The sequence below is a fragment of the Ceratosolen solmsi genome, unplaced genomic scaffold, assembly GCF_000503995.2.
Source record: "Ceratosolen solmsi marchali unplaced genomic scaffold, CerSol_1.0 scaffold57, whole genome shotgun sequence".
Taxonomy (NCBI): domain Eukaryota; kingdom Metazoa; phylum Arthropoda; class Insecta; order Hymenoptera; family Agaonidae; genus Ceratosolen; species Ceratosolen solmsi.
Genome location: NW_011948427.1, coordinates 598,177 through 742,355, shown reverse-complemented (window position 1 = coordinate 742,355; position 144,179 = coordinate 598,177). Strand labels below are relative to the sequence as shown.

At 23.0% G+C, this 144,179-nt stretch overlaps 4 protein-coding genes across 4 annotated transcripts; 1 reads left to right on the top strand and 3 right to left on the bottom strand.

The window, feature by feature from the left end:
• Positions 1-40,991: 40,991 nt before the first annotated feature.
• Positions 40,992-53,723, bottom strand: LOC105363525 (ankyrin repeat and sterile alpha motif domain-containing protein 1B-like). Its single transcript, XM_011501256.1, has 9 exons — positions 53,592-53,723; positions 46,673-47,020; positions 45,751-45,875; positions 44,903-45,292; positions 42,933-43,274; positions 42,341-42,499; positions 42,106-42,243; positions 41,401-41,615; positions 40,992-41,142 (listed from the first exon to the last, which is right to left on the bottom strand). The coding sequence occupies exons 2-9, from the start codon at positions 46,926-46,928 to the stop codon at positions 40,992-40,994; spliced, it is 1,776 nt and encodes a 591-aa protein (XP_011499558.1). The 5' UTR covers positions 46,929-47,020; positions 53,592-53,723.
• A 4,825-nt stretch (positions 53,724-58,548) lies between these two features.
• On the bottom strand, positions 58,549-87,285 carry LOC105363390 (caskin-2). The gene is made up of 10 exons (XM_011501060.1): positions 86,769-87,285; positions 75,883-75,963; positions 75,413-75,569; positions 74,912-75,057; positions 74,381-74,503; positions 69,899-70,125; positions 69,193-69,409; positions 64,845-65,139; positions 63,915-64,634; positions 58,549-58,908 (listed from the first exon to the last, which is right to left on the bottom strand). Exons 1-10 carry the CDS (start codon positions 86,870-86,872, stop codon positions 58,690-58,692), a joined length of 2,289 nt encoding a protein of 762 aa, XP_011499362.1. The 5' UTR covers positions 86,873-87,285; the 3' UTR covers positions 58,549-58,689.
• A 2,004-nt stretch (positions 87,286-89,289) lies between these two features.
• LOC105363524 (transmembrane 7 superfamily member 3) lies at positions 89,290-95,921 on the top strand. The gene is made up of 6 exons (XM_011501255.1): positions 89,290-89,462; positions 89,684-90,031; positions 92,789-93,057; positions 94,863-95,010; positions 95,454-95,630; positions 95,707-95,921. Exons 1-6 carry the CDS (start codon positions 89,363-89,365, stop codon positions 95,919-95,921), a joined length of 1,257 nt encoding a protein of 418 aa, XP_011499557.1. The 5' UTR covers positions 89,290-89,362.
• A 7,544-nt stretch (positions 95,922-103,465) lies between these two features.
• toy (paired box 6 protein twin of eyeless) lies at positions 103,466-136,609 on the bottom strand. Its single transcript, XM_011501059.1, has 9 exons — positions 136,411-136,609; positions 126,729-126,978; positions 126,349-126,529; positions 121,203-121,479; positions 116,203-116,367; positions 115,323-115,405; positions 108,784-109,019; positions 107,428-107,696; positions 103,466-103,890 (listed from the first exon to the last, which is right to left on the bottom strand). Exons 1-9 carry the CDS (start codon positions 136,421-136,423, stop codon positions 103,802-103,804), a joined length of 1,563 nt encoding a protein of 520 aa, XP_011499361.1. The 5' UTR covers positions 136,424-136,609; the 3' UTR covers positions 103,466-103,801.
• Positions 136,610-144,179: the final 7,570 nt, after the last annotated feature.

Sequence of the window (144,179 nt, the reverse complement as noted above, 5' to 3'; positions counted from 1 at the left end):
TTTAAAATATTTAAGTGGAACTAAAGATGAATTTTTCATTACATTTTCAAAACTTAATATATAACCAGTTTTTAATACAAGATGAAGATTCATATAATTTTTATATATTATTGTTTTCTCCCTATATATACTTCTTTACTACAGTAAGAGTCATATTCATTAATTTATTTTATGTAGAATAATGAATAATAATAATCTATATTTCTTTATAGATGTAAAATTGCTTTAAAACATAATGCGATAAACTTATCAATAATTATTTATCCAACTTAGGTATTTTGATTTTACAATCATATTGTTATTATAATACTAAAATAAATAATAAAAAATTTATGTTAAAATTAACTACTTTTATATTGATGTATAAAATTTATAAGATTTTATATTAATAAATTTATTATAGATTAATAAAATATAAACGTATTGAATGTTAAAAATAATTTTATCAAAATACTATGAAAAATGTTAAAATATTACTAAACTTATAAAAAGAATTATATTTTTAGCATTTATCAAGTAGTAATAATGTATTACTCATATTTAAAACGTTGTTTTATAATTGAATTATTTTTTTAATATTTTTTAGTCTACTTTTCTTATAATTTTGCGATTTTAATTTGAACTCAATCTTGCACTATAATTTCAAAAAAATAATTTTTATTTAGATATTTATATAAATTATTAATGTAATATAGAAAATAAAATATTTGAGAAATAATAAATATATTTGTCATAATGTCCCACACATTTTAATTAATCATTTTATATAAATTATACGTTAAATATTTATATTTTCTATAATATAATATGTAATAATAAAATATAATTTTGATATCACTAAACCCTTAATTAATAGAAGAATTTTTCAGCGATCTTTACAATTTTTATTTTACTTTAAGCATTATATATATTTGTGTGTATATATATTATTATTACATAAATATCTTATGACTAATAATAATATTAAAATAACAATACGATAAGTGCCTTTATTTCAATATTTAAATAGATAAAGTCATTCAGTATCATTTATAATACGTGTTTTATTGGTATAATAAAGTCTTTCTTTGAAATTTTATGTGCGGGGACATATTTATGTCTCCGGAAGCTTAGAAAATGCACTAAATATTATGAATCTGTGGTTCATTTGATCCTTAATAGTGGTTACACGTTGATAATGGAACGTAGAACTTAACACATCGTTATTATAATGAAAAATAAATTGAGGGTAAACAAAAGAGTCAGATGAATAACGATAGGGATTGAGATAAGTAGATGGAAAAGTGCATAGATAAAAGAGAACAAGAGAAAGTATGAGAGATCCTCGATGAATTTAATGAACGGCAACTATATATTAGCATTTAATACATAGACACTTAGTAAAACAGCAATAATAAATGCTTGGATGTACAAAAAACCGAAAATCCTGCACAATTACTTATCTGTTAATAATGTCTACAGATAGTGAATGGGCGTAAGTAGAAAGAAAGTACAAAACCTAACTTTCCGTCGGGAGTATAACGTAATCGTATGACTAATCTTGCATATACGGGTCAGTTTTCTTTTCAAAAATTTTCAAAAGGATTTGATATTCTTTTAAACACAAATCAGTATAGAAAGATATTTCGTAATGCTTTATAGTAGAGCTTTTATTCATATTCTGATAAATGCTTTTAAATATTTGTACGCAAAATGAAATGTTGATTTTCACAGTAATACTATAGAATAATTGATAACTAGGAAACATTTAATCAAAATTATACACACACATTTCTATATTTTTACATAAGTAATAGAGTTCGCTAAATATACAACTTAAAATGTATTTTAATTATATAAAAATACAATTACAAAAAGTATATATTAGTACGATTTATTTAAAAATCTGAAAGTCTAGTAAATAATTTTTCCTTATATTCTATTGAAAATGTTCAATAACCGAATGTTGTATCATTAGCCTAAATATTTACATCATTATTTCACTAATAGGAATATAATATTTTCATGTAAATAGAAAATCTGCATATTTTTTATATTTACTTATAATGAAGTATTAAACTATATTATAACTTTAAAATATTAAATTCAAAACGTATACAATCTTATTTGAAATCTATTATGTACCACATGATTACCTACCCAATCTCGAATATAATTTTCTTGTTAGCTATAAAATCTAATCAAAACGTGGGTTCTAACAGCTCATCGAAGCATAACCTATCGAAACATAGTCTATCTACCAATCCTTAAAACGATACCTTATTAGGATGTTCCAAAATCTGAAAGACGATGAAAAAAAGAAAATAAATTAAAAAGTGGTGCTTAATAATTTTTGAAAATATTTTATTTATATTAAATATATATGAATGAATTTTATCACAAATATATCTCTGAAAAATTCTGTATTACATTATATTTCTTCTAAAAATACATTTTTAAATATGTATAATATGCATTTTTTCTATATAATAGAAATATATATTCTATAAAATTCATTAATTACTTTTGAAAATTATTTATGAATCATTTCATAGAAAAATATTATATATTAATTTTTATAATTAATTTATGTTATAATTAATTGGAACTTATCACAAGTTTATTACATTGAAAATGAGAATCTATAAATAACTTTTTACAACACATTTGAACAATATAAACGATAGACTAAGAACTATTAAAATTCAAAAAACTTAAATATTATAGGACTTTATAGTATCCATGTTTATAGGAAATTAAATAACTTATGTTGGTAATCATTTTTATTTTATTAGAAACTTTTATTTCATTATATATATTGTATAATATTCACATTAATTGAAAACAATTAATTTATCTGAATAAAAATTAATTGCAAAAAAGTTAGTTCTTGTATAGGTTCATGACTAATTAACATATCTAAACATCCTAATAATCGTGTGTTATATTTTGAAAAATCTATTACCTATAAATCAAAGGAATAAAAATTAAATTATAGATAAATTTTTGTAAATAATTTTAAAGTTTAAAGAATTGTAGAAGAAAAAAGAGTGGAACGAAATCGTTCATGTACCAAGAAATTGTAAAAAAACGCTTCTGATTTTGTACAAGACCGTATAGGGTCTAAAAGGTATTTGATACCAGTAATTCCGAACAACGTTTCAGTACACCATCGAGAAGAATTGAGTTAACCGTATTTCACCCTCCCCCCTTACGTCAAACCAACTATATATATAATCTCAGTTGGTTTGAATCATAATGTAAGTTCGTTCCCCGGACGATTTTGTGGCTAGGCGACGAGTTCTCCTCGACCCCGTCTACTCTTTTGTTTCGGCGCCACCGGGGGCCCGCGCCTCCAATTATGCCAAAATATAAAAGACTAGTGCCCGTTTCCGCGAGCTGTCTCTTCAGCTATTTCACCCCTCAGCAAAATACCCTTCTCTCCACCCTTTACGGCACTCAAAGGGGAGGTTTCGTTCTTTTTATTTGAAAAGTTTGTGATCAGCCTCTCGATGACGCGCAGCTAACCACACGTGATTCGTGCAGGGACTGCCATAGGCGGAGTCATCAGCTGGAAAATGAGATGGATCGTGCCGTACTTCTCTGTGTTATCAAATACTAAACTTAACTTTTAACTAATTTGAGAATACCTGCTACTTTTGTCTTATAGATATTCTTAAAAATAGTTTTTGTAGAAAGAAATTCATCATTTAATTTGTAAATAAATTGAATGATAACATATTGTTTAATCATATCCAATAAACAATTCAAATATAACATATACTTCAAACTTTTAAATAATATATACAAGTATTTATTGTTTGTATAAATAACTAATTTCTTATATATAAAAATATTCATTAATTTGTAATATAAACGATAAAACTTATAATATAATATAATATATAATTATATACTAATAATTTTTGGAAGTAGAAAACTGAAATAATATAAAGGTAATATTCTGCTTATAAATATTAAGATATTTTGAAAAGGTCACTCTAAGCTTATATATATTATATATATATATATATATATATGATTGTCTATAATTTCTGAAAGTACATAGGAAAACTTAAAAAAATTAATATTTGTGATATATAAAGCGAAAGTTATATGCTGTATACCTTTTTATTATATTACTATTAAATTAGGTAAACTATATTCGTAATGTCTTTACAAAATTATATACAAATGCGGCAAAGCTTATAAACGAACGAACTATTGACTATTAATCATATTGATTAATGTACAAGATTATAAAAATCACCATTATTAAAAAATGATCCTATAATATTTTTTGCTATATTTCAAAGGTTTCATATATATTTAAAATTAAATATGCAAAATAATATTGTTGCTTCAGAAATATTAGAATAAAGTAAAATAGATAGAAATCGAAAATGGAAAATAAGAAGTGGTTCCGTGTTTTTATTTGATTCCATCTATGTTATATAGTTATATTCATAGTTCATTTAAGACTATGCTCTGCTGGGGGTCGACGTATCGCTTACTTGAATGGCACCCTTGAGTGTCACATGATCGTCATCACAATACATGTAGAGAAATCGGTGCACAGCCCTCTAAGAGCGGAAATTGTAGTTACGCGTAATACGTGGTGACGCGTGCTGATGAGCCAAGCCGGAAGTCGATAATCGCTCTCTGTCTTTCTTTTTTTCAGCTCGTTACGTTTCAAAAAACTGTAAGTCCTTCTTGTATTCAAATATTTATAATTATATAAATATATAATATATTTGAAAGCTTTTTCATGATTGAAAAATAAATCTTAGAATTTTGTATTTCTATTTATTTTCATATTTTCATGATATTTATTATAAAGATTTATCGTGACGATTGAATGCGACTAAATTATCATTCACAAAACATATATAAAATCAATGTATATACAACTTTATGTTGAACATAAAATTAATTAACTAACTACTTAAATATAAATTACAGATGCTATTTTGAAATCATTAAATAATGAAAAACATTTTTATAAATATAACATAAACAAACACTGTATGATATCCAACATTTATTTACAATTCTTTTGATATTATATATTATTTAAATTTTATGTATAAAAATAAATATTATGTCGAAAAAATATTTTCATTCTATATGCATTACGTACATGAATGATTTATTAAGAAAAAATACTTTCATAACTACATTACACTATACTACAATTTATATATTAATGTAAAATATATAATTGACAGTAAAGGACTTAAACTAATTTTATTTTATATTAATTTTATTTTATATTTTATTTAATTACATAATCCAAAGAAATATTTCATCCAAGATATTTATTTGGTTTGTGTTATCAAGTATTTAGTAAAGATTTCACAATACTTACTATGTTCAAATTTTATAAAATTATTTTTATTTATATTTAATATGCAACAGATAAGCTTCTCAAAATTTATGGGTGCTACAATTGTATACAATGTAACACGTCATAATTTTATAATTACAGCAAAGCATGGAAATAAGTTTAAAAAGAAATCGTGCCAAAAATGAATTATACAAATAGCTTTTTCGGCTTAATCTCATATTTAACATCATTTATTATATCATGCTATATAACAAGATTTATTATATCAACAAGATTTCCTGCAAAATTTTAACTTTTCAGAGTCTTCCATATTTATAATACGAGTATTGTTAATCAAGAATGAAAGTTTATCTATTTCCATTGTTAGAAAATTTTAGAAAATTGATCTATATATAATGTTATTATATGAATATTTACATTTAAATACGATAAAATATTTTCTAAAATTTAAAAGTTTTTAAAAAAGTTTCTACGAATAATTATAAACTAACATTAGAGTAAATGTAATAAATAATTAATTGAATTTATTCCTATTTAACTCACTATATATATTTTGTTTTCATGAAATGTGGTGCAGAATAAATTCATGGAATTTCTACACGTAATGAAACCCATTACTTTTCAAAGTAAATTTTTTACCAATAAATTAACCTACATGTATTGCAATAAGAAGCAAAGAAATAAATAAAACACATTAATGACGATTGCGTTAATTAAATGGTTAATCTAAAGCAATGGTACGACATCTCATATTTGTAGTCGAATTTGGTACACAATATTATTTATCGAATGTTCAACAATTAAATAAATTAATAAAATTGCTACACAAATTACTATATGCAAATAATATACATATGATAATATATTACTTTTCACAAGCATATAACCTCAACAATGAATGAAAAATATCATCAATATAAAAAAATAAAAAGAAACTATAAAATTCTTAGTAATAAATTACTTAACCGACGAAAATGAGTATAATTTCTTGAATGTTATCATAATTTAATCTATGGTAAGCTTAAAGATGTCGTATGAAATAAAAATAAAAATAAAAAACATTACAAAATGGACACTATTAAAGAACTATAGACAAATTATCAGAGCAAGTATCATCTTATTTATTTATTTTAATATTAAAAATTAAATATTATTAAATATAAATAAAATTAGTGAACACAACTATCTAAAAATAATGAATGATTTTATTTATCCTTTTTTTTTAATTATAATGTTAGTAACAAATTTACTAGAACGAATGTCGTTACAAAAATAAAGTATAAAAAAATTGAAAATAATTTTTAATATATACATACATATATTCTCTTTACTTATCAAATTATCATGCACAACAGTAATTTATTACAAAAATATATAAATTGATCAAATTGAATAATCATAATATGATTTTTTATTTTCTTCCAATTAAAAATATTTAAAAACATATTAAATCTAATTATTTTTTTCATTATAATTAAGTATGTTAAATTACTTAATAACAGATATAACAATAATAAATAAAATTATGTAGAATATTCTGCTTAGATAGATCTTCACTGATATTCTTTTGCTTAATCTCTCTTTTACTAACTTATTCCTTTTCGCCACCGCACTTCCACAATTCCATTCCACTTAACTGCTCACGGAGAATTAATGAGTTCGCTCCGAGTACCTTTTTGCCTCCGACTTTTTTACTTTTACTTTTTACTGACTTTCTTCTCCTGTATATGCCTTACATTACTTATAGAATTCCTTTTCTCTTTTTTCTTAATATGTCATTTTTGTATCCTTCTACAAGAACTTAGTTATTATAAGTAACTGCTGAATAAAAATAAAAATTGTAATAATTTCTAAAAAATATTTAACGTAATTTTATCATTTCGTCAACAAAACTAAATTTTTAAGAGGAAAAGCGGATACAATTTACAAATCGCTATACTCACAGAACTTGTAAGACTGTAGCATTGGAATTTTTGGTGAATTTTTTTTGGCATTGATTAATACATGTAGAAACTCTAAATAAATATCGCGCGCTTAATGTTTTTTTTCATTGACACTCGACTTATGGTATTTAATTTTATTGTTACTATAAAATAAAACAATGCCCTCTTATAAAATTGTAAAAAAAATATAATTTATTTTTATTATTAAACAATTGATTTACTAATAATTTAATATATAAAGTTATATGATTATTATAGGTAAAAATTAGAATAATTGAATGGTTATGGATATTTTGATGATAAATAAATGATTATATTATTTTATATTAATGTATTGGAACTTACTACTACGAAAATATCTTAATTCTAAAGATGGAAGTATTACATAAAAATTTATATAGTTATTTATGTGTTCTAAATATAATTTTTATGAGAATAGTAAAATGAATTAGAATATTATTAAAAAAGACATAATTAATTTTTAATACATTTTCAATGTTTTCATAACAAATATTGTTTACTCTATTTTTAATAACGTTTTCATTTAAAAAAAGATATCAACCCAAGTTGATAAGAAAAATTAATTTTTTATCTCACTACAAAATTTACAAGAAATTAATGAAGAATTCATAAATTATATACGTTCCATACATTATTACCTTATGTTATTTCAAAACTAGATTTATTTATCTATATATTAGTATATCATAAATATTAAATTTTAATTGCAATAAATATTTTCTTATTAGTTTTTAAAGTTATGGTTTTACAGGTGCTGATTGTATTTCTTAAATAGTATAATTAATTGTATTACTTTACATATTATAAAAGGGTAAGGTATAATTAATAATTATATATATATAAATAATTATTAATATATATATATATATAATTTATTGTATGTTTTAAAACAAAACAAAATATTGGAACATATATAAAAATATTTAATAAATATATCTCTTTCATAATTACTTAAACTGTACTACAGTATTTGCATAAAGCAAACAGTTAATTAGCATACTCTTGGTTTAACAAATATTGCACTTCTGAAGAAAATTATATTTGAATTTTAGGCTGAAAAATATAATTTTATTTCCTGGATAATTCAATCAGACCATTACAGCTCAATTTTATGAAATTTTATAAATTTAATAGGATAATTAAATTTTAATAAATTTCTATAAATAATATAAAATTCTTTGGCTTATAAGATAAAAAGAACTTATATCTGCATTAGTGGTGATTGTTAAAGAAATGCAAATAAATTGAATCGAATTATTTAAATTTGTTTCAGAATATTGTTTTAATGAATACGAATATGAAATTTGTATTAAATAACTACTTTTGTTATATATATTGAATTGATTTAAAAATTTAATTCATATATTTTCTAAATTTTTAAATAACTTGAAAATCATCTCAATGTTTGCATTCAATTTATTTACAAAAAAAATTTTAATTATTTTCTGTTATTTTTATAATTAACAACAAACATATATATTTCAAAAATAACGTAATTAATATTTATACATAAAGATGTAATACTATTAAAAACTAAAGCATTATAACTGATAAAACTTGTATGGTTTTCTTCATTTATAATAGTTTAATTTTATAAATGCATACAGATAGGTACATAACTATGTATATTCAAAATGGTTTATTTCAGAATAAAATGATCATTACCTTATTAATTATTAATAAATTATAATTTGTATTATTAGACTTGGAATAAAGTTAACTGTATTATCATTTTGAATTCTTGTGCCTATGAAAAATATTTGCACCCTAATTTTCTATATAATAATATATTATACAGAATTTTAATAATGTATTATAATAGAATGCATATTTTATCGAAATTATTAACTTTTAATTATTAATGATAGAACTTAGGCAATGTAATTATTTATGTAGTATCAATAATTAATTTGGATATTTCCAAAAATTTACGGGAACGGAAAAGTTAGGTTCAAACAAATATTATATCATGACGCATAATGAAAACTCAAAAATAAATATGAATTCTAGGTATCAGTCTCGAAAGACATAGATACGCATGCATGCGCCAGCATACGTGACAAGCTTATACGTGAATATGTATATGCAAGTACAAATGCATACATACAGCTATATATGATTCGGCTACTGAGGGCAAGCGGTGATTGCAGCGGGTAATGACAACGAGGGTGAGCAGTAGCCTGGAAGTAAGTAAAAATTTTAAATTTAGTTACAGCTGAGGCGCGTGGCTGCGACACGCGAATGCACGTATATATCTTTTTGACAGAGCACATGGCTTTAGCAAGTCATTGTGTGTATGTGTGTGTGTACGCGCGTGCGCGCGCGAATAAGTTTGCAGTGTGACGAGAATATACAGTGGGCGAACAGTGCGGGGATGATTCAGCGCCAATGGGCAGAAGAAAAACACAGACTAACAACGGCAGCCTAACAGCGACAGCGGCATTATAAGGGTGTGAGCTTTAATAAGGACTGCTGAATTTCACACTGATTTGGCGCGCCTCAGCCTTTTCCTCCCTTCATTTTCTCTTTTCTTTTTTGTATACTCGAAGTCCTTGGTTTAATCTCAATACAACCTAATATTCAAGTCCACAACAGAAAAACTCGTAGAGAATCTTGATCAGGAATGTTCAATTACGCAAATTTCTCATACAACAAAATATCGTTTTCATTCATTGATAAGTTAAAGTGTTTTATAAATGATATCATTTTTATAAAGCAATTACATTTGATTAATGTCTTTTATATAATACGGTATTCAATAATTAAAATAAATATATTATTATAAATAAATTATTATACATAAATATATTATTATAAAAAAATTATTATAAATAAACAGATTATTATAAATAAATTATTATAAATAAATATATTATTATAAATAAATATTTAAAATGTTATATTATAAAAAAATATTTTAAATGTTCGAAATTAAAGATGTAAAACTTTGGAATAATATATTTACATTAATTATACATATGTTTTTTTTTCAAAATACTATTAAAAATCGATAATTAAAGAATTGTGAATAAAATGCAACATTGATGTCCATACTGTAACTTGTTATATACATCGAAATTAGTTATACATATCATTAATATTTATATTAATTTAGATGTAGAATTCTACTTGTAGTGTAGAATATTAAATGTCTCATAAATTATGGGTTTTATTGGTGTAGGGTAGCATATTTGGTAAGTTGCGTTTGAAGGAAAATACAAACGGAAGTATTATAAAAGGATATATATATATATATATATATATAAAGATATACATATTATATAAGGATATATGTCCAACTGGGATACTAAGAATCTAGAAAAATACATTTTTCAATTGATATTAATTATTTACAATGAACTATCAAAGCACAATATTTTTAGAAATTAAAAAATTATCTTTTTATATTTAATACCGAGTTGTGATCTCAAACATGAAAATAATTTAAATTAAGCAATACAAACACATTTTATTTATAAAATTATAAGATATATAAATGCATATTTATATTGGATACATTTATATTAGAAATTTAGATGAATCAGTAAAACAACGAAAAATACATTTTTAAGAAACTGAAATCTTAATTAATCTTCTCATTCTAGGACTTATGATAAATCTATATCCTATGACTAGAATATTTTTAAAAATATAGTCAACATTTTCAATATTTTAAAAATTAGTATTAAAAATTTGTTGCATAAAATTTTTAATTAATTAATAAAAAGAAACATTTTTTATAGAAAATTTTAATTAAAAGTATAAATATGTATGTATATATATACAAATTAAAGTTATCAATAAGTTTCTAAAATTATTTTATTTTATGAACATGTTTATATTCATATAATTCGTATGAATATAAAACTTCAGAATTCTACTTTCTCAATATAAAATTCAATATTATAAATTCGTTTCTAATTGCTATTCAAAACAAACTTCTAAACTGTATATAACTACAAACGCAGAATAAGTTTAGAGTGCTAATTACATAGAGTACAAGATAATTCTGCGAACTTAGTACAAATGCTGAAAACAGAATTTCGTAATTCATAAACGAAAGGTCGTAGTAAATGCGTTTAAAAATCATTTCTTCATTTTTTCTCTAGATAATACATTAGTGGAATAGCTGATAATAGTAAAATCTCTTCAAAATTCCCAATTTCTGACAAATGATCTATTTGGCTATCTATATATGCATTTGTTTATCAATTTATATGTTATCTTACAATACGTTTTCTACAAACAAATGTGGAGACTCAAGTTATACTTATTTATATACAAGTTAACGCACGAAACCAAAGTTAGGTGTATAGTATACTTATGTTATACAAGGTTTCTACTGTAAGAAATATTCACAACGGGGTTGTTGTAAAGCCATTTAAACTAATCGAATTAGAGAATAAATCTGTGTAGTGATAGAAAGAGATATATACACGTATACATATAAAATGTATTATTCCATCTCCTTTTTCTTTTAGTTAAAACCACATGTAAAAAGGGCGCGTAGTTCTACATTCCACATACACAAGCACATGAAAGATAAATAGATAGATAGAAAAAGAGGGATAGCACAATCCACCCCCTCCAAAAGAGCCATTTTCTCTCCGTGCGTTCTTGTTTCCCTATAAAATCCACAGCTGCCAAGCGCAGTAATCGCTCAGTCGGAAGTAACGCGACTACTGACTACTACAAGTCTTTCATCTCACTCTATTCTACTTTGTCGATTTATCCTTCTTTCTTTCAGTCGCTCCTCTTTCTCTCTCTCTTTACTTTTCTTCTTGCAATTGTTTCGGTTTGTTTTTTTTACTTTTTATGTTTTTTAATTTTTTATCCCGTGAAATTATTTACTATGGAAGTCTGAGTTTTCGTGACGCAAAATTTATGCTACAATTTTTATACGTCTTTATATATTTGTCCTTAACAAATATTTTCGTTTTGAACTTTATTATTTAATTAAGCATCTTTTCGATAAAAATATTATAAACTATATTTAATATTTTACTTATTATTTTATATCAGAATGTTTATTTTCATTATTGTTATCGCTAGAATGGTGATGCTACGCATATTAATATTAATATGATATAAATTAATTGATAAAAATACTCTAATTACTTTTCACCTATTATTATATTAAATTCTAAAAATACTAAATTGTAAAAGTCTAAAGATAATATTATTAATAAATATTGAATTGCAAAATAAAACAATTTTTTATCTTTCTTAAAATTGTAAACATTCTACAAAAAGATTTTGTTATAAATTTTAATCATTATTATTTACATTTATAATTTGTTTTAAATAAAAATTATAGCTCCTATATTTTCATATTTAATTTACACTTAATTTGAATTTTCACTTTTATTTATGGAAGACTTAGAAATACTTATAAAGTACATAGGAAAACTTATTATTATAACTAAACATAATATATAGAAATGATGTTAATGTAACGTGAAAATTAAAAAAAAATTTAATGAAAAAAATTAATTACATTGCTTTAATATTTATATCAACAATTCATTGATTTTTAATTGACAATATAATAAAAAATATAATCCATAGTTTCAAAATTGTATAAAATAAGATTAAACAATTAATGAAGTCAATGAACAAAAATGACTATTTAATTCTATTTATTTTATTAAAAAATTTATTTTGAATTATGTTAAATTTAAAAATTAAATTTGAAATAATTTATGAATCTTTGGAAATTTTTATTTTCAATTTTAAATAATTTATGACCTTCATATCATTTTTATCGAAAATAATAAAAGAAACTTTAATTAAAGCTACTTTGAAATTTTTTCAAAATATTAAAAGATTTATATTTAAAAATATTATTACATATAAAGATAAAACTTGATATAGTATATTGATTTTATGTTGGTTAAAATCAAATTCTAGGTATTCATGTATCGTAATTCACTACGAAATTGGAATTATCTTCTACATTATATTAATGATACATTTAAAAGAATATTTTAAATGAAAATTTATGTAAATTTTTATGAAAATTTAATTATCCAAAGTTAAACAAAACATTTAATACAGGGAAACATACTTTCAATTATTATACAACATACATATACAATACATATACAATATACATACTACAGTAATTTATACTAATTTAACTTGGAGCAGTTAAGTAGGTACGTATAGCTCAAGTAAAAATATTTAATATGATAGTTATATTTTTTTTATATTCATAGAGGAACTTATCATAATAAATTAAATTTTTACAGTTTTTGAGATTTGAATAATTTATATACAAATTTATATAGTTCTTTTAGTTTCATTGAATCTTTAAAACTATTATTTAAATTAATTGCATCTGTAAACATTGCAATTAATTTTTTAAAATCACATATCGTCATACACAAATTAGAATTTCCTGAAATTATATTTTTAAAAAAGTATATATATATATATATATTTGCATATAAATATTAAAAATAAACAATGAAGAAAAATAATAGAAATATTCTATTTCATGTTTTAAAAAATGCTTCTTTTTAACTTCAGAAAATTCATTATAATTTGTGTTGGATAACATGTGATTATAAAAAAACTAATAGCAGTTTTTATAAATGTGTTAAATATAAATATTTTCATTTTATATAAATTTGAAAAACTTATATAAATCAATATATATCATAACATTTTGATTTAGTATTTTGATCAATATTTTTTGTGCGGATTTTATTTCTTATATAATTATAACATTTTTCAAATTACAAATTAGTAATTGAACATTAATAATAAATAAATTAAATTACTGATTAGTACTTATAGTTATCTTTTTAATATTAAAAAAAGAAATCAATTATATAATTCTTATTTTAGTTTTCCATAGATGTAAAAAAAAATAAAATATTATTTTTTAGATTCACATTTAAGAAGTTACTCGATAATATAACTAATAAAATTACTTTCGAGACGATCTTTTCCCAAAATGTACTGAATGGAAAAATAGAAAAATAACTAAATTTAATACTAAAGTTTTAATATTAATTTAATATATAGGTTCATTTATAATAGTCAAATTCATTATAATAGTTTTTCTAAAATGGTATTTTTAATATTGATATCACAACCAAAATTTGGATTTCCAACGATGAAAATTAAGAAGAATTTTATAAAAAAAATAGTTAAATTCTACTAAAATATATTAAAATACTTTGAAATATAAAAGAAAATAAAAAAAATTAAAATATATAATAGTTGTATGTTGATAACAAGAATAATTAAAATTAAAAATTATCAACTTATATTTAAAATGTTAATTTTCTTTTAAAAGACAAATTTTTAATTTTTACACACTTGGAATATTATTTTTTATTTCAGGTAGAAAAAATATTTGTAGAAAATAAATTTATTTTACTATCTGTTTTTAGTTCTATGAAAATAGTCTTGAAAATTTATCGAATGTTTATTATCTAGTTAAATAAATTTTTATAACAAATACATTGTTTTATAGTTTAAAATAAATAAATTTAATAAATTATTTAAATTTTTCTTATTAATATTTTGTGAAATTCTTAAATTTAGGAAGATATTTTATTTAATTGGGTAATCATAGATTTCAATTATTGAAATATAAAATATATTCACTATAAAATGATTAATTCAGAATTGTTTCTCAAAATCTTGATACTTCTATAGCAATTATCCTTATATCTACATGATGTAGTTAGAACAACAATAAAGTAGTCTAAGATTTGCAAATGTACTAGCTGTTACTTAAAATAGAGGCCGGAAGCTCGTTCAGTACTCCAAGGAGACGAGTCTTGCAGCAGCCGGCAGATTGATTAAGCTCGTCGCGATGAATAAATTCCAAGTCGGGGCGCAAAGAGCAGTCAACCAATATTCGGCGCATAAGCCACTATATACATGTACGCATTTGAACTCCTGCACATGCGCAAGGAAATCGCACTCACGCGATTCGGTACTGAAGCGTACATAGAATGATCCACCCCTATGTTGGAGAAGAGAACTCGCCTCCTGACTCAGCCGTCGCTCCGCCCCTCAACTATCACCACGTGCCCCTTCCTATGTCCACCACAATATATCTGCCTTCGAGCTTTACAACACGAGATTTATTTTTCTTGCGGTCAAAGCTGCATTTGGAAAGAAGTGCGAAAACCCCCAGAGGTATTTCTGTCGGAGTAACTTGAGTTGCTCACGTTCAAAACATAGATTTTTCGTTAAACTTTCTAAATACTCTTGTAAAAAATTGTAAATGTATTTTGCTTCTTTTATTTTTATAGAAATTATGATTCTTTTATTGTTAAATTTATATGTATGATTGAATATTCTAACTGTGATTGCCATATTTACAATGAGTTGTTTATATGTGTATGTTAATTTGATATTAAAATATTTGGAAAAACTCAAATTTCAATAGTCAAATATACTAAATAAATATTTAAAGTATTTATTGTCACTATTGATATTATAAAATTCTTGTAAATGAATAATTTTATCATTACAACTATTTGTAATAGATGTATAATAGAGAAAAATTATATTTGTAATATTAATTGATTTCAATGAATTACATATAATTAATTTAATTATATATTTGTATAAAATTTCAACGTTGTAGAATTACCATAGTGAGAAAGGTGACCTTACAAGAGATAGCATTCAATATATACAAAATTATATAGTTATCTGAAGGGCAAAGGGAACGAATATTCTACATTTATCATAATATAATATATATTATACCATAATTATTTGTTTATATCATTTGTTTATAGGAGAAGGAAAACTAGCAATGGTAAGCAATTCACTAACGAATTTTACTTGTGTAGACATCAAGGATTCCCGAATTTTCGTTTCAGTCTTATTTTTGATCAGCTATTAATATCTTTATTTCTCATCATTCATGAACTTTACTATCTCAAATTTTAGATAACTGTGATTCATATGCAAATATTATAATTTATCAAGAGAGAAAAATAAGACATTAAAACTAATAAAGTCGTATTTGTATAGTTCATAAAGAGACGAAAGTATGATGGACTATTATCCTTCATACAAACAGTGCTTTATTCTCTATAGCCATCTATGCATCATCAAAGAGACCGAAAACCTATATCTTGTTTACCGTCTCTCTCTTTTTCTCTGTCCAAGATGCAGTATTCACTGTTTAGTCTTGAAAGATTCACCGTGAAAAGCTATACATACTTAGCAGAAAGTACAGTAGCCTTCGAAGCATTGGCGTGGGCCAAATACAAAGTGAAGGGACTCGTAACACCTAACTGGAGAGAAAGATAGTTTGTAAGCAAAAAGATAGGAGAGCACAGGAATGAAGTAGATGGACAGAAAGACAGAGAAGAAGAAACGAATAACACCGTTGTATGATCTCTATCTTTCTCTATTCCAAGCTAAAGAGGACACATCAACTTTGAACCCCCGACGAGCGCAGAACCAGAGAACGTAGGCAATCTCTCGGCAGGGCCGAGTTTCCTTTCATTAGTTGGAGTAGAGAGGAACCGACATACCGCCAGCCAACCAGTTGGTATTACCCTGCCGCTCAATCCCGTTTCATCCCGCTCCATCCCGTTCGGTCCCCCTGCCTCCAGCATCCGAACCACTCTCGTTCTGCGGCCTCCTCATCTTGCGTGCGGTTGACTCGTTTTCAATGAATACAATGGCGAGAGGAGCAGATCATATTGAATATGAAAACGGAAAATCAACGAGTTGCTACTACCACTACTCTCGTCTCTCTATCTCCCCCAACAACTTGTGTACTTTCCTTCTCTTTTTAAGCAAACGTATATGCCTCAATCTATCTCAGTTTATACTACGAGTAAGCAGTATTTTCAACGAGAAATATGGAGAGCCTTTGTTAAAAAAATATCTTTATAGTGAAGAGGATACTTACACCGGATTTCAAAAATTAATGTTTCCTAATGTATTAAAGTATCATAATAACTTTCTTATTCTGTCAAGTTTCAGTATAATTTTAACAAATATAAATATTAGACATCTCGTATATCTATGTTATATAATAATTATTAATACTTTATTAATAAATTAATAATCATATTTGAAATTCAGTTTCACTATAGTAGATTATTAAAAGTGTTTTAGTTTCCTTATATGTATTATAATTAATTTACTGAAGGAAGCTACTTACATATATCATTAAACCGATAATTTTATATTATATAAACAAATTTGTATTAAATTATTATGACTAAATAATACAATAAAATTATTTTAATTCGACACTGAGTTCACGTTTTTAATGTGTATAAATTTTTAATAATATATTATTCTAATTTAAGGGCTCATATAAATAAAATCATTTTCAAATTGAAAAGTTGTAACTAATATGTTATAATTTAAATATGTTATATATAACCATAAGAAAAAGTATAATTATAATATATGGCAATTAAATGCAAGTAGTATAATTTTATAATATTGATAGTTTATACAGGTCAAACCGTCATTAGGTTTGAAACTTAAACTTCACTCGTATATATACTTCACTTTTAGACATCGATTGGATTGAGAATAAAAACTTCAAACTCCCCTGTCTAAATACTCAGCGGATTATGCTTTCATATTCCAGAGGATGGACTGCTAGAAAGTGTCGTTGGAATTGAGAATGAGTCAACTGTTAAGGACTTATCCGGATTATGGTTTTTACTTGCTGTTAGACTCCTATCGAGTAGCCTCAAAGTGTGATAAGTGTTTTCATTATGATATCCACTTGGATTTACAAAATCAATATTACTGATTTTCAGTATGTTTATTTTAAAGAGCGGACAAACGACTGTATTAGAATTATTTTAAGAACACGACTATATTTATATATTTAAATACTACTTTTTTACTTTAATATAAATCTTAAAAAGTGAAATGAAAATTTTTATATTCAACCATTCAAATTATTTCATTAATTAAAAATAGATAGCTCAGGACATTTCTATTTAAAATTGTTTTGATACATTTAGTATTAATTACACACTAATAGTTTCATATTATATATATATTATATTTTGTTTATTATACATTTTATATATAGTTATATTATAGTTTATTAATCAGTAGTATTATATTTAATATTACAAAGTATTATATAGTTAATAAGAAAAATTGAATTTAAATAATTTAAAGAATGCGCATAATCGTGTATTTACCTCAGCTAAGAATATTTATATTAAGTTCGTTGTACAGCATATTCTTGCAACCAATTTAGACATTAATAAAAATTATATCATTTTCTTAGTAAAAATTCTTTAATAATGTGCTTCAATAGTTTTGTTAATAATACCGAAATAATACATGAGTAATATTTAATATTTTTTTATTTTCTCGCGTGTTCATCTTCAACTCCAAGGTTCATAATGAAAGAGAAAAATAGACATTCATTTCGTCAAGTGTAAGAAAATGCAATAGGTTCATTCGAGTTTTGTATAGCTTTTGGATAAAAGTTTTACGTTCTTGTTTCCATTTCTCGTCAAAGAGATAAAATATACTGAAAGATACACATTGCGAAAACTGCGAAGGTAATAATTCCACATTCCATCTAATATATGGAAAATGAAAAATATAACATCATTTAAAAGAAATGAAAGGCACTATTAAGTACTTTACTCTTTAAAAAAAAAAGAGGCCGATTTTTTCGTAATCGCTATAATGCAGGATACGATACGTCTTCAAACACACTACTGATGAGCTCATGGTCTTATCCTTAAGCATTAAAAATTTTGTTTAAATAAATTCATGTAAACATAGATTTTGTAAAGAATAAAACTCCAATAATAAATTATAAACAAATTATTACTTATTAATTCACTCTACTCTTTATAACACTGATGTAGATTATGAAACAAAAATGTGGATGATTTGCTCTTGATATCATTATATGCATGTTCTAAATATATATAGTATATATATAGTAATAGTAAATAGAATTAAATATCATACGATATAAATATTTTATATAATTAATGTATTTAAAATTTGTAGAATGTATTTATTTTGGTCCAATACTTGTATAAAAATATGTTAAATATTTTCCTAAACTTTATGAAATTAACGCTTATTATGAATTTACGAAATTAACCTGTATTTAAATTCAGTAGAACAAGATTTTTATTTTTATTATTAACACATCAATTTTTATTTCTTGACTAATCTGTAATTTGTTAAATATCTAAATCGTATTTTACATCAATATCAAGAGACTGTTTTCCTAGTGTTTATCTATCATAAAACTCAATGTAATAAAATTTATACATAGAATTCTTTAAAAAATTAATGGCATAATATTTTGTCTATGTTCTAATTTTAGTTGAAATCTATAATTTATTTATAAAATGTTATTAAATACTACGAGAAGGTATTTGAACTAAATAAGATTAATTTTACTAATTGAAATTTATTATAAAATATAAAAATTAATAGTAACAATGATATGGTACAAATAATAAAAAATTAAAGCGTCAATTATGTATAAATGTTGCAAAATGCATAAGCTTTTTCACTCAATTCAAAACCCCATTCTCATATGGTCAAGCAACTATTCTTTTTTACGAATAACGTGTTATAGATAAAAAACTATACATTTCAGCTCAAAAAACCATGAAACTGAAAATTAAATGACGATCTCAAAAACAGAAGGACATACACCAATACGCGGTTTTAAAGATGAATGTACGGTATTACTATATTTTATGGGATACAGCAATTATGAAGCAATTGCATTGTTTAAATAATTTTAATATTATATGGTGATCTTTGCACTTTCATTATATAGTAAAATTTGAGATGTATAATCATATTGCACAGGTTACTTTATTACATAACGATAAATCATAAATACAAATATGGCCTTCATGATATTAAAACGGTATGAAAATCTTGTAAAACATTATAAAATTGTTTTGAAAACAAGCTTACTTACCTTTAACTGACTACATAAATTCTAAAAATTGCAATATACATGTGTGCCCAGATTTTTAGGAAACTTCTTAGTTTACTATTCCACTGGAATCATTCAAATCAATAACGAAAAGTTTCATAAATAAAATTAAATGACCACTACTAGAATAGGTAAATTTACAGAAAGAAATTAATACCAGTAATATTCATTGTAGTATATTAGATTTATTATTCCACTTGTAAAAGAATATAATTAAAAAATCATAATTTATCAATACTCATTTTATAATTCCTATATAAATTTAATTTATAATTTATTATTTTCAAATGCACAATCCCTTCATTTTAAATATTCTATTACTACTTCATTTTTTTATAATAATATATATTTTAAAACTTATAGAAAAACATTCTTCAATAATAGTTTAATAAATCTTTTGATCAAATTTAGAATTAATCAACTTGTTTTATATTTAAACTATTTATTTTGTTAATAATTAACATTTAACTTTAAATTATGCATAAATGTATTTGTTTAATTACTGTTATGACTGTCAAGTTAAAATTTTTACTTAATTAATCAATTCAATATTTTTATATTATCTCAATTTATATTTTATATTAAGAACATGTAATTACATATTATTGTAAAAAAAACTTGTGTTACATAAATGACATTTAAATAAATGACGTTTACCACCTGATATGAATGATATAAAAAATTTATTTAATTTTATAATTATAATTTTTACATATCAAAAATAATATTAGGCTATCAATTTATTCTTATACATAAGAAAGATTCATTACTTATGACTATTTATATATTTTAATTTTTAATCGGCTTCAAATGGACTCAGGAATTCATTATGAAATCCTTATAAATTTTATAAAATTCATAAGTACAAAGTTCTTTCTTCGGCAAGTGTGCCTCACAAGAGCGAAAAATCTCTTAAAATAGAAACGTGAATGCATAAATTTGAATTGAAACGTTAAATTAAGACTTATTTATAAAAATCAAGAATCATGGATGAAATATAGTCATGGATTTTTTAGTCAAAAATACTCTTATTTAAATATAGTATTATTTACCGAACGCTGCTTCCTTTCACCCACCTTTTAGTATATTATTAGGATATTATTACGTGCAACCATATACGTTTATTAAGTTATACCTGTATTGATAAAAATAAATATAAATTAAAATACATAAATGTATGAATATTTTATCAAAATAAATATTTTGATATATTTATATCAAACATTTAGTATTATATTATATTATTAGAATTTTATTACACATTAATTACAATTTCTACACAAATGCAAACATAAAATGTAATAATATTTCGTATCGAATAGCTTTAGAGATGCTCTGATTTTAAGACTTTCAATACATACGTTTTATGCTATATTAAGTTTTTAATGTCGTTTTATTATTTAATCTCATAATATCAATTATCTTCTGATCAATATGTGTCACGATTTTCCACATTATAGCTGACACATGATATTTAATTGTAATTTCAGTACCTCTCATTAGTAATCAATAACGTATTTAAATTTTATTTTACTACGTTGAGATATGAGTAAATATTTCAAATATAGATCGACATCTTTATCTGTAGGACAAGATTGCTTCTATCGTTGTATGGTAAAGAATTAAACGAAATATAGAAGTAATATTTTATAAATGACAACTTAACATGCGAGATGTTTATTGTCGGAAATAATTTGTAACTAACCGAGAAGTTGAAATTTATAATGTCTGAAAACATTTGAAAAACCATCAATTTAATAGTACTATGATTTGAAATATAATTCTTTCTTTTACTGAACTTAACATGCATCATACTAAATATAGTTAATATTAACTTAATGGCGTGTAAAATTTATACCTTATAATTATCAAATAAGTTTTTTTGTTTATGCCTAAGAAAGTTTTTTGTTAACAATACTGTTTAGAACTGTTTTCGTCTAAACTATTTAAGATAAACTATTTAAGTAAACTATTTTATAACGAGAGTTGTTAAACTTTAAATATTATATTTTGTTATTATAACAAATAATATAACAAATATTTACTAATATATATATAAAAGAATAATATGTATTAGAAATATAATTATTAAATAAGAATGCATTAACTATTGAATGGAAATAATCATAAAGAATGTTTTTATTAACATTCTAATCCCTTGCAATCGAATAGAATGCTAGTAGTGTCGCCACTGAACAACAAATATAATTACTACCATTTAAATCTCCTCGATTATACGTTAAACGCTTGACTTACTGTAGAATCGTTATTCGTATAAGCTCTTGATGTAAGCTACACAGCTTGTTTTACACTTTTCTTTCTCCCATTTACTAGCGCACTTAGTTTACAATTAAGCACTGGATTTTTTGTACAATTCTATAATCATTTTCGCTGATTACAATCGATACTCAACATTTACAATGACGAAATGAAGGGTTGGTAATAAATGTGTATGGGCGTGAATGTATGTGTGTCGAGACAGAGAGAATGAGAGAATCAGTCGAATGTATGAGATCAATTCACAGGTTGGATTCATTAGGACGCTTCTACCAATTGACTATCGCATGTATTAGAATATATAAAGACGGGGAAGTTGAAATGTTATATGCGTTGTATATATGATGCCTATAATAATGCATTATAATTATGCAAAAGTAAATATTTATCAATGTTTAGTTGAAGATAATTATGCACATTATTACAATAACAGTAAAATAACAATACAAGAACAGTAATTCCCTGATTCTTCGTAATATAGTTAAACTTTTATATTTTAAAAATATTTTAAAGATATTTTAAAAAGTGGCTTTCTATTTGAATATTATATTAATTAGATACTATACATAAATCTTTTATATGTATTTGCAAGTGTAAAATTAATATTTCATATGTCATAAATATAGTAAATCTAGTAGCCTAATATTATTTAATTCTAATATGCAGAAAATTTTCATATAATTTTTTATAACAAAATATTAACTTGAATATATGTACTTAAATTGCTTTCTTATTTAACTAAGCTTAGCGAAAATAAATCAATTCCAATGAAAAATCTCTTCATTACTTAATTATTTTTATTTATTTAATAAATAAATTTTATTCGATATTAAATTACTGATATTTCATGAAAAAAATTAAATTGGTTCTCTATATGCAAAAATCTGTCAGAAGGCTCGATATACTATTTAAAGTATTTATATATGAAGTTTCTAATAATAGGGTGAAATAATTTTGAAGATATGTTGAAAATTTACGTATGACATTATTAGTATAATTATGAAAACCTAAACTTATATCATAGTGAACTATTATTTTAAGGCATGAAATGAAGAGCATTTAAATGAAAACTTATTATATAATTTTTCATTCAATAATCTGATTGATATTTTTAAAGTTAATAATAAAAATATTCAGGATAAATATTTAATTATCTATAATAGTAATTTATAATAATTTATATGTATATATTTTATTGCTTTATCGTTCGTTCATAATTGAAAAATAGATAGAGAAACAATATTCACTTATGAAAATTATAGAAATTATTTAGAACTTTATTGTTATTTTTTTAAATAAAAAATATTAATTCATAAATATTATTTATATAAAATAGGTATATATTATTAGAATGTTTGCATATATACTAATGCGAATTTGTTTTGATATTTGCAACCTATCTTTAATTTATAGATTTCGATTTATTTATAGATTTCTAATTTATAGATTTTTTTTTTAATAATAAATATAAAATTAAATATGGAAGTATTCTATGATATATTTGTATATAATTTGAACAAAGTAAAGTAAATAGATAGCATCCTTTTTAGAGTAGAATTTTATACAAATTTACATAAAACATGAAAATTAAAAAAAAATTTTATATTGGTTTTTTTTGAAAATATGGATTTCTTATTTCTGTGACAATACTGCCTATTCGTTCTTTATACGTGGGCAGAACACACACATAGCCCATACGGTTATTAATGGTAATTCAAATTTCAAGAGTCATCGAGCCTTCTTCAATTTGAATGCCTTCTGTTCATGACATTACATTAAGAGCGAATAAGCAAGAGTAGGGACAAGAAAGAGAGAAAGTTGAAGGTCTATCTGCGTAATTTACGAACATATATTTTTATTTTTACTGAATGAGTCAATCGTTTTCTTTCTGTAGTACTTACACCCGTTTTTACGTGCCAATAGGGAATACTCCAAGCTTGTACACTTTCTTTCAGTATGAGGGGTGAATTCAACTTTCACGGTATCTCTCTCGCTATCACACTTTTATAGTGTACCCCTCTCTCTTATATACTAAATACTCCACTACAGTGCTTTGTGTTTTTCTCATTTCAATTGTCTTAGCCCCCCCCCTCACATATTCCATTGGTGTACTCTTAGAGACCTTCAATTAACTTTGCTGATTACATTGAACTCCGACGCTGTCATTGTCACTGCGTAGTTCAAGGCTTTGATGCTTATAACGTCAAATACTCACTGATATGTATACATGGATAAATCTCAAGTTGAATATTTCATCGTCATTAACCAGCGGCTATGAATCCTTGACTAGTTCTCTTTCTATGCCTATACAAAAATATATACATATATATAAGGCACATATATGATTGCACAATTACTATTTATTTCTGAAAATTAGATCGTGTATTTTTCCACAAATTGTTATTAATAAATACATATTCTTATTATTTTTTAAATATTTCTATTAACATTTAATATCAATAAAAAAAATTAAAAATGTAAATTATTCGCATGAATATATTAATTTCAGAGTAATCATTATTTTATAATAGTTTAAGTTCTGTATTACTAATCATTATTAAGTTATTGTAGCGATAACAAGTATAATAATTTTATTTCAAATAACAAATTATAATAATGTATAATAATATAAAAGTAATGAAATTATCTAATCTTTTATTTCGTACACTATTGAATGATTTTAAAGTCATACTATAAGTTTAAATTCCATACATTATTTACTTCATAGAAAATATATATTGGTCAGATATATTGATAAATCATAAATCAGTCGATTAACAATACAATCAATTAAAATAGAAAAATTCCATCATAATAGTTATAAGAATTATTAGTTTTAAATAATAATTTTGATTTAGTATCCTCCCTTTTAATATTCTTTATGATATGAATATTATTTATGATGCCCTTAATAAATGACGATAATTAATATCGTACTGTCAAGTATTTAACAATTGATTAGTGTAAGTAATAATATAAAAAACAAAATGTTTGTAAATCTGAAATAATTTATTACATTATCTTCTTTCAACATTAAAACAGGTCAAAACTAATACAGAAATATAAATCAACCATTTTCTTTTTTGAATAGTAAAGACCTTAAGGTTCATTAAGTTTTCAAAAAATAAATTGCTCAACTTTATAAAAATCTATTATTATGAAGTTAACAAACATACTTTAAAATTCTATATACATATTGATTCAATTTTAATAAAATTATTCAAAACGAAGTTTTTCACTCATAGTTTCAAAATAAGTGAAATGTGAATCTATATCTGCTTTCAAAAATAGTAGTTATAAAATAATAAAAATTTTGAAGAAATTTATTTAATCTATTAAATGAAATCCATAAAATAGTAGCACAAAATATTTATAGAAATAGCGTTTAATAGAAATTATGGAAATTAATGGAAATTTATTGTTTTTCAACCTCACTGATTATTATAAATTTATGTGTTGTAAATCCATAGTTGAATGTTTAAAAGCAAACTACCTAATATAAAATTGAAATTATAAACGGTAGTACTTTTACGTCATTACATTTACTTCTATTAATTATTATTTATTATTATTAATATACCGCAACTGTGTAACTAATCGATATAAACAATTAGACTATAAATTATATTTTCTTAGTAATAAGAATATTAAAAGAAAAAAATTTAAGTAAATAAATAGAAACTAAAGACGTGTAAAATGTGTCGAGACAGTATTGTTTAGAAATTTGGAAGTTAAATAAGAATATAAGCAATTACATAAAAAGCAAATAAATATAAGCAGTACATATTATTATCGTAAGTCTTATTTAAACATGTGATAAGTAGAAAATTATCATTAATTAGTAGTTTCTAATTTTTTTTGCATGCACAATTTTTATTCTACCATTTCTCATAAGAAAACAGTACAGTAATTCATAGTTACTTATTTACTCTGTCTTCATAAACCTGCTGTTAAATCTCGACAAACATGTTAATAATTGAGAGATACGTTCTCTATGGTACCCTGAATCTCAGAATAATCAGGTATCGTTCATTCGAAGCGTGTAGCTAGTGCAACAGCAACAGGAGAGATACGCCGAGGGCAGTTAGCTAACGCATCCGTTCCGTGCTTTCGCTCCTTCGCTTTAGGTACACACAGGTATAGTGTCACCGCGAATGAAACACCGACTGAGTAGCAATTGCGGCGAGACTATAATGCGAGATCCAGAAGTGCGTGTGGCGTCAGTAACGAGATGCAGGAAGTGCGGGTTTGGTACTACCGATACCGGACATCTAGTACATGTAGCAAGAGGGTGAGCAGAAAATCAGCCCTCACATCCTTGCATGGAAGCGCGATCAAGAGAGAAGGTACGAGTGGAGAAGGGCTAGAAGCCAACTCATGGATAGAAGCGACGGGAGTGGATGAGTATGCTGATATTCGCCTGAATGACTGCCACGTAATCACAGGCTAATTACCCGATAGATACCCGGGAGCAGCCTCGATGCCCAGCTTCAGCCTTACTCAACCTCAACTTGTATCTTGTGCATGTGGGTAAAACCCTTCATACGTGTGTATGCGCGCGAGAATGGAAATACGCCAAGCGTAAGTGCAGAGAGGAGAAGAATAGATATACCGGAGGATAGGTTGCCAATATAACCTGTTCAGCGGAGTTTGCCATTTGTTAAAAGCAACGCATTTGTAAGTCTGATATATTGTATAGATACAATTGATACTTTCTTTGAAGTTTTTTCCACTTTTTTGGATAAAAAGATTCTCTATAATTATATTTGTTTTCATTTATTTTTCCTTTCCTTTAAAGATTTTGTTTTTCAAGTTTTTCAAAATTTTTATTCCATTATTTGAAAAACAATTGTAACTTTTTAAGTATAACTTTTTCCAAATAAAAAAAAATTGTACAAATGCTTCAGTATACTGTAATTATTCATTAATAATTCCTAAGTAATTGATATATGTAATATATCTTAAAATATTAAAGTAATTAATTTATTATAAATTTCGAACAATAACAATATAATTAATTAATTATTATTTCAATTCTAAAGTCTCGGTATTTATAAAATAAATATATATAAAATATTAATAATTCTATATTATTTGTTATTTTCATTTTTGAATTATGAAAATAAACAATGTAATAATTATACATTATTAGTATTATGTTCCCATAGAAAATGTTCTAAATTTCAAATCATATAATTTGGCTAACTATTATTATCTTCAAATTTTTTAAATAAAAATTAAATTACGTAGATGAATACAAATTTTTAAAAATAAGTAACACTTGTAATTTAAAGAAAATTCTGTAAATATAGTGATTATACGTAAAAAACATAATTTTGATTATACAGTTGCGTTCATTACGAAATTGTTCAATTCTGCAAATAACGTTAAAAAATAAAGAAAGATCATTATATTCTGTTTAAAAATTAATAATATAATAATAATCATTACTATGTTAATAAACAATATACAATTTAAAGTTATTTTGAATTTAAAATGTTCATGGCTGTTTTTTGATCTTTATTTTACTTTATTTTAACTGTGTTTCTTTGTTCTATCCTAGAACAGTATAGTTTTCTCAATCTATTTTTATACTCGTGTGATAGCGTAGTCTTATTTTCCCTCCGTCCTATAAAGTGGGCACCGCGTCTGCGACACTTACGCCTCAACGAACTTAGATCGCTCCTCTAAGCACTGAGACTTCACGCATCGCTTGGAATGAACGTACCGGGGCGGCACGTGGCTGATCTACCCTGTAACAATAAGACGATTTTATTGTCAACGACAAAAACACGGATCCGATTTATAATGCGTACACATACAATTATTTATCTCTCATTTCTATCCCTTCCCATTTACAATGATTTTTCTATTTTAACAGAATGTAGGTTATATTTAACAATTTATATATACAAATATAGATGTAAGATAAAATTCCAGAATATATTTACACAGGGACCTTGCATGTTGCCATTATAAACGAAACTTGATTTACAAACAATTGTCTATTTCTTATTCAAGCTATCATTACACATCAGGAAACGATACATATATCTAAATAACATGTTCAACAGTTAATAGCTCAAAAAGTGACCCAAATATTTAAAAAAATAATTCTTCCCTAATTGACGAAACTCTGAAATCTTTCAAGTTTAAGTTTAGTTATAAAATAATTGAATCCTTGTAATTATTTATTTTACTATTTTCCATAAAAAATATTCAATTGTATAATAATTTTAAGCAATATAAAATTATTGTTGTTATTAATGTTACATAAAAATATATTAATATAAAAAAAATTTTTTAGATAAAAAAAATACATATAACTTTACAAGAACGTATTATTTTACTATATTTAATTTCTTGATATTAAATTTATTATGATATTTTTGAAACTATATATTCCAATACTTTTATTTGTAGAACTACCTTAAATTTAATTGGAATTAATGAAAATCCCATTGTATTCTTTTAAATATTATTATTTGATGAATTGGAGTATATTTTATAAATAAAAAGTAATTATAACATAATTTTGTGTTCAATATATTAAATATTTTGAAAAAATTATGTGTTAACTACTTTATATTGCTTTAGTAGTCTAAAAAATATGAGAACGATGAAGACTATTATTTTTAAGTACAGTTTAATTCTGAATTTAATAAATCATTCTATGAATATATTTATTGCAAATGTTCGATTATTCAAGGTAAAATTCATCTATGAAATATGGATGAAACTATTAACATACAAAAAAGATTCCCAAATAATAATTTTTGGAATATCAAAATGCACACATACAGTATTTGTTAAAATATCAAATTGCTAATCCGTAATTTCGTAGAAATTTGTTATGATTATACTTCATATATGCTTAAAAAATACTTCCAAAACTATCGAAAATAAATAATTTATTGTACGGCTCATAAATGCATTTACACAAAAATACTATCTCCTATGTTTCCTGTTTTTTACAAGTTCCCACATACTAAGTTTTTTTTCCAAATATATTCATTCCAATATAATCATATATTCATTTTTTTCATCTCATCAAGAAATTCGTAATTAAAGCATAAATGTTTTAATAACTACATTTCTGAAATTCTTTTATTTTTTTTATTTTATAAGGAATAAATATTGTATAAAAATATTATATTTACAATCTTTAGTTACATTCAGTTAAAATAAAAAAGAGACACACGTTGAATTGAAAAATTTTATTTAATGTATAGAATTAATATTGTTTTGTAAAAATATTAATTTTTACAAAAATAAATAAACTTATTACTGCAAATTTAATGGAATTACATACTTATTATTAATTTTATTATGTATCGTGTAATGTCGTCATATCTTTCTGTTTAGCTAATGATGCAAATGCTACTGAGAGAGAATACTACTAACAAGAGAGGATGTAATCTCGCATCTACAAAAACTGTTGTGTTGCAATACGTAAACAAATGTAAATTTAATTTTTTTGTAGATTTGGCTTAAATATGAGATCAATTAAAAATGTAGTCTTTATTTTCTAAATATTTTTCCTTAAATGTATATTTTTTTATTTTTGAAGTATAAAAATATTAGTGAGATTATACATATTTATGTATTATTTAATTTTTCAAATATAAAATAGTTTTCATGTATATTTCATCAGCAAATGTATGAATTATATACAATTTCGTTTTATTATATAAATTATATATATTACATTACTTTATAAACTAAATAATATTGGTTTAAGATTACATTCTTGGTTGAAATAAACTTCACAAATATAAAAATTGAAAATTATTATAATTATAATTATATTTATAATTATTATTCAAAAAAAAATTTGTAACAAAATAATAATTCGGATGTAAAATGTAAAACATAATTACGAAGGTAGAAATATTTTCATATTCTTTAAAAATAGGAAAGGTTTACTAAAATGTAAGTAATCTTTATCCTACTACTATATTATGCATTTATCATTAGCATATATGGCATGATTAAATGAGTACCAATGGATTCATATATAGTAATACACTTAAGATAGATCCATAAAAACAAGATGAAAAATAAATAATTTATTAACTATCGAAATGTATACACATATATAGATTTTATCACAAAAACTTTATACTTATAGAGTAATAAAGTGCACTTCCCGTAGAACATTGCCTTTGCCCCAGTCATGGTCCAACACATAACAGTGTACATAAAAGAGAACCGCTGAAGAGCTAATACTGCTATCGCCGTTGTAGCTACTTTCTTCTATATATTATTTGTATTTTGAATAATTATTTCCTCGGCACCAGAGAAACTCGTACTTCGCGAGACAAATCTGAAAGATAGGCAATCCGTGGATTTGCAAAGATGCTAATTAACCAACTTTCAGTCTTAATAAAGTTTTCGATTATCCAGTAAATTGTTATACGGTCGGTATTATTTCACTCATTCTCTTTTCTTTTTTTTTCTTCCTACTTCATATACATGAATTCCATCTTGAATATCTGGATATTACTGTATTATTCAGTTTTCCCTCTTTCTGTCTCTAATTTATCTTTTCAACCCGTCTTTATTTCCTTTCACTTGAGAACTACTTCTTGTGTAGAAGAAAAGCTTATTATTATCTTTTTGAATAAGCCAAAGAAATACATAATAAGGGAATCGATTGAAAATAATAAAAATACAGTATATTGCATCTTTACAATAACGTGAAGTAACCCATCTTGGTTTTTGTACTTCTGAACTAGTGTATACCACCTCTGAAGCCACTCGCCTGTTTTTGTTTGAGAAGTTTCGCAATCGACGTGGTTCTTCAGTTGCATTTACCGAGAGAGAAGGATAACAAATTTTGTTCTTGAAGTTTTTGTTATATCTTTCATCTTTTTATTGTTGCCTTTATATACAAATTTTTATCGTGTTTCGTAAAATTTTTGAGTAGTTAATTTCTATTTCTATAAGTCCTATTTATGATTTAATAAGAATATTCGAGGCTGTTGGAAAAAAATTTAAAAATATACTTTAGAATTATTTGAAAAAAATTATAATTTTTTCCTCATGATTTAAAACTAAGAAATAATATTTTTATTTTATAAAAAATTATATCAGGATAAATATAAAGTGATGAAAATGTAATAAATGACATCTAAAAGAATATCGTAACTGAGATTGAAATGGTATGTTATTAAAATTTTTAATTGCAGCTTCATTATGAAAAATTTATTTAAGCATTAATTAAATAAACTGAAGATTATTCTATATTCTGTAATTTGAAGTAAATGGCAAATAATAAAAAATAATTTAATAGCTCATACTTTTGAGGTTAATATTTTAATTTGGAATGTCTAAATAATGAAATTATCTAATTGGCATTAAATTTAATAAAGAATTTAACTACAAAAATTACTAATAAAATTCAGTTATATTGACAGCCTTTGTATTTTCATCTTTAGTATCATACTTTTCTAGAAGCGATATAATAATATTTATAGATGATAATAATAAATATCAAAATAATATTTAATTCTACAGGCGTTTAAAAATATCAAAAATATCTTTTCTTGTGATTATATTTATTGCTTTAATAAATATTTCTGAAAGTTTGCATATTTGAAACTAACATAGTGTCTTTTCATAAACTATAATAATAATGCCATATCTCATTATACTTCTAAAATTATTTTGACTATAATCAATATTAGAGACTTATTAAATTTTATGAAATTAATTAATATTATTTAGATAACTTTTAGACAAGAACTTAATTTTAACATTTTACATGTTTTGTTATTTAATATAAAAATATATTGAAGAAATATATTTTTATTACTATTACTTATTATTTTAATTTGGAAATAATATAACTTATTTCACAGGTAAATATATTACGTCTTCCGTTTCATCAATGATAAATTAATAACGTAAATTAAAATAAAAAAAAGCTATAATAAGATTTTAGATTTTCTGAAATAAGAAGTCAATGATTATAGACAAATAATATTAGATCAATCAATATATTTAAATAATTTTAAACTACTATCGCTGGCATATCTTTGCATTTATTGGGTATCTGTGTAATAGATACTAAGATTGTTTTACTATCTATGGTAATGATAAGCTAATGATTACATTTTATTATTTCTGTTTAACTTAAAAGATTCTAATTTGAATTCAGTTTTATTTTTGTTATTACTAGTCTATATATATATATATATATATAATTTTAGTATTTATAATCACGAATTAACTTAAGTCGCCTCTACAGCATTCATATTTAACAATTAATTTATTTATCTCTGTTCCTTTGATTACTTCCATACAGTTATTCTAGAGATGTTATTTAACTAATATTTATTGAATTTAATATATTTATTTTTAAATTCGAATTACAAAATATATTTTTAGACATTTGAAAATTTCAATATAAATGTAACAAAGAAAACATTAACATAAATATTATAATTGTAGTTGAAATTAAATTATCTGTAATGTAAAGAATTAATAGTTGCTAAATTTATATAACCTACATTAGAATGAGTTCGTATATTATATAGTTAATTATATTTTATTTTTATTGAATTTTAGTATTTTTTGTAAATATCCTTGAAATCGTTTAATTTAATATTATTCATTAACTTTCATTAATAAAAAATATGTTGTCTTCCAATCATTATATATCAGAAAAGATAATTATCAATTATTTACAAATAAATTTAATAATATATAAACGTATAATACATTATTAATGATTATAATACATTATAAATCTCGTTATAATTTAGAGAAAAATGTATTTATTTTATTGAATTTATTTGCAAAAATTCTACTTTACTAAAAGAGATATTATAAAATTTTCCAATATACCGTAATTTACTAAAAATTTGTCTTTGATGTATCATTGTCGATATTTTTTAATAATTCGTGAAATATTTAGGTACACTTATGTGTCATGCTTATTTATTTCCGTCGAATGAATAAATTCTTTTACGATTTTTTAAGCCTTTTTTCTGAAAAAAAAAATACTATAAAAAATTACAATATACGTGTAATATAATGAATAATACACTATGTTAATAATAAATTTTAGCAGCAAATTATTAAAAAAACATTTCAAATGGTTATAAAATTATAAAAATCTTTTTATGTTTATATCAATTTATTTGAATAAGTATATCTATATAAAGATTTTCTTATTTTTAATGAGGATAGCCTCAATTAAAATTAATCATTAAAATTATTAGGCTTATATTAAAATTAAAATACATAATTATACTATTCATTATAAATAGTTATAAATCGTATTTTAAGCCAATAAATTCTTTTGGTTACTAATGATTCAAACCTAATAAAAAAATTGATATATAATTATATTAAGTATTATATATATATATATATATATATATATATATAACAATATTTTTATGTGCGTTAAATTGACAATATGAACTATTCTTTATATTGAAAATATAATAATGACTTATAACCTATTTTAAAACTATTTTAAAAAATAAGATGTCTAATTATAATAATTATTAAATGAAAATTAACTCAATATATATGTACATTATTATAATAAAAACTATATTTTGTTGATTACAAACATAAAAAATAAATAATAAAAGTATTGAAAATAGATAAAAATTTGTAGACTTATACATAATTTTTTATATAAAGTTATATACATAATATAAACGTTTTAAAAATAAAAATATTCATAAAAAGATCGATCTAAATTTTAAATGATCAAATATTTATATAGAAAGTGATATATTAGTTCATATATAGAAAGTACAAATGAAATGACTACTTAAGTAAGTTCAAATTTTTGTTTAGTACATTTTCTATAATGTATAAACGTAATATAAATTGTATATATTAATTAAAAAATTAAGCCAGTGTTTAGGCTTTGATACATTAATGAAAAAAAAGTACTCAACTTACAATTATACTTTTCTTTTTTACGAAAGGGAGACATAATTAAGTATATCGTGAACTCATATACAAATATATATATATATATTTATTTATTTTATTTATTTAATATTTATTTATACACTTCTCGTAATCGTGAACAAGAATAAATATAAAGTATACGAGAATTTAGAAAGTTTACGTCTATATATATTTTAATAACTATTAATGGCTTTATTGAAAACATATTACATTTATGTAATAAATATTTATAGCATATTATGTAGTTTTACAAAATCTAAACAAATAATTTATTAGTCTCCGTAACACTCTTTGTTTATATTTTTCACATTAGATTTCATTTATCTATTGCAATACTTTTAAATTCATTTTTAATTTTTTTGTATTGACTATTATTCTTTTAAACTTGTTTCAATTCTTTTAATTAAATATTTCATATTTCTATTTTTATTGTAATAAACAATCATATACTCTTACATGGTTTTATACAGTATTCATAAAACTATATGATATACATTTACATAATACCATTCAAAGCAATTATTTTTGAAAAAGAAATAATAAAATTGTGCAAAATTTGTTAAATGTGCGCATATATCGAAAGTATATTTCTTCCATCCAATTCCTCGTAACTATTTTTACCATTTCTGATCTATCATAATTATTTGCTGAAAAATAATATGTTCTAATAATTTTTCCAAGTTTATTTTGGAACATGCTATCGTGTTTATTATTTTTTAACATTTGACAAAAACCACTCAGTTTTACACAATTTTACTCAATTTTATCTGTATTTCCTCGAATGACACTTCTTTCTGTAGAACGCTTTTCTTTATTTCTGTTAAATTATTTATTTTCATTTAGAAATAATTACTAATTTAAATAATTACATAAATTAAATTAATTACTTTATTCTACTATAAATGATAATAAAAATGAACATAACATTAAAAAATATAAATATAATAATATTAAAACATTATAATTATTATAAATAAATTTCATTGTTATAAAAATAAAATTATTGTTTCTTAAAACGAATCATTCGATTGAAAATTTAACGTATAATTGATTAAAAATTAAGTATAAAATCATAACAAATAACAAATAATTATATTTTTTAAACTTATTTAAATTACAGATAAGAATACAATTATTTCATGAATTAATCATGAAAATAGATTGTCGTTTATTTAAATATTTACGGAAATTAATATTTAATCTCAAATTTGTATTTAAAAAAAATACATGTATATTAAAATTATATATAGATAATAAATGAAGCTTATTGTCAATATTTCATTGTCATAAAAAATATGTTTAGTATTATAAAATTATGCTTGAAATACATTTAATTCATATTTTAATTTATTGTTAATTATATGATTAATTATCTACATTTTTCAACTTTCTGAGAAATATATTAAATAGCTAAATTGTAGCTTCAAACTAAAATGAGCCCAAGCATAGCAAATAAAGTAATTGAATTTGAAAGATAATTGTAATGGATGATTAATAAGTTTTATTATGTTACACGTATTATCTGATATAAAACATTTATGACAAATATGAAAGAGTATACTGGCTGTTATCACTAATGTAAGTAATCAATAAGGATTTCCTTACATATATACCCATGTATCTTCATAACTTTATTCTCATATTTATATCGTTGGCATACATAATTATATGAATATTCTTACTTACTCAATTTGTTATAATATCTATGTTCATACATTCTTTGAAATATATGTTTATATCCTTACTGTCTATTTCATCACGCTAATCGTAACTTTCCGTGTATTGATACTTGGCATAAAACAAATTCATCTATTTAATTTATCCTCTGCCCCCTTTATATATGCCCCTCAAAATATTAATTATTTTATTGCTTCTTAATTTGATGATATTACCTCTACTTACTATTTATATAAACCGTACATACTTTATTATTTTTTATAAATGTAGAAAAATAGTATCCAAGGATAAATCATTTTAAGGAGAGAAAAATAAATACTGCTAAAGATATATTTTATTTCAAATTTTAGCATGATAAATATGTTTTATAATATACATTTCATAACACGAATATTTATGAACATATTAGCAAAGAATATTTTGTTAGCAAAAATGTTTTTATATGAGAATAATTTTAGAACTTCATAACATTAGAATAACTCTATAACATTAAAAATATATCTTTTAGAAAAATAATAGACTGGTAACGTTAATGTACTTTATTTTAAAAAATTTATGATTTTTCTAAGTATTATTGTTTCTAATAATTATGCGTATTGGGAATATTTTTCAAGCAAAAATTTAATAATACTCATACGAATCATTTACCATTTACGTATTTATCATTTACTTTTGAAGTATAATGTAAATGACTGTTAGATAGTGTATATATATTATAAAACAATAAACGTCTGCTAAATATTTTGAATAAAAATATCTGCATATGCTATATGCATAAAAACGCATTCAACGTAATTGAACAAGCGAATGAACAGAATGAAGGGGACTTATTTTTTTATACATGTATATATATATATATATTTTCTTATGCATACGCATGCATATCAAACATACAAACGCCACGTACATTGATAGTTATTCTTTAGATACACTTAACTAACCGCACGCGGATTAGTAATAATGCTACAGTTAAAATATTAGAAAACGCAATATTAATCTACATAAATATTAATTATTTTGTGAAAATTGTATTTATTATTTTTTCAAAAATATCTAGTTAAACATATATTTAGCTTTCTAAGAATCAATTCAAAACGTATTAAAAACCATTAAAATACGAGAATCTTTGTTTAATAAATTCATTGCACTGCAATTTCATCTTTATTCTTATACTACTTATTAGTACAAATGTTCTATTTTTGTCTTCTCTTTTGTCACGTTGAAAATGCCCATGGTTGGTGTACTGTGTTATAAATTTTATAATGACAACTATTAATATGATTAGTGTGATTAATGTGAACATAAAATAATATCTTTCAAAACAATATAACATCAACCATTTCTAAGAATAAATAACTTAATCTATCAACATGGTAAAAAACTATATGCATATTTATCATACAATAAAAATAATCAGTTTTAATTTAAAAATATATTTCAAAATCGCTTGATCTAAATTATTGAATTATGATATAATGAAAAAGAAATCACAACTGAAAGTATGGACTTCGTAACTTTAAAGTGTACTTGAATAAAAATGGTAAAGTAAATCTACGAGTTTTTTTAGTATTTGCACATACTCATACACAAATATAAGTATGTATTCAAGCAATGTTATTAATGTAGTATAAAGTGAGCGGCAGTGCGTACGAAAAGGTGCGAGACGTTGAGAGTTTCATGTCGAGTCTTCAACAGAATTCATATACCCGAAGGTACGTAGAAGCATAAACGAGACGTTAATGAAGCCTACACTTAAATATACATATGCATAGCACGCGTGCCTTTTAATGAATGAATCTTCCAGACATCAAAGCGAAAATAGAATCTGCACTAAGAATCGTAATTACTTAGGAACTCATATAATTTTGAATTCTAAAAGTTTATTTTAAAATCATAGATTATATCATAATTACACGATTACGGTTATTCTAAACGCTATTCTAAATATTCTATTCAAATATGTGTTCAAAACATTATTCTAATTTATGCTCAGATAAAAACTATCTTAATTTAAAAATGGATAATTTTTAATAGCTACATATTTTAAGATATTCAGAAGCTGCTTATTTATATCAGGTATAGAATGTTAATTAATTCAACATAAATATGTTTTAATAAAAGAACTAGATATTATCAGTTTGTACCACTGAATAAATATTAATTGCTTATGTTTTGTTATTTTTAAATTAAATATTTGATATAAAATATTTACAATATCTATCTTACAATTTCATATTAGTTACTAAATTTAAGTATAGTCAAATATATAGTTTGCATATTCATCTTTTAAAATGTTTGTTTAAAGTTACATAAATAATTTAAAATTCAATTTATTTTAGCTTCAATTTTTTTAAATATTGTTATTATATTTTTAGCTCACTGCTCTATTTAAACGTAAATATGACAAAGCCCCTAAATATTTTCCACACATAAGTCCACACATTAGTGTGCAGCATTATCCCTTCACGTTTACCTCTCAATAAAATATTTCCTCTTTGAAATCAGGATAAAAAAAGTAAATAGACAGTCTTTTTCGTAAATTGATTCTTCTGTAACTTTTATTTATAAAAAATCACTTCGACAATGGTACTATAAATCTTATAAATTATTTAATAATCAAACACTTCTTAATACAGTACATTCTAATTTGTAACACATTTTTCAGAACATTATGTTATATTTAATGTTCATTTTACAAAATATTCACAATATTATTATATAATGCCATGAAATATATATGAAATATTAAACGGTACATATATTGAACTATGATTTTAATATGAAACTTCATTTTCATTCCGTGAAATTGTTTTTGCATTATTTTTCATTATACTACTATATAAAAGCACAATAAAATTTACAATACACGTACAAAATATTTGTAAGATTGTTTTAAATTTTGACAGAAATTGAAATACTTTGCACCATATAATCATATTTCTTTTTATTTTAATTAAAGTACTTTAATTTAGGTTATTTTATTAATCAAGGTCAAAGAAGACGCATTTGACAAATGTACATTGAATTATCTTTTTATGTAAAATTGATTTTATATTTAGGCATAACAATAAAAACTTATAAAATTCAGTAAAAATAAAGTATTAAAAACATTTTTTAATATTACACATCAACAATATATTTTATCTAAAACATTTGTTATTAAAAAGTTCATAAACTCTTAAAAATTAAATAATCCTTGAACACCTATTTTTTTTTAGAATTTTTGAAATATATCAAGAAATCTAATAATATTTGATTTCAATTTTTATCCTTGATAAAAATAGAATTATTTTAATGTATGTAATAAGAAAACAGCTATAAAATAAGTGTATATTTAAAATAAATTTATTTATCTGTTATATTTATCTGGTACAGATAATAATTAACGAATGAAAAAATATTATACAAACAGTTATAAAAATAATTGATTAAAAATAGATTTTTCAAAAATTCTAAATTAATTTATATAAAGAAAGTGTAAGACTTTAAAGATGTTAAATTTGTAACAAAAAATAATAACCATAAGATATTTTACTAAATATCAAAATAATAATTACTAACGTTTGATTTATATTAGTTTTAGTTTAATAACATTCTTACGGAGATAATTTAATATTATTATTAATATTAAACAATGGTTGTAATAATAATGTTTTCTATATAGAATTTATTAAAATATATGAGTTAATATTGTAATGTAATAGAATTAGCAATAAATTATAAATGAAATTTTTTAATTTTAACACTAAATTAATAATGATAATAACAGTTAAGGATATTAATTTAATCATTTGAATTTCAGTATGGATATAATTATTATGCTAAGACCATTTATAATAGTATAAATATGAGGATATAAGTAGTCGATGTAATGGTTGATAAAAGATTTAAAATATTTCATTATTAGTATCGTTTAAAATTGTGTCAATGTATCTATTATTTTCAAGTAAGTTTAGAATTTTCTAAACTTTCAATATTATTTTTGTTTTTACAAAAATTAGTACCTACATAATGTAATAAATAATGGAATGATGTAATAATTATAGTTTACTTATATTAATTTGTTTGCGTTTTAAAAAAACATTACATACAGTATGGACTAAATATTCGAGAAGATAAGTTTATTGCTACTTACCTTCATAATTATTTTCTTAACATCTCGTACATTATATTTTGAAATGATAATATAGAACAAATGTATCCGAAAACCCTAATAACTTCTTTACATAAAATTGTATATTATTATAGTGTATTTCTAAATTATTATACTTAATATGATATGAAATATCTGTTATATTCAAAAAATGTTTTCAATTATTCAGTTATTTTCATTAGTCTTATTGGGACTAAACATTTTTAGAATTTAATTGTTTATCAGTAATGCCACAGTACCAAACAAATTGAAGGACATTTATGCGTATACATAAATTATTAAAATTTTTTATAAATTATTTATGTGGTAGTTATAAATATAAGCAATCGTGAAATAATGAAAAAAAAACTAAAAAATACAAAAGAATATCTTTTATTGCACCAGATTTTAATCAATATAAATTATCATAAACAATATCATTTTTATAATTATACAATGAATAGCACTGTTATAAGTAATTAAATATGAAAATTGTTAAAGCAATGCGACATCACTATTTATGCATAATTAAGTACTTTAATCGAATGTATCCATACAAGTTTATCATCACGAAATTACTTTGTTTTTAATTTGCATATTTACAGATATCAATTTTATACTATAATTAGAGATTGAAAAACAAAAGAAAAATATTTTTCAGTAAAAAGAAAAAATTATAACTAATCAACAATGTAGGAGTTTAAAAATTAATGGTCAAGATTAAAGCTCCTCAGAAAGAACAATAGGCGCTCTAGATCCAGCTTTCATATCCTTGACATCAATACTGATATCGTCTACTGGAGTCGATATGCGGTTTAGTTGATTTCCATTGATTTTAATATCATTGACAGAATGTGAGTGATCATGTGTACTTAAGAGTTTTTTTACAATGGAGTGATTATTATTAATTGGCTTTGAATTTGATTTTAAATTTTTTGATATAGAATCGGAATGAAAATTCGAATAACAAAATAATTTATCGGGACTAGAAATTTTATGTTTGTTTTGTTGTTCTTGTATTGGAGGTGGTTTCGAACTCGTATTAGAAGTTGAAATATTGACGGTAGTAAATATATTAGATTTAGAATTCGCTTTTGATTTTGAATTTATACAATTATGATTGATTGACTCAATGAGATGGAAATTGTTATGACTCAACTCTTTTAATGGAGTATCAGTAATTGTCGTTGTAGTAAAATTCTTTGACACGGAAGACACAAGATTCGTCAGTTGATTAGCTGATTGTGAACGAATGGCATGGCTACTTATTTTGTCTTTTATAGCTAATTGATATGCAACTTCAAATGCCTGACCAAGTGTTAGAATAATCTCGGTTGCTTGATCCTGGAAAATAAAATACATATATTTTCACTAAAAGTTGTATTCTACCACAATTATTTGAATAAATTTTGATTTAATTTTAATCTAATAAATAGAAATATAAATTATTATTCAAGATTATACAAATTAAGTTTTATACTGAAAACGAATGACTATTAATTTTTTTTTCATTTGTAACAATTTCATACTGTAAAAATTTTATTGTTATATTATTAATAAAACCAATTAAATATTTTTATTTAACTTTAATAAAGTATTTTCTTAAATACTTTTATAATTATTGAGTTTATAAAATATAATTTAAAACCAAAATGAAACTAGTTTTACAATAAAATTTAGTTTGTAAATTATTAGTATAGAATGGTTTTTGTATTATAAGAATGAAAACATGATTCGAATTATATTTTTATATGAAACTTATGATTATAAATTAAATTTTGTTTAATATATGTATTTTATTGAATATATTTAATGCATATTTAATAATATTTACCATTGTCAGTACGCAGAAAACATGACAAAAATGAGTTCTACTTATGTGATCTTTGGTAATATAAGCAAAATGTGTCAAATCATCTGCATCCTGACAAGCACAATGGATGTTTCGTATCTCGTGTTCACATATTGGCTCCTATATTTATGTAAAAATTCAAAAAGGAATTGTAAATTAATTCAAATATTTTTCAATAGTTATTAAAAAGTGTCAATAACTGTTAATGTAATCTTACATTAGTTAATGTATTAAGAAATCGAACGCCCCGATATGAAATCGATAAAGTGATATCTGGAGTACCTTTTGGGTCTCGATAAATCATTTTCAATTTTTGTATCGACTTTTTTGTTGACTCTGTTCCTCTTAATTCCTTCACAACCGTTGAACCCAAATACTAGACATAAACGATGAATAAGTTTTTAAAAAAGCATATAAATAACTATTTATACTAAATAACTAATTTAGTTGTAAAATCATTTTAATATTTTTGCGGTTTCTAGCTACTAAATATTATTGATATTTAATTATTTTTAATTTTTAATAGTTCAAATAATCTTCAAATAATTGATTTGAAATATATCAAATTATTAAATCGAAATAAATTAAAAATAATTTTTAATTTTTTAAATATTTGAATAAATTTCAGAAAATAAATTTAAAAAAATTAATTTATTAATAATCCAAAATCAAGTAAATTTAATATTAATATTAAATTGGTTAATTAACATGATACTTTTATGACGTTACACTTATTTAAATGTCAACTTTATTATTTGAATTCAATTTTATTATATCAGACATTAGATAAATTTTTCGTAATTACTTACATTGGCGATGTAAGTGACGCAACCAGTGACTAGATCATTGGGCTGATGTCTCCATTGAGTTTGAAGGGTCGATGGCACTCCGAACAGTAGTTCGGATGGTCCTCTAATTTCCAGATACTCAGATGTTTGTAAAGTTCCATTATGTATACTAAGCACCTGTGGTGGCTGAGGTGCAGGTCTATTCTTACGATGCTTTAATGTACTTGTTGCACTAACAGTTGTTCCGGTAACCGTGGTAACAGCTGTCGATTCTGATGTTGGCAAAATAAAATTACTTATGTTGTGCTCAGTATCAGGAAGTTTTTCACGAATTTCCTCTTTCAACTGTTGAATATTTGTATTCTGCAACGAATTTCGTGTTTCTTGATTTAATTTTTTGTTTTGTAATTCTGATTATAAACTATTGTTTATTTCATATATTATTTAAAAATTATTGTACAACTTTTTATTCTGGTTTAATATTCCGTAGGAAAAAAAATAGAAAAGATTTAACAATTCAATTGAAATTAATACCTGTACATCCATAAATTAACTAAATGAAATAATTAATAATTAAAAATATTCTTTGAAATCTCTGGAATAAATAAGATCCCATGCACTAAAACAGATAAATTTCATACTAGGTAAGAAAATATTATATTAATAGAGTGATAAAATATTTCAATATTTGTCCACATAATTATCAGAAATATAATAATGATGGTTCAGAAATAAATGAAGAAAAAAGTATCATAATAAAAGTTTTTAAACTTAATTATTTCAGTTCAATTATGAACATTTAGATTAATAGCGACATTACAAGAAAATTAAAAATGGTCAGTTGTTCCAAAATATGAAATAAATAAAATGAAAAAATCGTATTTCTCATTGACCAAATTTTGAATATATAATACATGGATTGCAACAATGAATATATAATATACAATAAATATTAGAAGTTGTATTTCCAAAAATGACATAATAAAATATAAAATTGATTCAGTCTTATAATAATACAACACTGTTTGTGTGTATAAAATATCAAATATGCTTAATTTAAAGTTTTTCTATTAAATTTAATTATAATTAAATAATTAAATAAACGAGTCCATAAAATAAAATAAATCATTATTGATTATATATTTACATATTTCTCGTAAATATAAACATAATTTAATTAAACAGATAATCATTCTATTTACTAAATGTGGACAAATTTTTTTGTTCTTTACAATATAGTCAATATGAAAAAATATCATGATTGATATAATAAATATAATAAAATATATGATATAATAATCATAAATCAAACACAGACATGCACACACATACAAACATTTAAATCATATAGTGTAATAAATAAAGTTCAAATAAAACTAAATAATAACAGTCTAAGATAAAAGTAACAAATAATAGTCCTTTTTATTATTAAAAATATAATTACGATATACGAATATTTATAAATACTTTACTACTAATAAAACAGTAGTGACGACAAGTAACATCTTATAATAAATTATTAAATGTCGAATGTATAAGTAATAAATTAATAAACAACTTTTCAAACAAATTTATGATTTCATAAATATAGAGTCTTAAAAATTTAATTATTAATTCGTTATTATACTTTAAAATAATATATATTGCTGTCAAGAAGAGTTTATTCATATTAAATGATGGAAAATATAGATGATTGAAACTATTTCAAACTTATAACACGCAGTGTAGTAAAAAAAGAAATTTTTATATTTTATAACAAATACAGAATTATAGATTTTATATTATTTTTATAAATATTTGTTTGAGTACAATATAAGTATGCTAAATTTCTTAATTTTCATATTAATGATAAATATTTATGTTAAATATTTTAATTATTATATTTCTTCAGTAATTGATTCAGTATGAATAATTAATTCAGTAAAAATAATTATTTTATTTTATTTATTAATAAAAATAACTTTATATTGTAAATATTAAAAAATACTTACCAAGGCATCAAGATCCTTGTTAAGATCCTCGAGATTAGGACCATTGTTATTGCCCATATGTGAAGCTGAATTTGACATATGATCACACTTAACTGAAGTTAAAATTCTTTTGCGATGTGCAGGTTTCTGTATTTCCAATACAGCTGCTAGCTCGACTTCCCAAACCCTACGGACTCGGTCCATATCCGTGTACAAGTGCCTCCTGAATAGTTCTGTATAATTATCCAGGTGTATAGATTTCAGCCAATCATCAACAGTTTGGGTTTTAACTACATCCGGTTGCTTTCCGACTTGGTTGTTAAGTAACATTACTGCATCCATTATAATAGAACATTCTTTTTCGCTGTTAATGCCCATCTCCTTTAAATCCTTCATGTCAATAACACCATTCTACGAATCAAGGAAAATCAAAATGATAAAGTTTTGTTAATAAATATTCTTGATATTAGCACATAAAAAGAATTATAAATATTGGAAAATTCTAAATAGAAAAAAAATATTTCGCGAAATATAGTTTTGCTTTATTTTATATTAACTCAGTAATCCATCTTAAATAAAAATATTTAATTATAATGAAAGTACAGTGTATTCATATTTTTAAGAAAAATTAATTATAAATATTAAATAACATATTATAACTAACTAATAATAAATATTCTGTAAATAAAATTTTAATATTTCTATAAATTATACTGAAAGTTAAAGGAACTACGAAATTTTTAATCTTCTACTAATATAAATATTCATTTATTGTAATTAATATATTTTTAAATCATTTACTATTTAAATTCTGTATGAAGTATATTATTTTCAATTATATATTTTATTTTTAAATTTAATATACTTACAATGAATTCTAAATCGTCGAATCCATAATTTATAAAAAGAGATTCATAGTCTGTTAAGTTCAATTGCGATAACCATTGACCTACCAATGTTAATGCACATGGACTACCTGTATCCGTATTTAAACCTATAAAAATATGAAACACTATTTTAAAATATTATCAAAATAATAAAACTCATTATCTAAAAATTAATAAGAAAATGACATTTAAATTATGGATATAAAAATGTAATTAAACATCTTCAAATATTGCACATGATTCCTTATCTAATCACGACTACTAAATAAAAATTTTTGAAAAACAGAATTAAGTTGAATTATATTAAAAAAAATGAGTTAAATAATTTTCTATTTAGTAAATGTAAGTTAGAATTAAAGTTGAACGTTTTTAAATAAATAAAAATAGTATGTCAATATTAAAATTTAATACATAAAGAAAGCATTACAATTACTTAAAATTTATTTATTAAAATATATAAATAATATTACGATTTAAATTAAAAAAAAATTTTTATATTATAATAATATTTTTTCAAAAAACTTTTGGATATTTATAATTTTGATGACTTACTTTACAAAATTATATGGAAGTCATGAGATGAGTTTCCTAATATAATAAATATACAAAGATAAAACAGATATGTAACTTATTTTCCAAAAGCGAAAATATATATTATAAACCTTTTTAATAATTATTATATTCCATACAATATTATTATATAAAATAAGAAAATTTTGCTTTCAACAATTAGATGTATGCTAACATATAAATAATTAGAAATGCAAAATATTCTAATTGAAAATATAATACAGACTTTGGATACATTCTTTTATGGACTCTGTTATCATAGAATTAATAACAAAGTAAATTATAAGAATTAAATAATATGCGTATCGCTCTGCAGGAGTGCAGTTTCATTTACCAAGTCTTGTTTCGAATTCCTTCTCAAGCTCATTGACAAAGATAGATTCACGAATAAGCCCTGTACCAAAGGAGGCCATGATCTCTGAAATCTTAGCCCACTCCTCTTGCTCATCAAAAGGGCTCATTAAGTTTAGCCTCGTCTCATCAGATTGCTCTCGACCTACAACTAGCTGGTAATTATCACTCTCGCTAGTCGTGGCAAGGTCTTGCTGATCCAGTCGCTGTTCACCAGTGACGTTGACGTCATTGCCCATCCCGTTGCCGCCGATAGCCGGCGAGTAGACCTTGCGCAGACGACGCAGGGTGCGTGGGCGTTCTAAAGCTGAGACGGAGCCCTTCAGTAGTCCTATAATATTTCCAATTATCCTTTCTTATATAGATAATGTATTAATTTTTATTATATTCGAAAATAGAAACAAGTAATTTTAAAACTGATTAGTTTTATCAATGACACATTTTGATAAAGTTTAAGTTAAAGATTATATTCGTACAAATTGTAGTGAGTTACAAATGATTTAATAAATAAAGTTATATATCATTTATTTAGATACTATAACATCTCTATGCTATAAATTATTTATTTTATATATAGATAATTAAATGCATGCATGTATATTTATATTTTCATATTCCAACATGATATATAACAATATACACCAATAATGACGATATTATTATCTATTTGTAAACATGAATTACCATTATTTTGAATTTATTTTTTGAATTAATGTAGAAAAATAAAATATATAAATACATGTATAAAAATAAATAAGAGTACATACAATGCATAATTTAATTATATATCGACAGATGTAACTATAGTTATTATAATACTGCTTATTTTCTTATATAAATACTATTATATACAAATGCTTATATATAAATTAAAAGTTACACGTTTCTTATAAAATAAACATTATATTATAATCACACTAATTGAAGTAAACTTCATTAAAAATAAAGAATAAATTAATATTTATCATAAGATCTATATTTTCACTTTCTGCATAATTGTCTACATTTTATTTGTATATATTGAATTACTAACAATTGTTTATATTATTCATTTTCAAATTAATACAACGAATAATACTTGGTAATAAGAACGTAAATAAAAATATACGTGAAGAATGTAAAATAAAAAAAATATTAACATTGAATTAATTACGTTATTTATAAGCATTTCCAAATATCTTTACAATTTTATAAGTGGAATAGTCACTTATCTATACTATTTTAATATAATAATATTTCCAATTACGTTGATTAATATAATTTTTAAAATGATAAAATCATTTTTCATAGTATTAAGATTAAAAAATATCGTGATAATTGCTGGAATTTTCAGATTTTTGACATTCAATAAAAGATATAATGTAATTATGATAAAAATCGAATATTTTATTAGGATTCGGTAAACCTAAATTCAAGAAAAACCATGAAAATCAGAGTAAAGCAAGACCTAAAACTAAGAATTTACAAATATATATTAAGCAAGCAACATAATACTTCTGATTAAAAAGTTATTATTTTGTGATCTATCAGAACTAATTTTTTTATAATTTTTCCCCTTATTTTTCATATTATATAATTGAATTCAAATATATATGAAATAAAATTATTAGTAATTTATAGCATAATACACAGTTTTTTTATAAAAAATTTATAAATACAAATTTCCTATATGATCTGAACAAAGACGTTAATAAAGATTTAACATGGATGAATACGTGTCATGCAGTTTACATATAAATTAGGTTTCAAGGTATATCAGTAATTCTTATAATCTAAATTTTTTTCAGCCTTCATATTTTAGTCATTGTAGTCATTTTCATAAATATATTTTTTTCGTATATGACCAATGAGTACAAAATAAAAAGCTAATGTTAATGAAAATTAAAAATAAAAAAAATATAAATGGAGATATAGAATTTTAAAGATTTGAGATCGAAAAACGTAACTAAGAAATTCTTATTACTTGAAGCTCCCTTATATTTTTAACCATTTATTAATGCACATTTTTTGCAAATTGCAAATTGTATGTATTATTTTTTAGTTTTTTCTTCAATATTATTCGTGATCTAATAAGGAAATGAAAATATAAAATCTCAGTGTAACGAATTTTTTTCTTAAACAGCAATTTGTTTATTGCTGATAAATTATTATTATTATCGTTAATGGTTTTCTTATTATTATTAGCATTTTTGTTATTATTATTAATTTATATGCTTTTTTATAAATACTTACCATATTTATATATGTAATATGTGAATAAAAATGAAGATTATTAAATACTTTCATTACTGTATATAAAATATATGTATATAAACTAATCATTAAATTGAAAATAAATAATACAATTCTTTTTTTCAATGCATTTTTATATGATAAAATTCTATGTAAATAGTTATTACAATATCAGCATTGTTGATTCAAAATAATATTAAAAAATTTGGTATCTTTACTTTAACCTAATTATTGTATGTATTTCTAAATTGAAAGAAAAATAATTTATTTAGTAGCTTATTATAAATTGAATTTAACGACATTATTAAATACTTGAAATATTTTAATATAAATAAAAATAATTTTTAAATATGTTTATTTCTTGACAATAAAAAATATATATAATAATACACAATTTAAAATTTACAACTGAACAAAAATAATAAATAAGTGTAATTTAAATAAAGATAGATTTAAATAAACTAGATTTAAATAAAGCTGGTGAATTTTTAATTTTCAACGTATATGAATATTTTTTAAATTTAGAACTCATATAAGTAAATAATTACTGAAATTTTAAATTTATACATTTATACATTTTTATATTTAATAGAATATTTTAAATACTACTGGAATATATACTTTACTGTATGGTTTTATCAAAATAACCATTTGAAATTAATACAAACAATACAATAAATTATAAACAATAATTTTATAATTCAGATCAATTTTTCACTTTTAATGTTTCTCTATATTACATCTAAATTGAAAAATATATTAATATAACATAAATATTATTTATTGATTAGGTAAAGTTTGATTAATAATGGTAAGACCAATTAAATTGTAAATTACTATTTTACGTTCTTAAAATTATGAATTTTAGAGTGGTATAATAAAGTGTATAGTTTGACCAATTTAGATTATCATTAAAATAACATTGTTAATTTATGTAATTATGTCTTGTATTTAGTTCCTTGAATAAACTTTTTAATGAATTAAATATATATTCAAACTCAAAGTTATATGGTTATATAGTCATATCTCTGGAAATTATAAATTATAAATACAATATATTATTTAAATTTATAAAACTGTAATATTATTAAAAATATGATTTTAATATATTATGTAAATAATAAAATGCAGATATAATAAATTTAGAATGAAATTAAAAATTTTTATTTTTAATATGTTCCAAGAGAAAATGAGATTTTTCTACATTTAAATGAATATCTTAATATTTGTGTTATAAACTTTATATAATTAATTTATGTATTCATTTATTTATGTATATAGATGATTAAAATATTAACATAATTATTTTTTTGTAAATTACTAAATTTTAATAAATTAGTGGATCGGGGCGAAATATATAAATTTTCTAGAATAATAATCAATTTCATATAATGTAGTAATAATAATTTTCTACTAACTTCAGTTTGTTTGGTTATCGTGGATAAACGCGCGATAATAACATCGGATATATTTAATCTTATATTAGCATGGAATAAAATTAAAACTTTATTAATACTTATACAAATATTTATATATAAATTAAATTATATACATAAATTATTATAGTACTTCCTTATATAATTGTTATTCACTTTATTTTATAAGTTATATATTTTATACTAATTATAAATTGTGAAAAAACTTAATGTAATTTCATGTAGAACTTATGTAAATAAATAGTTACATAATAGATAATTAAAATTTATAAATAAAAAATTATAGAAGTAAATACTATAATAATTTGAATATGTAATTTAATGTATATAATTAAGTATATATAAGTATTAATAAAGCATAAACAATAGAAAAAAATTTGTAAGTTATAAATACGAGATTATTTTTGAATCTGGAAATACACTGATTTTTTAATAAATATTTTTAATAAATTCATAATCATTACTTTACATTATTCGAATTTTTATTATGTCAATTACTGATTAGCCCTCAAAGAATTATTTGCAGTTTCTAAAATAGCATATATAAAGTAAATTACTACATTTATAGCGATCCCGTTGTCTATTCTCTTTCTTTCCCTTGATAGCCACATTTTGAATTTCTTAGTTTAAGTGTGGACGATAGATTACCTTGTTATCTTTAAATATTATATATTATATCTTACTTTATCAATACAGTGATTTTACTATTTGTTTTTAAAAATTATACTTAATATTTAACTAGGAATTAAATTATTTAATTTGTTTTTCTTATAAGTTTTTTAAACTGTTTATTAGCATGTAAATTAATAAATTGTAATGTGTTTATATTAATCAGAAATTTTTACTAGAAAAATCTAATGATTATTTGATAATAGTAATTCTCATTTTTTTTAGAAATTAATGGTTTTATGAAATAAACAACAAATTATTTTAATAGAAATATACAATAATATTTCACATAATTAATGAACATTCATAGAATAAGTTATATAATGTAAAGAATAATTATTTAAGTATTTAAATAAGAAAATAATTAATATGAACAATTTCGATTTTAATTTATTAGTAATTCAAAAAGTCTCATTTATCGAATATTTGAAAAAGTTGCAATTAAATTCTATAACTGAAACTTGCATTTTTCCATAACTTATTTGATTCTCTTCAACTAAATTATAATACGTAAAATATTACTTATGAAAATAAAAAATTTTATTTATAAAACAAAAAATATTGTTTTACAATAAAAATTAAAAAATTAGTTAAGTATTTTATAATAATTATTATTATATATATTAGTAATTATAATTATTTTTATTTTCACTAATTTTCTTTAAAGAAATTTTACGAATATTTCAAAGTACGTTACTCTATACTCAGAATATAAGCTGTATATTATATTTCAAAATTATTTATTCAATAATTCTTATTACATTATAGTTTTCTAAATTATACTAACGTTTGTTAGCCAATCTAATGCTGGATAGACCAGTGCCAGTTAATTAAAGAAATTCTATATGCTAAGAAAAATAGTAAGTATGTATCGTAAAATATACCCTAAAATTTTGCGGAATAATATTACTAAATAAATAATTTAAAAAACCATAGTTTATAAGTAATTTAGTTTCGAATCATATTTTATGTAAGACCTTTAACAATAAATATTAACATAATTATAAATATGAAAAAGAAAGAATTCAGATCTGCAAATTGTATTTTTAATATTTAGCAATTGTTTTATTAAATATTTTATCAAATATTTTCTCAACAATAGTTAGAAAGTAAATAACCTTATAAATATAAATAATTTATATGTAGACGGTCATAATAAATTATTATGATGAATTATAATAATTAATACTTATTTTGGAATCAATTTTTAGTTCATTTTCTAAAATTTAATTAATATAAAATAACCATCCTTTCTTTGACGCATGAATTTAATGAACAGTACATTGATTTAGCAACTATATAATTAAATGTTAAAGTCTATTTTCTTTTGGTGCCATACAAGAACACTTGTTCATAGAAGCGACACGCTAATCTGCAAACGCGAAATAAAATTTGTAATTTTATTTATGTACAATGTGAATTTAATGTTTAAGTTAAAAGATTATATATGGTAAAATCTTAATTAATTGTATTTGTATCATTTTATCGTATTATTAAATATAGCCTATTCAAAAATATGTTTTCATAACATTTTTTGTTCTTATTTTGTACAAAATATATTTTTATATTTAATATTCTTCAACATATAATATATTTCTGTACAAAATAACTTTGAATTAAATATACATTATTTAATAATTCAATTATATTTTTGTAACTGACCTATATCTCTATGTATTCGAATAAATATTATTGACAATAATAAAAATATTGTAGAATATTATTATATATACTATAATTATTTTTTGTAACCTGATTTGTATCTAAAATAAATGAAAACATTAAATAATAATTTTAGTAAGTTTATAAAGTATACTATATGTTAGACAAATTATCATACTATTTTGAAATTAAAATATATTTAATATTCTTAATTTGATGATTATTCAGTTAAAATGTATTTTATTATAAATTATATTGTCTAGAATATTGTTTTTTAATTAAATAGAATGATTTCAAAAGTTTATTAAATTACTTGTATTACAACTAGTTATATGATTTATACAATTCTTTAATTCTATCAATACGCCATTGATATAAGTTTGTAAACCCAATTATAATGGAAGTTCTAATTATATTAAATCAATTATGATTTTTAAAAATTTATAGTTGATGAATTTTAAAACTTTTGTAAAGCTGGATTTAAAAAAATTTAATTTTTATGGCAACAAATACTATAAATACTAAAAAAACTTATATTAAAAGATATAAAGGAGTCATAAAAATAGCACTTGAAATTATAAGATATTTATTTAATCATAAAATGGGGCTAAAGATGAGTCAAATTTGTCTTAATCTCATTTTACTTATATCAATGATAAAAGAAACTCAACTCAACACAGGCGTTTACATGTTAAACATACATGCACTACATACCAACCTAAACTTTATATTACGTGCCGGCGTACATATGCCATCATCAAGTACCTGATCTTGCTTCCGAATTCAGTCCTACTATATATTATTTTATATCCAGTAACGAAGAATGAAAGAAACTCGAGAACTGAAAAGCGCTACGCAATGCTTATTCGAAGACATGAAAGAGACGGGAGCAGAGAGACTTACCAGCATAATGCCGTTGGGCTGCTACACAGCAAATCTCCCGTACAGTATTCCAAAGTGTATAGAAATCTTCAGTCAAACTGCACCGAGAAGACAAGAGATCGAAAAAGTAGCTCTCGAAGAAGATCACCTTATTTATAGTTTATTCCGAGCAATAGTCTCATTCCAAGAGGCGTATACACACGCGCTGATGATTTAAAGAATGAGACGACTAATTCAAGAGTGAGCACGTTCCGGACTATCACTGGCAACCGTCGGTCGTGTGGAGGCGCGTCGGAGTCGAAGACCGAGGAGGAGGAGAGATCAGGCGATGAGGAGACGTGGCGCTATGACGAGTAAGACCACACAAAATAAAGAGGTTCCTCGACTTGGTTTATAATTCGCAAACGTCAATAGATAGCGTTGCAAGAGTAGAAGAAAAATGGGCCTCAATCCTTCTCACGCACATTCAACTATAGTTCACAGCCGGACTTTTATCTATCTTTTTCTTTCCCTTTTATACATAAATGTTTAGCCGAATTAGATAGATACAAAGAGAGGTTCATAGCAATAAACTACTTAGATGTATGATAATCAATATCTCAAAAAGCTTTTATGATATAAAAATAAAAATTTTTCCTAAAAATATTTTATCGATAATTTTATTTTCACATATTTTTTATATATCATCGTATTAATTATAATTTAAAAAATGAATAAATTTTATTATTAAAATGTATACACGTTTAAATTAAAAATAATTTATTATATAAAATTTGTTAATAATAATAAATTTAAATAAATAAGAAACATATTAATTGCTTATTTAAACTATTAATACATTTTAGAAATAAATAATACGATTAACTGTGCATGATTATATGTGAATATACTCATATTCCAAATTGCAAATGAAAAACGTTTCTCAATAAAATTAGGTATTAATTAAAATTTCATTAGGAATTTTGTTTATATACGTTCTTCTTATGTAATTAAGAAAAGAATAACAGAAAATCATAAGCGTAATTAATGCTAATGAATACGTAGTTAGAATTTTACAAATATATTAAGCTTATAAAAATAATAAAATAAAGACTAAAGTGCAAAATATCTAAAATAAACAAAATATTTTGAAAGTTATAATATATATTTATCCAATAAAATAGAATTGTATATTTCTTAGTGCATTCTGAGTAATTCATTTTCGTAAATATAGAGTATGTATTATTAGGTAGAAAGGGAATACATGTCATAAATAACAATTAAATAAATAAAGATATCAGATTGAAACATAAATAAAATATTTATTGCTAGATAAATGGTATAAATGTATGTGCATTTACAAATATGCTATGTACTCTTACTTAATATTAAAATAAAAATATTTATTTTAGTTACCGTATAATTATGCATAGCGTCTATACTTATTGTACATAAATATAATTTTTTTACTATAATTCCATTAAACATAATTATGTTTTTAAAATAAATTATCGTAATTAGGTGTATCATTACATTAAATATGAAGAACCTTATATTTTATCAACACTGCAAACAATAACAAAATCTAAGAAATGGATCTTATAATTAACATTAATAACATTGTTAGGTATAATTTTGTTATATATATTACTTAAAATATTTTTTTATTAAATTATACTAATCCTAGGTTCTGATTTTATAAATAAAAATATTCATTTAGTTTCGTAACTATAATAATTTGTAATGGTTTAACCTTATATTTTGTATAATGTGAAAAACCTTTATTAAAATCTTCATCGTACACATTATTGATATTATTTACACAATTAATTACACGACCTATTTCAATACATAACTTTATCTATCTATTACATTATATTTTATACTTCTGAAATTTGCTCCAATAGATTTTAATTATCAGTTTATAGTACATTACTTGTCAGTAAAAAATGAACAAATTATTAAACATAACATATTATTTACTTTTATTTGAACAGAAAAATAATGTTTTCAATTATTGTTATTTCTTTTAAGATAAGTGTATGTTTATTAGATACACGAATAATTAGTATTCGGGGAATCTGTTTAATACAATTATTTATATACTAATTTTATATTATATAATTTAGCTTACACTACCATTTTATAATTGATTTTAAAAATATAACTATTTGATAATAAAAATATTTGTATTTATAACCGATTTATAAATTCTTGATTAACCATATTCGATACAAAAATATTATTTTTATATTATATAGCTTTTGTAATTATTATACAAATAAAATAAAAAACTTTATTGAAATTATAAATTACTTATATTATAAATATTAAAAATAATTTATTTCGGATTAATTAATTATAACATACTGATAATAACCAGCTGAAATAGAATACCGCAGTTTTTATTTATACAATTTGAATTTGTAAATGTACAATTGGTTAAACCGAAATATTTATTAACACTGTATTCATTAATCGTTAAATGATTAATTTATAATAAACTATTAATATTTGAATCGAAAATCAATGCATTCTGCAGAAAAACTAATATCGAGATAAAAATTATTTTTTTTTATTATATTTATTTACTTTAAAATAGTAACGTTTCTTAATTATTTCAGAAAAGTAAGTTTTATAAAATAAGAAACAATATGAACATAAAACAGAAATAAAATAAAAATAAATATAAAAAACAATATATTTATCACTCAATTTATTATATAAACTTAGTTCCAAACTTATTTCAATTAATGACACAATTTTACGATTTAAAATTAATGCAATCAGAAAAGACTCAAAAAGACAGAAAACAAAAAATTATATACTAAATCATTATTTATTTAAGGAATTTTTAATTAATTTAATATCAGTTTGAATGTAAATTTCTATCTATAAAGAGCCTTTAAGCTAACCCTAAATAAGACACTTCAAAATGTTTTATAATAATACAATTATCTCAATCAATATCGAATAAATGATTACATTATACAAATAATAAAATCCTAAGTATAACTACTACCCATAAAAATTGATGTCATTTCTAATTCTGCTATATTTCAATATTTCACAAGAGAGCCATTATAAGGAAAACTAGACATGTCTAAGTTTTAGTATAAATTGCATATAAAAAAATGTTCAACATTATCTTAATAATACATGGTAATCATTAGATGACTTGTTTTATTGTTTATTCGTACATCGGTTAAAAAACTCTGGAATTTCAGGAAATTATTGGGTAACACATACTTTCATAAATTGAAACTGCGTATTGTACTTATTTTGGTTAACGTATCATTTATATTTTATGAAATATTTTAATGTGTACAATTCATTATATTAAATAGTTTGACAACATAAATTTCATTTATTTGTATTTTTAACATATTTTTAACATTCAGTATTTTACAATACAATTTTTATCTTATATCATTAATAAGATATTTTTATCGTAATCGGCACAATAAGTATCAATATGATTATTTATTTTATAACAAATTGAAGTATGTCGACAACGATTAATGCATTATAAGTTATATTTAAAAATAATATATAATTTTAATCTAAAAACATAAAAATATGCGTTATAATTAGATCATCATCATAAGAATATCGATATAATAGAAATTAAATACTATAATAAAACAATCAAAACTATTTATCTACATTTTGGTACATTAATTGAAACCCTTAATTACTTTGTTAATTAAATTGTTAAGTTGTTCATTCTTATTACTTAAAAGTAAATTTCAAATTGATTTGCTTAATTGTGTAAGAAAAAAATTATTTTTCAATATTTTAACAAGAAAATACTTTTATATTTCAACTAGTAGTTAACTTAAAAGTGTAACTTCTTTTAATATATACTATATAATAAGATTTTTTTATTTTTCTATCTCTTCTACATTCTTCTACATATTCCTATTTTAGACTATTTTAAATATTTTTATAATCAACTTTCAATATTTGGTAACCTAAATATAAATTACATCTTCAACAAGATATATTTTTACTTTACATTACTTCATTTACAAAGTTATATATAATTCAGTAGGTACTTGCAATAATATTTTTTATATATAGCATTGGTCATTCATGTATTTATTTACATTTTTCAGATATTGAAATTAAAGTGTATTAAATATTTAATTAAATTTTATTTAACATAAATGTTCTTAACATTTCTTTTATAGTGATTTAGTGGAAAATTCAGTAAATTCTATAATCGTATGGGATATAATGAAACGAACTATTTCAAATCTAGGAAGTCTACGTAACTATTGATATGTCATTGTAACATGGTGCATACTGCAATTTATTAGTAATTAATAAAATTTAATGAAAGAATCTAAAGATTTATAAAAGTAGTGAATACATTTGTTATTATTAAACAATGTATAAGGATAGTTTGGTATGTTTTATAAGAATATCCAGCTATTGTAATAATTACATAATATTATAAATATAATAAACTACCCTACTCTAAGGTATCGAAAATTTCATTATATAAAAAGTAACATAAGCCTAATTTATTTTTAATTCTATCGCTAAAACATAATATATTTTGTTAATAAATAAATCACAAAATACAATTTAATGTAAGTCAATATTTTTATTAATAAACTATTGTAATTAATGATGAATAGTTCATTAAACTCGATAATTTTCTAATGAAAAATTAAATCATCTCAAATTAGATCATAAAATATACATATATGTAGGTGACTTTTTGTAATTAAAAATATTTCTGCTACAATTTTAAATGCCTTTCAAATAATTATATAAAAATAAATATTTTGTATGTATATGCAGCATAACAAAGGATGCACATATTGTAAGACATTACAAATAGGTTATTACAAATATCATATTGAAAACTAAAATATTTGTAATATTAGTAGTGAGAATGATGATGGTAATTATGATAATTATAATATTAGTAAAAGTATATGTGTGTATGTGTGCGTGCGCGCGCGCGTTTGTGTGTGTGTGAGTGTGTGTGTGCTAAGAATTATTAACGAATAGATTTATCGTATGGTCACCTGTTAGAATTGTGATAGTAATGTCACAACCTAAACAGCGAAAACAAAAAAGGAATAAAACGAAAATGCAATCAGTACATCAGAGTGGAAGAAAAGCGTCATGCGGTGCAGCCAAGCGTGTGATGTTGCTGTTGTTGATTACCTGCGAAGGGCATGTCGCCGAAGTATTCTTCGACGTTATCCGTGGACATACTCTTATCAAAAATGGAGGCCAATGAGAGTGATCCGCTGGAGGCGTTGAGTGAGTCACTCGCTGGAAACTGCAGCAGCTCTTCCTCCGTTTCTGTTTCCATATCACGGGAACGCCGTTTATATACCTGCCGACATACAATGCAAACGTGCATGCTGTTTTCTGTTCTGCCTGTCATTCATCGCGCTGGGCTCTTTTGCTTTTTCTATAAAAGATCACAATATTACAATCATTATTTTCGTTTTTACCGTTGTTTGTCAACTTTCTTGATTATACGAACTTTCATATTTGCTAAAATTAAAGATTGATGAACAAATTTACCAAATACAATTTTATTATTAATCTGTAATAGAAAGCTTTCCAAGCCGAAAATAGAAATAAAATTACTTATTAGCTTTATATTGAGAATACTTGATTTACTAGCTTATGCAATCACAACAATGACTTTATATTATTTCGTTTGGTGTGTAAATGATTTCCATTCTTTATAATGAATAGAAGGTCGATATTTTTCAAAATTAATCAACTAATGTTTAGTATTAATTTAAATTACATTTGATTAACACCTTAAAAAAAGTTGTAAAAAATAAATCAAGTTTTATTTATTGGGAAAATAATAGAGATGTACATTTTAATTATTGTAGAGAATATCTTAAAAGATTTTATAAAATATATTAAACACATATACATTTATCACAAAATCTTTTATATAATTGGTACTTGTATGTATTTGTATGTAGAATATTTAGATAAAACCATTAAGAAATAACCACAGTAGATTTTCAGTGAACTTATATTGAATTGTAATTCTTATTTGTAATTGATATATTATTCAGTACAGCCCTGATTTATACAAACTTTTAAAACATAAATACATGCATACAATAAAGATTTTATTAAGTGTTTAAAGGCTGTTTGTAAGCTATTTTTTATAATTGTTTAAAATCGTGAGCAATTTGATGAAATGCAAAACCACCGTATAAGATTTATCATGTAAATAGGAAGACAGAGATAGAGAAGGGGAATGCGTTAAGAACTTATTATTGAAATTATTTTGCAGTCTGCCATTAATTTGTTTAAAAATTCTTCATTGCAATTAGTCAAATGTCTTTTTCTTCCTTATGCTTTTGTGGTGTCTTTTGTGATTGTGTATCTTCTTATTTTTTTATGTTTCCTTATAAAGCAATATTCTTATGTAGCAAATATTTTTAAAAACAAGAAAAAATAAGAAAAAAAAAAAAGAAGATTATTGTAAGATGCCAGAAAATACCATGTTTTCGAAAATGATATAGACAAAAATTCATTTTTGCGTAGAATGTAATTTGTGCACATCTGTGTACATTTGCAATTTGAAATTATGAAAAAGTTAGGAAACTTATTGTGAAATTTGTTGATTCTATTATGCATTACAATCTCTATTTTATCTCTATGGAATAAATAATATATTATTCCGTATAATAATACAATAGATAATTCATAAAAAAGGATACAATTTTATTTGGTTTGTATCATCAGCTTCTGTTAACTCAATTAAAAGAAAATAAACAAAACAGAATTTATTTCTAAATTTGAAATATAAAATCAGGTTTTGTTTAGTATGTAATATTTTATCAATAAGTTTGGATATTTGAATACAAAAACATTATTCTCTTAAATGTTACCAATTAAAAAATATTTAGATTTCATTAACTAAACAATATTTAAAAATTATAATAAAATAATATTTTGCAATTATATTAAAAATCATAGTTAACATTAAATATTTAATCAATGACTAAACATAAAAGAAAAGAATAAAAATAATTATTTTTAATATTCAGGAAAAACAAACAGTATAATGTTAATAATTATATCACAGTATCTAATAGACTAAAATTTTTTATCGCAATCAATATTATCAGAAGTTAACTATTAAAGACCTCATAAAGACTCAAAAGTCTTCATGAAAACAAATTGAATATGTGGCATAATGAACATAAAATATACTAACGTAATTGCTTGTTACTATTTGTCAATGAAGCCCGAAATATAGACAACATTATAATTTTTATTGTACTACTAAACGAAGAAAAAATATAGATTAAACTATATTGAAAAGTAGAATAAGGCATTATAGTTTTCACCGTCGCGATTCTGTGTAAATTAATTCTATCAAAACATTAGTTAAAGATTTACACTTTATAACAGATTGCGTATCTGTTAACTTTTAGGTATGTTATTCCTTTCTTATAGATAAAGAGAGTAGATATGCTACATTATGGGAGTAAGACAGGTAGGTAGAGCAATATTTCATCAGTCAAACGAGAAAGCTAGAAAACGCCCCCATGCGAAATACGCGTTGATGAGACTATGTCAAAAAGAGCCATCATGGCAAGCATGTGTGTATGTATTTATACAAGGCAAGGAGCTCCAAGCGTCAAAAAGAGCAGGGGGGAAGGGTGCCGTTTTGCACTCGAATGGGAGCAAGAGATCAAGATATAGATCTGAAGTGAATGCTCAGAGTCAGTCTCACAGCAGAACGATCACAAGGATTATGACTGTGCACGCAAACGGCATCACAACCCAGACCGAGGATCTTCTCTTCGTAAATCTCGTCAGAGATCAAACACAGAATTGTATATTAAACGTGGATACTCTCCGCCCTCATACACGTATGAAGGATTTGACGTTTGATGCTTGCGCTCACGAACTTCGAGATGACTGAATTTGAATCACATGGATATGCTTAAAAATTTTCAAGAGATCCAAAAATCATCAAATATGTTTTTCAATTTTTTATTTTTTTTCTATTTTAATTATATAAAATTTCAAATATATTTTCTTTATCGTGCTCCAATTGTTCCACTAAAATTTTAAACACATTTAATTCTATATTCTTAACTAATATATTCAATGTTTAACAGTTAACCGTCAACATTCAAATATAATGTATAACATCCATTATGATAAACTAATATTTGAAAATAAAAATATATATTGAAAAATATAATTTTTAATTATTTTCAATATTAATTAAATTAACATTATTAATATTAAATTTAATTTCATTTCATCTAATCAATTAAACTGGTTATTATTTTATTAATTATTTTGTTACTAGGTAAATTTTAAAAATAAAACACAACGATCTAATGTGTTACATGGAATGTTGAAAAACGTCAGATGTAAAAGTATGAAAAAATTTAGATTTATAACAATTTATACAACATTAATATAGATGTATACCAGTCTACAATGTTACAATGTATGAATATACATTTCATTATTTCGAGTATTCCTAATCAAAATATTTCTGAAAGTTTCTTCTCAAAATATAAAAATATTAATAAATTGATAAGTAGGTTCGTTTATAATATTCAAATTTATAATATTGAATGTGTTAAACAATTTTATATCTAAAATAATACATAATGCAAATAATATATTTTTTTTCATTATTGTTATTGTCAATTTATTTACAGTTAAATTTAATGAAAGTTAACATTTTATTTGCAATTTTAAACAAATAATTCAAAAACGTATGTAGTTAAAGATTATATTTTTAATTAATTTCCATGCACTATTTACAAAATGCAATTTTAATCAATTATATTTTTTTTCAATGATTTATAGTTCGAACAATAAAATGGTTAATATTAATGTAATGTTTTATAAAATTAAATCATTTATAATTCTGATTTTGATATAATTCAATAATTGATTAAATTGATTTATCATCAGTTCGAATCATTTTTTTACGATTATAGTAAACACTTAAAAAATGTAATGTATAATATTTTAAAACAATATAGATTCATAGTAATGCATTTATCATGATCATGAAACATGATTTTCTATTTTCCAGTTGTGATATAAAAATAATTAATCTAAAATAATATATTTGTTTTTTATTTATTTTAAATTCGTTACATTTCTATGTTTTTTCATTGATAAGCATTTTTATAAATTAAAATATAAGTTTGTTTTATAAATTAAAACTAGGTTTTTTATAAAGTATAAAAAATATAATAATATGTTAATCAAAAATATATTAAATTTGAAATAAAATTAATTAGCTTTAACATGCAGTAGCATACCGCAATCTGATTTAAAGTAAGTCTTCTATACCTCTCCTATTCTATTATCACGTATAGAACTTGGAAATGTATATTTATGAAACAAGTACGTACTGATACATTTAGTAACGCGCGGGAGAAAAAATATGGACAATAAAACATTGGATGCTCGAAGTAGTTATCTCTCACTCTCTCCCTTTCTTTTTCTCTATGTATATCCACTTATCTATCAATTTATCTATCTATTTATCAATTTTGATATTTCTTTATATTTCGCTCTTTCTAAGTGCAAAAATCGCTAGGACAATGATATTATATAGTATATATATAGTTGTAAAGAAAAAGTATATGTAATATTAATTTTTTACTGTTTTTTTTTGGCAGAACCAATTTTTCATAATAAATTGTTTACGAACGTGTATATCAAGAATCAAATAGATATTAAAACAAATTTTTGAACAAATCGATATTTTATGACGAGCCTTTTAATATGGTATTATATTTAATATGGTATTTTAAAAAATTATTGTTAAAATACTATTCATTCTTCTCAGAACAATTGATCAACGCTTATCTCGACTTACGTAAAGAGCGGAGACTACCAATCATGAAAATGGATATAACTGGAAACGCCCGATTCTTTAACTTTAATTCAATTAATTCTATTTTATATAAAAATTTCAATTTTATATAACAAGTGCATAATAAATAAATGCAAAATAATTTTAAGAATTAATATTTCATAATTTTCTTAAAATAATTTTGATACTGGTAAAAATATTAAATAATGACTCATCTATAAGACAATTAATGCTTGTTTGAATACTTTACAAATAAAAAAAATAAATATTTAATTTTTAAAAAAAAGTTACATATTATTTATTTTAAATTTATATATATATATGTATATAATAATAAAAATAAATAATACAGCTTCTTAAACATTTTTATAACTATACATTATATAAATATCGCGATAGAACCTAATTCATTTTTAAGAAATTATCACATTATATAATATTTGTAATTAAACAAATAATTGTGCAAAAGAAAAATAAGTGAAGAAGATAAGACCTACCTGACTGAGCGGTCGAATACGTTCATGAATGGATTCTTCAGCTTGAATGGCCGAGGGTGGTGGATGATCGGGGGTCGGAGGTTGAATGTAATGTGTTGGACTTGTTGGGAGCAATATCTGCATTCTTTTGAGGTATTTCTCAGAAATTTTGATCTGTGATTCTCTCGAATGGTTTAATTTTTCTTCCACTAAACACTCTTGCGAAGATTTAAGCGTAAGGACAGCATTAGAAACGAAGATCTCTTCTGGATCGTGGACATTTTTACTTTTAGGTGAATTTTCCGCCACAAGCATGCTGTCTATGTGGCAGTTTTCGTATTTCGAATGTCCATACATATGCTTGTGTAACTTCTTGTCAGAATTCGTTATTCGCATGGGTCTATTTTCAAGTACATAAGTAATGGATGTATCCACTCTAAACTCAGTCTCAACGCACTTTTCTTGAGTCTCTTTTTGCTGTTGCTCCTGCGATTTCATATCGACATATTGGTCGGCTCTATGATAGATGCGGCGCAAAATTTTATTATGCTCTTGCGATTGCTCTTCTTCAGTCCACTTACAAGAGCCACTATGTGCAAGGAATAAATAGTCATAATCCTTACGGACGATGTGACTTTCGGCCGAATATGTCATATCAGTCTGCAAATGAATTGGAGAAACCGAGAGATTGCGTCGTGGTGGCTTTTTTGGAGGTTGCAAAGTCGATAACGTAACGCCGTTCTAAGCACAAACATACACTACTGTTATTCATAAATATGCATTGAAAATTTGTAAAGATAAAACAATCGTCATAATTTAACAAAAATATAAAATGTCCAGACAAAAGAGAAAGCATTATACAATAATATATAAAGATAGAATGCAAGAAGGAGAGAATAGGCATGAAAAAGTAAATATATTGTAATATAAATTAAGAGAAATAAGCGTTACCGAGATCTTATTACTTGAAGTTAAACTGTATTGAGAATTCGAGAGGGGTGTCATTGGTAGATAAATTCCGGAAGACGATGAATCAGGCAAACAGCGCCGTTCACGTGAGCTCGGCCCTCCTATGCTCGATGACGAGGAAATACTCAATTGGTCCGATTCTTTTCCTCCATAGTATTTCTCTGGGAGCATTAAAGATAGCTGGTCTTCAGAAGCACAGCTCTCCCTAGTATCCATAAGCGTACTAGGTATGGGTAGTACCTCGCAGAGATTAGGCAAGGCAGTGCTGTCCGAGCCCCTGGATACACCAAATATGTAAACGAATGTTAAGAAAACAAGACTTGTAAGCTCGCAAAGCATCCGTTAAACATCTCAATGTACGTGTAGATAACTGTTTCTTCTTACACAGTACTATTAACTTCAAACGCTCACCCTTTATATACATGTGTATAGTTTATTAAGTTTTTATCATTCCTTTTTCTGTCTCGCTACTTACTGTTCTCTAACTTTAAGCTGCGAGCTTTTTACAGTTTATTCTTACTTATTAATATCCGTCATTCAATCCAATAATATATATATTATTATCACCGAATAAAAACAATTAATAACCTACTGTTTTCCTACTTGAGGTCCTATTCTTTCTTAAATATCATCATAACTAGCATTTATACATCAACAGACTCAGTTTATTTATTTAGATACTTTTTGAAAGTATAAAAGTAAACAATAATTAGAAAAAAACAATTAATTTATTTTATACTTTTACTTTTATAATTTATTTATTTTTAAAGTTGATAAAAAATAATATTAGAAGCATTTCATCTGCATTAGAATAAATTCATACGTATACGATAAATTGATAGATAAGTTATTTAGAAGATAAAAAATGGACAAGTAATTTTTAATTTACGATTTTAACGTAAATGCGCTAAAATTTTAATTCATTAATACCAAAACAATTGTTGAGTTATTTAAAAAACTAAATTCTTTAAGTTGTGAAAATGGAATAATGTATTAATAAATTATAATATCAATTAAAATATCAAGATAAATAATAGTATGTGGACAAAATAATTCACGTAGAATGTCAAATTTAATTTAAAATAGAGCTACAATAGGTATACGATCCTATAGTTGCATACCGTAAAGTGGCTTGTAACGGTGTTGTGATCAAGGTAGTGTTAAGTGGTTTGTCTTCAGGTGTTTGATCTGAACTTGTAAGGGTATTTATCGAGTTCAGTGTATCAGACATGGATATAAAAACGCTGTCAAAGACGGAACTGGGATCCGAATCATCGGTCAGCTGAAAATGCTTCCACGCTTCGTCCAATGATTCCTCGTACAGCGCATCTTCGCTGAAAAGTCCAATTTTTCATCAGAAACTATACTTTTTTCATATTCTTTAACTTGTGCAGTACGTCATTTTTGTATAAGCTATTATAACGAGACAGCGAATTGCTTAGTTCAATGTATTGAGCTATCATTATATAAGATATGAAATTTTCTTACTATCTGAAAGTATTTATTATAATATCTATTATTTTTTCTAAATATAATTAGTTTACTTCTGAAATAATAGGTTTACAATAGTACTTTAATATATCGCAGAAAACATATTTGAATAAAACCTAATATTTCAGTAACTTGGTATAATGTAATAAATAATTTAACTATGACAATGCTTGGGAACACTTGACAGTTACATTTTTCTACATATTATGAAAAATTGATGAATACATATTTTTATGTATTATACAAATGCATGAATTTTATGTTTAAAAATTAAAATATTTCTCATAAATTAAGATATAGAATATTTTAGTCTAAATTTTTATTGCACATTTAAAGCCAATAAAATACATTCTGATATATTTCTGTACTAACTTAATTTTTAATTAAGTAGTAAATAAATGTTTGATTAAATTCTTATGAATTTAATTTAAAAATCATAAGTAACAGTATATAATCCAAAGAATTTTTAGTATAAATTTTTACATATTAGTTTTATACGACCCATTTTCTTAGTTTTTCACATTTTAAGCAATAAAACGGAAATATTTGGAATAAACCTCTTTGACATCAATTGAATTTATTGTAGTTAACTGTAAGTGTAATATTCAATATTACTTTATTTTAAAAATCTAATTTGGAAAAAAATAATAAAATGAGAATAATTACCATTAAAAAGCGTAAAAAATAATGTAAGTGGCAAAAAATTCTCAAGAGCTATTTAAGTTTAAATTCAAGTTCCGCTCTCAAGCCACACAAATAATATAGAAAATTGCATGTATTGCATGTGTGATCAATGCATATCCCACGGAGCAAGAAAGATATATATATATATATATATATATATATACAGGTATATGTACGTATGTATTTATGTATGATTTAAATTATGTAGTAACTATGCATATATGTATTTATGCCTATATTTATTTCTAATGGTGAATCAAGAAAATTAAAATCTAATCCATGCCTTATTTACCAAAAGGGTAACTATTGCGTCGATTACGACGATAGAATCTCTTTTTATCGGTCCAAGCAGACATCTTAAAATTTTTGTTTGCATCCAACTTACTACTGAAAAGTGTACCATCGTACATACTAATAGCGCGTCGTATTTATATTCAAAACTACTGCTGTGAATATTCATTGGAATGTTTTTAAACTTTTTAAAATTCTTATATAAAGAGACTAATTTAATTATATACTGATTCGAGATTTCTAGAAGTTATATATATAAGTTTTGTAGAGAATAGACTAAGTACTCGTGTGAATACATAAAAGCAAATAATGAATTAACTTATTATAAATTTACGATAACGATATTATGTTTTAATATAGAAGATATGCTGATGTAATAATATTTAAATTAAAATTCATGAAAAGAAATATATACATTTATTATATATTTCTTATAAATATAAAGTATAAGTATAAAAATTTCTTCTAGAGACGGTTGTTAACCTATTAAATTTTTAATATAAATTTGTTTTCAAATAGTAATACTTACCTAAAAAAAATATAACTTTGAAGTAATTATTAACTTAAATGAAATATAAAAATAACTGATAATTTAAAGAAACCTAAACACAGCATATGTACGATAAATACTTTTCATCTATACCTAACCAAAACTTACAATATGTTTAAATAAGAATCGTAAATAATTTATTAAAAATTAATAAATATATACATAGAAAATTGTATTAAAACTAATTATGAAAACCTTATATTATTATTTAACTTACTATTCCAAAACAATCATAAGTGAATATATCGTAACTAATTTTGTGAATTTTGCCTAATTGTATAATACAACGGAAAGCCGAGCACTTGAAATGATTCATCTATTTACTTTTAAAAATAATATAGAATCATTATATAATGGATGTTTTATTTTCTTATTCATGATCAAACTACTTATGATTAACCGGATTCAAAAAATATTTGTTGTGCGTTTTAAATGTTGTAGGTTAGATACTATTCGATGAATGGTATAAGTTAACAATATACGTTAAAAATATATTACCGAGAATATAAGAGAATTACATTTAAGAAATATTTTAATAACTCTTCTATTAATTTAACAGTGTCTGAACTTAATTACAGATATTAAATTTAAATAAATAATTATTTCTGAAAATCACAGGCGATATACGTTGATATCTTGTTGTATAGATAACTAAAGAGAAAGTTTATCAAATATAATTTAGTAAAATAAAAGTAAATTGATAGTCAAAATATAAATTAATAAAAATAGAATATTTGAAAATTATATATTTAATAATAATATAATAATAAATAATATATTTAATAATAAAATTAATAAAATAAAGAAAATACAATAATAAACGTAATAATAAAATAAGAATTACATTATACGTTTAGTTATTAATACATAATCTTACTTATTTTGTAAATTTAAATATGTATAAATAGATATAAAGTTTTATATTTTCGTGTTGCGAAGAATTATCACAATACAATGTAACTTACGACGCAGAAAAACCCTTATAATCATAATTAAAAGCACATCAAATTCAATAATGTGGATATGTTATAATATTGATTAAATAAGGCTTATTATTTCTATGTAAAATATGTAAAGTAGCATAATGAAAAATAAATGAGAAATAATAATAAAACAAAGACGCAAAATAATAAAGCAATAAAATTATTGTTATTATTTATCTGTTAATTTAAAATTTATGATAATTTTTAAATGCAAATCTAAATATGATAACGAGCTTTTTACTCGATGAAAGGAAAATGAAATTAGCGTGAATAATAATGCTAACATCTCTGTTTTACAATATAAAATTGCGTATCAATACACTACACTCACAGAGCTATAGTAGAATTTGCGGAAACTCCATTATCACTGTCTCGAGGCTTGTGGTATATCTGCCAACGAGTTGGAGAAGATCCTTCTTCCAGGGAAAACTCATCCCCGGACTGTACGTTTTCATATGGACTACCCAGAGAGTCATTACTTTGAACCGGAATTGGCGGCAAATGTTCACTGTCAGCATCGCTTTCGATCCCGGAAGATGTGCGATGTTCTTAACATAATATTCTTTTATGTTTAATATTGTCCTCATAAAAGTAGACATTCCGTAATCATTTTTATATTATATTTTTTCATTTTATATTATTTTTAATTTTTTATTTCACTAAAATAGAAAAGTGAAATCCACTTAACGATACCTTCTCAAAATAAAATCATTTTATATTAATAAGTGAACTTTGCTTAATTTAAAAATTTTAAAATATTGATAAAATTATAAATGGCTATTATTAATATTTTAATCTATTGATAATTTAAGATTATAAAGGAATAATAATTGTTGTAATAATTGTAATAATCTATAGAATTTTTACTATAAATATTATGAATTTTTTTATCGCTTACTATTAATTAAAAATTAACCAAAATCCTACTTTCAGTAAGGAAATATTTTGACATAATTAAAATATATATTTAATTATAATTTCGTTCTAAAATTATAAAATAATGGAAAGAGATAATTTGTAATATATCATTAACGTACTTTTAATCACGGCAGTTATATCTTGCGTAACATGCGCTGGGAATTGACTAAGTAAATCAAGTACTGTATTATCCCGAGAGTCCTTGATAGTAAGGTCGACTCCTCGATCAAGGAGTGTTCGTACAACTTCCATTTTGCCACAAAGTGCAGCTTCATGCATCGCTGTACCAGCTGACGTACGGGTATTAACATATACCCCTGCCACGAGAAGCACTTCAACACAAGCACTAAAAAAAAGATTATAGCTTCATATGCTTAAGAAATATTTATTTTCTGGTTAATATTTTATGCTCATAATTAAACAAATTTGTAAATAATAATATTAAAGATATTAAATACCAATTTATAATAAAAGCTAATATATGAAAATTTTTAATGAACGTACATAAAATCTTCATCTAGAAGAAAATTAATATAAATTAAATTACAATTAAAATCATATACACAATAAGTAATTGAAATTAAATATTAAACATATATGAATTTATATTACATATGTTTACTTAATTCATTTGATGAATTACCGGAAAATAGATACTGATCCATAAATAAAATTATAGTCTAAAATTTTTAATCTTAAAATTATAAATTATTTGTAAATTGAATGTTATTTATCAATTTTTAACATATTATTTATTGATTAAAAATTCTGTATATATTTTGTAACCATAATATTCCTTTAGAGCTATATTTGTGTCCATGAAAAGTTCGCATATATTACATATTCATATCCGAGCACATTGCAATGCGATCACATTATAGATGAGGCATCTTTATAGCGATAAAGTGTGTTATAGCAAAAATGTATATAGAAAGATAAAACGCACTGCAGAGATGTCTGCAGCAATTCAATTCGTCGCATTTAATTGGGAGTGTAGATCATTTTAAAAACTTAAAAAGGGAATTGCGTGTACCGTATGGCCCGTCACCGCAATGTTAAGTACTACGCATCATCAAACCCAAGTATTCAATGTAACAAAATTGAGCGCGAATCCTGATATTATTTGATGATTGGATTTGCCATATGCACGTTGCTTCGCGATTATATATATATATATATATATATACATTTAAATATTGATTATCTCATAGACGAACGAATTTTCATAATAAGAGTTTATGAGTAACAATCGCAGCACGTATAATCCAATTTGGAATGTAATTAAAAAAAAATTAAATTTTCGTGTCTATTCTTTAACATTAATTATGCTTACACATCGATAACTATTAACAAGTGCTAGTAAATATAATATTTTTAATATTATTTTGAATTCAAATAAAATCTTTTGAGATACAAAATGATTATAATTTCAAATAATGTTATAATGAAACCTTTCTTAAATATTTAATGGAATATATCTGCAGATTTAATATAAATTATTTAAAAATATAAAAATTATTCATAATATTCTTTTTAGAGAAATTAATAATTAACACTTAAATAATACCAATTTCAGATATTTGAAATTACTTTACCTGTAGTAAGTAGTTAATATTTACAATTTAAATTGCAGTAAAACTATAAATTAATAAATTTAAGCTTTTATTTGTAAGTTTCAACCTTAATTTAAAATTGTAGCGTTGTGAACAACTCTAATTATTGAATCATCATAAAAATAGCAGAATGAATAGTATTATTTCTATATTACAGTGATAAACATTCTAGTAAAATAGTTATAGAAATTAGTAACATTATATATTGCTGGAAACCCCAAAGGATAAATGCATAAATGAAATGCGAACTCTAATCAAGATAGGTTAGGGAAAGTAAAGTATCTTTATATCATATATCCGAAAAATATGTCAATAAAAAATTTTTCTTACTGCAGATGAGTATATGAATGCTACCCAGGCCAAGATATGCGCAACTGCTAAAGGGAAGTGAATATACCATGCACAATACAATAACCATGTACGTGGATAACCATGAAGTGGATAGGTGATAAATAGATCCTTAAATCGGAATGTAAATTCGATTAATATGATTTCCGTGATCGGAAAACAATGTTAGTGGTTGGAATAATTCGGACGAATGGGTCTAGCTTGGATTCGGGTAATGCAGAGAATGAAACTCATGTTCGGATTTTGATGCTGTCAATACAAGCGAGCAAAGCTAACTGAGAGCAAAGCCCTACGCGGCCAAGGCACTGCGTATATCAACGAAGCCTCAATGTAATATCGGTTCGACGTGATTACGCAACGCGTTTTGCAAACGGCCTTCCCTTACTATGTTTCGCCCTCGTTCCGTCTGTCTGCACCTTCATTCTTGCCCTCGCTCGTCTATCAACTATTAACCTGAGCCTCTCTTTCATTCTTCCAAATTTACCTACATTACTTATCATTTCTCTACTTCCACTATGTTGTAAACTCATGTACGTAAACATAATTTTGCGTGTAAATTCGAATTAGGGCATGTTTTTTCCTGCACTGAGTAACGAGATTATGACTGTACATGTATATATAATCTCTAATCATATAATTGTATATGTATATATACAAATAATAAAATCATAAAAGCTAGTGCCATCAAATGATGGTATTTTACTACTTGTCTTGTGTATTTTTCAATAACTTGTATTAATCAAATGCATTGATGAAGGAATATAAAAATATTCTATTACAGTATTAAAATTACGTATGACAATATAACAGACTATAAAAATTAGATATTTATTATTATTAAATAATTTTTTTATAAAAGTTTATAAAGTTTAGAAAAGTTTAATCCAATAAAAATACATTTAATTTTTGTAACAACAAATTATTAATATTAAATAACAGACTACTAAAACCTCTTTTAAACTAAAAAAACACATCATATAACTATACAACTATTGGTTATGCTAACTCTATTTAATAATACTCTGCTATCATTAATAAATAAATTAATATAAACAAAATATTTTACTACGCTAACAATCATTTTTGTCTTCAAAATTATAACTAAATAATTTAATAAATGAATCAAATAATAATTTTGAATTTATACTTTATAAGTTATTGAATATATTTTTTAATTTAATGGTGAATTAATAACAGAAGAGGCGGTTCAAATTCTAATGAATGAAAAATTATAATTATTTAAATCATTATATTATGATAAATATGATACGAGTATATAAAAATATCTTTGCTAGCATTGATGTAAATATGCAAAAATAATATAAAATTTCAAAATACATGAAAAGTGATTAAAAAATATTTAAAATTGATTCAAATAATACTTTAAATTTTTATTCTTAATTAATATTTTGTGCAATTATACTTTAAATATCATTTAAGAAATTAGAGTCGATATAATTTAAAAAGTTTTAATACAAACAATAGTTTCGGAAAATTTATTAAAAAATCATCTCTGATTAGTTATTATTATCCCTTATCTTGATTTCTTAAGCAAGAATGTATCATACAATCGAAAAATGTAGTACAACGCTTATAACAATGATGTAGTGGCATTTTTGTACTGATACTAGTACAAAATATTAAAGAAATAAAATAAAACTATATATAAGAACTTTATACAATGATAAAAATTTCTCAATTTATAATGTTAAAAAAAAAGTTATTAAAGTTACTAGCACTACGAAGATAACTGACTAAGATTTTAATTTGTAAATATATAACACAATTTTTTAACTGTAATTTCAAAAACCACAATGGTAACTGCACTAAAATTTATACGTACATAAAAATAAGTATATAAAGCTTTTCTATAACTTGTCAAGGTGAAATTTGGCAGAAAATTCAATGTATTTAATTATACAGTTAGCTATAACTGCGTAAGCAACAAACTGTGCCACGCACGAATTGAAGCTAGTTTGAAGTTGGTTCTTCATTGGTTTCTGTTTTTTAATGTTATATGAAATTTAGTTTATGCTTCATACACAAAAGCTAATACAGATACGTATATATGCATATGCTTTTCCGTATCGAATGATCGATAAGTGATAATATACATGAATATATGATTACTAAATGAACTTTATGAAATAATAATTTTAAAGTAATATTCAAACTGATTGAATAACTTCAAATAAATTATATGTTTTCTATATTTTAAAGTAACTATATTCTCACAGTATTATAAATAATTTAATTCAATATTTAATAATTAATTAATTTGTTTAACTGGAAAAAAAAGCATGTAAACAAATCTCCAGCTTTTAAAATAAAGCTTTTAAAATAAAATCTGTAATATAAATAAATTTGAATTCCATAAACCAATATTAATTTTATCTAATTTTAACAATGTTTTAATAATATTTTAAACATATATAAGAATTAATTTATATAAATTATATATAATTAGTTAAATATGTAAATATTTTTTTACAAATATATACAAACAAATATATATTTGTTTTATATTTTTACTATGCTTGTTCATATATACTATAAAATTATAAGATTTTAATAACAATAATTAATACTATTTATGAATAGAAATTTTTCTAAAAAAATTTTAAAAGCTGCAATACCTACCGATGCCCATTTCGTGAAGCCAAATGTAAAGGTGTATGTGGAAAAATCAAAGAAGCTGATGAACTGCGTAGAGACTCGATCAACTCCGGATGAGTTCGAACTAATAATTCCACTGTTTCTAATCTGGATATATAAACGATCATATTTTTTATTTAACTTATTTAATTTTTTTCATTACATTAACAAATAAAAATAAAATTTTTATTTTATAATAATAAATATAAGTTTTATTTTTTCTCAATTTTACAATTTTTGAATATTAATAATTATGCAAAAATGTAGATTACATAGATTTTTAAAAAATCTAATGTTCGAAATAACAATTCTAAACATTTATATTAAAATCTGTAATACATACAATATAAATGTTAAGATAATTAAACACAATCGAGCTATATAAAGTACAAAAATTAGTATAAAGTAAAAAAATTAACATAAAATAAATAAAATTGTCATTAAAGTAATTGCAATGATTTTCAATTCATATTGCATTAAGCAAATTAGATAATTAATTTAAATCAAGCGATTTACCTGCCATATTGAGCAGCTAGATCCAAGGCAGATTCTCCACGATTGTTACGGATACTGGAATCGCATCTATATTGAAGCAGTTGTTCCACTACTTCCGTATGTCCATATTGTGCAGCGCAATGCAAAGCCGTTTCATTGTCCTTAGTCTGTCACAAACAAAATAATCAAATACTATCATGTACTAATATTGTATACTTTTTTTTATATTTTAAAAATAAATATTTGTAAAGCTTTTTGATAATCATTATAAAAATTAATTTTCATATTAATTATTAGAAATATATTTGAAAATTTATCTAGTATTTCACGATTAAAAATATTTTATAAGATTAAGAGAATAAAATAAATATAATTCACAATATGAGAGCATCATGGTAAAATTTAAAATAGCTATATTCTACAATAAAAAATAAAGTAAAAGTTACTTCATGAAATGCATAATAGATTATATAAACATTAAACGTATAATTAAATTTCTGGTTATCTTAGAATAGAAAATACCGTAAGGTTGACATTTGGTATAGAAGGCCCTTGGCTCAAAATTAATCGCACAATTTCTGAACTTCCAGACCATGCTGCTAAATGAAGGGGAGAAGAGCCCTTAGCATCGACGATATTGGTTGAAGCCTCGTGATGAAGTAGCAACTTCACTACGTCTCTGCAAAAAATATTAGAATACAATCACTTTAAAAAAATTACACGTATTAATTATAATTATTTTATTTCTATTTTTTATTTTCTAAAGAGTAATCAAAGCACTTTTATTAATATATATTAGAGTTTATAAAGATTAATGAACTTCAAATACATAGAACTCGAGTTTTTTCAATTCATTATTTTTGATAAATATAAAAAAAAGTATTTTATAAATTTAATAATAAATTCTTTAAATAAAATAGACTATATAATTATACTGATTTATAATACTATAACATTGTAAAAACGAGTGTAAACCATATATTGTAAATTACTTATGTCCATTCAACGCAGCATGATGTAGCGCTGAATATCCACTGGAATCTTGCACATTAGCTCCTGGACCTCGACGTAAACTGTAATTGCATAAAAATTACAATGATATGGATTGACTGTTGGGTAAAAAAATATATTATTTCAATTCTCATTATTATTAATCATAATAAAATTAATACTTTATAAAATTATTCCAAAAATAATTTAGGTAAATTTCAATGTTTACTTCAATATTAAATTTATAGAGCATTTAATAATCTACTATCTTCAGAAAAATTTTTATTTCTATAATGTTGTCAAATCAAATAAAAAAAATACAGTTACTTAATACTGTAAAAATAGAAATCTATATTCTTAATATTGCAATTTATGACCGAAAAAATGTTAATAATTTTGCTACTTAAACCATCAAAAAATATATTAAAAAAGAAGTCCTATATTATATTTTCCATATAGGAATGTAATATGTGACAATATCTATCACCCTATAATTTATTATTTTACAAGGAAAAATAAAAAAAGTACTTATAACGTAAAGACTTTCAATATTTTTGTAAATTTAAAAATAAATAATATATAAACAAAATGGAAATGTACATATATACAAATCATTTCATTGGATCAAATAAATTATCATGTGTTACATAATTAATAAAAATTCGTGTATAATACTGCTTTATTATATAAACAATTTTAATAATGTACACTACAATTTTATACTTTTCAATAAAGAAAAATATATTTCTTTAGTATTGGAACAAAATAAAAAATGTATTTAATTTGTGTACAAAGAAAATTCAATTTTTCTCTATGCTTTTTATATATATATATTTATATATTATTTCATTGTACTGATACTTCCTAAAAATATTGTTTGAAACATAATCATATTAAAAACGTAAAAGCTCCCGATATTAATTACAAAGCTATTTATATAAAAATTTCTTCAGTAATAAAACTTTTGATCCCGCCATTTGAAATTGCACTTTCAATGATAATTTGAATTGAACATTGTCGGCAACTATAATAATTAAATTACAATATATATTATTATACTTATTACTTTTCAAATAGTATTTCTTTTCTTTATACATTATGTAAATTTAACATACAAATTTACAACCTTATACTCATTTGATATTAATTTTTTTTAATTTTATAATTTGTATTTTTATTTCAAGTATCTGCACCTAACTCAAGGAATATAGTGTATTTTACTAAAGGGCTTACTTTTTATTTGCATTTCAGAAATAATTATTCAGCGTTGAATTTATACTAAAATTTATTAAAAACTTATATTCAAGTTAACTGTTAACTTATATTCAAGGAAATATTGTTCATTTTGGTTTACTAAATTTTAATATTCATTGCCATAATAAATAAATATTAATGTGATTTTGTTAAGTGTAATAAGTATATAAATCTATTATGTATGACAATATTATATTATAATGATTTTCTATATTCCAGTATATAGATAACATTTTAATTATAAATTAATTATATTAAAACCATTTATCTATAAATATGTATGTATTTATCGGCCTCTTTTTTAAAATATTATGTAGTTAGAGATTTAAATAAACATTCTTTATATTTAAAAAATGTTGATTTGAGCTATTAAAAAAATCAGCATAATTTCTAATATATATATTTAATATATAGATTGCATAAAATCTAATTTACGTTTTATTGCTCAAATAAAAACATCAAACATTACAGATAATTGAATTTTTTTTTAATAGAATTATACTCAAATAAATAAATAATATAGAGTTTTAATACATCACATGCTTTTTCTATTGTGCTACATATCGTTGGTTATGTTTAGCTGAAGAAATACAAAGTTATAGATAGATAAATAAATAATAATATGCGTAAGATCTACATATATTTGAACATCTTTATAAAATTTAGAAAATTTTCCTTTTATACTTAATACATTAACGATATATAATATATGACATGTACACATAATATGTATATAATTTATAAAAGAAAACAACATTACATGAACATATTTTGACACGTACTTAATTTTAATAAATTATTTTAATATTAAATAAATTAATGCTATTATTAATAAAATAATTAATAAAATATATGAAAAGTAAAATTTTATCTTAAATATTTAAAATCGTCAATTTCTTTACATGAATTCAAAACAAAAAAGGCTTACTGATGCTTATTATTATTAATGCAACTACTAACCAATATCCTGTTGAACACATGTTCTCATTACGCAGTATTGTTAATGCTTCATATATGCATTCCCTGTCTATCTCTATTGCTCTCGATCTTGTTTTTTTTTGTTCTCTAAATATCACGTAAATTCCCGTAGGAATATAATACTAAAGCATAATCCATAACTATATTTGTTAGCAACTTCCGACCCCCTTTTTAGCTCTCGCTTACCCTACATGTTCACCATTTGTTCGTTTGCTAACTCAAATGTGAGCAAAATCATTCGCATCGTATTTTGAAAAGTGAAATGATCTCGGTAAAAATCTTTCTCATTCTATGATGTAGATGTCATATTACATGCTTCTTTATATACGATTAGAAAAAAAACAATTGAAAAGGCTACTTCTTTAATTTAATATTAATTAGATAGAATAACAATTTACTTTGAAATTTTAAATGTAACTTTATACTAAAGAAAATATATAATTTTCCGCTGCAAAAATTTTAATTTATCTTTTTACTTCAATAAATTATTTATAAATATTGAAAAATTTAGAAAAAATTATTTATGAAAATGTTGTATTTTTAATACACTGGCATTGTATAAAAAAATGTTAACGTTTTAAATTAGTAATAATAGAATTATTATAATACATGTGTTATTTTATTGAAAAAAATCAATGATATTAATATTAAAGATAATTCCAATAATACTATTGGATTTAATGTTTTTATAATATAATATACTGTTTGAACCTATAAATTATAAAAGTTCCTTATATATTAATTATTATACAATAGATATTATTTCTATTTATTTGAATATAATTTAGTACAATTGATTATATTGCTTATGATCCATTATTTGGTTATCTCTTCGAAGTATATTATCTATCTCACTTCTATTATTAAGAAAATCCGTATTTACCCTGATCTTATAACTTTTATAAATATAGTCTACCCTACCTAGAAACTCAGTTTCCTCCCTATTTATTGTATAAACTACACACATAACTTATTTTTTTCGTATAATATGCAACTTATAAGAAATTAAAATTTTTAATACGACTATCTAAGAATATATTGTTCACAATGGGCATAAAAAAATATTTAATATTATACACAATTATGAAATATAGAAAATAGTATTCAATATAAATTAAAACAACATATATTGTTAATGAATTATCCCAAATATAAAATATTTTGTTGCATTAATAACATAATTACAATTAATAATATTAAATTAAATGTTGTTAGTACAGATTTTCCTGTATTAATTATATAATATATTATAATAATTCTACTCCTACATATAAAATAATTGGAAAAATAAATACAAATATATACAATAATTTATTGCTTTAATAAATACAGAAATGATTATTATTATTAATCGAATACTAAATTGTTTTTTTACATATAACCATTATAATTTTTATTATAAACCAAGTTTAATCTTGCAACACTTTTCAAAATAATAAAATATTCATCATTTTATCATAAATAAATTAAAAGTATTTTTTCTTCATTTAAAAATTTTAATGTATAATTATTATTTAACTAATATATGGAAAACACATTTACAAAAAATTTAAAAAAAAAGTCCTTAGCAATTCATAATAAGTTAAGTTTGTTAATTAAATCACCATCAATCATTTTATGCAATATAATCAAACCCGACAATACAAAGAACACAAAAATGTATAGAAAACTCCGCTTGAATACCAAAGCAGTGCCTACTCTTAACACCAAGGAATCGTTAAAGAGAAAACTTATCCTGATGTAAAAAGAAAATTGAGGAAAGGAGTGTGAGAGGAAAAAGTGTACATATACAAGAAGTCGTCGAAGTACAATATGCTGAGAGCTGAGCTTCACTTCTGACACGTGTCGCATTTCTCATCAATCGCGAAATCGTGTATTAATCCGATTCTGTCGTTTCGTAGCAGATCTCAACCCCTGACGACGGTAGCCGTGTGATGTATTGTACAGAAACATCAAAACGCATAAAAGGGGGAACCAGAGTGCGCAATTTCAAAACACGATGAATGCTAATATGTTCGAGAGGAATGAATACGACTGTACTCTACATTTTCATTCCACGTTTGCATCGGCCACTTATACTTAGGCATCAACCTTTTGCATGCCAAGCATATCTATGTACTTAAGAATTCACACATATTTTAAGTTGCTTTTTTATCATAAGTTTTAACTTGTTTGTACCCACAAATATATTTCTTTAGTATATTATTTCATTTACTAGATTTTCTCGTGTTAATTAGTAAAAACAACTATGTACTATTATGCAGATATTTTTAATTTAATTTCGTAAAAAATTCAAAAAAAGATCCTTTGATTCTTTGTCAAAATTCTAGCTGTTATAGTATATTTTCAACTTGCAAAGAATATTCAAAACATTTTTTTTAGATATAAAATCTGCCACTTAACTCTAACCACAAAATATATTAGAAGATTTTTAAAGAAAAATCGCTGACCCAAATATATATTAGACTTTCATATATTCATGTATATAGAGATAATATATTACGTATTACACTAAGTTACATAAAACTTTCTAATTTCTGTAATTTGGAAATATAAGTATTAACAGATTTTTCTAGCTCAGTGACACACAACACACACGCGCGCGAGTGTATATATTTTTTTTTTATGTTCTACAAGAATATAAATATAATAATTACAATAAAAATCAATTGCAATAAGCATGGCCCAGCTTAATGAAGTCAACTGTTTCAAATATATAATACATAATTTAATATCATCCCACGTAATCTATAAATGTTATGTAAAATACAATAACATTCTGACAACAATTACATATAAAATTAGATCTGTTCTTATTGTAAAAAATATATTAATAATAACTAAGACTTTCGCGATCATGATAATCAGTGATTACTGTATCAAAATACCAAACAAATAAAACAAATTACCAATAAATTTACATATATGAAGAAAGATAAATGATGAGCTGGGAAACAATTTTATAAGTTCGAAATAATCGGTAAATAATGCGAATAAAGTATTCATTTTTTATTTTAAATCTTATTTTATATATCCTAATTTATTAATATTTTTATTAGATATATTAAAAAGTTTATGTGAGTAAATATATATCCTTTTTATAAAAAATTTAACCAACAAAATAAATGTATATGTTATGCAAGAGAATTACAATGACAATTATATTTATGTTTACAAATTCAAATTTCATCATAAAATATGTGTATATCTTAAAAATTAATATTTCTCTACCTACTATCTAACTAAACGAAAAATTGAGATATTTATTGTTAAGTTCAGTAATAATTAAAATAATAAATTAAAAATGAAAATATGTTAAAATTGCTCACTGAGAATCACTTTACTTTACACTTAAAATAGAATAAATAGAATTATAAATGTATAGTAATGATAGAAGTAAAAAATATATAAATACTAAGATTAATATATAGAAAAAAAGAGAGAGGGAGAAAGAATATATATTGTAATATTATATATCATTATAATATATATATATATATATATATACTTATTAATAAAATAAATATATAATTCATGTATATTGCATGTTTAAATATACATGCTCTAGAATATTACTTTTTTTCTATGGCACAATTGCCTTTATGATTAGGCACTGAAAAGTCTGTTCTTACTATTATGTAGTATATCTATTTTAAACATAAATTAATAAAATCTCATGCATAATTAAATATCAGTTTCTGCGTTCTTAATTATATAATTAAGCATAAATACTATTTAAATTAAAATTTTAAATAAGATTTTCCAATATTAATATGCTCAATTTAATTCAAAATTTATAAATTATAAAGAAAGAGGTAACTAAAAAATTTATTATATTTTTCAAAAATATTATATATATATATAAGTATTTCAAATATAAATCTATAATAAATAATAGTTATGAGTATGTTATATACATTATAGAATAAGTTATTAAAAGCAATCTACAGTGCTTCAGGTTTATAAAAGAAACTAAAAGTTGACATTATTGTATGAATATTCAAACATATATTCTACTATATAAGCTTTAACACTAGATGATAGATAATTATATGTAGTAAAAAAAATGCAATTTCCTTATTTTTTACTATCCATTTATCATATAGTTTTTAGATTATAATTCATTAACTACATGTATAATATAAACGAAAGGTGTTCCTAACAATTGAAATTCATTTAGCAATGTAAATGAATATGCTGAAAGATTTTTGTAGATATTGCTAATGTTCTTATTTTTTCTGATTTGGAATTGACAACTAAGCTACTCAACTCATAAAAATATAAATTTATCAACTACAATACTTCTTTCTTGTAGTTAATATTTTTTTATTTAGGAAATTTATCCGAATGAAAGATTACTCCTCTTCTTGCAATATTTATAAATTGATAGAATGTACATCAAAAGATAATTAAAAAAAGTAGAAGTAATTAAAATTGAATGAACACTTTGCAATTTTTAAACCTTTTCATTTAAACTTCCTTTAAATTAATTTTTATATTTAATATAAACATATCTTTATATATGCTTAATCTTTTTGAAATACCTTGACAGCATACTTAAAACGTAATTCAATAGTATAAAAATTCTTATTTTCTCCCAAGTAATGCTTCTAAAAATGTAATAAAAGTAAAAGAACATAAAAAAATAGATTAAAATAGACTGATATTTTTGTAGAGAAATAATACTATATGTATACATGTATTATTCAACTTCATTTTATGTATTTTTTGAATTTTATAAACAAATTTAAATAATGCACCTATTAAATTTAAATTATCTGTTTCAAAAATATACCTGTTAATTTAATATGATCATGAATTATATTTAATATATTATATTTTATATTATATTTATATTACTATATTATAAAGAAATATATTATATTTAATATTTGAAATTCCTTGTTATAAAAAGTTCTGCAAAAATCTATTAAAGAAAAATGAGCTAATATATTTAATTTAAATCAAAATTATAAGCCTTACAATTGAGTTAATATTAATATTTTATTTGCTTACATTTACTGAAACTTTACAACATCATATTTTCTGTTACATATAATAAAAATTAAAAAATATTTCGTTGATTTATGAATAAGAGAATGTGTTTATGCATTGTGTAAATATTTTAATTAAGGAAATTTTATAATTTTATAAGATAAATTTTTGAAAAGTTAATAAATTAAAATTACATTGTAGAAATAAGGCATGTAAAACACTAATTTTTAAAATATTTTAAAAACGAAATGTAGAAATAAGCAACAATGACTATGGGATTACAAAATTTTAAATATTCACTTTCAACAATAGGTATGTCAGAAACTTAACGTATATATAGATATATTGAAATTTACTAAGGTATTTCAAATTGTATTTTATCAATCTTATTGATACAAATGAAAAATGTAACGAATGCAGAAAAATTATTGTGCAATATTAATTTGTTTTAAAATTATACATGGAATACGATATGAATTAAAAATAGAAATGCATAAAAAATAAAAATTCATGCATTTCATTAAATTTTTTTATATCTATGAAAACTTATGCTAATTCATATTGAACTGCATATTCAAAACCATTAATACCATTAAGTTATTCTATTATATTTCAAAAATCAGTTAGTAAATATGAAAATTTTTTGGAAATTGCAATTTTTATATAATGATTTAAATTATTGTTTAACACTACACACATAATATATTAATATTCGTAAAACCAATATTTAAAATCATCCATATGTACAAAAAATTGAAAGAATGTCAATATTTTTGTTATTAATAAATATTTGTACATGATTTGTTGAAACAAAATAAAATAAAAACATAATATCTTATTTATTGTTCATCACTACGAGTCATTAATGAAATAGGTCTTCTTTAGTTTTAAGATTTTACCAATTTTCATTCAACATTAATAATTCAAATATATATAAACACTGTAAAAATGTACAACTATATTGAAATTACTCTGGTTACTTATAGAAAGGTTGTAAAAAGGTTGTTTAATATTATTGGAACTGCAAAATAACTTAATATTTTTATTATTAAATATACTATTCTATGTTATTTATATTGAATATTTTTCTTAAAATTTTTCATGAAAAAAACATAGAAAAAATAAATGAAAATATTAAATACAGCAATAATTTAAAACTATTAGTATTTTAAAGGTATTTATAAAATATAATTAAATACATATATTTTTAACGTGAAAATCGAATAAAGAAATAAAAAGAGAATCATCTTCCTACTTTAACGTAAATCATGAATTTTCATACAATATCGTTTTTTGTTCCTCAAGTTTATTTTATTTTAAAAAGTAGAGATAGATAGAGTTACAGGAATGCTTTTAATATTAATGATGAATTTTACGAACAAGTGAATAATTTTTATTTATGTAATATATTTTTATATATTATAGGATTTTATTATCGATATTTTTAAATTCAACTAATAAGATTAGCTACATCTCAATTTGAAAATGTATAATTTTACGAATTATTTATTTGATATTTATTTAAATATTATAAATATAATAATAATATTTTTAATATTTTTAGCATACTTATTTAACTCATATTATGCAAATATTCTTTCTTTAAACTATTCTTTCTATTCTATAAATAATGAAAGAATTGGTTAAAGGATAATATATCAATCCTTATTAATAAATGTTTATATGTTGGAAAAAATAGAAGAGACTGACAAATGTAATTTATTCATATTGCATAGATTTTATGCACAATATTAACAAAGGACAATCAAAAAAGATAATCTAATCAAACACATAATAGAAAATGAAATACTAAGTTTTCATGTAACAAAAATAAATTTAGAAATTTGTTATTATAAAATTAGAAAATTGGTTATAGACATAAAAATTTACCAAAGCTTCTAAAATTATATTTATTATGTAATAATATTTTTATACAATAACAAATTTAATTTAAACTTGATCGAAATTATAAAATAATTATATATTTAGTTTTTGCAAAATATTTACTAAATAATTAATATACAGAAAGAACGATTATTCGGATTTAAAATATAATCTATTAACTTACGAAAATATACATATTATTGCATATATTATAAACAATTTTTAATTCTTTATATTGTATAAGGCTTATCAATGTTTAAAAATATAGATTTAAAATGTTGAAAATGAAGAGAAATCAGCCGCTTTGAAGGATATAAATATCTAAGTTTGTTGTTGATGTGCATATATATAAATATATAATATATATAATACTATTACTAGAATGGATGAATTTAATTATAAAATATAAATTCTTCACTGATTTATATGCACACTTTGAGAAGTACTCATCTGAGAATTCATGTAAATATATCTTAAACATTAATTATTTTAATAAAAAAATAATCAACTATAATATTAATATTATAATATTAACTTAATTAGTTAATATTTAATTTTAAGTATATATTTTATAATATCTGGAGCACTTTTTCTTTTAATCCATTCTTAATTTCATTACATCTTATATAAAAAAATTTTTTATAAACAAAATTTTGTATTGGATTAATAATAAGACAGTAGCTATATTTTATGAATTACTCATTTTACAACATTTGCTATAAGTAAAAATTAAATATAAATTAAAAACATACTATATTTATATATTTAATAATTTAAAATTATATTGTATTAAAAATTTAATTATAGATTTCGTTAATATCTAAAACAATAAAATATATTAATTTCTATTCATAAAAAATAATCGAAATACATTTATTTTATCAAGTACATTTGTAAACATATAAATATATTAAAGATGTTTTTGCAGTTTTTTAAATGATGGTGTTAATACTAATGTAAAATTTATATAATAATGATGCGTCATGTAGATGTTAGTTTATTTTATAAAAGGAATAAATTTTATATAAGAATAAAAATGAGTGTTTCATATAAAAAAGGAAATTTATCTGTATCATAATGATTTAAATAGATATTGAAAATCAATAGTCCATGTTATGAAAGACGTGTATATTTATATGATCAATCAGGTGGTTATTTTACAATGACTGTATAGTAGTAATAGTAGTATTAGGAATTTAAATAGGAAAACTTCAAATATCGTAATATATCCTATAATAATGTTTTTTTTTATTTGTATCTGTATATTTCAACGATAGATTGAAATTTGATATATTATAATAACAAACAGCAAATTATTCTATAAAGACATCTTAGTATAGACACCATAGTACTAAATAAATTTGAAGATATTTGAGTAAGTTTTATACTTTATTCTCAATAAAAAAATTTAATTTTTTTGAAAAATTTTAAATGCCTCTGGATAACGAGCCCATGACGAATCAAAAGCAGATAATTTTTTTACGGTAAAAAAATATTAGAACACGTATGAGAACAACGTCCGCGTGTACGTACGTACTTACGCAGCACACTACTGGCTCGAATGTTATTTTTTCCAGCTTTCGGGAGCACTCAATATCGTACTTCAATAGGACTTGTCTCTTACGCTCCAGATTGACAAATGGTTACTAAAAACATTCGTACAGCCCTTCTTAAGTTCGTGATCGCGAATTAGTTTTTAAGATACCCTTTTCTGGATCATCAGGCACAATTGTTGATGGAGAAGACATACGCGAATGGGCAGACTAACGACACCCACCTTGCTAAGGGACCACTCCTCTTCGCCCGCTGCCAGAGTATCTTTTCGACGACAGCTACATTGCCATTCCTGGCTGCTTCGAGCAGCTCTTGGTCCTTGCCCATTGTCCATTTATATACGGGTTTAAGAGCAAACCACAGGCCACCCTGGTCTCCGGCTACACCTCGATACACCCCGACGCCGGAGCCGCGTCTTAAAATCGTTGATTATTTTAGCATATAGTGTAATTTACTACGCGATTTATTCGAGAGTCTCATTGATCGCATTGTGGCCATCTTGGCCTAAACTGACTAAAGCGACACCAAGCGTTTGCTTTGAATACTATTTATTTTACACTATACCTCACATCTACGCAGTCTGCTATGAAGCTATGCGCATTGAATTCCCAGCCGAATAATTAACTCTTTACTAATGTCCTATTGAATAAGATTGATTCTAAAAAGTAAAAGAAGGAAAATATGAAAGATATTGGTGAGAGGTTAATAGCGTGACAGATAGATAGATAATCAGAGAGAGAGAGAGAGAGAAAGAGAATGAGAGGTAGAGAGAGAGAGAGGGAGAAACAGAGTGAGTGAGTGGGTGATATAGAAGTCAATCAGTGCGAAAAGGGAGAGAATGAGCAAAAATATAATATGAACAGAATTAAATTTTAAAACTAATGCATAATATACTAGACTACCAGAATGCGTTGATAGTTTGTACCTACTTTCCACAATTCCAATTATTATACAATTCCTCTTATTGTTTTTACTTTAATAACAATTTAAACTATAATTTAAAATTTACTAAACATTATACTATTTCACAGTAGAAAATTGGTATCTATTAATATCTTATAACCATCGAATCCAATATTTTTATTATAAAACTCTTATTACACTAAATTTATAAAATTGAATACTGTATAAATATTTCAATAAAAATAACACATTAATTATTGAAATTATTTTTTTATTTTAGTTATTAAAATATAAAACATGTTTACATTAATTATTTAGTATTTAAATATTAAAAGATTTTTTAATGTATATTTTCTATGATTGAAATAATTATAACTTATTATTAATTACGTAAAAAATTATAACGTGTTTAATAAAGTTTTGTAACAACACATCACAAATATTTAAAAACTTACAAATAATTTTAATAACATAACATATATATATATATATATAAACGGATTTATTAAAAATGTAATATTTAAATAAATAATTTCAAGTAATAAAAAATTGTATTTTATTGTTAAATTATCATAATTAATAAATTTCCTTTGTATAATCATTCACTGTAAATGCAATTATTATTAGGTTCAAATTATTAAAAATAATTATATATAAAACTATAGTAAATTATTATATATAAAGCTATAATAAATAATTATATATGTATTAATTTCTTTGTTTAACAGTACGAAAAAAACTAAACGAGTATTGTAAATATTTTTAATATGTTATCACAGGTAAAAGCAATGTTAAACACATGATTGACTATTTCAAATAAATCACAAGATTTAACATATTTTTAAGTTTGTTTATAAAAAAATAATAGTAGTTTAAATATTAAATATTCCTTCTTTTATTATTGTTTTTATAATAAAATTAATTTCAAACAACAATTCATAATTTCAAAGTAAATGTAATAAAACGAATATATAATATAAATAATACACGAATTTAAACTAAATTTAAACTAAAAAGCATATATAGTGTTCCAAACATAAAATGTTCATATATTTAATAGGTTAATTTATGAATTATTTCTTACAATTAATTTGAGAACAATAACCTATACTTTTTCGTAATGATTTGAAATATCTAGCAACATATAACTAAACAAAATGTTCGTTCTAAAATAGTTGTTCCTATAGATATTTTTATCTCCTATATAAAAAATATATTGAAATATATAATGTAAATTCGTAACTCTAATTATAGTATATAAATTGAACTTTATATTTAAAATTTAATAAACTCAAAACAATTCTTTTAATTTTTTTAATTTTCTTTTTACCATTTTTCGAATTATTTTGTTTACATAATTTATTGTATTAAACGCTATGATACTAAAACAAAATAAAAATGAAAAATTTTTATCGACATTGCTATCAAAAATAGGGTAATTACTATTTTAATGAATTTCACCAGAAACACGATTAATATTTCCTAAGAAACATGTATAGAGAAACAAATGTCAGAAGTAAAGAAAGACAACCAATCTTGTTAGAATGCATATTATTGCTTTTAAAAACTATTTCTACAATTATTTTTATTTCACTTCTTATAATTTAATAATGGTATTAATGTTTTATATATATGAAATACCTAAAACATGTATTAAAGTATTATAAGTACTACTCAACACAGCATCGTTGTCTGTCACAAAAAAATCTTTTTAAGGTTTTAAGATTTGAAGTTGGGTTTGTTTACCAAAAAAATGTATAAAGAATATAATAACAAATTAAACTATACTGACATGATATATGAAAAGTTCAATGTATTTTCGATTCTGCGCTGTACTAATTCTTTATTGGTTGAGTATAGTAAATATTCAAAATAAAGGCTTACCCTTATCAACACATTTCAAAAACAGTAAATATGATTCGTATTTTTTATGAAAGTTTAATACTATTAATATGTAGTTATCTGTTATACTGCAAAGGAATAAAAATTCCAGAAAAAAGTCTGCACGTGTCAAGTAAATTACCTAACCTAAGTTTTTTTTAAGTGTATAAGAACCGTTTAATTAATTATACTACATTTATTTTGAACATTATAATTATAATTAATAAAGTACTACTTCTTATATACAAAATTTAATTTTTGTATTCAATATCTAGATAGTTAACAATTTTACTATAAATCATTTAATATTTATAAACAAAGCGAAAATGTAGATTTGTTTTTTTTTTATTTTAGATGGTGATATAAAAATTATTTCCCTGAGTAATTATAGTACATCAATATTAGAGGAACAAGCATTTATGCATCTAATAAACATAAATAATCACACTAATTTTATAATCCATATTAGTGATATACCTGAGAAAGTATCTTTTATTATTATACAAGTTCATACTTATGTATATAGTGTATTATTATCCTATGATAGAAATATAATAGATGAAGTACCTAGAAAGTATGTAAATGGTACAAATATTGGGCTTTTCATTAAAACTAATAAGAATAACACTGAAGTTTATGTCACCAATAAAAATTCATTTATAGTACATGGTTTGATAGCTGTAGTAGCTTATACAAAGAATGGTAAGTTTAATTACAAATATTTGTAAGATAGTATCATCAGAATCAAAGTGATAATTTATAATTTTATAAGTGGTTAATAAATTTTGTTTAATTATTAGAATATGATATAATATTATTGATATAATATTATACTTAATAAAATATATTTATTGAGCTATTAATCTTTGAATATCAAAGAATATAGAATTTTGTATGTTTATGTATTATCATTTGTATCCAACTTGATTGTAGATGTAAATATATATTTAAATTATAATTATTTAATTCATATCTTTATAAACTAATCTAAGCTATATATTAATTTTAGCGACGCCTTAATTACAATTTTGATATATTTTTGTATTGAAATAAATTTATGTAAATTAATGGAATAAAAATATAATAAATCATAATTATACAATTATTATTTATCTAATAAATGCTATCATTAATTATATATATATATATATATATATATATATATATATATAATATATAGCTAAATTATTTTTAATAACTATATATACCTATTAATTATGTAGTATGGTACAGAAAATTTAAAATCTACACAAAAAACGGTAATCAACATATTGAAATTAAAATTTTTAATAACTTAATTTTTGCGTTACAACTTTTTTTTAATGTACCAAATAAAACAATTCTACATTAATTAAATTGTATCATAATAATGAAAATTTGTTAATACATATAAAATATGAATTAAGATTCATTGTATAACAATGTAATAAAATTAATTGTATTATTATATTTCTATTATTACAAATATATATTACATCAAAAAGTTTATTACTACATATTTTGTTATTAAATTCATTTGAATTTTATGTACAAAATTTTAGAAATACTTATGAATACATTGCACATGAATTATTAATTTGTCATAATCATTTGTGGAATCAATACAATCATTAGCAGATAAAGTTGGTGGGCGGTAAAAGCAACTTTTCATATTGAAATCAAATCGGTTTATACTATTGAAAATGCTAAAATAATTTATATCATTGGAATATTTTTTTATCTTATTAATTTTGCACAGCATATTAATATGCATATTTATTCATTTATTTATGTGTATTTAGTAGTGTAGAGAATTTAAATGTAAGCTAAGCTCTTTATTTATAATAAAAAATCTTAATTGATTTTTTATACATAGTATTAAATAAATAAGAAAAATACTAAGCTGATTCTAAAATAGATGAGTGCATGTATGCGCGCGCACATACGTGTTTTCTTTATTTTATAAAAGTAAATGTTTTATAACTATTAAGATATTTTTGCATAAATATATTTATATAAATATACATTTATATATTAAAGCATAAATAATGTTCAATTACTTTTTATATTACATTAAATTAAACATTTTTTTATACGATATTGAAAGTAAACACCAAATATGTTTTAAAACTTATTTATTAATTAACCATATTCCTTTCAATACTTTATCATAAAATTGTATGCTGCAGCAGTAGGCAAATACTAAAAGATACAAAACTGGTTTTTGAACAAAAATCCATGTAATATATTTCATATTCATAAGATGTTAATATCCTATAATTTATGAAATAAATATTAAGAAAAAATACTAGATGTTATAATGTTAATTTAAAAATATTAGCTTTTATATTTTAATATCTTTATTCTTAAAATTTCGACTAAACAAGTTTTTCATAAATTTTTTATCTGAATATTTTTTTGATTATATTATTTTAATATATTTTTGTCTCATTATTATATTATTATAATACATTTTTATTTATTTTTTTATTGTACTATATGAATTTCCAGATTGAACTGTATAATTTTAAAGTAATTACATTCAAATAAAATTTCTGGTAATTGTGTTGAATAAAATCGTTAAAAAAAATTTTTACTATAATTTTAATACTTATGCAAAAAATCATTAGTCTCTTTCTGTTCAATCAAAAAATGCCATTTCATAATAAAAATTGAGATATTGCCAGAATTTTTAATAATATTACATTAATGACTAGCGATCAATATATATATATCCAGATATGTATTAGTACAAAAATAATTAATACTGTTAATTAATTATAATTTCCAATAAATTTATTTTTATTATTTTCTAAATATATTCAAGTAGATTTTTGAAAATTTAACTATATGTATCATAATAAAATCTTATAATATTTATAATTCCTTTCTATACAGTATATATGTTTTCGTTGACTTACTATTTTCATGAGTAAGACTGTTATTAACTAATAAATAAAAAAATTTGTGTCTGTATATAAATATACAGAAATGAATAATGTTTTTGAAGGTACTTGTAAATTGTGATATGATGGTTTAGTAAGTACTTGATGATTCTGTCCGGACACTTCCTTCTAAACACTATAAGTATACATTAGTGTGGCCTATTGTTGACAAATTCAACATAATTACAAAAAAAATTTAATTAAGTCTTGTAGAAAAAATTGTTATTTCAATACTATAAAAAATATTATCAATAACATTACCAAAAATATTTCAGACAAACTATTTACCAAGAAGCTATGTTATCCAAAACATTTTTTTATTATAAATTTATTACACATATGTATATAAATAATTATTAATAAATATTAAACATTTTTTTAGGCTTAACTTGTATTTGATAAAAATAAAAATAGTATAAATCTGTTTAATAAAATTGCATGAATGTTTTTATACATTAAATAATAATGAAAGTCAACGCTTTTATAATAATAATTAATATATTTGATATTTAACTCAATTGCTTCATTTATATAGCACCTTATCCGGGTGGTTGTAACATGGAGTTTAATATCGAAAAGTCACCATTTCAAAAACTGGTATATAATAAAGATATCATAATTGTCGACGCTCAACCAGCCTCTATACCGATCATTGGAAATATTCAACCGCTTTGCGAAAACCATCCTGTACAACATGATACTTATCGCATGTATATATCAGAACATGATTTCAGTAAGGAATCATACTTCTTATCTATTAGTCAAATGCTCACTGTCCAAAGCATTAAAAAAAATGCAAATTTTGTGAGTATCTTATTTATATACAATTGTATATTTTGTGCACATTTTTATTTTATTATGTGCACACTTGTATGCGTTTTTGTAAAAAGCATTTAAAAATACTCTAAGCAATATTATCTATTACTATATATGTACATTATATTAAAAGAGATTAGCAAATTAAAATTTTCATAAAGTTTTTATTGGATTTTAGAATTTAGGTTATTATTCATAAATTATATATCTTTATAATTTTTTTAAGTTTTTCTTATCTCTTGCTCACTTTGTAAATTCGCAGTAATTGAGAAAAAATATTATAAAAGATTAAATATTTCAATTGATAGAAATAGTTAAAGAATTAAGCTTTTAAATCCGAAAGTTTACATTAAATAACATTTTCTCTTTTTGCTCTTCATTCGATTTTTTTTTATCTTAAATAATGAATACGATATAATTCTTATACACATGTTAATATCTTTCTATTATTATATATAGAAATATATAGAAAAATATATACAAATTAAAATAATTTTCGATGTATATTTATAATTAAATCTGTGCATATGTATAATTATTTTATATTGTTTGAAATGATTAATTAATAGTAATTACCCATGAAGTAAAATTTATATTTATAAAAATGTCCTGTTCATAAATGATATTGTAAGTTATTAATAATAATAACTTTAAACAAATGTAATTGTTAAATTACTTGACTTTAAAATACGTAAGTATAGAAAATTTATGTAAAATAATTTTTATAATGTTCGAAAGAAAATTTTTAAATAAAAATCTGCCATTTCTCGGAGTGAAATGCTTTTTTATAAGAGTGCATACGATCCTATAAAATGTAAAATTTTTCAAAACTTAAAAATTGTACTAAAAAAAAATAAGCGTTTACGAAATTAAAATATTCTTTTATGTATATATTGTTTTCGATATGTATTATCTATTTAATAAAACATTAAAAATACTCATGATACAAAAATACTAATATTACTTAAATTATAACACAGATTTTTTGATTAAATGAAATTATTACAGACTGTCGCTTTTTTTTAGCAAAACACTTTATATGCAATATAATACAATATAGAATATAATTTGAAAATACTATATTAATCTATACTAATAAAAAAGCACCCTGAAATTTTAACATATAAATTCTATTTTATGTAATGTTGTTAATTTTAAATGACTTATTACAGAAGACCTTTAAATTTCATATCTAATATTCTTTTATGCATACTTTTCTTTTAATATAAAAATCTATTTTCACTTTTGACTAATACGAAAATTTTAAATTTAATTCTTATTAAAATTCTGTAAATCCAAATATATAACTTGTTTTATAGCAAATTTTATTATCTTATAATTTCATATATTACAAAATTCTGTATAATCGATAGTATATATAACATACATCGTATAATATATTAATATATTTTATGATTTATGGATATACATTAATGTAGGTGGCAAAGAACATACAATACTATATAATAAATTTATATAAATTATATTATATATTTAGAAGTTTCGATATTTTATGAATAACATATATAACGTAATAATGATTGTTTATAATTTAATTTATTTGCTTTTCTTAACAGTAAATACTAATAGTACAAGAATAACCTTTGTTTATGAAAAAAATTGTTTTTAATAAAAATAAATTCTTCCAATATAAAAGATAATATCAGAATAAAAATAGAACACAAAAAGAAGAGATGATTAAAAAAAATATTTTTCTGTCTTTGTAAAGATTTATTTGTAAACAATTTATATATATAAAACAAAAATATTCTTAACTTAATTTTATACTTTAGATACCAATGTCCTTGTTCGGGTCTAAAATGAGACGCATGTATAGCTTATATCCTGGAACGGGGTCTGTTTACGGCATCGTATCGCACATAGCTAATTATTCTTCTGCTTATGTACCCATTTTCACGTATGGATATGCTGCTTCACCATGTATGAAATATTTTTTATAAAATCTAAATATTTTATATAAGATTCAAATAAAAATAAAAATTAACAATAATTAAAATACTAAATAAATTATAGTATTAAATGAATTAGTATAATCTATTTATGTGAGTGTATGTAGACTGTACTTAATTAAAATACATATACTTAATTTAAATGTAAATTTAAATTAAAAACTCAGGTTTAACAAATGATTCTCATTAATCCATCTAGTATTTTTTTATTTTATTGATCACATTTTGTTCAAATTTAATGCACTTTGATATTGTAAATTCTAGAAAGAAGTTATTTTATATATTATCTTATGACCTTAAATTATATAGTGAATAATATTATAATGTGTTTATTATAGTACACATTTGTCATAAAATCATAATTTTTTTAAAATTTGATAATTAAAAATGACAGTCATTCTTGTTTGATTTTAGTATCCATGACTGATAAAGTATTTTCAATACTAAGTTTTATCTTAGGGGTTTTCTTAGCAACTTGTGGAAGCTATTATAATGATATATCAATGTTTTTCGTGACAATGATGTTTGGAGCTTATTTTGGTTATATATTTATTATTATATTATCTTCTTATACCGGAATTGTTGTTACAGGTAGAGTAAAACAACATTTTATGTCAATGTTTAAAATTTTATGAAACCATGATTTTGAGATGTTACTTTATTTCAGATATTCTGCTATTGGCTATTTTTCTCGGGATATTAGCAAGCTTACTATGGTTTTTCTTAAGACTTAAAAGTACGATTCCATCTATGGTTGTCTTAGTGATAACTCTTGGAACATTTTTATTTAATATCTTCTATTTCACTATACCAGGTATAATAGCTAACTCTGATGGAAATATCACACATAACTTGTTCAATAAAAATATGTTTTTATTTTGATTTAAAATTCTCCGAGATTTGGAAAATTACATTTTTTTATCATATTATTAAGTAAGTGAACAAGTAAAAAAATAAAATGAGAAAAGAAGTAATGGAGAGTGGGAAAACCTAGAACGACAATGAAACTATTACAAATTATATAAAATACAAAGGATAATTTAAAATATTACTAAACTCCGGGAAAAATAGATATAAAATGTAGTGTAACCTTGAGGTTAGTATCTAAGTTTAGTTAAGGGATGAATGTTTTGACCCACAGTCAGTAGCCATCTATGGTATGCTCCCCCTATAGTTCTATCAATATTGTTTGCTCATGTGGAAACTTCACTTTCAGAATCTCTGCTTGCCTATCTCGCTATTCTCACCATTACTTTCTTTCTCTTTTTCTCACTCACTTTTCAGTCCATCTTCAGTTTAACCAATGTCCTTCTCTCCAGCTAACTTTTATCCATTTCTATGTATATATTCATGCAAAAAATTGCTATAAATAAAAAATATTAAATTATATATGTTATTTTAATATCTCTTACAACTAACTTGAATGGAAAAAATCCACATTCATATAATTGTACTATTATGTTTGTTAAGAAAGGAAAATACTTCATTACATAAAATTTAAAAAGCAAAATTATTTCTTACATAAATTATAATTAATATATTATTTCATGTATTGAAATGCTGCTAACATTTTTTTATTTTAAATAATTTTCAAAATATATTGTTTCCGTAGAAATCCGCGTGTTCGTACAAATCGATTTTTATTTTTGAACATATATACATTTATAGTTAATATTTTTCAAAACCTTTCCTTAAAGTATATTTTATTTTAGTGGGAATACTGTATCTTGAAAATAATGCATATTTTTGGTTAATATATATTGTATTTATCATGCTTGTCATGATGTTTCATGTAATTATACCACTTGGCAACAATTTTTGTTTTTCATTAATTGGAGCATATGCCACTGTATTTTCTATTGATATCTTTGTTGGATCATATCTCAAATATATATTAATTAATGGCATACGACGAGCTATTGTGTCAAATTTTAATATTGCAGTTGTTCAACCACCCTATCAATATAAAGGTATATAGAATATATGAATACTAAAATTTAGATATTATTTCAATCCCTTTAAATATTATTTAAATATTTTACAGATATATTGCTTACCATCTTCTGGATTTTTCTTGCAACTTTTAAATCATGGAGAATATATGTAATCAATTGGACTCTCTGTCGTTATTGTCAAATTAAGAACGGTTATGTTGAACTAGTACCATTATTACAAAACGAGCGAACTGTTCGCTATAGAAGCGGATAAAAACGTTGTCTTAAATAAATAATAAAATGATATATTTTTAAAAATAAATTATTTTTCGACTATTATTTTCTAAATATATAATTTAACAATACAGAAAAAAATTTTAGTTATTTAATTTAACAAAGTAAGTTTATAAATTGCTACAATTTAAAAAAATATAATTTAAAATTGAGTGGATATAATATTTCGAATAATCTAAATATGTACTTAATATGAATATTATTAATAAATAGATGAGAATGAATAGTATGCATATATACACTCGCATATATATATTTAAAATTTTATGTAGATTTACATTGAATTTATCCTCATTTTTAAATATTATGTTGCAATGTACAAAAAAATCAGTTTCGATTTTCAACTTATGTCAATAATAATATTTAAAAAGTATTAACAGTACTTAAAATATATATTAATAAAAAAATTTTATTAACATGAAAGTTATAAAAATTATGAAATTAAATTTTAATAATTTATCAAATAAAATACAAATAATTAATTATGTTTATAGTAATAAATAATAAATCAAAACATAAATTATATTTTTATAAAAAAATTTACATTAAAAGAGAAAATCACAGTAACATTTATTTTAATTTCAATTTGCAGCTTTTCACTCGATTTACTGTAAGTTATTACAATAATTTTATGATTTTGTAAGTACACAAAACTTGTACGTTCATACATTCGTATGATTTCATTACTTTATACTCGTGCAATATAATCGCCGCTGTTTGAATTAATTAACATTTATTGAATCAAGATAATTGTGACACCTAATAATTTGTTTTTGCGTCTTCTTTAATGATTATTACTTACAATCTTAAGAGGTAATCACAGCAACAATATTTTTCCTAATATTCACAACACATATATTGGATTACTGCCGTGATATAATTTTATTTAAATATACTTATTAATTTATTGCTTTACACTAGTACACGATGATTTCATTTTATAATTGTTATTACAGATAGTGATGGGTACGATAACAGTGCATCATTAAAGCTCAAATTAGTATGGCATTCGTGCATGCATAGTTATATGTGCGAATGAAACTTGATACACCGCATGTGCGATTGTGTTATAGAAATATAATTGATATAGTGCTCAATAATTTTAATTTATTCTATTTATTAAATCACATAATTATGCATGAAAATAGAACTCGAAATAAAATGTAATTACTTTTATTTCATTGAAAAGAATTAAAACACTAAAAACTACATTTTTAAATTTTATATATTTTTTAAATTGAATAATATTTTTATTTACAAAAAAATTATACAAGGTATTTATTTAAGTTGTTAAATTATGTAATTTTAAACAAAAGTAAGGTGTAAAAAAATATTTATAATTTTATACATTTATTTTATAGTTACAATAATTAATTTTAGAGTTATAATAATATGTAATATAAAACATAATATTTGAAGGTGCATTAAATTCACACACTGTACTGTACGGAATAAATGTTTACCTTTCAAGGGCATTCATTTTTCGCTGATAAAAAGCCTTTTACACGGAACTAAAAAAAAAAATCTTCTTAATAAACACACATACAGTAATAAAAACACAGCGAAACAAATAATAATTTGCATAATGGGAGCTAACTTTTCATTTCTCATGATTAGATTCTCAATCGTATATTAATACAAACGAACAGCAGACGTTCTTTGAAGCACTTAAAAAACTCGCGCGCACGCAGATATACTACTTTAATTTTAAATTGTATATACCTTCAATCCTGTATCGTAAAATTATTAAAAAACAAAATAGTTCCTTGTAAGATATTTACTTGTTTAATATACTTGGCATTTACGTTTACTGTATCTTACATTATGTCACTCTAAATGCCCTATTCGTTTTTTTATTTCTCCAAAATTGTTTATTTACATGCTCAATAAAATTTTTAATTTATATTCGCGATATTAAAGTATTGTAGCCAATGCTTTAAAAGTTATTTAAAACATTATATATATATATATATATATATATATATATATTAAAACGAAATAAGTGGGTTTAATTTTTAATAATTACTAAAACTAAATAGTTATACCGAATTTTTGCAATTAATAATCACTAAATACAATGTAGAAGAAAACTTTCAATATAATAAAATATTTCAAATAAAATAATCGTAGAAAATATAGAGATGTGTAGTTGTATTATGATTGATATAATCTTTTCCTTTATTAATAACCATATGATTGTTAGTTGCATGAAGTCAACCAATTATTTGTTCTTAATTACTTTATTAATTATAATTGATATTTTTATGGTTGAAATGAAATCATATCGATTTTATTTCAATATTTTCAAATACATAAAAATCAATTTTCAATTTATTTTTTTTTAAATTGCACAAAATGATAAAATGTAATTTATATATATATATTTGCTTTATTAAAGTATTGCATTATGTTTTAATTTATTTTATGCCTTGATTAAAAAATCTTATGTATCCTAATGGTATTATTATTCATTGACATTATATTCACTAGAATTTGGATACCTATCAATTAATTTATCAAAAGAAATTAGAAGAAAAATTATAGTTTAAAATATTTTTTGAATAGGTTGCATTCAATATTCATTTTTTAGTATGAAAAATTAAATATTTATAAAATTTAATGAAATCATTGCTCATTTTATATAATCCAATGAATATATTTTTAAACATGATAAAATTATTTTCTATTTAATTTAAAGGTAATTAGTTTTTTTGTTTAGAGATAAATAATCTAAAAACATAAAAAATATCTTTCAAATAATATAAATAATATAATTTAAAAATAAATTGTTACATACACTGTTGTTTAAATAAATGTTTGATTATCATAATTATGGAATAACTGAAAAATACTTTTAAAATTTTTTAATTTTCAAATATTTTTTATAATTTTTTGTACAAACTAATAAGTATTTTATTTCATTTGTTTATGATTGAATGTTTCAATATTTGTTATTACAAATGAATACTATTTTTGATAACAGAGCTCTAAAACTAAACATGAAATACATATAGATATAGATTTTGATCATTTTCATTGATCAAATATAAATAATAAAAATTTGAATGGCACAGTTATTGGTGTTTATTGAATTGTATATATGACTAATGAAACTATATTTTTGACTGAACCCTAAGTGTATATATTAGTTTGTATGCGTGCGCTTGTGCATTAGTCTGTATATTTGTATAATATAGGTATGTGTATGTTAAGAATAAACATTGAATACAATAATCTTTATATAATTATGTATACAGAGTGAATACGTGTATTTTTTGGAGGATGGCGTCTTATGCCTACATTTTGTGGTTACTTTATATATCTTTAATTATTCTTTATTTATTTTGTAATTAAACTTATTTATTTTTAATATATACACTACACTGCAAATTTTGCTGGTTCTAATATACACTAAGATTTAATATAAGTATAACAAATTCTATATTACAATGTGTTCTTCTGTACAGAATAAAGAACAAAATAACGTATTGCCGTCAATGAAGGACTTTATCTTTTACAAATAGTAGAGGATCGACTTTGCAGAATCTATTACAGATTAAAAAATTTTTTCATATATTTATTTACTCTTTTTGTATTTAATTTAATTTACAAATGCTTTCATTATATCATACATTTTGATATTTGCAAACACAAATTTACTATTATGTCCTATAAAATTTTTCGATAAAAATGATTTTTAAATCTTTACATGCGTTTTCCGTGAAATTATTATATAAAAATGTTAGTTTTATTTATTTCTCAAATTAGCTTTAATTTAAATTTAAAAACTTTAAACATTTATGAAGTATTATTAATTATTATTAAATATAAAATATTTATATTATTATATTAAATTATATTATTATAGTAAATTAATTATAAAAAATAATAAAATTAAAAAAATTTTAACAATATCAGTATTTATTGAATTTAGTGCATACGTAACATTATATTGTAAATATGTTATGTTGTAATTATGTTAATATTGTAATTATGTTACAAAAACACGTAATTAACATAAATTTAAAGATTATTTATTTTTAATTTTTTTAAATTTACAAACAAATTGTATTAAAACATACTCGAATTATTAAATTTATAAATAAAATTATAAATTAAATAAATAAATTTTTATAAAATAAATAACTGAAATTATAAAATAAATAAATAAAATTATAAAATAAATAAATAAAATTTATAAATTAACAACATCAATAAAACTCAGTAATAAATTGTGAATTTTAAAATATGAAAATTCGTTGGACACAAAAAGTTGTAAAAGGATTTGAAAAGGGATAATATTCTTTATTTTTAATAACTTGTTATAAATTTTTTTCACATCTATTTATTTATTCTTTTTCATTCATCTGTTTTCACCTATAAATATTTTTAGTATTATGCATAATGACGAAAATTTGATTTCTAGAAAATGAATGTTTAAAATATTCAGGATTTTAAAAAATATTCACAATACTTAAGTATACTTTTTAAAGTAAAATAATTGTCTGTCTTATGATCTAACGATTATTAAGCTAATCTCGAGAAATCAAAAGAAATAAATTTGGAATAGAACACCAACAAGATATTTCACCATGCAACTATTAAATTTATACACAGAAATGCTATAGGATACCGCCATCTCGTTAGAGCTAAGTGCAATGGCCGATCGACTAGAAATAAGTTGTACGGCCCTCGTCAACTACCTATGTCCTACGAATCAATTATCCGTCCCAATTTTACTCTCCTTCTGAGGCCTTCATGCATCGTAAATATAATATGTATCTCCATGATTGTCTGTTAATTTAGACGATTTTCGGTTTTAACAAAACACGAACCTATAGCCGAAGATTAATCAAAGTTAAAAAGATTTTTTACTACTCAAATTTCTATAGCTTCGAAAACTTAGTAGATACTCCGTTAACCCGTCGCTTACCTTCTTCGGTTAGATTTACTTGATCCCATTTATTCATTCGAATTACATATACGATTAACACTACTTATATCGACCTTTAATAACAACTAGTGAAAAAAGTGCACAAGATATCAATGTCTATCCAAATTAATGCTTTTCTTTTTTATTCGTTTTTTCAATCGGTAATTCAATTAAGTTTGTTATGAAAGTGATTATTTTCGTGCGTTTTTTTTCTCAAAGGATTTTTACCTTTTCCAAGATCTATTATATGATTTGTTATTATTACAATTTATTTTCTGAGTTGAAGAAAGCTATGATTCATAAGAATTTTATTAATAATGAAAAAGAGGCCATTTAAGAAACTTCGTCACTGTAAAATTGTATTACTTCGTTAATAGTATTTAATTTATTAATAAATAAAATTTGTATTGCAACATTATCAATAGTTATATTAATTAATAAACCAAAATTCAAGCTATTCATATTTGTGATGTTTTATTAGGCATTGATATATTAAGTTGGGAAACTATGTAGAGTTCTGATATAACTGCACTCCAAATAAAAAGTATATAACTAAAATAATATGCAAAATTATTATATAAAATAAAATATAATTTATTTAATAAATTTAATAAAATTATTATGCTTATTAATACATTAAATAGAATTCTTAAGATTAAACTTAAGTTTATGTTTAATCATTATATCAATAAAAGGACTTGAAAAGCAATATATATTATTAGAAAGTAGTCTGTAATTAACTAGAATTAAAGATTTTATAACATAATATTGAAATAAAATTAAAATTAAAGCAATCATAAATCTAAAATACTTTCTTGAAAAATGGCATTATACTTTCGAACACTCTGCGCAAAAAATGTCAAGCATTTGCACGGAAAACGCCTATACAGAAAGTATCTTAAATCTTTAATCACATGCGCCTTCGCCTTGAGTTGTATACATAATGTTTTTAAGCGAGTAAAAAAACAATACCTGTTACTATATTTTAGATATACTCATCCATACTATAAAAAGTTAATAAACGAAAAATATTTCTTCTGCGAATCGTTATTTTTTATCAATACATTTGCATTGTAATTAATAAACGCAAATCTTATAAAGGAAAATTTGTTCAAACAGAAGAAACAAATACAGCTGAGAGAGCAACGACAAATTTAAGGTGTAAAGAAACCAGATGCAAAAAAAACTCCAAAAATATAAATAATGCGAGCCTTGATGCGAATCTCAGCGTAGCGATTCTAGGAGGTAAAACTTTTACAAATCCCTTTTCATTCGAGGTCTTTCAGTATTATTTGAATTTAAACAATAATCATGTTTCACTCGCTTGTATCAGAATTGTATAACCGTGTGCTGTCCGGCGTTGTACTTGCGGCTGGTGTTCCGACGGAAACCGCTGTTGAATGCGCGCTCGGTATCAGCTCTGAATGCGTTGATGCCTGAATATGTTGTTGTTGAAGGTGACTGATACCAAGACTAGCTAGTAATTGAGGCCTTGCCGTATGACCCGCTGATGAAATATTTGGAGAGGAGGTGGATGGAGTCAGTGGTGGGCTCTCCTGGCCGACGAGCAAACTCGCGGGCGGGAACCCGAAGAGCTGAGATCACTGGAGTCGTGGCCAATAGTTTCCCGTCAAGTCTGGGGTCTGCGAGGGAATCTGCACCGGGACTGATACGCCTGCTGATATTACACCTGTAATGATAAAGCAAACGACGCATATATTTGTTTGCCATCGAAAAAGCTCTCTCTCTCTTTCGCTCTCACCGTTTGTAACAGATATTGACATTTAAATATATAGCTGATCTATGAAGTACAAGTTAACGATCCCGCATAAAAATTTGAAAATAATAAAAAATATAGTTATTATACTTATCTCATTTCATTGAATAAAAATTGATAGTAATTATGTAATATTTTAATTTAAAAAATGTTTAATATATATTTATTAATAATGATTATTCTTTTATTAATTATATTATTCTTTAAAAATTTCTATAAAAATAAAACTTTTATAGAATAATTATAGAAAACGAAATGCATTTTGTTCATATACTACATATGTATATGTACATACGGACGTATGACCATACAGATATATAGGCATGCAGAGGAATGGCGCTAAAACACGAGTACATACACATTATATAATATCATCAAGAGAACGATATAATAACGTTTAGTATCCAGCTACTGTCGACGTATTCCCTCCCCCTTTTAAGCTTTCTGTTCGCACGTTATTGAGCGTTTGCTCATCAGAATCAAGATGTAACACATCTATATCCACATTTTCATCAGTCATATCTCAACAACTTTATATTTTATTTCTTGTTTTCTATTTGTTACTAAAGAAAGAGATAAAATTAAAAGATACTTATATATTTAATTCTAAAAGAGAAAAAAATCATCAAACTGACAGTTTTACAGCTACCAAGGAATAAAACAGAAGATAGTTCTAAAATATAAGTTAAGCCAATATAACTAAACAAATATAGTACATGAGAGAAATAATGTAATGAGAGTACGGTAGAAAAGAAAAGTAAATGAATGATTTACTAAAAAACAAAAAGAGAGTGAAGAAACATACGTAATAAATGCGTTAAAAGTGTGACGATTGAGAAAATTAAATATTTCTTTTAAAACCTTTATACTATAAAGAGTTATCTTCCTTTAATTCACTCTTATATTTTCGTCAATTTTCTCTTACTTGTATGATGGACTTTCCCAGAAGTTCTCACGTTTTACTTTTTGTTTACGATTTTTCCTTTTTTGTATCAACACATTCAGACCATGATGCTATGCTCGATTTATTTTAAGATCTTTTTATTTAAAAGTTAGTATTCATTTTTCTTTTATCTACACAGAATATACAAACGTATTATTACCATCTTACTAGCTAAACTACTTTTTAAGATTGAATAATCATGTATTATCTACTAGAATTGAATACATTAATCTTGTAAAAGTATTTAATTTAGTCATCGTTATATTTAATTTTATCATTTATTATATGTATATTATTTTAATTATATATTGTTATTAATTTGATTTATGTTGAAGAATAACTAGTACAAATATTGAATATATATAATCAAATATATTAGTAATTCTTTTATAGTACTTTAATAAACCATTTGAACTAATATGCATTTAAAACTCATCAAATTCGTATCACGAACTATTTCATTACACTATTTTATTCGATTTAATATTATTTATGTGTATAGAATTAATTAATTTGTTATTAGACATTAAATTTTATAAGTCTAATAATAAATACTTTAAATATAAATATTTTTAATAATGATTGCAATTTAAATAAAATATTATTGTTATATGAGTATTTTTATCTTATAAACATAAATTCTCATTCTGTTAAAAATAAACAATTAGATCGATATAAAATAATTCGATTTGATTATATATATCATAGACGTCGGCTTTATTTTGCTTTACTTTTATGTTTGGTACATTATAAATATATGAATCAAAATAAATTTCAGACCACATAACTAACTATCATTTCTAAATATTTTCGAAAGGCAATAAAGAAAAACTAGTTATTTTTTTGTGTTGCAAATACGTATTTTTGTTAGCTAAATTATAAAATTTGTATTGACTTTCAATTTTAATTATTGAAATTCCTTTATTAAGTTTTATTAAAAATTTATCCTTTTAATAATGAATATTTTCTACTTAATGATATTAATATTTTTATTGAATTTAAATTTTTTTCATTCAAATTATTTTTATGAAACTATATGTGTACTTTTTACAATTTTTCGTATAAATTTTTTATAAGCTATCTTTATCCATCTAGAACCTTATTCTAAACTGCTTAGATGTATACTAATGTGAAAAGATTATAATAGTAATTTTAGGTTGTTATAATTCTCTAGTTTATTGTTTTGTTAATCAAATCAATAATTAATACTCTCAAAACGCTTTTAAATCCACTAACCCTTGGAACTTTCTCTTTCACATTACAAATATTAATATATTAAAATAAACCTATAAATACACTCTTTACAAATATTTATGAATATGAATTTAATTCCAAGTAACTAATAAGGCTTAAAGAATAGTAAAAGAATATTTTTATTGTAAAAATATAAAAATTTCATACAAAAAATTATTTATAATTATAATGTTTAATTGGTTTTCTTTTAAATAAAAAAATTCTAAATTATATTAAAATTCTATATTTATTTTCTAAGTATTTTATTTTGAATATGTATATGTTAATATATTTAAAAAAAGTTATATTGATTTGACTTCTTCCTAGCATCCATATAAAAATTAATTGCATATTAAAAAGGTTATTCTATTTATTTCTAATGTTAAATAATGTACATGTACTTCAATAAATATATATAATTGTTCACATTTATTAAATTTAATATTTATGAAAAATATTTAATATTTGATTCTTTCATATACTTAATATGAAATATTATAATTTTGTAACTTAAAAAGTCACTAAATTACATTTTTACCTGTATAGATCATGAATGAAAAGTATAAATAATAAAAATAAAATTATATTCGTTCTAAAATAATGCCACATATAATTAACTCAAAATTATGTATGTTTAATTTTACATTATAATATATAAAATATCTCTAATATAAAATAAATGTAAACTTTAAAAGATTACAATTTTAAAAGATTACAATTACGTTAAAAGACTTTAAGATTACAATTTTTATAGTTGAATGTAACTATGAATAATGTATACTTGTATTTTAAATAAATCTTTATATTAAATCAATCGATAGATATTTTTATAATATTGTTTCATTTACATATTTAAAGGAATAAATTAAGTAAATAGTTGAAGGTAATCAAAGTATTTGGATTTATTATAAAGTCGTAATTGATAAAAAATTATAAAGTATTATGAGAGACAGTACATATTTAATTTCATTTTATCATAAATATTCATATATATGTACATAAAAGTAATACACTGTTATCGCCATGCTAATTTATAGTGTAATAAGTAATTTAATCAAAATATTAGTACTAAGCAAATTGAGTTATAGTTGTTAGAAACTATTTTGATTTAAATTTATATATGGTAATGCTGTATTTAAAAATCAGATATAATCGTATTTTATCATATCATTGAAAAATTGGTGAGATAAAAGTATTCACGAGTTGATAATGGAAAATTAATGTATTAGAAACTGCAATAGGATTTGTATTAAAATTGAAGACAGAAGACTTACCGGTCGCGGTAGAGGTCGTCGGTTGGTAGGGCGGTGCAGCTGGGCCGGCGGACTGACCTCCGGTGGTACTAGGGGTGCCAGCTACATGAGCACTCCCCGTGATACCACGATGGGGTTGCGAGTGGGCTGCGGCCGATTGGTGAGCCGCGTGTGAATACGACTGCGTGAGTGAGTGCAACGGTTCGTGAAACACATAGGCCGGATAACCCTCGGGACGCTGTTGTAAGCAGCTCCCGCCCATCGAACCCCCCAAGCTACTCGTCATTGAGCTGAAACAAGATAGGTATTTTACATCACTGAGTGACTCTCACTTCCTCATAGATATTAGTTTCTTCTCTATCCAATATTTTCGAATGCCTTTATAATAATCTCTTCTATTCATTGTCCTATCGATATCATATCTGTATTCTTAATACTTATTGTAGAAAAATGTTGAAAGCATGTGAACATTTTTTAATTTATAATGAATTCAAATAGTATAATTATTATTTATTTTTATTTTAAAATTTAACTTGCTTAATTTATAATTTAAATGCTGAATATTATTTTGATTTATTTGCTACAAAGAAATCAAATATTTTTTTATTAATTAACATCGTTTTTTTTAATATCTTAAAATTAAACAAATCCAATTTTATAATTTTTACATTTAAATTAAAAATATTTTTGTATTTGTATTTGAATAAATCATGTATTCTAAGAATTAAAAATAATATAAAGTCATAGATTATTTAATATCGATTCTCATTTATATTATTATGTGATCTTTGAAAAAAAAATAGTTTCTAAATTATTGAACAAATAAATGAAATTGATTTCATTTATCGAAAATATAAATATCAGATTTATTTAAAAAGAGGTAGTTTCTACATTCATTCTCCATATAATTTACATTGTAATTTGTATCAATTTTTATAATGAATGGAAAATCATTAAAATTATTATTGATTCATACATAAACATCATATAAGTATATAAAGAATGGTATAATATGTAGACTTGTATAATAATGGCTTCATACACATATAAAATGTAGCGAATAAACGTATATTGAAAGTTGAACTTTATGCTCTAAATAGTTTATTACGTTTCTAATTATCTTGTAACGTTAATTATTTAACTATTTAAAAGTGTATTATTATATTAAGTTAACTAAGTATTGCAACTAATTTATAATACAATGAAAAATAATTAAAGGAAAAAATAATAAATTTGTACAATATTAAAAAGATATTGAATTTTAAATCTGACGAAATTTTAAAGAAAATCGGTCGAATTAAAACCTTTAAAAATTTAATGATAAGTGATCAGGCAAAACTAATTTAGTTGTCAATATAGAAGAGGTAAACAAGTTACCTGTAAGTATCCGGCATTGTCGCAATCGGTTGCGGTATCGATGAGTACATGGCATTAAAGCCAGCGTTGAGTGGTATCCTTGGTGTGGCTGGAGTTGCAGCGGGTGGTGCCGTTGTCGTGCTACCGCCACTACCACCAGTGCTTGCGCCGCCCACCACCTGGTCAACGGCCGCCCTTCTTTGGTTGCGCAGCTTCTCCTCGCGTCGCCATTTAGCCCGTCGATTACTGAACCACACCTGCAATTAACCAACGGCAAATCGTCATCACACCAATGTGGTTCGTACCATACATTTGGACTAGTTCTCACTCACACAACACTTCTGGCTTTTTTATTATTGCTCTTGAGCAGTTACTTTCTTATTCGTAATCAGTATACTATCAATATATGCATTCCATAATACCGTTGGTTAATCCTGAGTATGTACTTGATATTAAAAATATTCCGGTTAGTAATTTCCAAATGTTAATACAAAACTTGATATATAATTAAATAAGTAGACAAATCGCAGTTTAGTTAGGTTTGCTACTATAACTTATATTCTGCGTATTTTTAATATTTATTTAAGTTATATTTATTTTAAATTGAATTTAAACAGATTTTTCATTTTCATATATTATAATGAAACGTTGACTGTCTACTCTACATCACGGGAGATGATAATACACAAAATTTATTCATAAATAATTATTTTTTGCATAAAATAATTTTTGTTTCATGGCATAATATTATATAATTCGTTTAGTATTTTCTTAATAATTTTAAGTTAATATATATTTATAATTAAATAGAATCAATTTTTTAAAATAATATATATAATATAATTACACTTGGTAAGATATTAAATTTTTAATTTATAAAATAATTTAAAAGAAAAAACATAATTTTTGGTATACATAATATCATATCCAATTTATTTCACAAATATGTCATTGCATTATTGACACATTGCAAGCAAATCTTAAATATCACTAATCATTTCAGTTTCTTCCTTTATTTTTACTTTATTCCTTTTTCTCATCAATAGATACTTTCAAATATTATGTTAAGTCTCTATTTTTTCTAATGGGAGTTCGAGTTATTATATTTTTCTACTTTTTTTATATCTTTATGAAAATGTATAGTGGTCGTATTATATTAGAATTTTTTAGTTTCAATTAAGTAATTAATTAAAAAAAAAAAATTAAATTCCTCCCATTTGCTTTTCATCCTTTACTATTTTTTTAATAGGAATTAAAAATAAACTACCACAAAACATGTATATTGTTGAAAAATTCTATATAAATTCTTATTATTGAGATAAATTTGTAATTCATGCTTCAAATGATTAATAAGAACAAATTATTAAAAATTTAAAAAGTAAATTTTTAAATTTCCAAATAAAAATTTCGAAAAATTTACTTTCTTAGAGTAATTTGTTGATTGCTATGTAATCTCTTATACCATCTCTTACATTATTAAAATTTTTAATACATGGGAATTATTAGATTTATCAACAAAATCAAAATAATAAAATTTTTTATATCTTACAAGACGAGGCATCAGTTTATTCTCCATTTTTTATAAATCTATATTTATTAACAGATTTTTTTTATGCAATTATCAAGTTTAACGTATAAAAATAATTTTCATCATACATTAAACAATGTCCAATAATTAAAATTACATATAATTTGCTAATATTCATAAAAAATTTAATAAAAATGTTATTATACTATTAAGTAATAATTAAACAACTATAATAATCATTTGATAATTTTAATGATATGATAACTATAATTCTTTTGCTATAAAATAATAAATTCTTAATTTGTTACAATTATATTAATGTTTTTTAAAAATCTATTTTTTAGTACTCCAAACAATAAGTAAGCTTCGTAGTTTTTTTATGCAAAACCTAGTTTCTGATCAATTAGTGTAAAACGAAGACATATTGATGGTCAATCTTATTTCGAAAACCTTCGAACGTAAATTTTTAAAACCTATATTTTATTAAATAAACTTTAAGACAAGATCATTATAAATTTCCTACGAATTATTTAATATTGAATATTCAGTATTTAATAATATTATTTATAATAATAATATTAATAAAAATAATTGTGTGTAGAATAAAAAAAAATAGAAATAATGATTCAGAAATACAATTACAAAACCCATTTTTGAAATCCATCGGAATTCTATATTTTTTATTTAAGTCAGTCAAAACCAAAAATATTTTGACAGATTCATTTTTAAACAGTTAATAATTTAACAAGTTATGTAGATTAGAAATTTTTTGTAGAAAATATGACTATTCTCAAATGAAGAAAAGTTTCATATAGAATTTATATAATGAATTTATTTATTTATAAATAATCATATTAACGATTCAAATTTACAATAATTTGAACAAGATTTTTACGAAATTAAAAAGATTTTATGAAGTTTAAAAAAAAGTAATGAAAGAAGAATGAGAAAAGAATAAAATTTATGTGCTTGTCTTTCCTATTTTCTTCATCTTTTCAGTCCGTAAAAATCTAAGCAGTTTATCGTCATCCATATATAACGTCGCCAGAAAGCGTAGAGTTTTAACTACATCCTTTCTTCACCCTTAAAATAAAAGCTTTTTTGCGCATCAACAATTCTCTTAGCAAACTACCTATTTTGCGGGTACTTTTACATACATGTAGAAATCTTACTTTTCTGTTTGTCATAGTTTACATATTTGAACAACTCATATTCTCTTTGCCTTTTTTCACCTCGGCCTTCGACCACACATTATATGATTATTAAAAAAATACAGAATGATAATCATGTTCAGAAAAAATCGTATAGAGAAGAGAAAATGAGACGGCAAGAGGGAAATAATGCAAAGGAAAAATAGGAGGAGGAATGTAGATGGCGCATGATATAGGTAGAAAAGCGGTGGAATAGCCAATCACAGAATGAGCCTCTCGGGGGGCAACGTTGCCATGGTTACACGTCCGCGTCCGAGCTGCTGTTTCCGTACTCGATCCCATATAGGCAGTGGCTAGATTCAGTAAAGCCTTATTCTTGTAAACGTTTATATTCTTCACTTCTGCTGTATACTCGTCTCTATCAATAGCTTTCTTTCCTTTCTTTTTCTTTTTTTATTACCTACTTAGATTTATCTATTTCGAATAATTATACTGAAAATAAACATTGTCTCGAAAGTAATTTATATATACAATTTTCATAGTTCCTCAAAAGTTTTCTATGAAAGATTGATAAATTATACTACAAATATATCTAATTGTTTGATAAATCATAAAATGAAGCATAGACATATAGTAAACACTTTTCAAAAGTAGCTTCGGATCTTATTCTAAATATACTACTGTTAAATTATAATATTATTTATCAAATAAATCTTTTTTTTTTAATTTATACATTCCATCGATATTATAAAATTGAATTTTATATGTATATCTTCCATTTAATATTGCGATTCTAAATTTAAAATTTTATACAACGGAACTAAACATTTCTTCTACAGCGTATTTTCATGTATTTCAATTAGTATATTAAATTCCAAAAAGAACAAACTAAAAGATTTAAAGGCTCTTTCATAAACTCTAAAACAATTTTTAATAATAAAGAAAATGAATGGACTAACTAACAATTGCTCATATCTATAGACTGCATTGATCCTTTTCCATGATGAGACAATGTAGAAGTTAGCCATACGTTAAAAATGCTGCTAAGCTTTGTCGCACACGATGTCTTTTTGCGTAGGTCTTTATATTGTACTCAATATCTGATCAATAGTATATGATTGTTTATAGATTTGTATAAAAAGTTATTTATTATTTTTGGAAATTTTGACAAAAATTAACTTCTAATCAGTATATAAATTTATTAAAATTATTATTAATATACCGATTTAAATATTATTATGTATATAAGCGTTTATTAAAATTTTATTGTAAAATTTTAATTTACTTTATATTAATGAAAATAATTTCTATTTTAATCTTGATATACATTTTATCTTTATTAAATTTTAATTTTCTTTTCTATTTAATTTGTTACTTCTGAGTGTATTTTCTGATCGTCTAAAAAAAATCTACTGTTGACATATATATGTACTTATTTCTATACCTTACTTTTTCTATTCTTCAATTTTCTGTACTTGCTGCGAGATCAATACTGTCGAACAAGGCTGATAAATATGCGTCAATATGGTCCTGTATCGTTTGTCCATCTCTCTAATATTGTATGTCTTTATTTTCTAATTTTATATCTCTTTCTCTTCCCCCTCCTTTTCCATTACATTCTTATTCTCTTGATGCAAGCATATTGATATTTGCTACTCGTTTGTCAAGTACCTCAACTTATCAGAAATTGAAATGATATCATAATTGTAATAACTGTCGAAGACAGAGAAGAGAATCATATGTATTACCGGATATAACAAGCTTGTCAATATAACTCGATAAGATTATATATGCTTTAGCTTATGACTAAAAAATATATATTAATTTTTAAGTCTTCGATTATATCTGCAGCAGATATTAATGAAAATAATACTTAAATATGCATTTAAGTCGAAAAGAATAATATTTTAAGTAAATTCAACATGTATTATAGATTCATTTATATCTGTAATTTTTATATCAATGATTTTAACTCGTATGAGTAACCACATTGGTTATTACTAAATTAAAAAATATTATAAAATCTATTGGAAGTTATGTAACTTTATTCACCACAAGTTTTCAGCTCCTCAATATATTAGTTATACCAAAATTTTCATGCTAATTATCATATAATCACGAATAGTAAATATTTTTCGTAGTTATGTATATCTGTAAAAATGCTGGTCAAAATTTATTTATACTTTTCTTTTCTTTATAAGCCCAGTATGGCACATTGCGTGACATTGATATATGACATTCACATTAAATTTTTTATTTAAGTAAAATTTGCTCATTTTTAATTAGTATCGCAAATTAATTATTTCATGCAAAATATGGAAACCGTATTTTTTTCTATATGTATATAATTCTACGGCTGACATGATACGAATTATACTACTCAATGAATTCATTTTTATCAAATAAATGTTATATAAGAATATCAATTTCTATTATTATAAACCATAATTTATTATTGGTGAAAAAATAACAATTAGAATTAAAATATATGGATATAAAAAAATTATTTTTAAATATTTACAATAATATTATTTTCAATATCATTATTTTCTAAAACACTTTATCAATAATTAACATTAAGACTGCTTAAATATCGATCATTGTAATTATAGTAAATCATAATATTCAATAACTAACATAATATTTCTAAGGAATTAATAATAAATATAAACATTTGTTATTTTATTTTATAATAAAGTAAGCAAATTAAATTTGAGAAAATTAATTATCATATAGAAATATAATTAAAAAAAAACTGATAAATCTATACTTCACCGTAGTTTATAAAAACTAATGTCGTTTTTCGAAGTCTGCTTTTCTCAAATTTTTCTAGTTGTCAGAGATGGATGTCTCCCTTTCGCATTTTATCACACATTATATAGGGCAAGCACAAAATAGTTCTATTTGAGCATATAAGTTTCACTACAAGCGCAATCTTTCACAGCGCTTGAATTGCAGTGGTAATAATGTCCGAATGAAAACGGCACTATAAAAGACAGTATTGCATAGAATTTTTATTACAAAGAATTCCTATTTAATGATCATTAAGACTATTTTTCTCGCTCTAGTTTTAAATTAAATATGAATTAATGCCTTTTAAAATATTTGTAATTATACTTTTTGTTAGAAATGGAAAAAAGTGGAAAATTTAAAACTAAATATAAATATATTTATATATATATTTGTATATATATATATTCTAATAACACTATATAATTCTAATAATACTACAAATTTCAAAGTTGAATATAATAAAATATTCAAATAATATTTTACATTTATCATGGTCCAAAATCTTTAGTAAAATAATGATTTAAAAACCATCAAAGACTCACAATATTTCAAATCATTATAATACAAAAAGTGTGAGAAGTTGTATACTCAGATTACTTTATATTACTGTATACATAACTTTCTACTAAATATAAATGTATTTTAATTTCTTTAATACATATTTAATATCTATAAATACAACTATTCCTAATATATTATCAAGTACAAAATTCAATAAATTATGTATTAAAAAATTTTAATCAACTAATTTTAGAAACAAAATAAAAATTTTTATTGTTTTTAGAACGTTTGATGATTTTATTTTATATATACAGGTTGATATAAATTCTTTTCTTCTCCGTAATTATAATTAATTAATTATTATTATATTACTGAATATATAACTGAATCGTAAAAATTTCATTTTTTAATTGTTATTTTATCTTAAGGAAATTGAGATAAAATTTATTATAGTTTGCTAAAAAATTCAAACGATCAACTTCAAAAACTTCTACGATTTCATTTGTTTGAATAAAGAAGAATGAAATAATACGACATAATTTTTAAGAGTATAATTCGCCACATTCACGCTGCACATTCACACTCACCTGGATACGTGCCTCAGGCAATCCAATCTTCTCAGCGAGACGTTCCCGTGCAAACACGTCTGGGTAATGGGTCCGTTCAAATTCTAAAACAAAACAAAGACAGCAACAAGTGTTTTGTTATTCTCAGATTTTCACACAGTGCACGTGCTCACATTTTTCTACAATTATTTTACAAAAAATATACAACTTACTATATTATAAGATTAATATAAGTACTTTTCATTTATTCACATTGGATTTGAGTTACATATTTTTACCAGTTTTCTAGTCTAAAATATTTAAATGATTCATAAATATATCTTTCAAATTAATATGTATATTTAATTTTGCAGATTTCTTAGTTGCGTAACATTTTTAAACATTGAATTAGTTTTTGATGATCAATTGATATTGTTCAAACTCATTAATTATTAAATTCGATTTTACAATCATAATATCTTAATCGATCCATACGTTAATTTCATAAAAAACAATTACTTTGTTAAAAATAGTATATACAATTCCTCGATTATTAAGTGTTTTTTCTATTAAATTGATTCCTCTATAAATATGATACTATTATGTTAAAAACAATTATTTTATAGATTGCATATGTAGTTCTAATAAGAATTATTCAATATAGAAATTAAATTATTCATCAAAATATATGTTTTTGATATAATAATTATTGACAACCTTTCTCTAAAATATATATTAAACAAATTGTTTTTAAATATTACTATATGATGATACAAATAAATCTACGCTAAAATTTAATTTAAACATTAATTATAACATTTTATTGAACTATAACTTATACATAAATTTATTTAAAATAAAATATAATTTAAAACTATTAAATATTGAAATATTTTTATAACGATAAAAGGTGATTCCTTACCCTTTTCGAGACTATCGATTTGCTCATTCGAAAACGAGGTGCGATTGCGTTGTAGTTTCCGCTTCAACCTTAATCGCACTTGTGAATCTTCATCGCCTGATGAATTATGCTCTGAATTACCATCGGATGTTGTCTCTTGCTGATGAGATAATAATGATCCAGTATCTATAATCAGATACATATTTTTTTAATTAATATATAGTAGTACTTATTATTATTATTATTATTATTAATATTATTATTATACTAATTATTATTAATCTAAATTGATATATTGAAGAAATATATGTAGAATCGTTATTAATCTAAAAAAACTTTGACATTTATCGAAATCATATCTTTGTGCTGCAATAATAGATATAAAATCATCTATTAATGTTTTTTCTGTATGTAAAAACGTAAGTATGTATATAAATACGTAAGTGAAAGTATTTCCAAATAAGCAAACTGTTCTATTTTTATGTGGATACCTTTAAATAAGTAAGAATATTTCAATTTCAAAATTATCAAAGGGTGGATGACAGTATGTGGCTCAAAGCAATTCTTCGCATGCTTGGTGAATCAAAGAAGTGGTTACAAATACTGACTAATGCATTCTTATAAGATTTAAAGTAATAGGAAAAAAAATATATTCACTTGAAAATTATCAAATTGTATTTATAATACTATTTAGATTAATAACTTTAATATTCGATTTTTGTTATTCTGTAGATGTTTGTTCATATATTTTTATACTGTTAATTTAATCTTTCATTGTCTATGAAAAATTAATATCTTATTTGATCTAAAATAATATTTTTAAATTTCTAATTTTTACTACGTTTTACATGAAAAAAAAATAAATTTAATATTATAGTACATTATAGAAATTTTATATTATAGAATTTTATTATTATTATAGAAATTTTCTACTAATATGTAAATTGTTTTATTATTAAATATAACATGCATATAAATTGAAAATTGAAATTATATCACTAATATATAATTAAAAATTAATTATATTTTTTAAGAACTTTAAAGAACTTTTTAACTTTAATTAAAAACAAAATCCACCTAGAAACTAAGAAGTTAAAAATTAGAACTGTGAATTAAAAAAAAATTAGAATATGTAAATACTATTCTTCAATTAAAAGATTATTTTGTAATTAAAAAATTGTATAAATAATGAGGAAGTAACTTACAAGCAGAAAGTACGAACATTTTGTGTCGAAATAAAATCTATAGTATCTATTATAATAGCTGATGTTTGATGAACGATTCGAAACCTTCAAAAATTTTTGAAGTTGCAGACAGTGGTTGGCTGTCGGTGGCTCAATATTACTGTTAAAACTCAATGCGCAGGCTTTCGTTATCCCCCGCGAAGGCTTTTGCGCTATAGACAGAAGGGAGTAAAGCGGGATAGTTACAATTACTTTCCATCTCCGTGCACCGAACCCTCACGCGTACTTCCATCCCTCTTTCTGTCTGCTTGTCCGATCCCTCGCACACCATCCCTCCGTTTTGTTTCTTCATCCGTTTGTCAGCTACTACGGTGTTGTTGGTCTTCGTGTTCAAGAGTTTCATATCTATCATTTTTTCAATCTTTTTTTCTCGAGTTATATTTTTTATTTTTACTTATATCTTCATTTCTATATCGCTATTGATCTCAATCCCATGGATATGCCATTTCTTTATTTCTATTTCAAACTCCTATTTTCATGTACTTCATATTTCAAACTAGGCTACATGTATTTATATAATTTCGATCAGAATTGGGCATATGAATATATCTTTAATCTCTTTATAATTATATATATATTATAATTAATATATATATATATATATATATATATATATATATATATATATTTATAATTAAATAATTAAAAATAATATAATATACATTTTTAAAGATATTGATATTTCTATTATATTTAAATTACGTGATCTATCGCCTTATTGAATATTATATATATTATTTTATTGTATTACTTTATAAAATTTAAATGTTTCAATTAAACTAATTATGTAATTTAAGTACAAAATAAAATAACAAAATTAATATATAATATGATTATAAATTAAATAATAAAATTCAAATATGGTATTCTCATTACATATCATAAAAACATTTGAATAAAAAAGAAATAACAAATACAATACGATAAAGAATTACGTATTTTATTTATCTAAAATGCTGTAATTTATTACACTACACTTTCAAAAAGAACTCTTAGTTCGTTCAAAAAACATTGAACTGTCTTATTTTACTGACAATTCTATCTTACTTTTTCATTTCCTATTTCGATGAGTTTTGTCCCTCGCACACTGAGTCCCTTCTTTTAGATCGCCATTAGAGAATTCCACTTATTTTACCCCTTCTCGATAAAATACCGACAGTAACCCCAAATAGTCGCTACTTGTGTTCCCTTTTGGTTTCTTTGCGCGTCCGTTTCCGTAGGCTGCCCCTTTCGCGTATCTTCTTTTAACTTTGCTACCACCGTGGCTGCCGCCACTATCACCGCCCCTTTTCTTCACCACATCGAAACTCATACATTTCGACCCTCTTCAATTTTGCGTATGTGATGAGAACCATTTTGATACAATACTAAAAGACTTACTGATTTCACTATAAAAAATATCAAATACATTATTTACTTGTTATTATCAAATTAATAAATCCATATTCTTGGATATAACTTATATGTAGTAATTTTTAAATTTTAGATTATTTATTGAATGTACAAATGTAAACAAATTCGATATTTTATTCTTCGTAATTGATTCTTTATACTTAACTTTCACAATAAAATTTTTTTAAATAAATTCTTTCAAAGTAGCAAATTAAACGACCTAATTTTCAGTTAATATTAAAAATTTTATTTTACAATTTACTACAAAATCAATATGTCTTTATAGTAACATTTAAATTGCAGATCAGCCTTGAAGAAATATTATGAACCAGTAACGGAAGTAACTCGTTATTATTAACAATTTCGAGCTAGAATATAGTTTACTAATAGTTGGTAACTTCACATTGCAACGACTTTAGACGATGAGAAAAGAGATGAAATTTTTAAAACTAGATTCTTTATAAAAATTATTTTCTACAGAATTATTGTATAATTTAAGGTCAATAAATTTAAAGTTATTTAAAGTTTTTATTTAAAGTTATTATTTTTATTTATTTAATTTGTATTAAAAACATTGCAATAAATCAAAGTAAATAAAGCAAATATTTTTATAAATTTATTTTAATGTTTTAATACTAAAAACAAAAATATATAAAAATATATCTGTGGAATAAATATAATTTTATTAGACCTTCTTTTCAAATATTTTTTCTTATCATTAATTAATTGCATACTTACATTTGTCATTTCAAATAATACTTCTTTTTAATTGAATAAATAAAGGTACTTTATAATTGGATAACCGTATTTTCTTGATTACACTAAAATATATTACTCTTTTAAAATATTTTGTTTTAATTTAATTGATTACATCTGTTTATAATATTCAGTTTAGAAAACGTGGTTAGCTGCTTCTCTTATGCCTAAATAAATATCTTTTGATATTTCGTTTCTCTACATTCAAGCGAGCTTTTTATAGTTGGTAGTATCTGTACCTAGTCGTGTATATAATACGAATAAGCGTTCCAAATGGCTTTCATAATCTACCTATTGAAACGTTACCGCATCTGGAATCGTCATCTGTGTGGCTAATCGTGCCGCAATCTGAGCCGCTTCACTGATTTCAATGATCCTATTAGTGGAAGGCGATTTGACAAAAACTCGCAGGTATTTTTCCAATTTCTATCTTACTCATTCTCTGATGTCTATACCATTTAATATGACTACATACGCATATACATACTTAGTATAAAAATAGATTAAAAAAACTGTAAAATATATATATATGTTGAGAAGGAGAAAGAGAGAGAAAGAGTGAGGAAGAAAATAAGAGAAGTTCATATGTGATGAATTTAATTTCTTAAGATAGCCGATGAAAGATACAAAAATAAGAAGAGAGATGATAGTTCTAAATCTTTAGTGGACCACAGCGATCCACGCTTATAAATACATAGATATTTTTTAATTATGAAATTAATTTTGCAGTATATCTACAATGGATAGATTTCTCTCATTTAGTTTTATTATCGACTATGTATTCTATCTTAACCAAGTGACTATAATATACAAAAAATAATTTAATATTTATTTACATTAGATTAGATAGAATAATCATATAGAAAGTATATTTTTATTTAATCTTGGTAGAAATTTTTATATTAAAAATATGAAAAAATCAGATATTAAAATATTTTAAAATATTAGTATTTCTTTTTATTATTTGTGTAAATAAAGAATAAAAGGAATAAATAATCTTAATAATTTTTTGACTGTACAATTTCTCTGTACCTTATCTACATGTAAAAGAGAATTAAAATTTTCAAAAAATTTGAGTAATATAAATTAAATGATATTAATTAAATGATGATTACAAAATGATAATATAAATTTTATTATTCAAATAAATAGTTGTTCTAATTTATTATATTTTATGTTGAAAATAATTCTATATTGTACAAAATAAAAATCATTTATTACATTTTTATTCGAATTTATTATTTTAGAATTTTATTACATTTCATTATACTTATATAACATAAAAATAAAATGAATTAATAAGAAATGAAAATGTAGGTATAGTATTTTTATTTCAATTTCATTAAAAATACATAATAAAATATTATTCTATAATATTAGTAAATATTAAGTTAAAATGCATAAAAAAACTATCGAGCCTCAGCTAAGGAAGATTAATTTTGAATGGAAATTGAGGATTTACTCGTATAATTTTATATCTAGTATATTATATAGGCAGTTGTTAAGCTCAGAGTAACGTACGTTTAATAAATTATTCGATTTGATCACACAAAATGAAACCCATTTCGCGATAAAAACTACTTTTCCCAATATATACTTCCAGCTTTTTATTCAAGTATCCATCCTCACCTGTACGTTTGAGTAGTGAATCGTCGCGACCATGAAGTTGACCGCTAGGTACTAGCGATTGTGCTGAGCCAGGTGTAGCAGTACCGGGAATACTAGTGGCGAGAGAATGATGCGAGGGTGTCGCCGCGTACCAAGCGTGGGGCCAGGCGGCTGCTTGTCCATTAAACATTCGCAACTTGTCGTAAACGCTCTCTGCGCCCTGGTGTGCCTGTACCGCCGCGGCCTGCTGTTCCTTTTGAGAAGCCAAGTTACGCAGTACCCTGTTGATTGATGACACCTGCAATCAAAATGGATGCGTGTTGCCTCATTATAGTTTGTGATTAGACTTTCTATGCATTAGACTTTCTACTATATAATTTTTTGTACAAATTACCTGTAAATACTTTCAGTTTCACTTTCTTTTTCTAAATGAAACCCAAGTATTTGAGTGAAAGGAAAGAAACTCTCTATCATTCATTTTCTACGGATAATATCAAAAGATAGTATAGGTTTCATATACACTCATGATATTGTTTTATTGAAAATAAATACAAATCTCACTGTACCGACTATTTATTGACTTATTTGATCTAGCATAATATATTCGTATTATATTAATTTACAATTCAATAAAATAAATCTTTTTGATTTTGAATATATGAATTTGGATTTTTTATACATAACAACAGTTATTAATTATTACAAAATATATAAAATAAACTTTGCAATTTATAAAACTTTTTTTAAAACTTCAAACGTAAAATTATGTAACAGGATTCATTAGAGAAAATTACTAATATACTTTGATTTTTTTAAATTGCATAAAATAATATCAAAGCTATAATTATTGGTGTAACTATGTTATGCTCGCAAGTAAAAAGATTACTAAAAAAATATACAAAAAGTTTATTTATCGCTAAATAAAAGTTCTATGTATTTCATATAAGTATGTCTGAAATAAAAACCCAGAGGAAAAGTTATTGTATAAAAATCGATACATGCCTTCATTAATGAAAAAATGATGTAAAAAAATTAAATCGTCATGAGTACTGAAGAGTAAAAATGGAACAAATTTAACAACTTTACGCAACGTTTCAAATACTTCATTCAGCTTCCATTTATTAAAACTGTATGTTAAATGTCTTCATTTAGCTATTTTTTTCATTGTGATTTTACATTTCAAACTATATTATAATTTTGAATTATGTATTATATAATGTATTATAATATAAAATATAAAAATTATAATATATTATAATAATGAATATTGAATGAATATAACTAACTGCTATATAATATTAAATGAAATTGAAATTTAACTAAATAAATTTATATGAAAAATTATGTGCAAATTGAAATAGCAACTATAATTATTGTATCACTTATGATTATTTCACAAATATAATATGAGTATAGATTTGAAACGAATTATTTGATAAAAATAAATTAAATTGAAATTTAAAACGTAACAAATTTTTCTTAATAATTTCCTAAAAAAATACAAAATGAAAATAAGTTTATGTTTAATAAATTTATACATGAAAGAGATATAATGAATTAATTATAATATATTACCTTAATAATATTATAAATATGTGTTTGAAATTCAATTTTAATAATCTAACTATACTCCAAATTTTACTATAATTTTTTAATCGATGATTTGGTTATTGTAAATTTGTAATATTCATAATTACTTAAATTTTGAAGATCAATTACTATAATAAATTTATAGATTAGATATTCCTCTGATCAGCTTTCAATTTTTAGTAGGCAAAAGATTTTAGTAAGTAAAAAATATATTGAGTTTATTTCTATCATTCATATTAAATTATAATTATTTATCATAAAAAATTAATTTCTTTGAACTTTCAGCTTCGTAATTCAAAGCATTTAGTAAAACAGAAGGTACTATACCATAATCTACTTTAATATTCATCTAAAATTAGGAAAAATATTCTGGAAAATCTATTTTATATTCTACTTATTAAATGCATATCTAAATAATAATCTATAATAATTTTCTTTATTATATTTCATTAAAATAATTGTTTTAGTTGTTTAACAAATAAAATTTGGTTTAAATAATTTTAATAAAATTTAAAAATGGATTCACTTATTTTGTGATTTAACAAGATGAAGCATTTTAAAAATATAAATAGTTTAAAATAATTTGGAATTAAAAAGTAGACGTTACTTTACAGATATTTTTATTCATATTTTTAATGAATTAAAGTATTAAAAAAGATTAAATTATTAAATTGAATAATACTTCAAGTAAATAATAATTTCAATATAAGTTGGTTATATTATATTTTATTATATTACACTATATAAATGATTATATTTGTATAAAATTTTTTAATTTTTATTAATTTAGTTGAATACATAATTATTAACATATATACAATACTAGACTTAATTAAATTAAATTTAATCATATGAAATTGTGATTGTAAATATTCTTCAAGGCATTTTATGATATTGAAAAAAAGGTCAATTCTGAAATTAATCGACATTTAATCTAAATTAAATTTGACGTTAATAAATAGTATTTTATATATAATAAATCGTTTGATAAATATTGAACTATCTAAAAATTAAAGGATCAACCATTTTGATAAAATTATTGAGCAAAAGCAATAAAGGTTAACACAATAATAACAGTCACGTAAAAACTTAATTGCATTTACGGACACACTTATTGAAATATTTAAAGTAAGATACCTCTTAAAGATTGAAAGAGAAAAATAAAAATAATATGGAAACTTTCAGCTGCGATCAGGATGGAAATAAAACATTCAGGGATCAGGATCCCTTAAAGTATATTCAATGTGAATGCGGATTCACTTTAATGTTTCGAGGGGTATGCGAGTGGATAGATGGTACGTCGCTTAGTCCAGCCACAGGCAGGCAAACGAACAGACTCGATGCAGACTATTACACGCGCGACCGGACACGAATAATTGTAATGTACGCTTAACTGGTTGCATTCAGCTTCTTTTCCTTGCTAGTCTCACATTCCTTTCGCACCCCTGCCTATGTAACGTAGTCAACGCTCGTCACCTTTCTTTACAGTACACGTTTACCTCCTTCAACGACTCCCTTTCGATACTATGCATCATCATGAATTTATAACTACAATGCTTAGTTAAGCCTACGCGTCTTCTCTCAGATTGCTTTGCTCTCTACGATAGTAAAAAAACTGTAAGAAAAAGGTTAGCCATACAAGAAATAATTATAAAAAATCAAGTTAATTAAATATTTATGCTAGAAGTATTTTAGATTTATGAAAAAGAAATGAATGTTTGAAAAATAGAACTCAAAATAACTATACATTTAATTCAATTTACACATAAGGTTGCAGAAGAATAAATATATATATATATATATATATAAACATATACTTTGATCTATGAGACATAGTTGAACTTAATTTGTTCTTGAATTGAATTTTAATTGATGTATTTGGAATTGATCTCTTTCTTGTATACTGTTCAGATAACAATTCGTGCGAACTCTTGTTATCCCAGTACACAAAAAAGAATTATGTAGTCAACAATGAAAACAGATATATATCTTTCAAAAATAAATTTTTTTACTTATTCTAAGAACAATTGGAAAATGGAAAGACACATTAAGAGAAAAATTATCTTGAAGTAGTTATATAATTTAGATTTATTTTAATTTAGATATATTAGATTTTTTGAACGAAATTCAAAGATAAAAAAAATAAAAGTGGAATATCTTGAAATTTTTTTTAACTATAAATTTAATAAATATTTATCTACAGTAAATAAAATTAACTTGTACTTCATATTTATAAAGAAAAATGTTTATAGAATCGTTTATAGAATAGTTACGTTTATAGAATGTATACAGAATAAATTTTATAGAACTGTTCGAATGCAAATAGTAATAAGTGTTACAATTATAGATATTTTGTTTTTGAACATATGAGAATTTTAAAGAAAACTCTATAAAGGTTATTTCTAAAAGTATTTGTATAATTTAGCTATAGATGTATTTTTTTGAAAAAATGTAGCAAAATATGTACACCAAAATGGCGTTTAATTCTAAAAGTGAAACCTAGAAAGAAAAAAACACAAGGTGACAAGGGCATCAAATCTATATTTTGAAGATGAACTACCCTAAATCCATACGCACACTCGTACTCACGCTCCAACAATTCATTTTTTTTCGATTGAAAGAAAACAGCAACAACAGCAAAGGGGCGCCTATAGGGTGGACAATGTCAAAGCCGCGTAATGGACCGATTACCCCATCCATCGCAACGGGGCGATCACATTGATGAGACTTTGATTAGGGTCGAGTGGCCGGATCCGATGGGTAAGTACTCGGCCAAGACTGGTTTCATCCCGATAAGCCTTATCTCTCTATCTCTCTTTCTTTTATCTTTCTCTTTTTTTATTTTCCCCTAGATAGCAATATCTCTCAAGTTCAGATATTCGTTCTCTTCCTGTTTCTGTTTTACGATGGTCACGCATAATAATGTAAATAGTCTATTAACATTTAGCAGACACAAAAAAAAAATAATTAGAATATATAAAAAATAGATGAGAGATAGTTTCATTATATTATTTATTTTGAATTAGATTCTTTATTGAACATTCCTTCGAAATTTCAATATTCTCTATTAAAGTCTATACGTAACATTTCTTTTTAGTATAAAATAAATGCCATAACTGAATATTTACAATCCATTATTTATTATTATTATTATTATTATTATTATTATTATTATTATTATTATTATTATTATCATTATCATTATTATTATTATTATCATTATTATTATTGTTGTTGTTATTGTTATTATTAAATAAGAAATTTTTATCATAGATACAAAAATTTACTTGTATTCAACTTTATTTGTAAAAGAATTTTGAAATTACAGATAATTGTTTATGTATAGTAGTACTTATACCATATTTCTAGAAATGTCAATTTTGAATTTCTCAAGATTATATTTATGTTGCATAATTATTGGATTTTTAAAAACAATTTTGTTTCTATATAATACGTGTTTCACACATTTTATCTTCTATTAAATTAAAAAATATTGTGCATTTTATCTTTGCAAAATTATTATGTTCAATTACATATTGACTTAAAATAAACTATGCTTGAAATAGATTTTACTTACACTAGGTATATTATCGTTATTACAAATTCCTTCCTGTAGTAATCGATCACGAATTTCCCATGCAAAAATCGATGGACACTCGCGTTTGTAATCCGCGATTTTATTAACAACTGGTGTTGTAGCGACACGTGGTTTGCTTCCACCAATTGCTCGAGGTTTTATGGAGCCTGTTTCATAATATCTGTAACAATAAAAAATTAAATTAATCTCAATTACGATAGGCGATAAAGAATTGTATAATATTAAGCATTTTTTTAATATTGTAGATCCGTTTGTCAAATATTGAATAAAGTTACATTTATTTAAACGAATTTGTTTGGAATTTTAAAAAAGGCGAAAGAAAAATTCAAGATTGTAACTACAGCTTGAGGCAGACTCACCTGCCAAGTATTTTGGAGACACATCCGTTGCTAACCTGCAGAATCCGTGAAATATCACAGGGTCTAGCCCCACTATGGGCTAGTTCGACAATCTTTTGCCTGGTAGAGTCAGGCAATGGCCTACCATTCACATAGACTCCACCAAGTTGATTGACTCCACTGTGTCCCGCCGCAGAGCAACCGAATATTGAGTTCTGCCCTACCATTGAACCACCCCCAAGACCTCCTCCCCCATGCATCAGATCTTCTTCTGAAATCAACGCCAGTTGATGATCATAAGAATTGTAGGCACATAGAAACCTCGACTCTATGGCAGCGCGTTCAAAGGACACAAATCATTTTAATAAAATCGCAACTTTCTAAATCATACTTCAACGAATATATTTACAGTGACCTCAGTTTTTACTTACTACTTTTAATTTTAATCTCATTATTTAGAATGTGAACAATAATCTGTGACTAAATATAATTTTTTTTAGAAATTTGGTAGCAAATCTGAGGCAATGCGACAAAATGACGTAATTCGAGAAATGTCCTTTACCCTTTTCCCATTAACAAAATTTGTATGTACTTTTATTTTTATGTGAATAGGTGACATAGTATCATTGACATTTATAAATTATGTTTTTCATCGCATTACAAAAGTAGATTTGAATAGTTGGAAAATTAAAATCTAAATAATTATTAAGAATTAAAAACTTATTTAGAATCTAAAATATAATTTTTGCAAAAAATGAGCCTGTGGTTTCTTTTTAATAATTTTATTCATTACTTTACAATTATTACATATGTAATATAGTATAGTGTAACATATGTAATACATATGTAATAATTACATATGTAATATAATATATTATAAATAAATATTGAAAGGCAATGGAAAATACTTTTTCAGTACTATTTTTAAAAACAAGAAAAATCATATTATGCATGACCTTTGTTGCAGTACCATAGATTTTTAAAATATAAATATCAGCCGCTCACGGAAAAAAAATTCACGTCGATGATCTATAACTGTTGTCATGGTAGAAGATACTATTAGTGACTTTGTATCACAACTTCAATAATGTAGTAATGGAGAAATGACCATGAGTCCGGTATTGCTTCATACACAATTAGAAGCGTGATCCTAAAATATTTATCTTATATTTATCTGAATTAAAAATAAATATCAATAAATTTATTTTGATTCAATAAATTTAAATTAACTAATAAATTATTCAGATAATTTTAAAATGTAAATACATGCAATAATAGAGGGAAAATTTTTGTTACCAAAAATTATTATTATTCATAAAATTGAGATCAAGACTTCATTTCTCAATATAAACTGTTATTTTTAAATAAAGTATACTGGCTATTAATACCAAAATTAATAACAAATATGAATAATGAATAATAAATCATTCATGAATTTTAGTAAAGTTACAAATTTAAATTGTTATCATTGCTACAATATATTTTGTGTAAAAATTAATACACTTTATTACTTTTAAATTACAATCAAATACTAATTAAAGAAATAAAATAAAATTTTATATTTATGAAAATTATATATTATTTTTCATATTTTATATTTTCATATTTTTCTATTTTTCTATTTTTCTATTTTTCTATCTTTCTATTTTTCTATTTTTCTTTTTTCTCTATTTTTTTATTTTATAATTTAATCAATCTATTATTTACTATATCAAATATTTTATAGTCTTAATACATTCTACACAAAATTGACCAAACTTATAAAAATAATTTGAAGAATTGTTTTAAGAGTTTTAAATTGTTTTAAAGTCTTTTTTTAAGAATTGTTCATTTTATAAAATACATTTCAAATGTAATTATTTTTAGTTTAATTATTTTTAATTTAAGGTATTTGAATTATAGTTATTTTTATTTAACAAATTTAGTTTGTGTAATATTAATAAAGCAAATTGAAACATCAATCAGTGAACGTTATTGTACAAACCTAAAAACAAAAGATTAATATAAGTTGAATTATTGTAAATCTTATAAAAAACTTATATATATATATATATATATATATATATATATATATGTGTGTGTGTGTGTCTGTGTGTTTAATTATGCTTTAACGACATTATTGTATTATGTTACATAGATGGTCAGTTCAGCATCGTTTCTCCAAGACTCATGTTGCTCTTACTTATTAGATATTAATAAAATCTATTGCGTAAATTGTATAATTAAGTATAACTTTTTCATTTACAAATTCTTTGATATATTTATATATTAATATGTTTTCTTTTTTCTTTTTTATGATAGTATTTGCCTATGTATGTATGAATATGCGTATGTATATATATACTTATGCCACTATATACTCATGTATAATTATAAATCACATGTTTAATTATAAATTAGTCAAGCTCAATGTTGCTTATAAAATAAATTGAAACATATTTTATATTATCCAAGTTTTTAAAATAAATTATAATTCCAGTAATTATTGAATTTTATAAAACTTTAGAAATTTACATAAAAATGAAAACCAACGAATAAAATTGACTTCGATTTAATACTGAATATATTGCAGATATATTTATAACTTGTATAACAAGTTTGGCATTTATAATATTTTCTCTTTCGCTTAATATACGTACGCACTCTGTATTTCTTTGATGAGGCAGAGAGGTGACTATGAAAATGCTCACGCATCGGTAAAACGAGTACACGCGCAGCGAATATCTCAACAACCTTTATGGGTCGTCGACAGTCGTCACTAAGGTGTGGTGCTCGACATTTCGCGGCGTTAAATGCATCTTGTAATTAACGAATTTAATTAATTTTACTCACTTTTGTAAACGGCCACGTACCACTTGAAGTATTTGCTTGCATCCGTTGCATGAATTGGTGAAATGGCGATTCTGGTGCCCTTTTGTAAACTTCATCTTTTCTCTCGTCTTACTCAATTTAGTCGCGAAATATTCACTGCACGTAAAGAAGAGACCACGGGCTAAGTGCTGTTGATTGCACTTTTAATGCCTTGTAGAGTAATTATTATCATAACGCTATAGCACGATAACTTATTTATTTTTGAATGATTGAAGTTTCTTTCCTTTTTTTATAACTTTAATTTAATAACGTAATTTTCGATTCAATATTAATTATAACTAACTATTCGATGGATTACATTTTTTTAATCTTATGTACTATTTATTATATTTAGTTAATTCGATTAATGGCATTAATAATAAACTTATATTTTTTTATCAATATCATTTAATCATAAATAATATAATTATAAAAATTCAATTAATTTCCAAAAATAAAATTTGGAGTATGAAAAATAAAATGATAAAAACTGAATTTTCTTTAAAATAATTAATATATATAGATATATATACAAATAATTGACTTTATTTTTGCCTTTTGTATACAAAAAGTGTTTTGTATTATATATTCCATCAATTTGATTTCAATATTAATTTAATTAAATTTAATATATATACTAAATATGTGAATTGTAGAAAAAATTATATTTTTAATATATTAATAATCATTGGTAAACATTGTCATTTTCTTGTAAGATAAATTAGAAGATTTTTACTAAATTCATTTCTGCAATATATTTTTTGTTTGATAAGTATACATTTTTTCTATTAAAAGTATTAGCTATTAATTTTTTATAAAATTAAAATTGTTCCAAGTAAATACTTACCCACTTTTAACATATATTTTATCAATACATCAACATGTTATATCAATACAATAAATAAAAAGTAATATTTTCTTACATAATTAATTATATATTTCTTCGAAAAAATCCAATCTCTTAATATAATGCAAAACAATTACTTTTACTTTGCTACTTTGATATTAATGAATAAATTCTCGATAGAAATTATACATATTTTTAATAATGTATACAGAAATTTCATATTTATATACAGTTTCTTTGGGATGCTTTATATCAATTTTTAAATTAGTTTAAATACATTTATAAAATAAATTTGGAATAATGAAACTAATACAAAAAAGTATAACATACTAGACAGTAACAGATTACATATTAAAAATATTCTGATTATGTATATTAAATAATAAAATTCCTTAAAGTTCGATTTATTAATTTTTCCTTATTTGGCATTGTTAATTAGAGCAGCAGATAAACTTTAATACCAATTTTAAAAGATATTATGTTTTGGTGATTTAAACATTAATTTTTAAATGATTCATTATAATTACTATAAAGAGCTTCAATGAATGTTTACCCTCGTATAAACTCGACTGATTAAGCCTCTAACTTTGTAATCTCCACCTCTACTTGCACCTTTTTTTATTTCTTTTACCTGCATTTTTATTAAATGAAAAAGTAAAATTTTTTACATTCATCTTCACTGAATTTTATTATTTTATTTTACTTCATTTAATTTAATTTTTTATCAAATTATTTTTACCCAATTTCTTATCATTAATCGTTTTTATATGTTTTTGTAATTTATGTAATTAACAATACAAGCTATAATAATACTAAATAATTTAAGTTCAGCAAAAACATTTATAAACATTAATTATAAGATGAAGAATTAAATAATAAAAAGAAATAGAATTATACAAGAAATAATCCTAATTTATTTAAAAATATATATTAAAAGTATATTTCTATTGTTTAGTTATACAAATAGTGAATAAAAAGAAAAATCAGAAGTTAATAATTTTATTATATACATGAGTAAAAAAATAAGGGAGAAGAGAGAAAAAGAAACAAAAACTGAAGGCGGCGACACAATTTCGGCATACTCAACATCGTTCTTTATTTATACTTTTACTACGTTAATCTACAAAATGAACTCGTGCGCAAAGGCCGAGCGTATAAGGCCACAAAATAGAGTAAAAAGGTTTCACTTGGTTGAGCGTGAAAGGGAGTACAAATTAAATCCTATTGCCGTACTACACAACCTCCCGACGCTCTACCCGTTATTCTCTTCCACTCTCTCGTCTATCCACTGTTTGTCTTCATTTTTCGCTACTCTTACATACACATTAACTCTCTCTATCTCTATCATTCGCTCTTTCTCTCTCTCTTCCCCCCGTATCTATCTATCAATTTATCTATTTATCTATCTACCTATCTATCTATCTATTTATATATATATATCTATCTATCTATCTATCTATCCATCTATCTATCTATCCATCTATTCATCTATCTATCTATCTATCTATCTATCTATATATGTATCTCTCTTCAGTACTATAATAAACTAGAAATAAATCCATTTAAAAACATTGTTTGTAAAATTGCTTTGTTTAAGTCCAAATTTCAATTAAACATTATAGTAAAAGTACCAGCTTTTAAATTTTAAAATGTTATCCTTTACATATTACTTGTATTAAAAAATATTTATTTTTTATTTTTATGTTAATTTTAATTGCTAAAATGTAAAAAAAATTTTAATAGAATATTTCACATTTTTTAAAAATATTATTTCAACAAATTAACAAATTTAATAAGTTATTATGTACCTTATACAATTAAGAAAGAATAAAATGTAAAAGAAAATCCCATAGGATATTTTCTTATTTAAAATAATCTAAAAAATTGGTCGCATATCCATTAGCCAAATATTGTTTATTTATGTACCATAATTTTGAATTATTTATTTTATTTCATTAAATTACGTTAATAAAAAATCTAAATGAATTAAGGATAACGTGAATGCGTTGTAATAAGATCAGCATTGATACATAATTAGTATTATAATTACTAGCAATAAATCAAATGATATTATACGCTACTTACATTAAAATTCAACGTAATTGAAGCTATGTATTTACCTACTGTGAGCTATTAAAAACTAATATATTTATGGAATACTTTCCCAATAAACTACTTAAGTAATCTAATATTATTTAACAATGATATTAAATTGAAATCTATAATGGGAACAGTTCGCTATTATTTGTTCAAGTTTTAATTTATTGTTGTATTATTTTATTGTATCATTTATTCATTAAAGGAAAAAAAGTTTTGAGAAATATGAACACTATTATTTTATTGTAAATATTATTCATGAGATTGCCTATTTTCAAAAAAGTTCAATATAGAAAAGTACTTAGTAATTTATTTTACATTTAGTGATCAGTTTTTCATTTTAAAATTAATAAAAAGTAAATAACGATCTCAAGGAAAATTATAAAACAAATCTCTTCCAGGTATATGAAAGCTATCGTTGAATAATAGGTATGTAACATCATTCATTTCTGTTTAAATCTACTTTCAACAGTACTTTTAACTCTCTACGTGGTTTGCTTTTTTTAACGCTTCTATAAGATTATACTCATTTCTTTTACATGTATAGATGTAACTTTCCAAGATAAAAATAAGATAAAAATGCCATGCAGTAGTTATAAAAAATCAAGAGAAAGAAAATAACAATAAAATGAAAAAGACTGTAAGAGAGAGAGAGAGAGAGTGAGTGAGTGAGTGAGTGAGTGAGAGAGAGAGAGAGTACTTTCTTATAGGTAATAATCGCTAAATTTTCGAAGCTGAAGTTTTATGGTTGCACATTAAATTTATGTATGACTGTGTCTACTCACTTATTTCCACTTAGAAATTTGAGTTATGAAGACAAAATTATTATATAATTATTAATATTTATTGCGCTATACAAGCTAAAATTAGATTTAAATTTATCTATTTCTGAAGAAAATAATAAAAATATTTCTATTCTGATTTATATCTTTATCTTACTCCAAGTAATTTTATATAGTTCTCATATAAAATACTTTTATACAATTCCATTTATGTAAATTATAGCTTATGCATATTAATTACATATAATTCGTGGCACTCATTTTAAGTAACATAAGATTTGTAAATTGTTAAATCGGTAATTCGGTTTCGAATTCAATTCACCTATTATAATAGAAAAGAACTCATATACATTGACACGTTAAAAAGATCTCCTTTTCGTATACTCTTATATTATATATTTTGATGTTACCGCTATTTATTCTTTTATATATGCCGTAATAAATATACAAAAAATAATTTGTCTACTCAAAATAACTGCATAAACATTATTTGTTTAAAAAATTTATTTAAAAATGCATAATAAAAAACATTCATTTTTACGTTAATTTGATAGAGACTGAATATTGGAAGTTTAAAAAATAATACTATATTCATATGTACATTTGTGTCTATCAGTATATGAATTGAATGTATTTAAATTGAATATGTCCTTTTGAACATTTATATATTAATATTTTAATGTATTATTATTAATAAAATAAAAAAAAAACAAATAAAAATATAAAAAAATATAATTTTAAAGTAATGAAATTTCATTTATGTAAAAAAACTTAATTTATTTAATTATTATTTATATATTTCTATTTGTATAATTTCTATATCAAATTTTAAATTTATAAATTGAATTGTATTTAAAATAAAATATTTTTTAAACGTTGTGATTTTTTTATATATTTTAATTTTAATAATTTGAATATTAATGCTTTCACGATAATATTTATTTTGTCAAAATTAAACAATATATTTTATAAAATAAACCTATAGTATAATAGAATTCGCTTATATATTAAAAATAATTTCATTTATTAAAAATACCACAATTTATTAATGTACATAAAATATAATAATATATCTACAACAAATTTATAGAAATACTATCTTGAAATAAAAACCAATCATTATTGGTCTTACTGAGAATTAATATTAAGAAAAATATATAAGAAATTTTTTTTTTCGAGAAGTATTTTAGTCTATTATAACTTATATATCTATATATATATATATATATATATATATATATATATATATATACATATATTAACAAATGTAAAATGTATAAAATTATAATAATTACTTTTGTTCATATAATTCAGAATTGATCTTAACAAACAAAAAATATTTGCTAACATTTTTTAATGGATCTTCATTCAGATGAAAATATTATATATTATATTTGTAATTATTATACTTTCACTATACATTTATAATAAATAGATCATATGTGCTATAATATAATTATAAATTATAAAATTTCTATTTATTTTACAATAAATTAAAATAAGATATTGATGCATTGCAGCTTTAATCGATCATTAGTATTTTATTCTAATTTATCTAACAATGATTCATATGTATTCTTTTCTTACTCGATTCTCCTTTTCTCAATAGTATCTCATAATTATTAATTATTTCAAAACATATATGCCTATATACAAAATTCATAAAGCATGTAAATCACATCTACCGTAACAGAATAAGGTTGCGGGAGTTTTTAAGTTGTGAGATGATGTGCGCCATCTGATCCCTGGGTCACGGGAGTGCAAGAAGGGCTATTGCTTTGACAGAAGCCAGATAAAAACAAGTAGGGTTATGGACTACCTTACCGGTTAACCACAAGCCTCTTGCATAGTATGAAACCGATCTCACGTAGCAACACATGTCTATCTACTTACGTAACGCCAAATGTCTTGCCCACTCTTAATGATTTGTCGGGTTTTACCACCAACTTATGCAGGAATACGAAAGATTTCGAGTCACTTAAAGTTGCGAGTAAATTTCATACTAATTTTTGAAACCGCAAGTCTGTGTATTGGTAATTATGTGGTAAACAAATTAACAAATTAACAACAGCGATTTTACAGGATGTATATTTACGTATTCAAGATGATTTGGTAACTTCATAAACAAGAATTTATTTTATTGTCATGTTTCATGTTTATTTGGAATAATTATGAAATAAATATGTAAAATAATTTTGTTTTCAATAGAGTTTAAAAAATTCATATGTTATAAATTTTGAAATGAATTTCAAAAAATATATTTTGAAGTCTTAAAGTATTTTTTAATCGTTTTAATAAGATTTCAATGATTTCATTCTTATAACACTTTCATTCATTGAAGTAAAGATTTATATATTTCAATTATCTTTTCAGTATATTATTAATTAATAAAAATATTAACGCTTTTAATTTAGAAAAAATAATGTATTAAAACTATTAATATTTCTCATTCTTTGTAATGATAACTTCTATATAAATGATTTAAAACAGTGTACTGTTCTAGAATTTAATAAATATCTACAGTATTTATTTTTCTTATAACACAATAATATAAAACATATTAATAAATTTTCATGTAAATTTATCTAAGTGGTCAAATATAGATATTTTTAATTTTTAACTTTGTTCAACATAAAAATAAAAGATTTACATCTATTTAACTAATATTTTATAAATATTTAAATAACATGTTTTTAATATGTCTTTATTTATCTTTAATATTAATATTTAAATAAAAACCTTTTAATTAATAAACATTAAATAAACGAAGATAATTAGTTATTTTTTAAAAATTAAAAATTCTTTGCATCAAATTATCTATTTATTATTATAATGACTAATATAAAAATACAGAATGAAAATTATTTAAAAAATATTATTTAAAATTATTTTATACATTAATTAAACCAATTTTTTTAATTTTATATTAAAATACTTTCTGCATTTGACATGTAAGTGAAAATATTATAGAGTAAAGCAATATTGATAATATTGTTTGACTCTTTAAACAACAGACAATTAAAGTTAGTTATAATAGAAAATTCCGTTAATTCGTCTAAAATGCACTAACAATTATATTTATTTGAATTCACGTACAGTTACCCTTCTAAGCATGACGCATACTAACCTTTGTGAGGCATCCTCCAGAAGGGCGGCTCGGGGGTGGAAGAGCAAGGGTTAGCCACCCCCGCGCCCAATAAAGTTCTTGCCGCGTGCAGCGCCGCCGCTGCCGCCTCCCTGTTCCTCGTTGCAGCAGTGCTTGGCGGAAAATTCGAAGGACCCGAATTGCTTCCAGTAGTAACAGCACCGCCGCCGCCACCACCGGCTCCACTAACACAATGCTAGAACCATATAAACACATTTGTATTTATTAATCAATCATCTAAGGCCCGAGTTCCTAATTTTTCATCATTTTTTACAACTCAAACTGAACTCTAATATTACACAAAACTGGTAAGACCTAATATTTTCAGCATTGGGATTTATAAAATATTTATATTATATCTTTATCCGTAATAGTTTTATATTTTTATTACATGATTTTGTAATTTTTATCATATTCATTCTCATTTTTAATATATAAATATATTAATGTATATGATGTATATGATATAATGTATATGATATAAATTATTTATTAAATTACTGGAATGTAAATATTCTTGTCGGGTAAGTAAAAAATATTAAAAAGTAACATAAATACGATGATTACAGCATACGAGAATTTATATTACATTATACGGAATTACTCATATTTACCTTGTAAATAAAAGTATTCATAGTATATCTTTCAAAGTATGAATTGATATTTGATTGGATTGGATACAAATTTTAAATTAAGTAATGGTATAAATTATAAAATATAATATTTAATAATATATGTAAATATAATATTTTATATTTTATCAATCATCTTATGATAATTCTTATGATAACAATATCTTCTGATAAAACTTAAAAATATAATTAAAATAATAGATTATGGTATTATTAATATTTAATATTATATAATATATTTAAAATACAAAATTTCTTAATTATCAAATAAAGTTTTATTATATATAACAGATCCGTATACTTACTATTCGAAAAAATTTATCTAATATTTTCTATAATAATATCCTTTCTTTTTTATTATAAAGTTGATTACTTAAATCAATAAACTATTCTCAATATTTATAATTAATTGATAAAATATCTATATACTGAATTTACAGAAATTAAAGTTTGACGGAGAATACAGTAAGTCCTATTCCGTTCTATGATAAGTTATTAAGCAATTAAGTTTGAACTACTAAATTATCACATACATATTATAATACTGATATAATTGACAATAATAAGATAAAAAATCGATTGTAATAATGTATGATTAAATTGAATGAAATGATAATGTACATAAGCAATATATAAAATATCGATTATAATTATATAATTACATCAATTATAATACCAATTATAATACTATACTGCATCTAAAGGCATGTGTAAATAATACAATTAAGCATACGAAAAATACAGAGAATTCTGGGTTTAAAATTAAATTATTTTATATTTTATTCAAGACTCTGTAAAAACCTTATATATATATATATATATATATATAATATAATAAAAATTAAGTACATTTATTTGATAGAATTAATAATATAATTATAATCTTATAGAAGGACAATTAGAAAAAAAAAATTATTAATTTATAAATCGAAAATAATAAATTTATTTAAAAATAATTTATAGAAAAATACTTTGAATAAAGTTGGCTAAAATACATTTTTATTCACTTGCTAATTAGATTTTGTAGGTATCAATAAATTAAAATTTGTTGAAATAAAACATGTTGCAAAAATTATATATCCATTAATCTATAATTTCACACAGTTGAATAATATATAACAGCAAGTGTTGGGAATTAATAATAACAAGTATAAAGCAATTATTTGAATTTTTAGTAAGTTTTATAAACATTGTAATGTAATAAAAATGATACCAATATTCTACTTGAAAAGAACTGTTACTATTTAGTGTAATAATTACATTTTAGAAAACTTTTTAAATTGATAGCAAATTACTCCGATGTGTTCATCAACTTTCTCTTTATAATTAGTAATTTACTGTTTATTTTAATAGTAGTTATAGAAAATAGAATATATTTAATAATATATCCATTTTTAATATTATTTTTAATGCATATATATTAAAATATAAACTTAAAATACAAGAAAGTTAAAATTATAAATTATAATTTTAAATATGATTTGTCTTTCAATATAATATATATCACACTTATACATTTTCTATACAATATACCTATAAAATAAATCTATAAAATATTTGTTTCAACAGTATAATTGCGTTCTTTACCATGAAAAGTAATGAAACTTATAAAAAAATTGAATTTCATAAAAAAACTGATTTAAACAAAATAAAAAGCAAGTCATTTATACAAATTGAAATGATAATGTAAAATTAAGTTATATATTAGTCATTTCCGTTTAAACTCTGCATTTAATTGCTACAACTCTGGCATTGTGACAAATGCACAGAATTTTTTTTGTTTATACAAAACTGAATAAATTTTTAATAAATAATACACAATGTAATAAGTAAAAAATATTTGTTAAAGTGAAAATAAAGTTTTTCAATATTATTTTATACAAATGTGTTTCAGAATCATTTTATAAAATATCTAATTTTAAAATTTGTTTTTATGTTATTTTATCTGGTATACACTAAAATTTTCCATATGTCAAGTAGCAAATACAAAAAAATTTTCAATTTATAAAATAAATTCAATTATTTTAATTTTTAAAACCAAATTTTTTAAATGAATAATTCTTGTGAATATGAATAGATCTATATAAAAAAATATTCTAGAATACAAGCTTTTAAAAAGATATAAAAGACACTAATACTTCGTTGTATGTTGCCGTTAAACATAACTATGATATTTTGTAGAGATTTAGGGTATTTTGATCAAATTGACTGAAGGTAGTTGTATAAGGAAATGACTATTTTATATGTATATATCATTACAAACAAAAATTAAAAGGTTCAATTTTTTAAGGTACTTACATGTATGGCTGTATAACTATTTAATTTAGGATGATCTATGCCTATGTAAGATAAAATAAGACATTAGTCCTTGTAAAAATATTCGATGCAACTAGGATGCTAATATCATAAATATCTAATGTAATTTTTGTATTACCTCGTGAGTATTGAATACATATTTATACAGCTAAAACTATTAACTTTAATTATTTTGATTATGTTTATAAATTATTTTAATATAAATATTGTTATTCATAAAAATATTATATTGGTATTGCTTAATCCAACTATTTCTATATATTTTTTTAATATTTATTATAATTAGGCCAATTAATATTTTAGTTATGTATTGCTTTATGGAATTATGAGTCATTTTATTGTTTAGAATAATTGATCTCTTTTTGTTGCAACAGTAAGTAGCAAATATTATTATCAGTAGATTTTTATAAAAAAAATTTTTATACATTAGATTTAAAAATCCCTATGATTTTCAAATCGTATTTCACTACTTTGTAAATAATAATTGTAGACGTACATTTTAAAAAACGTTTATATCAAACTATGAAATTTCGATAAATTAAAAAATTTTGAAATTACTTTTAGAAAGTTGGCAATAGTAATTGCGATAGCGATTATTTTTATCGTTTAAATAATAGATTTAAATGTATATATATCATTTATTAATGAAAATACTAAAACAGATACAGCATTTCTATTTAATCAAATTCAGTTCTTAAGTAGTGTTAAACATTTACTACAAAAAATAATTCCATCAATATTATTTAATTTTCTACTAAAAAAATATGCATAACGATTACAAGCGAATAATATTGACTTTGTAAAATTGTAGTATACTCTCATTTATATTTGTTATTGAATATTAAAAATTCTAAATATTTACGCTTATAAAAAAATATTTACATAATGAATATTTCAAAATCTTGTAATAATAATTATAAAAATTGTATTAATTTTGGAAATGTTGTAATAAATACAATACAATAACTTATATATTAAAACGTGTATAAATTACAAAAAAAGAAATATTAATTACTATGAATATATATTAGCCTTTAACGTGTACTATTATGAACTACTGGATTTAGTAGTAAAGATTATAACTTTTATAGAAGAAAAGTATAGTAATTGTTAATATGCCAGAAAAATATAAAATTTTCTTAATTTTGAGTTTTAATTAATATTATTATGTGTGCATTGACCGACGCTCGAAATTGTACACAGCAGTTTTAGACCTATTTTATGATTCCCTTGTTTCAAGTTGTTAATATAGATCTAGCTATTCTTAATATTTAATATTCAAAATTATAGAAGATACAGATAATAAATGTAACAAAAAATTTTTCGAAAGTCGACAATATCTCTAGTCTGCCTATGGCGATACTATCTCCTTAATTGTATCTGCCCCAGAAGTAAGAACAATATCATTTGAGAAAGTATCTAATTATCTAATCTAATGGAACTATTGTTCCATTATCTCTCTCTCTCTCTTTCTCTCTTTCTCTCTCTATCTCTCTCTCTCTATCTCTATCTATCTCTCTATCTACCTGTATATCTGTCTGTACGTCTGTCTGTCTGTCTGTATATCTGCCTATCTGTCTGTCTATTCTGTACTGAAAATTATATATTAGAAGTACTTAATATAAAAATTTTTTTTTATTTTCGCTTAATTTTACAAAAAACAGTACTAATATTAACTCAAAACAATCTTTTCTCCAAATAAAAATGTACACTTTAGTATTAACATAATTTTATACTTGATGAAATAAGATATAAGTATTGTAAAAAATAATAATCAAGTGTATAAAAATATAGGTGTAGTATAAAACATTATAATATGAATTTTACGTAACTTATGAAAAATATTAATTATAGTACAAATACTAGTAATACTATAAAAAAATTAAATTGTAAGAATATTTATTATGCAGAAACTTAGTTTTGAAATAAATGCACTTAAGCTTAGAATGCTAATATATTCATAAGTAATGAACATATTAACATGAAAGAATATTGGTGCAAAATAATTTTATAAACAAGAACAATATTGTTATTATTAATAAAAAAAATAGTATTAAGACTGAGAGAAAAATTAATTGAATACGAAATGACCGATCATATTACTGTAATTTTTAGTATATTTTATAGTTTTATATGAAATTCTTCGGAGAATTAGCTAAGAATATTTATATAAACCACACATATTATATATTGTGAGTGATAGAACAAAGTTACTGTAATTAATTTTTGTAATGAAAATGGTTAAATGAAACAGGATAATTCTACCTACCGTATCGAGAATGGCCGTGGTCAGGCCGGATCCTATCACCGGCTAAAAACACTAATCACAACGATGATACGAAAAGGATCGCCGATTACGTTGTTCAAATAACAAACGTCAAGGTATTACCTAACCTTATGTAGGTATAGAGCACCTGTTTTTTCTTTCAGTACTTCTCTAGGCAATAGTAACGATGACTATGGTGGATCACTCAAAAAAAACACTATCACACGATTTCGAATGCATTAGTTTTTATGAAGCTACGCGGTGGACTACTAAGAGTAAAATCAAAGTTCAAGGGCCGTCGAACGTATCACGATACATGCAACTATTCACAATGCAAAGGCACGTGCATGCAACTAACGGGTGCAGTGACGCGTTGAGGTTTGCTTCTGTTAGTCTACAGTGCACGGTTCCCGATCGGCCAGCGGAGTCTGCCAGAGACAGCCCTCAAGCATGCCTGCCCACAGACCTAATATCTCAGCTCTCGCTGGATTTCGTTACTGACTTACCCCCACCTCTTAACTCTTCTTCTCCCGCTGCCGCGCTCCACGAATGATCGAGTCGCTGTGGTTCGACACCACGACTATGACGAAGAGGATAAAATGAGTTGCTCAAAGGAGGGCGTCACGGGGCGTGTTCGTAGAAGTAGGGAAGGGCGAGTAGTCAGACGAGTTACTCGAGTGGCAACGATAGAAGCGAGAAAGCGCATGGGAGCGGGTGGGGATCGAAGGCGGGCTGCGTCGCGACGCCATTGTTAAGTGACTGCGCGAGACCGTGGTCGGAGAGGGAACGAGGTCGGGTGGTGGTAGCGACGTGAGCCGTAGCCACTGGCAGCGAGGACGCCTGGCGCCGCGACGCCTGTAATCGCAGCCGCAATGCCAAGAAAACGCAGCTTCGACGATGTCGCACCTTTCACCAGTGGTTCGATCTTTTGCCGTCGTTGTAACCGTTGCGTAGATTCTGCCTCCATTGAACATCTTCTACATTAAGAATTAGCTGAGACATCGCAGGAAGACAATAATTCTACAAGAATAGGAAAAGTGAGTATGGCGCTCTCGAATATCATCTGGTCCTTACCAATTTAATTTCTTGTCTTACCTCTCTGTTTCTTTTTAGAGGCTTGAAAAGTTATTGTATGCCTACAATTAAAAATAATAAATGTATCGTTAAAAAATATTTATCCTGAATAATAATAATATTATTTATTTTTTGCGGAATTTATATCCATATTTAATTTATCTTTTTAATTGTTAATTATTTATTATATTTATAATTTATGATTATATCAGCTTATATTAAAAATTAACAATATTAATATTGCACTGTTTAAGCAATTTGATCAATATTAATATTGTACTGTTTAAGCAATTTTATCAATATAATATAGGACCTTATAAAGGATAGGAATTTTTAAAAAATACGTTCTTATAATATGATAATAAATTTTTATTACACAAATATATGATTATAAGGCATATTGTAAAATAAATAAAGTTATGTAAATAAATAAGTTTATATTGATGATATTATTAAAAAATTATCATTTACATACATTGTTCTAAAAATTAATATAAAATTTTCTTGTAATTACTAGTATTAATTTGTAGTGTCGTTTTCAAAAATAAATTACAACATTAAAATAAAAGAAATTTAAGTTTGTTAATATTTCAAGCAAATTTATTTATATACAATTACATAAAAACATATTTACGTTTGTATAATGTATGTATAATGTTTGTATAATAATATATAAGTTGTTTTATATATATTTATAAACATATTTATATTATTTATATAATTGAATCATAAACTTTATAATTACAGTTGACGAAATTAGATTACAAATTTATTATTTACATATAATATTAAATTATTAAACTTACGATTTTCGAATATTTATTTTGTTTTTGTTAATCAAAAAAAAAATTTATTCAAAATTTTCTAAATAATAGTATATAATCTTCATAATACGAATAACCGTATTAGTAACACGTTTAAATTCTTTATAGGAAAAGTATTTATAATTGTAATTTATTTAGTAGTTAGTTTATAATTTAGAATTATATTTAGTATAATAGAAAATTTAATTACTATTACAAATTTTACGAATAAAATAATACTAATATTTTTTATGATAATGAATAATTAATAATGTTATAAGTTTCATGATTGTTAATGAAAACAAAATGTAACTCATTGAAATTTCGTTTTTTTCAGTATTAAATATCTATTTAACAACAAATAAATTTAATAAATGTGGAACAATTTATTCATTAAAATTTAATTATGATATTTACAAATTCTTTACAAACTTATGTCAATGATTTTCTTTATTTAATAATATGAATTTCAGATACTTATATCTAAAATAAAAATTATTTTAAAAACGTTAGTATTTTTTTTTTACAAATTTGAATATGTAGAATAAATAAATTTTAATTATTTACGATAATTCATTTTATATATGAATTGAAGATATAAAGATATAAAGTTCACAATAAATGCAGTGACATTAAATAATAAAATATTAAATAAGTATT

Coding starts and splice junctions, on each gene's coding strand:
- LOC105363524 (XM_011501255.1), top strand. CDS start 89,363: ATGATTCGTATTTTTTATGAAAGTTTAATACTATTAATATGTAGTTAT. Junction 89,463..89,683: donor AAAAAGTCTGCACGTGTCAA/GTAAATTACCTA, acceptor TTTTTATTTTAG/ATGGTGATATAAAAATTATT. Junction 95,631..95,706: donor TACCGGAATTGTTGTTACAG/GTAGAGTAAAAC, acceptor ACTTTATTTCAG/ATATTCTGCTATTGGCTATT.
- toy (XM_011501059.1), bottom strand. Junction 126,530..126,728: donor GTCTCCAAAATACTTGGCAG/GTGAGTCTGCCT, acceptor TTATTGTTACAG/ATATTATGAAACAGGCTCCA. Junction 121,480..126,348: donor ATAACGATAATATACCTAGT/GTAAGTAAAATC, acceptor TTTTGATTGCAG/GTGTCATCAATCAACAGGGT.
- LOC105363390 (XM_011501060.1), bottom strand. CDS start 86,872: ATGGGCAAGGACCAAGAGCTGCTCGAAGCAGCCAGGAATGGCAATGTA. Junction 70,126..74,380: donor GCTTCACGAAATGGGCATCG/GTAGGTATTGCA, acceptor TCTTTTTTTTAG/TGCTTGTGTTGAAGTGCTTC. Junction 69,410..69,898: donor TATAACTGCCGTGATTAAAA/GTACGTTAATGA, acceptor TATTATGTTAAG/AACATCGCACATCTTCCGGG.
- LOC105363525 (XM_011501256.1), bottom strand. CDS start 46,928: ATGGGCAATGACGTCAACGTCACTGGTGAACAGCGACTGGATCAGCAA. Junction 45,293..45,750: donor TCGACGATTTAGAATTCATT/GTAAGTATATTA, acceptor CTTGATTCGTAG/AATGGTGTTATTGACATGAA. Junction 41,616..42,105: donor TTTTCTGCGTACTGACAATG/GTAAATATTATT, acceptor TTTATTTTCCAG/GATCAAGCAACCGAGATTAT.